Source organism: Petromyzon marinus, chromosome 19 (genome assembly GCF_048934315.1).
Source record: "Petromyzon marinus isolate PM22_M1 ecotype Great Lakes invasive population chromosome 19, UKy_Petmar_22M1.pri1.0, whole genome shotgun sequence".
Lineage (NCBI taxonomy): Eukaryota > Metazoa > Chordata > Hyperoartia > Petromyzontiformes > Petromyzontidae > Petromyzon > Petromyzon marinus.
Window position 1 is genome coordinate 15,280,509 of NC_133685.1, and position 119,793 is coordinate 15,400,301.

At 49.0% G+C, this 119,793-nt stretch overlaps 3 protein-coding genes and 1 long non-coding RNA gene across 10 annotated transcripts in view; 2 read left to right on the forward strand and 2 right to left on the reverse strand.

Moving 5' to 3' along the window:
- Positions 1-4,604: 4,604 nt before the first annotated feature.
- Positions 4,605-17,767, reverse strand: XXYLT1 (xyloside xylosyltransferase 1). Of its 3 annotated transcripts, none has more exons than XM_032957021.2 (6): positions 16,778-16,866; positions 14,790-15,307; positions 12,987-13,090; positions 12,390-12,537; positions 8,026-8,158; positions 4,605-5,992 (listed from the first exon to the last, which is right to left on the reverse strand). In XM_032957021.2, exons 2-6 carry the CDS (start codon positions 15,283-15,285, stop codon positions 5,596-5,598), a joined length of 1,278 nt encoding a protein of 425 aa, XP_032812912.2. In that variant the 5' UTR covers positions 15,286-15,307; positions 16,778-16,866; the 3' UTR covers positions 4,605-5,595. The 3 variants fall into 3 exon arrangements, with proteins under 3 accessions (XP_032812912.2, XP_075924297.1, XP_075924298.1); XM_076068182.1 differs by having other exon boundaries at positions 16,721-16,813; XM_076068183.1 differs by lacking the exon at positions 14,790-15,307 and having other exon boundaries at positions 16,778-17,767.
- A 43-nt stretch (positions 17,768-17,810) lies between these two features.
- Positions 17,811-34,613, reverse strand: LOC142925184 (uncharacterized). The gene is made up of 3 exons (XR_012942265.1): positions 34,477-34,613; positions 26,010-26,143; positions 17,811-18,377 (listed from the first exon to the last, which is right to left on the reverse strand). It is a non-coding gene; the product is annotated as an uncharacterized LOC142925184 (long non-coding RNA).
- On the forward strand, positions 34,480-76,184 carry LOC116943803 (uncharacterized). 5 transcript variants are annotated; one of them, XM_032957018.2, is made up of 7 exons: positions 34,480-34,612; positions 41,293-41,745; positions 42,756-42,830; positions 44,100-44,198; positions 54,654-54,770; positions 58,670-59,041; positions 70,590-76,184. In XM_032957018.2, exons 2-7 carry the CDS (start codon positions 41,340-41,342, stop codon positions 71,393-71,395), a joined length of 1,875 nt encoding a protein of 624 aa, XP_032812909.2. In that variant the 5' UTR covers positions 34,480-34,612; positions 41,293-41,339; the 3' UTR covers positions 71,396-76,184. The 5 variants fall into 5 exon arrangements, with proteins under 5 accessions (XP_032812909.2, XP_032812911.2, XP_032812906.2 ...); XM_032957020.2 differs by having other exon boundaries at positions 34,526-34,612; positions 41,559-41,745; XM_032957015.2 differs by lacking the exon at positions 34,480-34,612 and having other exon boundaries at positions 34,739-41,745.
- Positions 76,185-116,466: 40,282 nt separating this feature from the next.
- LOC116943801 (alsin-like) overlaps positions 116,467-119,793 on the forward strand; it is a 121,149-nt gene continuing 117,822 nt past the window's right edge. The window contains exon 1 of the mRNA XM_076068190.1: positions 116,467-116,927. The gene's annotated coding sequence lies outside the window, so the exon portion shown is untranslated. The remainder of the gene's footprint in view (positions 116,928-119,793) is intronic.

The following is a 119,793-nucleotide window of genomic DNA, read 5'->3' on the forward strand; positions in this document are numbered from 1 at the left end:
GATAATCAAACGGATACAAGACATGCCTCTGTCGGCAAGAACTGTTCATGATCGTACCATCGTGATGGCAAACAAAGTGGAGGAAACGCAAGTGAAGGACATAAATGCAGCGCCGTTCTTTTCTCTGGCTTTGGATGAGTCAACAGACGTGAGCCATTTGTCGCAGTTCAGCGTGATTGCAAGATATGCTGTTGGTGACACACTGCGCGAAGAAAGTCTTGCTGTTCTGCCATTAAAAGGGTCCACAAGAGGTGAGGATTTATTCAAGTCTTTCATGGAGTTTGCTCAAGAAAAAAGTCTACCTATGGATAAACTTCTCTCAGTGTGTACTGATGGTGCTCCGTGTATGGTGGGGAAAAACAAAGGATTTGTGGCGCTTCTCCGTGAACATGAAAATAGACCCATCCTAAGTTTCCATTGCATTATACACCAGGAGGCACTTTGTGCTCAGATGTGTGACAGGCAGTTTGGCGAAGTGATGTCGCTGGTCATTCGTGTGATCAACTTTATTGTTGCCCGAGCCTTAAATGATCGCCAGTTTAAAACACTGCTGGATGAAGTTGTAAATAACTATCCTGGTCTGCTTTTGCACAGCAATGTGCGTTGGTTGTCAAGAGGGAAGGTGCTTAGCCGTTTTGCGGCTTGCCTGAACGAAATCCGGACTTTCCTTGAAATGAAAGGCGTCGGGCATCCTGAGCTAGCCGACACCGAGTGGCTCCTCAAGTTTTACTATCTCGTAGATCTGACTGAACATCTGAACCAGCTCAACGTGAAAATGCAAGGCATTGGAAATACAGTGTTATCCCTTCAACAAGCTGCTTTTCATCACGGATCTTGAAACAGGTCGTTTACTACATTTTGAAAAACTGAGCCAATTTAAAGATGCATGCACAGCAAGTGAGCCCATTCAAAACCTTGATCTCCACCAGCTAGCTGGCTGCACATCCAGTCTCCTACAGTCCTTCAAAGCACGCTTTGGAGAATTTCGTGAGCACACTCGTCTTTTTAAGTTCATCACCCATCCAAACGAGTGTTCACTGAACACAGCCGACCTGAATTACATCCCTGGTGTCTCCGTCAGAGATTTTGAAGCAGAAGTGGCTGACCTGAAGGCCTCAGACATGTGGGTGAATAAGTTCAAGTCACTGAATGAAGATTTGGAAAGAATCACACGACAGAAAGCGGAGTTGGCGAGCAAGCACATGTGGACAGAAATGAAAAAACTCCAACCCGAAGACCAGCTGATTCTCAAAACTTGGAACGCGCTTCCTGTCACATACCACACACTGCAGCGTGTGAGTATTGCTGTATTGACCATGTTTGGATCTACGTATGCATGTGAGCAGTCATTCTCACATCTTAAAAACATCAAGTCCAACCTACGATCACGTTTAACGGATGAAAGCCTCAACGCTTGCATGAAGCTTAACCTCACCAAGTACCAACCCGACTACAAAGACATCAGCAAATCCATGCAGCACCAGAAGTCGCATTAATGGTGAGTGTTATAACAACATTATTTAAAAGAATAAATTCAGAGGCTTATTATACTGACATTTAGTTGAATTCACTTTTAAAATATATTACATGGCTCTCACTGAAATAAATTTCCAATTTTTTTGCTTTCATGGCTCTCTTAGTCAAAAAGGTTCCCGACCCCTGGCCTAGAGGATACGTCCTCATACTTAGTGTGCCCTCACACTATACTCTGCTTAACGGGTACCGCCACTGGGCCGTTCGGACCTGGCACTGACAAGGGCCGGAGGTCGGAAGTCCCAGGGCACTATCTAGATGTCTTGAGTCTTGAGGTGAGTGCGGACTGACTCATGCTGGGAGAGCTGCCCTTTATATCCTTCCTCTCCCAACCGTCCTGTCTCGAGAGGGACTGGGTCCAACCGTTGCCCCCCCCAGCCCCCTCCCTCAGTGGGCTCTGGCCCCCTCACCCCTGGTCAACGGTTATTGTAGTCGTGACTCATACAATACTGCTATGCAGGTAAGTATAATGTTGCACGTAACAATGCCGCTACATTGGTAACGAGCTGAGATTAGGAGCACACTTTTAAAGGGAGTGCTCCTAATCTCAGCTTGTTACCTGTATAAAAGACATCTGTCCACAGAAGCACTCAATCAATCAGATTCCAAACTCTCCACCATGGCCAAGACCAAAGAACTCTCCAAGGATGTCAGGGACAAGATTGTAGACCTACACAAGGCTGGAATGGGCTACAAGACCATTGCCAAGCAGCTTGGTGAGGTGACAACAGTTGGTGCGATTATTCGCAAATGGAAGAAGCACAAAAGAACTGTCAATCTCCCTTGGCCTGGGGCTCCATGCAAGATCTCACCTCGTGGAGTTGCAATGATCATGAGAACGGTGAGGAATCAGCCCAGAACTATACGGGAGGATCTTGTCAATGATCTCAAGGCAGCTGGGACCATAGTCACCAAGAAAACAATTGGTAACACACTACGCCGTGAAGGACTGAAATCCTGCAGCGCCCGCAAGGTCCCCCTGCTCAAGAAAGCACATATACATGCCCGTCTGAAGTTTGCCAATGAACATCTGAATGATTCAGAGGACAACTGGGTGAAAGTGTTGTGGTCAGAGGAGACCAAAATGGAGCTCTTTGGCATCAACTCAACTCGCCGTGTTTGGAGGAGGAATGCTGCCTATGACCCCAAGAACACCATCCCCACCGTCAAACATGGAGGTGGAAATATTATGCTTTGGGGGAGTTTTTCTGCTAAGGGGACAGGACAACTTCACCGCATCAAAGGGACGATGGACGAGGCCATGTACCGTCAAATCTTGGGTGAGAACCTCCTTCCCTCAGCCAGGGCATTGAAAATGGGTCGTGGATGGGTATTCCAGCATGACTATGACCCAAAACACACGGCCAAGGCAACAAAGGTGTGGCTCAAGAAGAAGCACATTAAGGTCCTGGAGTGGCCTAGCCAGTTTCCAGACCTTAATCCCATAGAAAATCTGTGGAGGGAGCTGAAGGTTCGAGTTGGCAAACGTCAGCCTCGAAATCTTAATGACTTGGAGAAGATCTCCAAAGAGGAGTAAAACAAAATCCCTCCTGAGATGTGTGCAAACCTGGTGGCCAACTACAAGAAACGTCTGACCTTTGTGATTGCCAACAAGGGTTTTGCCACCAAGTACTAAGTCATGTTTTGCAGAGGGGTCAGATACATATTTCTCTCATTAAAATCAATTTATAACATTTTTGACATGCGTTTTTCTGGATTTTTTTGTTATTCTGTCTCTCACTGTTCAAATAAACCTACCATTAAAATTATAGACTGATCATTTCTTTGTCAGTGGGCAAACGTCCAAAATCAGCAGAGGATCAAATACTTTTTTCCCTCACTGTACCATTTCAGACGTCAAGGATGGATGAACCAATGACAGCGACCACATAGCGGCCTTACAGGGTCTTGCCGTTGGTCTATGCAATTTATCGGATGTCAGCAGGCACCTGCGGATGTAACCACACTAAATCATTCACTATCGAGGCCGAGGCCAAATATAACTTTTGCTCAAGCTCATTAATTGGTTTGGACAGACGCCAGATATTGCAAGAGTGGTCTCTCATCCCCTGTGTGACGAGGAATGGTAGAAGGATGCCAGCCAAGATGTCTGTTTTGTGAGGGAATGCTGCTCAAATGTTTCTTTATTGGTTGTGTCGGATCCCAAGCATACATAAGTGGGAACTCTTGCGCTGCATGTGGAGCGAAGACAATATGCTGCAAGGACAGTGAGGACACACATCTCAGTTTGCTTGGCATGGCAGTTTAGTCATTCGGCCATCCCATCTCTCTGAAGGATGGTATGGGGAGATTGAATTTTATTTTGTACCTAGAATATTGCATGCATACGTCCACCGATTGGGAAGCAAAAATCCTGCCCTGGTCCATCAGAAATCGCTCAGGGAGGCCGTTTTGTCTTACAACATAGCCATTTATGAATACATCTTTAATGGACTGCGCCTTCTGGTCCAGGAAGAGGCCAAGCAACAGGCTAACGGGTGCAATATTCAATCCCGACTAGCAGATTTTAAGTTAAGACTGGTGGCACATATTTAGTTTGAGAGATTGTTGCAAGTTGACTCTTTCCCGTTCCGATGATGTACGTGTACGTCATCAGAACCGGTACGTGTACGTCATCAGAACAGGAGGAAAAACTAAAATAACTTTATCAGTACCGATGTTCCCACAAGGCCATGCAGGAGGGAATGTGGCAGTTTATTGCCAGCTATCAGAGTGTCGTGTTGCTACAGTTTTCTGAGGTGAGTAACAATGTCTTTAAAACAGCGCTACGCCTCTCTAAATAAAATTAACGCTAAACCGTTTGCGAGTTGTGAGATTCAGCAGTTAATGGGACCCACACCCTGTAACTTGCAGACATCTCGCAACGGGAAAGGGTTAAGGTAGCTGTCTGAACGAGAGTGCACTTGTTCGTATTCTTACTCTAGATCATGAACGGTAGAGTTCTTGTTGAACTCAAAGAATCCGAATCAGACGCGCGCTGTGCCGACAGACCGAGCAGAGCTCCAATCCATCTAACACGGACACATTCCAAATAGGAAATTTGTGAGATGTAAACAAAAGAGCGTTTGTTTATTATAAAAAAAAAACTAAATACTTTTTACCACCGTATTTTAATCAATAATTTTGTCAAAAACCTTGGTAAGATATGTTCATCTAGTTTAGGAGCTGTGTAAAGCCATTATAAATCCATACCCAGAGAATGCAACTACTTTCCATTGATGATAGTTAAACACGTTTGCATTTGTAAATTGTGGTCAAATCTAAAATATATATTTGGTGCATTGTGTACAGGGCTTTGCCACTTCGGGAAATTAAGGAAATTCAATACATTAAAATATTCTATTCAACTGGAAGATGACTCAGTTCTGCTTGTGCATTGTACAATTACTTGGAAGCAGGCTAATGGACTACCCTAGGTGTTACCATGATTAATAACCCATTTTCAACATTAAAACAAAAAAATACGAACACAGAAATGTGTATGAGATTCATTCAATGACATCGATGAGTATGCACAAATGTAGCACTTGAGCTACAATTTCATTGAGAATTTCCTCATGAATTTCAGAGTCCACAAATATTGCATGAAAAATATATATATACATTAAGAATACCTCAATTCTCTCTGGTAGTATATTATTCATCTGGTAAACACAGGAACACCTCAATCAATGGACTCCTTTTCAGGAGCAACCTGGCAAGTTTTCAAAGTAGAGGGTGATGACTGCTATATATTTATATTCCAAATTAGTAGTTTCCAGGTAAGTTTTCTAATTTGGAGTAAAGGCAGCAACATTTTTTCCAACTCTTGCGCACGACATCATATGACCTTTAACGTCCAATGTGAAGAAGTCGAGGATGTTTACGTTTAAAACGAATATAGTATTAATCAGGAAGGCTACTGGATTTGAACTGAACGTATGGAACAAGCGGAGAACACGCTACTGCTGAGCCAGGTCACCACCACTAAGTGCAGTTGAGTAGTGCAGCTGAGGTCGAGGAAACTTGCGTCTCTGCCTACCGTCATTTCAGAAGTGGAATCTATTCATCTGGGATTGGGGTGTTGCAGTTTCCGTGGTATATTCGTACCGGTTCGTCGCACGCAAAGTACCTATCAAACACATCGGCATATCCGTGGTCTCGCCACCATGTGCACAGCTGTCGGTTCCAGCCGCATGGCAGCACGTGGAACAGATGAGGTTCTGCGGCCCCTAATACCGTGAAGAAGTCCTGGTCACCGAGGTGGCCACGAAACGAGAAACGGGTCGCCAAGTCCTTGACGGCAGACGGCGTCAAGGCTTCCGTGTATTTGGCCGAGTTCCGCATACGAACTAAATCCAGGAGCAGGACGCCACTGTTGAAGCCCGGTAAGCCGCCCATGGGCGGCTCGCCAACGTGTGTGCCAGGGTGGTCCTTGCGGTACTGCCAAAATGCATGCCTGTAACAAAATTTGACGGTAATGTGTATAGAGTAATAATTATTTGTTTTTGAAAGAGCCTCCTCTTTTATGCCAGGGCAGCTCAGTGTTTTGCACACAGATAAATGACTTGCAATCACGTTGTCTCAACACATCTGAAAAGGCACCCAAAGTGGGGGCAGCTGCCCGTGTAGCGTGAGGTGACTTGGCACTCGGCCTGCGAGCAGGCGTCAGTCTGTGGGTAGGAGGCAATTATTGCAATGTGTATTTATATTTGAGTAATTTATACAGCACATTAAATTATGTAATACTACTCTTTGGTTTTTTCGGTAAAGTCACGTATAAATAAGTAATAATAATAAAATAAAATTACATAATAGTATATGTACGACGTTTCGATTGCAACGCAAGCAATCATCATCAGGTATAGAAGAGCTAAATTTAAGAGAGAGAGGAAACACAGAGAGATGGAGAAGCACATCAAATTGAACAAGATTTAGCAAAATTTGGAAACAATATAATGCAGCACAGAGGGTCGGTCAAAACAAGCTTGCGTTGCAATCAAAACGTCGTATGTATACTATTATGTAATTTTATTTTATTATCATTTCTTATTTATACGTGACTTTACCGAAAAAACCAAAGAGTAATTCCTGCAGGCACGAAAGCACCAAATCAAGTTGAACCGCCTCTACGGGGAGGTATGAAGTATGTGTCTTTGCGTTGTCTCTGTTTGTGTCTCAGTGTATGTGTCGTGTCTCTCTCTCAAATGTCACACTTAACTTAAGTTTGTGTCTCTATGTTGTCTCTACCTGTGTTTCTGCCTTTGTGTCTACGTGTATGTCTTGTTTCTCTCCACAGTCCCTGTGGGCATGCTAATCTGATTGCTGTGCTTTTTCCCCCCCCTCACCACGCTGCAGCGGCATGTGCGGTGGCTCCCAGTCCATGCTAATTTTGTATTCCTTTGCTCTATGTCCACCCCCCCTCCCTCCCCCTCTATTTAAGGCTTCGACACAGAAGCATTGTTTCACTTTGTCCCATGTGTGTGTCTCTCTCTGTGTGTCTATGTGCTGGCTCTCTCTGCTTGGATGTCTATAAATGTGTCTGTGATCTGTAACGTAATCAGCCAGACCATGCGTTAATTGTGTTTTGACCGACCCTCTGTGCTGCATTATATTGTTTCCAAATTTTACTAAATCTTGTTCAATTTGATGTGCTTCTCCATCTCTCTGTTTCCTCTCTCTCTTAAATTTAACTCTTCTATACCTGATGATGATTGCTTGTGTTGCAATCGAAACGTCGTATGTATACTATTATGTAATTTTATTTTATTATTATTTCTTATTTATACGTGACTTACCGAAAAAAACAAAGAGTAATTCCTGCAGTCACGAAAGCACCAAATCAAGTTATGTACTACTACATCGCACAGAAATGCTTTCCCTCTTTCTGCCTGAATTCTTAACACGCAATGTTTAATAGTTACTTCAAGGTTACTCTAAAAATTGGAGGCAAATTTCAACAGCTAACGAATACCAGGCTAGTGTGGGTTTGAATGGGGTTCTAGGTGAACACCCATCACCACTAGAAGAATGACAGTCCGATGGTCAGTGGAAAGATCAGCTGCACGGTCGGTCCTGATGTCAATGACTTGGGTTCGCATTCACTGTTCTGCTACTACATAGTCCAGCAGATGTTCTTGCTTTGAGTGCACCCAATAATGTTAGAGGTGGAACAGCATGTTGGTGATTACAAACCCATGTACAGATATCTAGCAGATCCTACGCTTAATAAGCTGATCTGGCCCATGGCCTTCCAACCACTCCCACCCACCCAACTACTAACATCATCACCCAGTCTGCAATTAAAATCACCCAATAGGATGACTATCCCAAGCGGACACGTTAGCCAATGCTAGGGACAGCAGACCACAAAAGGTATCGGGACTGCTCAGCCTTGGCCGCGTCCCTCTAAATATGTTCATATATCGGTATTCACCGATACTTGCATAATTGACAATGTGGATGAATATTGGTTTCTGCGATGCCGTGCACCTGTACACAGGCTGCATCTCGTAGGCGATGCCGATAACAGCGTCCGGTCCAAACTTATCAAACTCGGAGAAGAGGAGGCGAATGTTGGCCATGAGCTTCAAGTCCAGATCCAGCTGCACGATTCGCTCCATCTCTACCCGGTCGTTCACAAACCAGGGGGGAAAATGGTAAACTTTTAAAAATGTTTGTTTGAAAAAGACAAAACGTAACAATATCTATGGGACCATTTTTGCCAGTAATGTATCAAGATAAAAAAAGTCTTTACCCTTTTGGTCACAAAGACCAGAGGTGTTAAGATGTTCTAACACTACATAGACACCTACAACAAGGTGTTAACGTATGTATGTTGAACTTATTTTGCGCCGTACGCAGCTAATCTTGCGAATCAGAAGTGATGAGTCTGTATTAACCACACATGCTTGTGGTAAAACATGCAAACAAAATATGCTTTGATCATGTACGCATTGTCCTTGAAATTGATTGGCCTACACCAGAGACAGACTCTTGGATGGCTTTGTCTCACCAGTGCTAAACCAAAGGCTGCCAAAAGGTGAATGATACAAGGACGTTAATAGCTCGAGTTAAGCAGACATATCCATGGGACCATGTACAGTGAGGGAAAAAAGTATTTGATCCCCTGCTGATTTTGTACGTTTGCCCACTGACAAAGAAATGATCAGTCTATAATTTTAATGGTGGGTTTATTTGAACAGTGAGACAGAATAACAACAAAATCCAGAAAAACGCATGTCAAAAATGTTATAAATTGATTTGCATTTTAATGAGGGAAATAAGTATTTGACCCCTCTGCAAAACATGACTTAGTACTTGGTGGCAAAACCCTTGTTGGCAATCACAAAGGTCAGACGTTTCTTGTAGTTGGCCACCAGGTTTGCACACATCTCAGGAGGGATTTTGTCCCACTCCTCTTTGCAGATCTTCTCCAAGTCATTAAGGTTTCGAGGCTGCCGTTTGGCAACTCGAACCTTCAGCTCCCTCCACAGATTTTCTATGGGATAAGGTCTGGAGACTGGCTAGGCCACTCCAGGACCTAAATGTGCTTCTTGAGCCACTCCTTTGTTGCCTTGGCCGTGTTTTGGGTCATTGTCATGCTGGAATACCCATCCACGACCCATTTTCAATGCCCTGGCTGAGGGAAGGAGGTTCTCATCCAAGATTTGACGGTACATGGCCCCATCCATCGTCCCTTTTATGTGAAGTTGTCCTGTCCCAAGCAGAAAAACACCTCCAAAGCATGTTTCCACCTCCATGTTTGACGGTGGGGATGGTGTTCTTGGGGTCATAGGCAGCATTCCTCCTCCAAACACGGCGAGTTGAGTTGATTCCAAAGAGCTCCATTTTGGTCTCATCTGACCACAACATTTTCACCCAGTTGTCCTCTGAATCATTCAGATGTTCATTGGCAAACTTCAGACGGGCACGAATATGTGCTTTCTTGAGCAGGGAGACCTTGCGGGCGCTGCAGGATTTCAGTCCTGTACGGCGTAGTGTTACCAATTGTTTTCTTGGTGACTATGGTCCCAGCTGCCTTGAGATCATTGACAAGATCCTCCCGTGTAGTTCTGGGCTGATTCCTCACCGGTCTCATGATCACTGCAACTCCACGAGGTGAGATCTTGCATGGAGCCCCAGGCCGAGGGAGATTGACAGTTCTTTTGTGTTTCTTCCATTTGCGAATAATCGCACCAACTGTTGTCACCTTCTCACCAAGCTACTTGGCAATGGTCTTGTAGCCCATTCCAGCCTTGTGTAGGTCTACAATCTTGTCCCTGACATCCTTGGAGAGTTCTTTGGTCTTGGCCATGGTGGAGAGTTTGGAATCTGATTGATTGCTTCTGTGGACAGGTGCCTTTTATACAGGTAACAAGCTGATATTAGCACTCCCTTTATGAGTGTGCTCTTAATCTCAGCTCGTTACCTGCATAAAGGACACCTGGGAGCCAGAAATCTTTCTGATTGAGAGGGGGCCAAATACTTATTTCCCTCATTAAAATGCAAATCAATTTATAACATTTTTGACATGCGTTTTTCTGGATTTTGTTTTTGTTATTCTGTCTCTCACTGTTCAAATAAACCTACCATTAAAATTATAGACTGATCATTTCTTTGTCAGTGGGCAAACGTACAAAATCAGCAGGGGATCAAATACTTTTTTCCCTCACTGTATTAGCAATACTGTACAGTACTGGCAACAGTAGTTATATCTATGGGACCCATAGATGCGTTGGTGTTTGCATTGTCCATGTACAATTTCAGACGACACGTACATTATCAGTAGATTTTGTTTGAATGTTTAACCACAAGTATGTGTGGTTAATGCAGATTGCATGCCTTGAAATAGGTGGCTATTTGGTGTTTGAACATCCTAACACCTGTATTCATGCCAGAAAGGGTAAAGCCTATTTTATAATCTTGATAACAATAATCATCTTTGCATTTATACCGCAGCATTTAACTGCCTCAGCGACTTAAAAGCAACTTAAATTGCATCTCATCGTAAATATTCCACGGGCACCCCTATCAGCAGTTGTCCATGTGCGGCACAAGGTGACTCGGCACCAGGATACAAGCTGGCATCTGTCTGCCAGTTGAGGGGCGATATTGAAATGTGTAATCCCTTAGTAATTTGCAATTAAGTGAAATCAGAGAAAGTAAAACGGCATATGTTTGAATTTTTCTGAACAATTAAGCAACATTTTGGCAACTGCAACATATTAACATTCGAAATGTGTTATAACATCGGATCAAAATATAGGTGAAGGCGTCTATCAAGTTCACGAGAACAGTAACCATGGTAGCAGCGATAGAACAGTGATAAGGAGGTAATTGACCGCTGGTGAGCCTTTGACTGGAGCTAATCGGTGAGTGCTGAACGAACAATCACCACTCCACTCCAGATATGACAGCAGTATCAAACTTTGACTGAACGTGTGCTTTTTTTTTACCAATCCCTTGCTGTCGTTAAAAGTCGCACTTGCTGAACAATGTCTGGTGTGCCGCAATCCATTGTCATGAGCATGCATTCTTAACCGCCATAAATGCACTCAACATGAGCCAGGGTGACATCTGCACTTACTATGAACTTGCATGTGTACTGTGCTCTCTCTTTCAGAGAGCAGAGCCCCCTATTGGTTGCTGTCCCTGAGCCGCAAAAGATGATGCAACACCTATTTTTTTTACCAGGGAAGGCCCACTGAGCGAAATAGGTATTTTTCAGAAGCAACCTGGCCACAAATTATCACTCAATGAAGTGGTTCATCATTTTTAAATATATAGCAGTCAAATACTCTAAACACATGTTTCTAAATGTGGAGGGAAAAATCAGAGGACCCGGAGAAAAATCCACACTACCATAGGAAGACATGCAAACTACAACTAAAAGGCATCAGGGTCGGAGGATCGAAGCCACGACCTCCTGTATACAAGACGAGGAAGTTAGCATCTCGCCACCATGGCACCCCATTACTCGGCGATGGGACATCAGTCAGCCAGTGCAAGGCGATGCTTGCTATGCAAGTAACATATGGGTATGTTTTCAAATTTCTATCGGGATTGACTTTTTTTGCTAAGTTATGGGGGGAAACTGGGAGAACTTGGAGGAAACTGTACAGAACAGGAGGAGAACATAGAGTTCCCACAGAGAGACGCCTCAGTTGGGAATCGGAAAGAGGCCCTTCTTGCTGTGTGGTGCAAGTGCACATTTAGAAACATGCGTTTTGAATATTTGGCTGCTATATATTTCCATATGATAAGCCACTTCGTTGAGCTATCATTTGTGATGGCCAGGTCGCTTCTAAAAAAAGAGCTATAAAACTCAGTGGGCCTTGCCTAATATAGTTTAGTTTTTAGTTACCATTGTGCCACCACCCTGCTGCCCCAAATACATTTTATAGAAATCAAACAGGAGGATGGATAAGAGGAATTTCTATGTATTCTTATCACCAGTGAAGTAATATTCTTTAAGCAAACCTTTGTCTAATGGGGACTTCTGTTCAAAGTGAATTCCTTCCTATGAGCATTTAGGTGGTGCTCATCTGTTTACAGCACTAAAACCCCTGGCAGAAAGTCCACATTCCTATGGCTGGGGAAAGCCTATCCATAGGGCAACCACAGATAACGTCCCCAAATAGTGCTTATTTTGTCGACCCTAGAGGGGATGATGGGCCGAGTCAACCTCCAAGCAGGATATGAACTCACAACCTCATGATTTCGAGCCATTTGCTCTACAGTTGAGCCACCAGGCTGGTTGTTGGGGGTTTACGGAGCACGCTGTAACATTTCACACATCAGGATCGAGAGGCAACACAAGTAGCACTGAGGCCACGCTTTCCCCTTGCCCTCACCTCGTGGCATAAAGAGGTGCATGGCAACAGACATAAAAAAGATGGCATCATTGAAGTAAGATCCGGAGCCAGCACTGAAGTGGCTCTGCATTGGCTCCACAATGGGATGCAGCTGTTCAGCCAGCTGTCCCACACCATGCACAGTCACCTGTAGACACACGTCAATACGCATCACTTATAGGGAGACTTTGCTAAAGACAGTTGCAAAATGATTTTTGTTAACTAGACGGGAACTCAAAGAGGGCAGGATAGTCTAATTTTAACTGACCTGGGTCGTCAAAATGACAAAAGGAATAGCATGAATACTAAGTACACAGATGAAGCAAATAGAAATAGGAACAAAATCAACCAATTCGATTCAGAGTAGAAACCAAACAGAAATAAGAGCTAAAATAATCATGGAACAGAAAACAATCCAAAACAGTCCAAAAACATATTTTAAATAAAATACATTTCCCGTAATGGCTCAGGAAAAACATTGTTAAATAAAGCATTCACAATAAAGTTACATTACAGAAACATCTTAGTTGAGATGGCTGAAGTCACATGTACATCCCATGTAGAGCAACTATTTGATTTTTTTAAAAACAAACGTACCTTGGAATGAAAGGAAGCCTTCCCAAGGAACGCATCGAGAAGCTTCTGCCCGAGGGCTTTGCTCGGCTCGTCACAGACCAGGTGCATATGAAGTAATTCGTTCTCTGAAAGGAAAATAAATGCATTCAACATCAGAATGGTGTCCAAAAAAATTAGTTGTTATACATACATTGTTCTTACAGTCAGTGAAACAAACTAATTATCACATTCCATAATTTGTATAAGTGATTTTAATATCCTCAGTGTCACCTTTGACAACCACACCCTCAACACGACAAAGAGATGCAATCACCATCTCAGGGCCAAATGGAACACACCAACCAATGTTGACTACAGCCACAGCAAACACTATGGTGTGTAACATTATCAGCACCCGCCTTGATTACAGAAACACCTCCTCCATCAGAAAAAACACCTCAACAAACTGCAGCATTTCCCAAAAAATCTTGAACCGGCTCCACATCAACTCAAGGATGCAGTACAACATCACTATCCTTTTCAAGGTCTCCCGTCATACCTCTCCACAATTCCAACTCTACTGACTACAGCAAACAGCCACTTCCTACGGAGAACGTCAATCTGTTCATGGTGCCCACAACCAGGATATCAGTTGAGCAGCGTTTCTTCGGGGCTGCACGAGCAGCCATCTGGAATTGTTTCCCAATGCGCATACGCATTCAAGCAGCAACTCAAGGCTCGCACATGTTCAGGCTGCATATGAGGGGCTGAGCTCTGGCCCCACGCCTCCGAATTTTCGATTGAATATGTCCAATTCGTGAAATATGTACACACCCTATAAATTTTTATTCCCCTGATTCCCAAAATATCAAACGGGAAGCAACAAAGAGCACTATTACCTTTGTAATGGGTTAGAGTGGATGAGTGAGTGCGTGGGTCAATAAAGGGGTGAGTGTGCAAGTGAGGGAGTGGGCGAGTGAGGGAGTGGGCGAGTGAGGGAGTGGGTGAGTGGGTTAGTGGACGAGTGTGTTGTTGCGACCTGCAGCGTGGTGGTTGAACATGACAGGGAGGTGAAACAGTCAGTCTGGTAGACCGAGTCCTCAACAAAGGTGGAAAAACTTAAGAATTAAGTTTATGGGAACAGTAGCCATGGTCGTAGCGACAGTACCAATGTAGACTATCTTAGGGTCTCTCTGTGTCCGGTGGCATAACCGTTAGTTCTGGGGAGGCACACAACTTTCCGGCGCTGCAATTACACAGCCTTGTATGTCTCACTTCTCTCATATTTGGCTAGATCTTCTGTTATGAATACACCTATGTCTTACATTTATCTTGGAAATACACCTCTCCTATCACATTTCCCTTCTGAAATATCAGTCATCAACCTAGTGGAGCACTGTGTAAAGATGGAAAAATGTTTGTTTCCTGACCAAGGCCCATCATCTGTAACCATCCGTAAAACACAAGATGACTAATTGTGTCGTATATTTCCGAGTTTGCTCTATTCTTAATCCGCTCCTCCAACGTGAAAGGAAGTGTAATTATACTTCAGAATGTAATTTCATGTTTATTTGACTATATTCCAATTAACAAAAAATTATTCATCTATGACACTGCTATGAAAGGGAATGTATATAATAGGCAATGTTTCAGGCAATGGCTCATCTTGATTGCACATTAACGTTTCCTTTGACGGCAGTTATTGACGAACGTGTTGAGATGCTTAATGTGTGCTTGCGCACCACCGCCAACGCAGTATCGCCAAATAATTTGCATTTCAATAAGGCTTAAAGTGAACAATGACCAATCGAATTATATATAGTATGTCAATATAATGCGATTTACCTTCAAAGTGTGAGTGCATCACCAATGATTTCATAAATATCTTGAATTTTTCTTGGAGATCATGTTTCTGGTTCACCTTGGTGAACATCATCAACACGTGGTACTCTGTGGGACCCAACTGCTGTGCCTTACTTGTTTTAAAACCAGTGGGTTCCTCAACCAAAGGCACGCGAACGTTATCCTCACCACGGCTTTTGCCATTTTGAAACTGCTCATCCATTTGGGGTTTCAACACGGGCTCATCCGTCTTTGAAGCGCCAACAACAGGCAAGCCGCTTTGGCGCCCACTGTGGCTGCCGACAGGGTCGCCACCGGCCTTTCCGTGGTTGGCTTGCAGCATGAGCTTGCGGGTCGCGCTGGAAAAGCTCTCTTGCCCGCCGGCCAAGTAGTAGAATCCAAAGACGGCGAGCGACGCAATGGCTAAGCACAGCAGCTGGTACCAGCGAGATGACACCACGCGCACCATGGCCCGTCCCACGTAGTGACTAATTCCCATCTGGAGCAAGCCAGTCTGGGTGCTGGGGGGACCAAATCGAGTCATGTAGACAGACACAGAACATTAGTACATTTTTTACCTTCACGGAATGATATAGCACGTTAACCAAGGCGCTTTCCAGAGAATTAACATTGGTACATGTGAATGTAATGGTCATGAGGTGAACACAATATTTTAGAGGAAGCAATGGGGAGAATGTGGTGATGGGTGAATTCGGTGAAAGCGAACTTGATGATTGTAAATTATGGATTGAATGAATGAGGAATTAGTGATAGCCATATGTGAATGTGTTTCACATTTTTGGGTGGCAGGGTGTCGCGGTGGCAACTTTTCGTCTCGCAGTAAAAAGGGAATGGGTTTTAATTCCTGACTCCAGTGCCTTGTGTGGGGTTTGTAATGTTTCCCCCCCTGTTGTGCATGGGGCTCCAGTTTACCCCGACAGCTTCGCCAACACACCTCAATGGGATAAAAAATCAGAAAAAAATACCTCAAAGTTACTTCATTGGGATATCGCCCCCCTACTGTGAAAACTTGACAGGACTCTTGAAACTCTGCGTGGCTTTTCACAGTACTGCACTGTAAATCACCGGAATGAAGGACTTCCAATACAGTACTAGTGTAATGGGCAGGTTGCCAGACGGCAGTCGAGATGGCGAAGTGTGCCAGAGCAGCACCGCGTGTTTGACACACGGGGGTTGTGTCAGTTGCTTCTACGTTGGGTACGTTGGGTACACTGGATAACAACTTTAAATAATGCCGCTTCTGTGAGCAGGCCGAATATTGCTCAAGCTCAATCGACATATAATTCGTATATACATGCTCATGGAATACACGATGGAAGTGCGATGTGGTTTGAGTCGGGTTTATATTTATAAACAGAAATGTATCCAACGACCCAATAATGAGTGGTTGACAGTGCAATAGAACTGAACACTTAACAAAGTTGAGTACTTTATTTCAGCTATTTAATTGTTTACACGAGCAAAGATCCTCCATTTGGATTTAACACTGTTGGGGCAAGTGCTGTTAGCGAGCACCTCATGAAGGCCGGCACGGCCCACGAGGGGGTGGGTGGCCAGCACCACGCTCGGCCGCCTTTGTCTCCCTAGTGGCGATGCTACTCACCGCACTAGGTACTGTACTCATTTGAGGCCGAGTCAACCTAGGCGAGGCCCAGGACCGGTTCAGATCGTCACCGGTGTTAGGCGTGAGCGGGAATCGAACTCGGGTTGGGCGGTTGTGGGGAGCGGTTTTCGCGCTGCACTACCGCTCCCCACAAACATACAATCCCCTCTCTTCACACTCACCCTCTCTCTCACACTCACCCTCTCTCTCACACTCACCCTCTCTCTCACACTCACCCTCTCTCTCACACTCACCCTCTTTCTCTCACACTCACCCTCGCTGTCACACTCACCCTCGCTCTCACACTCACCTTCTCTCACGCCTCACCCTCTCTCTCTCCCTCCCACTCTATCTCACGCTCGCTCACCTCTCGATCTCTTGGCCTGGCGACTCGGATTGTGACCTCTAACCCTAAATCGTGACGTAGCGGACACAGCGCGGTAGCCCGGATGATGAATGGGCGGGGTAAGGGGCGGGGCGATGGGGGTGAGGGGCGGGCTATAATACAAATGTATGATGCGCATTCCATCCTACGATCCCAATGCCCAACGCATGAAAAGTTGTAAATTAAAATAGAATCAGGGCAACCGACCAAAATAAAGCGTGGTTCTACGCCCATCCCCAAACCCGTATAAACAGTTTGCCTTTAGAGGCCGACCCCTTTGCCTGATGACGACCGCTTGTGTTGCGATGGAAACGTCGTGATTTGTTTTCTTTCTAACTATGTGACTTTACCGAAAGAACCAAAGAGTATGGATTCCTGCAGGCACGAAAGCTTCAAATCAAGAGTGAAGGCCAGTTTAAAGAGATGGGTTTTCAAAGCAGACTACCGACTCTGATTGTCTGATTTCAAGTGGCAAGGCGTTCCATAGCTTTGGTGCCACGTTAACAAAAGCTATAATAGGTTATTGTTAGGGTTAGATCGCGTAAAATATATAAATGTGTCGTTAAAACCTGCCACCACCCGACACAGCCAACTAGTAAGGGTTGTCACGTAAACAGAACATGCCAATTCGTCACTAGTACAGCACACCGGTATGTTGGAGAGCCAAGCCACAACATTTACAATCTGAGTACGACGTTTCGCCAGTAATTACAATTAGTTTTAATTACTGACGATGTCGAACGTTAATTACTGACGATGTCGAAGGTGACGACCGAAGACCGAAGCGACGTAGCCCGACGGGATGATTCCAGGAGACAGCCCCATTCTGTTCCCAGAACCCCCTTTTAATCCCCTGAGCCCAGAGAGTTCTGGAGCATTCCACCACCTGCCCTTCTCGTCACCTGTCACATCCACGGGTACCAGAGAGAGACTGTGATATGCACAGTTGCACTCATCTCTCAGTAGCTGGCGCTCAGGGCGAAGTGACTCAATATACGTCACTACATCACCCCCCCCCCCCCCCCCCCGCTTTATAAAACACAGCCATCCCGGCTGATAACTATCCTCAACCCCAGAAATAAGCCTCCCAAAATTTTTAAAGTGTAACAACAACCGCTGACCGAGCAATAAATACAATATATACAATTTCCAAGAAGGGGAGAGAAAAAAAATGTTAGCAATGTTAAAAAACCGACCCAACCCCCAGACAAAAGCCCAACCCTACCCCCGTATGCGTGTCACTACCCGCAAGCACAAGAAGGGCCAGGATCAGCCAATGACCCATCCGGCTCGCGAGTTTGACCACCAACAGACGGCGTAGGGGTAATTTGCACGTTGGAAGAAAGTAATTTGAAGCGGACGGTCCTTGAACATGTCCTTGTCGCCGGACCCCCAGGCGGGGTCGGTGTGGGCTCCCTGGAGGTCCCGGGGACAACTTGAAGATGGCCTGATGGGCGTGGCCCCTCCCGAGACGAAGACGGGGAATCAACAGGAGAAGGAGTGGGTGTTTGCCGCTCCCCTCTCCTCAATCCACCTCTTGTGGGTGCAACCGGTGGCTCTAAGGGTGCTAGATGCTGGGACCCTGTGGGCGAAAAAACAGAACTCCCCTGAGGCACAACCTCCGCGGACATACGCCCCAGCAGGTCGGACACACCAGACACCCGGCCGTTGGTTAGTGGGGATGAAGAGATCTCGCCCGGCGGGAAAAACGGTTTCAGTTGCATTGGATGCACGAACCAACGCCGGCGACCGAACTGAATCCGCACACATTTCGGCCGCTTCACCTCTATCAATTCGACCGGGCCTTGCCATGGTTTATACAATTTGGGGGAGGTACCCACTGGTACCTGAGGGCAGTGTAGCCAAGCCCTATCCCCCGATTCCTATTTAGTTGTCGATTCCCGAAGCCTCCTTAGCCTTTCGTTTGCTGACTGTCGCAAGGCCGAATTTTCTCGAGAAGCCTCTTGTGCCTCCAACAAAAGCTTAAGGGTAAGGCGCATAGGGCCGGACATATCAACTTTTGTCTTTTTGGCTCAGCGTTCAATTGTACATCAATTGGGGGGTCCTGTTCTCTCCCATACATTAGAAAAAAGGGTGAGAACCCGGTAGAAGCATGAGGAGCCCTTCTATAGGTGGCGAGAACACCCGGAAGGTGCAAGTCCAAGTCTGACTGGGCTTCGTTGACTTGCTGACACAACATAGATGTCAGGATGCTGTGTAACCGTTCCACCATCCCATCAGCCTGTGGATGATAGGGTGAAGTATGAACCTTCTTGGTGCCCAACAGATCACATACTTCCTTCAACAGTTTTTATGATAAATTTTTGCCTTGGTCCATAAGGACTAACACATAGCCATGAAGGAATGCTTGAGTAATGGCCACAGCTGACTGGTTTGGCAGCGGCCAGGCCACCAGCCAGCGAGAAAGATACTCAACCCCCACCAATACATATTTATTGCCCCGTGGGGTGGTGGGGAACGGGCCGAGAACGTCGAGCACGACGAGTTTGTTTATCCGGGACACTGCAATAGATTCCAGGGGTGGATGACCCATTTTCTGTGGGGGCTTTCGGGCGAGCGCATTCCACACACCCTTTTAACACATTGTAAACATCCCCTGACATTCCAGGCCAAAAGAAATCGAGTCTGAGGGTTGACAATGTTTTCTGCACTCTAATGTGCATCAATCGTTAGTGTGCAGCCCGACCCCCCAGAACAATGGGCACCACAAGGTCATAGCATTGAATCTCTCCATCCCATCTCATCAATAACCCCCCTTTGAGAATCATAGGGGACAACCCTTGTTGGCTCTTCTCACCCTCAACACTCCCGACGCGGTGCCTCAGTTTCAATAAGGAGGCGTCCTCCACCTGGAGTCGCCCCCATTCAGTGTGCGTGAGGCTGATAGTATTGTCACATGTGTCAGCAGAATCGAGAACATCCACTGACGCCACAACAGTCTGAAGCAACCCTGTCTCCACGGGTTTACACCGCCCCGCACCCGTGAGACATGCACACTGGTTCTTTGGTGACAGCCACGACAATGCATCCACATTACCGTGGCGAACAACTTTTCTATACGAGACTTTAAACGAGTTGTCCTGGAGGATCTCTAGCCACTGAGAGAGCTGCCCAGATGGTTGTTCGACCCGCAACGCATACTGGAGCACCGCATGATCCGTGCGTACCTCAAATTCTCTGCCATAGAGGTATGGACGGTATTGCTGTATAAAATGGACGATGGCCAAAAACTCACGACACATCACGCAGTAGCGCTGCTCTGCTGGGGACAATACTCGATTCCGAAATACCAATTCCATTCACTGCCTGAGACAACCCGGCAGCAATTCCGGTGTCACTGGCGTCCGTGTTCAGGATGAAGGGCAAGGGAAATCAGACTATCGGAGGGGAGGTGCCTTGACCAACCCATCCCTCAGCGTGACAAATGCCTCCTCCTCTTTCTTCCCCCATCGAAATTTTTGGCCTTTAGCCGTGAGAATGTGGAGAGGTTTCACGATTGTTGCAAACCTGGGCATGAACCGGCGGTAATAAGGGGCGAACCTGACCAAACTTCGCACTTCACCCACCGACTTGGGGGTTGGCCATGTGCGCACGCACACCGTCTTGTCAGGGTCAGTAGCTATCCCTGATTCGCTCACAATGTGTCCAAGGTACCGAACCCATCTTTGTAACTGATGGCATTTTTGTGGTTTAAATTTGAGATTGGCTGCCCGCATCTTAATAAAAACTGCACGCAACCATTGCAGATATTTCTTGAACGTACGTCCAAACACAATGACGTCAACCAGATAAATTAGGCATTAGTCCCGTTGAAGTCCTGCCAACACCAATTCCACGAGTCTCTGGAATGTGGCTGGACTGGAATGGAGCCCCATCGGGAGGCGGTTAAATTCAAACAACCCTTACGGAGTACGAAACGCAGTCTTTGGTTTAGAACTTTCATCCAAAGGCAACTGCCAAAATCCAGATAATAAATCAAGGGTGGAGAAGAACCGCACCCCTGATAGGGCATCCAGGGAATCACCCATCCGTGGGAGCGGGTATGCATCAGCCACGGATTTCCTGAAGTCTACACAAAATCTCAAACTCCCATCCTGCTTTTTAAAGCTTTCGTGACTGCAGGGATTCATCTTCTGGGTTCACACTCTTTGGTTATATTCGGTAAAGTCACGTAGGTAAAAAATAAAACAACAAAAATCACGACGTTTCGGCCACAACACAAGCAGCCTTCATCAGGTGAAGGGACCAGGCTGTCTCGAGGACAGCGCTGGAGTGAAACACAGCCACGTTCAGACCGCGACCTTTAAGCTGTGTGCGAGGAAACAAGGCGCCTTGACAAAGGAATTAGCATAAAAATTAGCATTTGATTGGCCGACTTAGCATGATGAAAGGTGTAGAGGTGGTGTACATGCGGGTGAACATGCCGGTTGGCGTGGGGGGGAGGGGGAGTTTACCTATTGATGGTGTGAAAAGGGAATTTTTAAGAGCTGCGAAAGTTTGGGGTACCACTACTTGAAAAATATACTGTACCATTGAAAATTAGTTTAATGTTTGGTTCGATTTAGAACATCTTTCCAATGGTTGCTTAATTTGAAACCATCTTCTCGGTTGAAATTGTGTCTGTGTTGTAGATATGAATTGCCTCGTGAACAAATCTCTGATAAAAACCCGTGGGTTTGCAAAGAACCTTGGTATCGGAGAAAATGATATCGTGATCACCCACAGCGTTGTAACAGTGATCAGCTACGGCAAAATAATTCGTTCTGCCGTGTTTCAAATCTGATTTGTGCTCGCGAATTCGGTCAGACATGTCGCTTTGTCTCCCCGATATAGCAATCACCGCAGGTACAACTCAATTTGTAAACCCCGGGGTACTTTAAATCAGGAATGACATCCTTCACGGATGGGATCAGATCACGAATTTTGTGTACTGCATTGAACCGCACCTGGATCTTGTGTTTGTTTAGAATTTTGGAAATATTTTTAGTAACGCCTGCTATATATGGTAGTGTGATGGTTTTGACCGGAGTATCAAGTGGTTGTTTCTGTGTGGAGGGAGAAACAGCTTGGCGGATGCAATGAGCCCTATGGTATAAAGTTGTGATGAGAGAATTATTTTATACCAGTGAATTAAAACATGTACACCTGGCCCTTCTGGGTTCTTTCGGTAAAGTCACGTAGAATGGAAATAAAATAATAAAATAAAACATTATTTTATTTCCATTCTACGTGACTTTACCGAAAGAACCCAGAAGATGAATCCCATCCTGCTTTTTGACCAGGACAATGGGAACCCCACACCGGCTGTTTAACGGGGAATATATGTCTGCAGCTAACATGTCGTCGACTGCCTGTCGCACATGGTCCTTTTCCATCGGACTCAAACTATATGGGTTTTGGCGAATGGGGGCGGTGCTCAACATTTCAATGTGGAGGGACGTGCGACCAATGCCATATTTTCCCTTACTGTAAATATCTGAAAATTCCTTAAGAAGCGCGAGCAACTGTGCATCAGATAAATCGGGGCTCTCGGAGCAAAGTGCGTGCATTCATGATTCATCACAACACTCTCCCGACTCCACAGCTGCCACGACTCTGACAGGCTCTGCACCTGTTTCCTCGCAACACGCGGCCAATGCGTGGTGCAGAGACCCGCGTTTAAGACTTGAATGAAGGGTTCCTGATCGCTACTAACCACAGTTTGAGCTCCCACTAAAGTAAGGCCCCGGACCGCTTTGTTGGAAGGTGATAAGAGGATTCCCCCCATGGTAGCTTCCCGATCGAGCTGCTTTTGCAGGAGGAAGGGCACAAGCATTTGCACCCCGGGGGAATTTTATCAAGTCTCTACCACCAGCGCTTGGACTGTGCTGTATACTGTGCACAACCAAGTCCGGGAGGACAAAAACGCTATTTGGCGACTCGATGGCAACTGGATGCACCCCTGCTCCACAAGGATCTTGAGGGGCATTCTACCCATAAAATTGGTTCCCAATAGACAAGGTACAGCCAAAGATTTTGAAACTAGTGTGGAGGCCGATGTCCACCTCCCCGCTCCCCGCGAGTGGGCGGGGCGCGACGTCCACCCCCTCCCCTCCCCCCTCCTCCTCTTCGGCCACCTCTCGCCGGGCCCCCGCCGATCGAGTGATCGGCCCCCCCGTGCCAGTGCCCTCTCTGAGGGACATATCTGAACGGCTGGCTTACCACCGCCGGGGGTTATCTCCCACACGCTCAAATCACACCACCACCCAAACGCAGAGGCATGCACGCGTGCGCCCCTGCAGGCACGTTTTTCCCTCACAAAGCTAGCGCTGACCAAAAGGAATTGCGGTGGTATGAATATGCACGCGCCCCTCCAGGTGATTAAGCCCTAATCCGCGTGCCCGCAATGCTAATGCTAATGTAAACTAGTTCATAGTTCAATTATTTGGTATAGCCCTGTGAGCCATTCGGCTCTTGAATCGGGTGCAACCGCAACAAACAAAAAACATGAACAAGAAAACATCTTAAAGTGATTATGTGACTGTGCAAACAGAAAATACAGGAAAAAAATATCAAAATATTCCTGAAATAGCACCGTACACCAACGCTGTGTGCAAAAATCCCAGTGGGATGCAAGTCAAATAACAACAACAACAACCACAAGACAACTAAGATTAAGGCCATCAGTCTAACTCCGTACTACAATAAACAAAAACATGGCCAAAACAAAAAAAAAAACTTTTCGAAATCACCAAAATAAAAGCCATAAATCCAATGTAATAGTGATCATAGGGACTGTGACCGAATTTTTAACAATAAACTACATAAATAAATTATAACACCAAAACTGAAAAGAAACGGCGGCTGTATGAATATCTATAGGCGCGTGCTTCCCCAACGGCCAGCGCTACGGCTCCCGGAGGACCCGGCAGCGTAATGCAAACACGCGGTGCAAACTCGTTGCGTAAAAGCGCTTACCACCGCCGACGTTATCCCGCACAAGCGGCGGTATGAATATGCAGTACATGCGCCTCACGCGCACGCTCAAATCACTCCTATGCTGCAGCCCTGCGCTCACGCTGGGCACACTGTCTCTCCACGCAGACATGCCACACACAGATCACAGATGCTACGCCGAGGTTCTGCCCACACACAGAAATCACACTACACCGATATTCTGTACTAGAGTTTATTAATGGTGCCAATACCGCGATGGCGTGGAGGAGGCCGCGACGGCGGGGAGGAGGCCGTGATACACTCACTCATATTCTTGGTTCTTTCGGTATTATTTTATTGTTTCCCTTCTACGTGACTTTACCGAAAGAACCAATAATATGAATCCCTGCAATCACGAAAGCTTTCAATCAAAATTTTACACCCCCTCATCTTACGCTGACTCACTCACACATCATACACTGACTCACTCACACATACACTGACTCACTCATCATACGCTGACTCACTCACACATCATACACTCACACAACCACTGACTCATTCACTCATCATACACTGACTCACACATCATACACTGACTCACTCATCATACACTGACTCACATATACACTCACTCACACTACCACTGACTCACACATCATACAATGGGAGTGTCATGATGCCGGATATGGCTGCAGGTTTGGTCGTACATGTTGTGTGTATCGTTTATTGTTAAATTTGAATCAAAGGTCCTATGATTACTGTTGTTACATTGTATTTTATAGCTTTATTTTGGTTATTTCGAAAACATATGGTTAAGCCATGTTTCTTGCGGAAGTGCGGAGTTGGCCTGATAGTTTGAATCTAAGTTCTCTTATGGTTGTTGTTGTTGTTTGACTTGCATCACACTGGGATTTTTGCACACAGCGTTGTAATACGATGTTTTTTTCTGGAAGATTTGCTGGTTTATCCAGGATGTTTCTGTTGCGCGTCGTCACTTTAAGATGTTCTCTTGTTATATTTTGTTTGTTGCGGTTGCACCCAACTCAAGAGCCACATGGCTTACAGGGCTACACCAAATAAATGAAACTTTAAACTTGAATACGCATTACCTGGAGGAAAATTTCGCGAGGAGAGCCTAGCGTAACTCTGCCTATGAACCCAGCTACTCAAACGTCCTACCAAATACCTTGAAACTGGACTCGCGGCATCCCACGGACGGTGAGAGAGTCTGAAGGAGAAGGACGAGAGAAGACTTGCCCAATCACTGTCTCGCAGCAGCACTCGCTGGCATCACACAGAGGCAGGACGGCAGGTAGGAAGTTGGTCATGACGGGCCGGAGGTTGTAGACAACTGACCCTATCGCCCGGAGGGCGTCGCACAGCCAATCACGCGCTTACCTTTCGATTTACAACTGATGCCCTGCCATCACCTGGAGCATCCGTTACGCCCCCACCCATTGTCCCTTGCTCAGGGTTCCTTGCTAAGGGTGCCTTGCTCAAGGTGCCTTGCTCAGGGTTCCTTCCTCTCATTGTTCTCCTGTGCCCAGTAGTCCTAGCTTTTGGTCTTGCTCTTTATGCCTAATATTCCACCCTCCGTCCTCCCCCAAATGTTTTGTGTAACTCATTGTGCCCATACAATTTTAAGCCAATTTAGGGGCACCGCAATGTAACCTGTCCTGTGGGGGTTGACCAATCTCCTGGCACCGGGAAACCTTGGGACTCTCCCCCTAGGGGCCCTTCATATTAAAACCCGATGTGCCAGGCAATCCCCCGCCAGGACACTATGTGGGTGCGCTGCGTGTTAGGGCCAGGAGGGAGTCGCGGCACTTGCGGAGTTGCTCCGCGGTCGTGGCACCACACTGGCACTGGCCCCGTAATCCGAATGTTACCAATGCACACTGTCGCAGAAATTTGACCAATGATCCCCAATGACCCATCATTAGCGGCAAAACACAGGATTTCAACAGGGCTGAGGTTACACAATTTTTTTGCAAAATTTTCAAACTAATTTCATAAATAATTGTCGCGGATGCTCTGGTGTCAATGAGCACCCATACCTCGACCCCTTGCACGGTTCCCACGATCGCTGACAATCCCGCCGCCGCAACCATATGATGTCCCAATGTTGACCACTGACCCGGACGCCGCAGCCACCCCCTACCCGCCAAAATCCTACTTTCATGCTCCTCAACCCGGCAAGGAGTGACAACACGCGACTCTGACCCGGCGCACAAATGCGATGCAAGGGCCGAGTGTGTGGTGTGTCACGACTCACCTGAAGAAACAGCGGAGTGGAGGATGGCCGGGTGGAGGATGACAGCGCTGGGGAGAATGTTCCTTGGTTGGCACGGCATCCCCTTGAGATGTGTCCAGGCAGGCCACACTTAAAGCAGACGACGGGGGTGCTCCCTGGGCGAAAGAAAGTCCCCTGTTCCAGGTCTCGTCCTCCTTGTCATCCTGTATCTGTCTTTTCTTTATGAATAATCACTGCTCTGCTCCGCACCCCCTTTCCAGATGGTCTCTCTCTCTAAAGCGCGCTCCCTCATCTTATCTTGACACGCTGCTCCCCTTGCTCTCTCCCTCGCTCGCCACTGAATGGCGGCGCGCAGGGAGTAGAGAGGGCTTCGGCCCCAGAGGTTGCCATGTGGCCAGTGGCATGACAAGGTGGCGGAGATGCAGTCCGGACTCCTGGTTCCCACACTGACCCCGAGTCCTCCCCCTGCCTCTCCTTATATCACGGCGGTACTAAGCCCCACCTCTAGCCACACCCCCCTTCTGGAACCTTCCGGACGCTTCCCCCGAACGTACCCCCAGAGCTCCGCCCATTACCATTGGCCCAGATGGAACCTATAGCTCTGATTGGCTACGAATAACCCAGCAGTGCCTATACAGCTCATCGCCGTTCCTCGGTGGCACTCTCTCATTACACAAGACACCACGATGGATTGTAACGGTGGCTGGACCTGCCTCGGCAGCGGCTAGCGGCGTGCAAAGTCAGTGAAACCCCTGACCATGTGGTACATGGCATCCGTCATCCCGGGCCAAAAGAAGTCACGCTTCAATATCAGCAAAGTTTTACGCACCCCAAGGTGCATTAATTTCACGTGGACAGCCCGTGTAATTTTAGCTCGCAGAGCAATCGGCACCACAATGCAATGACCTTGCAGCTCCTCATCCCACCTCATCAAAAGCCCATCATGGAGGGCTATAAGGGACATTCCCGCTGGCACATTTTTACAACACTCGTTCCAAAGCGACACCACAACTTTAACGAGTCGTCTTCTAACTGGAGGCGTCCCCATTCAGCGTGTGTGAGACCAATTGTGTTGTCACAAGGACCAGTTGTCGTGGGTGAAGGAACATCAATGGACGTGACAACAGCACAAGCCAATCCCGCAGCCGATGGTTTACATCGGCCGGCACCCATTAGACCGGGACAGCGCATCCGCGTTGCAGTGATGTACACCCTTCGTGGAGGTGACCATGACGAAGTAGTCCTGCAAAATTTCTAACCAGCGGGAAAGTTGCCTGGAAGGCTGGTCAACCCGCAAGGCATATTGAAGAGCTGCATGGTTTGTGCACATGACAAAATTCTGTCCGTAAAGGTATGGCCTATACTGTTGCACAAAGTGTACTATGGCCAACAACTCTCGGCATTTCACAATAATGCTGCTCTGTGGGGGACAGCACACGGCTCCCATAGGCCACAACCCTTTCCACACCATTCACGACCTGGGACACTACAGCACCGATTCCTGTGTTGCTGGTGTCCATATCCAACACAAAGGCCAGAGAGAAATTAGGGTATACAAGGGGAGGCTTATTGGCGAGGCCATCGCGCAACGTGACAAACGCGGCCTCCTCCTCCCCCCACCGAAATATCTGGCCCTTGGCGGTGAGCGCGTGGAGCAGCTTAGCGATCGTCGCGAACTTGGGGATGAACCGGCGATAATATGATGCGAACCCGACAAAACTGTGGACTTCAACCACCGACTTTGGGGTTGGCCATGTGCGCACGCAGTTTTGTCGGGATCCGTAGTATCCTAGACCCGCAAACAATGTGGCCCAAATACTGCACTGACGTTTGCAAAAGATGGAACTTCTGTGGTTTGAATTTAAGATTGTCCGCCCACACCCTGATGAACAATAACCACAACCGCTGCAGAGTGAAGACCCATCGGGAGGTAGTGAAATTGAAATAACCCTTGTGGTGTCCGGAACACGGTTTTAGGCCTGAATCCTTCATCCAAGGGCAGCTGCCAAATCCCCAACAACAAGTCGAGGGTCGAGAAAAACCGCGCACCCGACAAAGCATCCAAGGAATCATCCATGCGGGCGAGCGAGTACGAATCCAGCACAGGAACTTTACGGAAGTCGATGCAAAAACGCAGACACCCATCCCGTCTTTTAACCAAAACAATGGGAACCCCCTACGGACTGGTGGAAGGGGAGATAATATCCGCGGCTAACATTTTGTTAACTGCCTGGCGAAGGTGGTCCTTCTCCTTGGGACTGAGCCTGTACGAATTCTGCCGAATTTCAGCAGCGTTATCTGTGTTGATGTGATGTTGCAACAGTGACGTGTGGCCAACATCAAATTTCCCCTGACTAAAAATATCTTCGAATTCTCGGAGGTAGGGCACGCAACTCGCCCTGCTGTTCCCCGGACAATTTAGGATTTTCCCAACACAACACATGCATCCAAGCCCCATCCAACTTGCCTCCCCGCTCCACCACGGCAACGACCTCTCCAGCCTCCTCGCAGGCCTCCTCATAGCACACGGCCGTTGCGTGGGCCAAAACTGTACCCGCTTGGACCACCGCAGCCCCCAGCCCAACGTTCAGCACTTGCAAAAAGGGCTCCTGGTCCCCTCTTACTATAGTTTGGGCCCCAACCAACGTGTGACCCCAAATCGCCTTATTCACAGAGGTTAAATGTATCCCTTCAATTGTATCCATCAAATCAAGTTGCTTTTGCAACCGCAAGGGCACCAACATCTGAACGCTTGGAGGAACTGTAACAGTTTCCTTTGCCAGGGCCTGAACCGTGGTGTTGGCCATTTCTAATCAGGTCGGAGACCTCAGAAAGGCCAACCGCCATCCCAATGGCAACTCAATAAAACTCTGATCAACCAAATTCTTAAGGAGCATCCTCCCAAAAAAATCGGTGCCCAAAAGATAGGGCACAGCCAAAGTCCTAGAAACCAACACCGGCCCTGTCAACTCAATGTCCCCAATGCGGACTTTCGCCAGTATTTGGCCTATAATGCCCAAACTCCCGCCATTCGTGGCAACACACGCACTAGCAACCAGGCTAAGACAACAGGACCTCGGCAGCAATAACTTAAAAATAAGCTCCGAGATCATAGTAGCTGATGCTCCGGTGTCGATCAGCACCCTCAGCTCTATCCCCTGAACATACCCAACTACCACTGATGACCCCACCGCCGCCGCCACGACACGGTACGTCAACGAGTTCCACTGCCCCGCGCCCTGCAGCCACCCACTCGACGCTAAAATCCGTTGCTCGCGTGGTGAAATACGATGAGGGATGACAGTGTGCCAACCCGATGCACTCCACAAGGGGGATGCATGATGTGACATTAGCGGCCGGGTGTCTGATGCATTGCGACTCGCCTGCGGCCCCGAGGAAGCAAATGTCGGCGGGGCGGAGGACGTAGAAGGCGAGAAGAGCGATCCAGTGCCGTTGCGACACCCCTTGGAAATATGGCCCGGCTGGCCGCATTTAAAGCAGGCAATTGTGGATCTCCACGCTCGAAGGGGGCCCCTCTCTCACTGTTCCCGCTCCGGTCGTCGCCCCTCGATTATCCTCCCGCGTGGACCTCGGTCGAACAATGCACAGGCCCACTCCGGCTCCCGCAACACCAGCTCCCCCGCATCCCCAGATAGTCCCGCGCACGCAGCCATCCCAGGCCACCGCTGCAAGTCCACGTGGGCCTGGATGCAGCGGGCCTAAGGCCAGCAGCGCGCTGCGGAAGGCGAGAGGCATCTCGGCCTCACCCCGCCTCCGCAGCACGAACCTTCGACGCGCGTTGGACGGAGGGTCAAATATAGCAGCCATCTGAGTGCATGCCTGAGGCAGCATTGCCCGGTCAGCCTCAGGGATGGCCTCAAACGCCGCCAGGGAGTCATTGTCCAGCGCTGTGGGCAGAGCTCATAGCGCCTCCTCATCTGACCACCCAACCAGGGTGCAGGATGCTTTGAAGTGGCGCTGGAAGGCCGTCCATTTGCCCCCTGCAGCCACAAACTCACAGATGATAGGCAGGCGCTTCCATAGAGACAGCGCCCCCGCAGAAGTTGCCGATAGTGACTTGAATTTGGCGGGAAGAATTTCCCACTCAGGCGACAAAATGGCGGTCGCTTGCTGCACCACGCTCACGGCAGACAAAATGGCGGCGGCCCGCATGGGCGGGAACTCCGCAGTTTCCCGCACTGCTGCGGCGGCAAAGGTCGAGCCATCTGCCTGTCATTGTGCTGCAGCATCTCCGGTAGGCGCCGTGGACCCGAGCTGGACGACCAGCTCCGCTGCGATGAAGAGCCTCGGGGCACATCACCGGAGTCCCGGATTCCGGATCTGTCGAGGGGATCACATCCCCGTCGTCCTCGTATCCAGAAGACACTATTGGTGGGTTATTTCTCTCGGCCGACTTTGACATGATGAATTTATTGTTTTTCTTTAGCACTTCTGACGCTAAATGTAGTGACTAACTCGGAGACGATACTCAGTCAGGACAGTTGGTAGGCTACCTGACTGGTGATGCCCCGAGATGGTGAAGATGGAGATGACGACTAGAAGGATGGTGAAGATGACGAGAAGAATGGTGAAGACAACAAGAAGAATGGTGACGAAGACTTCAGCAGCACGACAGGGATACACTCCATATGACAGCCCCGAGGTCCCCTACAGGGGCCCCTCTTATACTGTCAGCATGGCCTGGCCCCACCCCCAGCCACGCCCCCTTTCTCGAACCTACCAGCGGGTTCTTGGTGTGCCCCTTCTGTGACCTTTCCCCTCAATCCCCCTCTGGTGTATAACCTGGCCTGCTGATGTCAGGGCTGCTGTAAGCCGCAGATCCCCTTCCCCACCAGCAGCCACCGCTATGCTGCTACATTACTTATTATGTGCCACTACACATATTTGGTGACCCCACATTTAAACCATTTGATCTAGCTACGTGAAACGTGGGCAAATCTAATATCTCAATTGCACTAACATACCTGCCAATTTCCAAACGTAGGCTTATGCGATACATTTTATCCACATTTATTTAGCAAATTCCATCCCTAGCCCCGCCCGCTTACACTTGGGTTGTACCCACCACAAACGTATATAACCTCTGGTTGCAGTAGCTCTCTCGCTACATTTCCTCCTGCCTCAGCAGTCCACCTGCTGTATTGTTTCACCTGAAGACGATGGCTTGTGTTGCTATTGAAACATCATGATCTATAAGTTATTTTTCTATCTACGTGACTTTACCGAAATAACCAAAGAGTATGAATTCCTGCAGTCACGAAAGCTTTAAATCAAAATAGGATGGGGATGGTTTAGTTGTATTTGTATGTGTTTGGGTGATTTGTTTACCTTTGTTGTATTTTGCACTATCGTGTTTTTGTATTGTTTGTTGTTGTAACGTTCTTAGCCGCCCCTCATCATATTCCTTCAGTATAAATACATATTCTGACTCTGACATGTATCACCATACATGCCATGTGGTGCAAGCCCTAAATGATCCCTCCGATATCACACTTCTCCACCAAAGATTTTTTTTCCCAGGAAGCCTAGCGGGTGACCTCGGTCAAAGGTTTCCTCAGAGGGACATATTGGCCACAGGTCTGATGTGCAGAGGGGGAACCAACCTTTGTAATAGTCATCGGATGAGTCAGACTGGGACTAAAATCGGCCAAGGCATTTGTAAACGCATCAACCCAAATTCGGGCTATGGGCAATTGTTTTTAATTGGTTGTGCGATTTTGCCGTGCGATCTCAATGGCCCATTTGGGCTCGTCCAAAAAATAAATGGGCTGGTGCAAAAAACAAACGGGCTGGTGAGGAAGGATATTTGAGACTACCGAATATGGGACTGCATGCCAACTGAGCGCATACATAAGCAATGAAGCGTACAGATCAGAGGTCATATTTATTTTTTTAGTCTGATCACATTTGCCTCTTTGCCTGCACAGACCGGCTCACTGGCCCTCAGAATGGACCAGCCCACCGGCCCTCAGAATGGACCAGCCCACCGGCCCTCACAAGGGACCGGCCCACCGGGTGAGCCTAATACAGGGCTATCTCTAGGTTAACCAGGCGACCATGAAGGCTATTACACGGTGCACTGTGGGGGCAGCGCCGTTATGGGCAATGCAGGCAGAGGAGGGGGTAGCCAACAAACATAACGCATCCAAGAGGATGTCCACAGAGGAGATTGAGCAATTAAATCAACTTGAGTTCAAACTCTGGTTCGGTGTTGACTCATTCTATCATCCACCTGGGGTTGATAAAATAAGTACCACTTTGTGAGGAAATCAATAGTGATTGTCCGATGGATATACTCGTCCCCGCTATGGACGATTTTTTTACCACCCCCCCCCCCCTTCGTCACATGGCATCACAAAAAGTCAGACCCCCCCTCAAATGTGACGTCACAAAGCTCTGCCCCCCCCCAAAAAAAAACATGCTTCAAATCGCTTTAAACTATTGTTATTGTAGTGTGTATTTAATGTGGCGCTGCACTCTGATGTTGTAGGAGAAAACATTTATTAAAGTATATTTAATTAAGTAGAACGTTTCGATTTAAAGCTTTCGTGACTGCAGGGATTCATCTTCTTGGTTCTTTCGGTAAAGTCACGTAGAATGGAAACAAAGTAATAAAAATAAAACATAATAAAATAAAATTCTCACGACGTTTTGGCCGCAACACAAGTAGCCAACTAAAAACCATCACACTTCCATATATAGCAGGCGTTACTAAAAAGATTTCCAAAATTCTAAACAAACACAAGATCCAGGTCCGGTTCAATACAGTACACAAAATTTGTGATCTGATCCCATCCATGAAGGATGTCATTCCTGACTTACAGTACCCCGGGGTTTACAAATTGAGTTGTACCTGCGGTGATTGCTATATCGGGGAGACAAAGCGACATGTCTCTGACCGAATTCGCGAGCACAAATCAGATTTGAAACACGACAAAACGAATTCTTCTGCCGTGGCTGATCACTGTTACAACGCTGTGGGGGATCACGATATAATTTTCTCCGATACCAAGGTTCTTTGCAAACCCACGGGCTTTTATCAGAGATTTGTTCATGAAGCAATTCAGATCTACAAACACAGACACAATTTCAACCGAGAAGATGGTTTCAAATTAAGCAACCATTGGAAAGATGTTCTAAATCGAACTAAACATTAAACTAATTTCAATGGTACAGTATATTTTTTCAAGTAGTGGTACCCCAAAACTATCTCAGCTCTTAAAAATTCCCTTTTCACACCATCAAAAGGTAAACTCCCCCCCCCCCCGCGCCAAATGGCAAGTCCACCGGCACGTACACCACCTCTTTCCTAAAATCGGCCAATCAAATGCTAATTTTTATGCTAATTTCTTTGTCAGAACACCTTGTTTGCTCGCACACAGTTTAAAGGTCCGCTGTCTGAGCGTGGTTGTGTTTCGCTAAATTCTCCTGTTTGATTAGTACTAGGTACCTCGGTGAATGTATATGCTATGACTTTAACATAGCTATTTCTGTGACCAGTTACAATCTAATCACTCAGCTATTTCAATGCTAAATTCTATGCTAATTCCTTTGTCAAGGGGTACCTCTGCGGATGTGTATACTTTAACTTAGCTATTTCAATGAGCCATTTCAATGCTAAATTATATGCTAATTCCTTTGTCAAGGCGCTTTGTTTTTCTTCTCACACAGCTTAAAGGTCGTGATCTAAGTGTGGCTTCTCTCACTCCAGCGCTGTCCTCCAGACTGTCTCGTCCCTTCACCTGATGAAGGCCGCTTGTGTTGTGGCCGAAACGTCGTGATTTTTTGTTATTTTATTTTCACCTACGTGACTTTACCCAATAGAACCAAAGAGTATGGATCCTAGCAGTCACGAAAGCTTTAAATCTAGAATTTGGAATTTCCATCACAGGCTCAGGGCTGTAAACTAAACGGAAGATGAGAAGGAAATCGCTGTGACTTGTGTGCAGATGCCAGGTGGATGAACTAAATTATGTATTCTCTTTGTAAACCAAAGCGTCCGCCTTGTGCTCAATCGACTGCATTCGTCTCGAAGACCACGTACTTGACACGTGGGGTGGTGATGGGCGTGGCCATTGCAACCGGCGGACACGTGACCCGGTCGCGCGCCCACCTCGCCCTGAACGGAAATGACGTCATCTCGGCGCCCGAGCACCGACCGGAAATTCCGCGCACGCGCTGAAAGGAAGTGACGTCACGATCGGCCCCGCGCGCGCGCACCCTCACTTCCGCTCAGAGCCTCGCGCCTCCATCATCGCAACTCGCGGCACTCCACCTCGCCACTCACCTCACAACTCACCTCATTTTCTCCTCATCCTCATCACTCATTCTCACCACTTACCCTCACCACTCACCCATTCTCCTCTCACCCTCTACACTCACCCTCGACACTTACCCTCGACACTCACCGTCAGAACTCGCCCTCAGCATTAACCCTCGCCACTCACCCTCCTCACCCGCGACTCACCATCTCCAATTGCTTCTCTGCGCGCGGAGCCATCTTCGGCCCGGCGGACGAGCGAGCGGGCGGGTTAGTGGTGGTACGGGAGAGCGAGCCGGGGGGGAGCGACTGCCTCGTACCTTGACGGGCGACGTTCATTGAGGTGAGAGCGGGGGGTGGGGAGAGACGGCGACGGGAGGCGCGGGAGAGGAGGGAGGCGTCCGCTCCTCGCCTGACCCTCGCCGCGCAGGGCGGGAGGCGTCGCCCAGCCTGGGTCTTTGTTTTGCCTCCGCGTGAGAGAGAATAAGCGCGCGGGTGAGACGCGAGGGGGCGAGGTGGGTGACCGTGAGTGGAGAGCGCGGGGATTGCACGACGAGCCTCTTCGTCCTTTCCTCGCAGCCACCGCTGTACCTCGTGTGACTCAACCCAGTTACCACCCATCATTCCCACGCAGCACGATGCACAATCCGGATAAATACAAGCACATCACACCCAGGCACATACTGTATATCACACAGGCATACACCACACCCAGGCACACACAGTAAACATCACACCCAGGCACACACCACACAGTAAACATCACACCAAGGCACACATCACACTCAGACACAACACATCCAGGCACACACCTCACTGTACCCAAGTACACACTCAGGCACACATCGAACCCAGGCACACGTCACTCTCGGGTACACATCACACACTGGCACACATAACACGAGTGTAAACACATTCTGGAAAAAAAAACACCCAGGCAAATACTGGCGAAACCGCACCCTGCAGAAAGTATTGAGTCAAAGCAACCAACGCAGATTGAACAATACGTGTACCAAGCTTGTGATTTCAGCCTGGACCCATGTGACTAAAACATTGTGGGGACGTTTTAAATACGAACCTCACAGAAAAAAGTTGGCAGTTTTGTGTTTTTTGCGATTGACTAATTTGATAAAGTGTCCAAGTAAGATTTTGACTGCAATAAGCTCATTGGTGAATTGTATGAAAGTGTATAAACGTGGTGGTTAAAAATGTTCAAAGGTGAGGGATCACCTATTGTTTACATGCGTGCTGACGCATAATTACGATTTCCACTTATGGTTATTTTGCCATTTATGAATTCTTTCCTCTATATTTTGTTTGTAATGTCTATGTTATACATTTGAAACGTCACTTAAACCATCAATCATGTTCATTCCCACTAAGTTATTTTCATGCATTAAAATGATTGTATGCGGGTGAAGTGTGATAGACGAGATGTATTTAAAAGAAAATGGATGACGGGAGGTTTATTCAGAAGAAAAGAAGAGGTAGAAGGTAGATGTAGTGATCAGAAAACATGATGTTCGGAAGCGTGGATAATATAAAGACGAATGAGGTGTAAGAAGCAGGAGAGAGCTGGTGATATCAGCACGTGGGTGCTGTGTCAGGACACCCCGAAACCGCTACCCTCCACACTCCGTGCGGTTACAAAGGCTACATGCTGGGCGAGATAATTACCTTAACGTTTTCATAGTCACGTGAAATATTTATAACAGGTCCCTGCAGGGTGGGCTGGTAGAAGTTCGCAAATGAGATAATGTGACTTCCAAATGTTGGGTGCAATAAGACATATCAAGTCTCTGCGCTGTCTATTGCTGATTTTACACCCAACAGCATGAGATTTCACTTCGTTAAAGTATTGAAAGGGGACGGACGGACACATTAATCTATTGCAGGCTGGTACACTCAGTTTACAACTTCGTTCCTACCAGTATAATTAAACACATGAACCTTATGGCGGGACCCCGGGGTCCCATAAGGGGCCTCCCATTTAGTAAATACATACTGCACACAAAAATTTGTCAACTTGACCCCTCCACCTCTCCCTGTACGCACGCGTACTTTTTACCCCCCCTCCCACCTGCGTACGTACGCTTGACGCACCCCCCCCCCCCGAATCATATAGAACGGCCGATATTTAATCCACGCAGAAACGATCAAGGCGTAATTAATCAAACAGTCCACCGCCGGACTTTAACTCATTTGAGGGCCAATGTAGATACGTTATTATCGAGGCTTCACCCCCTCGCGTACATTGTCAGTGGACCCCCCCCAATACGCAAGCGTACGCATCTGGGTTAACCCTCCCTCCGTGCGTACGTACTAAATGGATGGCTCCTAAGCCCCCGGCTCTCGCATAAACATCATGTAAACAAAAACTTTGCTCTTTTTCACCAATGGGTTTGAAGGATGATGGCAAGTGTTGTCTTGTTAAACTATGCCTTTAAAACTGAAAGCTACTTACCTGCAGTACCTCTATTTAGATACACTATCGAAAAAACAATTGATACCCCTCTGTCAATTATCGTGTTTCTCAATGTGGATTTGTGAACACACTTTGTAAACAGTACATAAAATAGTACGCGTTTTTAATGCGCTGTTCATGTTGTAACAAGCGTTGATACAAATGTTACTCTACAGAGTAGTGGGTCGCCTCTCCTCTTATCCGCATTGATACGAGCGGTATGTGGGGACTATGTCTTAACGGCAAAAAAAAAAACTATCTGCACAGATGCATACGAACAAGAGAAGTATCAAACAGGAGGAGTTAACGGTGCAACGCATCTCATCTGTTAAATATCTGCTAGTAATAGGATTGTCGTCGATTGATCCTGGCTGCAGACATTGGTAGGTCACGAATAATAATTAAGATAAGAGAGCAGTTTCACTTATGCATACCGTTGTGACAAATAAAGGACTTCAGTCGTGTCGGCAGTTTGAGCAGCTTTGGATAAGACTTATGATGCTGCCCATACCCGAGCATGGAGTGCATTCGCTTGTTCAGCTCTTATGCGCATTCGTCCTCGCTGCGCTTGGACGACATGACTACAGAATGATCCGCGCCGGGTAGGTCGCGGCGTTTATGTGTGCGATGGGACGGAGTCGCCAAAAATAATTAATGACGATTTTGGCTTCCGTTTATTCGGGACCCCGGGGTCCCGCCATAAGGTTCACATGACGAAATAACTTTTTTTGTCATTTCCAAACCAAATGCATTCACAATTTAGCAGTCGGCATTGCCATGATACTAAGTGTCCCAATGTTGATCTTTCACAGATAAGTGTAACCTGTATTATTAGGGAACGGCCCAAGAAAGTGGATATCATAGAGCTACCTCTGAAGTTCCATTAAGTGACTTATCTGGTACACAGGTACATTTTCCTGCCTTCCTGCAACCAATAGTAATATTCTTCGCATGACGAGTCTAAACTCAGATTTATTTTTATTTTCGAGCTGAAATTTAGCCAAATTAAGTGCGAAAACACTTTGTGATTGCTTTGTTTTATTCACAGGTGACCTTGCTAAGACCTTGAACTTGCCATACTTGACAACCTGGTTTAATAGCAGGCAGCTGCTTTGAATTTAACCCAGGATACAAAACGGATCCGGGTCCAGCACTATGACCTCCGACCACCTCCCCTATTATCCGGGCTTATTGGCAATTCTAATTATCTGTGGTCCGAATCTATCCCTGATAACTCCTGTTTACAGGATAAGAGCCGTTCACTTGGAAGTAGCAATTGCGTGAATCAAGTTGATTTTGTTTTTTACGAGGTGACGAGCTCAAGAGGCCATGGCAGTCACATTTGAAAACTTGTCCTGAGTCACCAAAATTACAAAAGCATGAATAAAGAGTCGCGCAGGAAATTCCTCCTGTTATCTACAGTAATTATTGTAATGGATAAGAGGAGGTGCATGGCTAATTCCTTCTGTTACCTGTGCTTATCTGTGGAAATCCAAAGTGCCTAGACCACTGTCTCTTATCCATTGGCCATTTTTGCCGATTTGCACAACTTCCCCGAAATAACCGTGGATAAATTATGGTATTTATGATGAGGGTGGTGGTGATGATGTTTAGTACTCGACGTTTCCTGCAGGAATCAAGTTCATTTTGGAGAGTATGGGAATTGTCCAGTAGCACCCCCTATTAACTTCAATGGTGATGCCGGGAATCGGTCCAGAAGATGGATTGTTGCATTTAAAGATCGTAAATGATTGTAAGGGCTTCGGGGGAGGGGAGGCCTTAATCCAACAGAGGGTTGACCATGGCTGGTGATAAGTTGGGCAGCAAATTACTCCACATTTTTCTCTGGCTTTATCGCTTGGAAGTGGTCTCCATAAGGAGATATTTTTTTTAAATGACCAATATAGGGATGTCTTATTATATATCCCTTCACTTGAAAGTGTGAATAAGGAGTCTTGGCTGTATGATTCTGGTTTGTGGAGGGATTTATAAAGGCCATAGGTAGAATACTACTCGTGAGATGTGACAGGCATGTATGCTGTATTCTCCAGGTTATGACATTTTTATTTCTAAATAATTTTAAACCAAACGTTGAGGGTGCTTCATAGACTGATATGTGTCCTGACACCTTGTACCTGGACTATGTAGGAACTCGGCCTGCTTGCCACTCAATCTACTCGCCAATCCATTTGCCAGTTTGGATTTAGCAAGTGGCTTGATAGAAAATGTCTTACTGGTCGTGTACACAGACGCCTTGTATTTATTTTATTGACATGTGGAAAAGCAGAATTAAATCCTGATATCTCGTGAACTATCACAGCTGCTCGTCCCAACACCGTTACAGTAGCAGTGAAAGAATAAAGAAGCAGAATGGAATATATTCTTTCACTGCTACTGTAATGGTGTCGAGACGAGCAGAAGCCGTGGTTCATGAGATATCAGTATCTCTGAGTCTGGACATTTTAAAAATTCGACTTAAAACCTATTTATACGTTTCCGCTTGTTAAAACATTTATTCATTTAGAGAATTATTTATTTATTTATAATATTATTTTTATGCTGAGTATCTACTGATGCTGTGTCCTGTGCAGCACTTTGAGATCCTTGATGAAAGCGCTACATAAATGTGATTATTATTATTAGTAAGTGGATGCGTTGTGAGCATCGTATTTCTGATACGTTTACCCGCATCGAATGTACCCGCAATAATGTTACGTTAAATGACCCAAAAGTAGTGACCCGTCTTAAACTCCAGCAGAGAATATGGTAAGATATCTGCAGCCGATGGGTCGAGATATGACAGATGCTTGAGATATTGCGCAGATCATGGTATTATGTCCCATAAGCTTTGTACTAAACACATATAATAATAACATCAATCATGCTTTCCCACCTGATGACGAACGCGTGTGTTGCGCCCGAAACGTCGTGATTTATTTAATTTTATACCTACGTGACTTTACCGAAAGAACCAAAGAGTACGGATAAGAATAATTTGCTTATTTATCCAGGAAAGCCACACGCGTATAATAATTTACTTATTTATCCAGGAAAGCCACACTAATTCGTACTACTGTTTTTCAATAGGGTGCCGCATTGGGTGTTTATTTTAAGATGCTTTTGTCAATTAATGAATGTTTTAACGTGGGAGGAAATCCGAACAACACTCTTTGCCCATACAAATGGAAACAGATTGGGATTAGCCCCCTTGCTTTACTGCCTTCTTTAGGCAAGCCAGGGTATGGCACCTCGACAGCCACGAGAAGGGAGTTTCTCAACATTGGTGTATTCTACCAAGCCTAGCTGCATTCAGTGTGCTGGATAATTATCAGTGTGCATAGCCACCATCGTCTGGCTAGGTCAGGGGTCGACAACCAAAATAACAAGAAGAGAAATTTTTATAGACTTTGGTACAAAACTCAATATTCCAAGAGAAACGATACATGTGAGTACATACATTCCGTAATTAAGCAGTCCGTAAAGAGCCGCATGCGGCTCCGGAGCTGCAGGTTGCCGGCCCCTGGGCTAGGTAAAACGTTATTTGGTGATACTGCATTGCAAGTGGTGCACAAGCACAAATAAAGACTCAACATGTTAATCAACACTGCATTAAAATTATAAAAACACATCCTGCTGTGAAGGGATATTGCCCCAAATGTCAACAATAATAAACTTTTCATGATGAATGTGTGATGAGTTTGTCACACGCAGTGAAAGTAAGGGCTGAGGATACCAACCGCAAGGTAATGGACCAACTTAGACATGCGCTTCCGATTTTTTTGCTCCACTGTAGCGAGGTCGGTTCAATCCCGACCTGGATACCTACTGTATATTTGGAGTTGGCATCTTCTCCTCGTGGTCGCGTGGATTTTCTCCGGATCCTCCGGTTTTTCCCTCCACATTTAGAAAAATGCGTTTATAGTATGTGGTCGCTATAAATTTAAGTGATAAGCTACTTCGTCGAGCTATCATGTGTCTGGACAGATAACTTCTGAAAAATTGTCACAACGTTCAGTGTGCCTTGCCTGGGAAAATAAAAATAGCTTTAAGTTTTGTTTCATGTGAGATTGTAAATCATAAAAAAACACAACTTTCGTAATATGTGCAGTTTGTTTTATTCAAAGTCACAGGAAACCACAGACAAGTGGGAATGCAGCCAGAACCAGTACCAACAATTGCCGAATCTCCGTGGCTCTCGATTAGGGTGTTCATGAGTTGGAGGAAACCGAAGTACTCGGAGAAAACCCACATGTGTGAGGGGGGAGTAACACTCCATTCCCGTATAGATGGAAGAGAGATGGAATAGAGATGGAATAGAGATGAATAGAGATGGAAAGTGATGGAAAGTAACCCACTTGCTGTACTACCACACACTGGTAAGGCAGGAGACGGTGACCTCGCTGCCCAGCTGGTACGGCAATTGTCGTGCGGTCCACCAACCCTCGCCGTCTCTATGGTGCTGGATTGCCGGTTATGCGCGACCATAGCGCCGAGACATTCTCAAGAGAACCCAAGGTCTGAGGTCCGTGTCCCGCTCTCTCTCTCTGTTGCTGCTGCAGTTGTCCCGAGTCATCTCGTGAAAGCAGAGCCGGCGCCGTCGCAGACGATGGCCTGCGAGGTGCTGGTGGACCCGCGTCAGGACTTCCCCGGCTGGCTAGCGGCCAGGGGCATGAACCCTCGCTACGCCACCGCGCTCGAGACCGAGCTGGGCATCACCGACTACGACTCCCTGCTGGCGTGCGCGCGCCACCCCACAGTGCGCGGCGAACTGTTCACGCTCGCCCGCGAGCGCCTGCCGTTTGCCTTCTACGCCGTCCTCCGCCAGGTGCTGGAGGGCTTCGGCGCAGACGGGTTGGGGTGCGGTGCCGCGGCCGCCCCGTCCGCCCTGGCGGACACTCTGCAGGCCATCGTCAGCATGCTAAACGGGTTGAGCCAGGAGCTGCAGACGTCAGCTCAGCGCTTCAGCTGCATCTACACGGACGCGGTGCACGGAGAGGAGCCCCAGAACACCGGTAGGTGTGGTGTTGATGGGTCTACGAGGAGTATAAATTGTGACGATGGTCCTATGAATGTAACAGTTGTCTACTCAGGTTTCAGGGGAGATGCTCTATCGCTTAATTTCATGATTTTGGTCCCCAGGGTTGCGCAGGTTCTAGAGTAGGCTTATTAAAATGGTTTGTGCATTAATCAGTCAACCGGTTACCAACTTTCTGCACATATAGAATTGTCTACAGCTTCCAACAAGTCTGGTCAGCGTGGAAGAGTAGACCGCATCCTTTCCTGAGCACCCATTTGTGGCATTAGCATGCAATTGCAGGGCTGCATTTACCTTTTATCTGAGAACCGGAGAAATTTGCCATATGGTGATTGGGGCCGGCGTGCCGTTTGAAACGTTCGCACGTGCCAATCAGTGCACTTCATTACTAAAAGTCCGCTGGAAACAATGTCCGAATACTGATTTTTGGAACTGGTAGCCGACTGTGAAAGCTTTTACCAGTTACTTTTTAACCAGCCTTGTCGAGAGCCACGTCGAGCCACACCGAGAAGCGTTCACACAGACGCTGAGGCCTCATCCTGCATCAGTCCCCTCTCCCTGTCCCCATGCTGATTCGTGCACCGCACTCCGCTGTCCCCACACTGCCTCATGCACCGCACTCCCCTTTCCCTGTCCCCACACTGCCTCTTGCACCACATTCCCCTGTCCCCACACTGCCTCATGCACCGCACTCCCCTCTCCCTGTCCCCACACTGCCTCATGCACTGCACTCCCCTCTCCCTGGGTGTGCAATAGCAGCGATAGCCCCAGCACAGCCCCCACCTCAAGTTCGGTAGAGATTTCTACGACTTTGCCGGTCTGGCTCACCCAGGAAAGCCTGACTGAGTTCCAAAAACCAGGCCTAGGCAGCAAGTTTTTTGCAGTCGGGGGTGATGTTGTTTTTTGTAATCCGAATGAAGGTACTTAAAGGTAACTTTTGACTATTGGGATGTTGGCTCATACCAATTGATTTGTTTTTTTTTTTAGCAATGGAAGGAAACCAGACAACCAGAGGAAACCCATGCAGAACAGGGGGAGAACATACAAACTCTGCACAGAGAGGTACCCGAGTTGGAAACGAACCCAGGTCCTTCTTTACTGTGAGGCATGAGTGTCACCACTGAGCTACCCTGGAGGCAAAGGGAGATGGGGACACATATATAGATAGAGACAAAGACAAATAAAGTGAGGCAGTGATGTATACGCAGAGGGGGAAGGAGATATGGTGAAAAACAGACGAAATTAAAGAAACAGTGAGGGACTGAATGAGAATGTGAGCAGATGTACTAAACTTGGGAAATAACATCCATCAGAGTCTTGAGAGAGTCTTCCCTGAATCACAGCCAATGGAATTTGCAGCTGAAGAGAGTAATGTATATTTGGATTGTTATGAATGTAAACTAACGCAATTCAAGATTTTATATACGGTCATAAAATCTATTCGGGATCCAACGTATATATGAGGTTGTACATATCACTGACCAGATGGGTTTCTGAGATGTATTCCTTTGGGAAGGACGTCAAACAGCAAAACCAAGAGGTTGACTAAACAATAAAAAGTTGACTCTTCAATTTGTAAAGCATTTGCAAAGTAATTGACAAAATAAAACTACGAGTCTGGAAATCCATTCGATAGCATCAAGAGTTGCTTGATGTATGGCGTACATCCCTCTTGTGTAAGCGCATAATGGGCAGTGTTCGGTTTTGTGATCAACAGATCGCACATCACGTCAGGTGGCGACTCTTTAATTCTTCTGCGAATCAAATCTCCACACGCACGTACCTTGTGTTGTTCGAATGCGATCAAGCGCAGTCCTCTCACCTGCGTAGGCTAAAGCCAGTTTATTGTTACACAAGCTTACTCGGGAAAACCTCACCAAATCTTGAGACCTTTTCACGGGAGTCTTGACAAGTTTTCATAAGATAGTGCAATGTTGCTTTGTGCAGCCCCAATTGAGTAATTTGCAGGCATTTTTTTCAGCATTGGGATATTTATCCATCCCATTGATGTTTGTCTTTTTTTGCTATGGAAGGAAACAGGAGAACCTTAAGGAGACCCATATAGAACTGGAGGATAATAAACTCCACGCAGAAAGATGCCCGAGTGGGGAATTGAACCCAGGTCCTTCTTGATGTGAGGCACAGGTGTTACTGCTGTGCACCCCAATGGCACAGGTATTCGAATTAGTTGCTTGTTCGGGACGCCACAGGCCGCACAGCTTTCACGACACCGATCGCTGACGCCCTACCTTGAAAGCCAGCTGAGAATGCGCTTGTGAATAGCGTCTGTGTGCTTCTTGGCCATTGAGCTGTGCGCATTGTTCCCTGCAGAGGAGAGGGTCGGCAGTGAAGAGGAGCAGTCTCTACCCGGGGAGGCGGGTGAAGCAGGAGGCAGCCCGGCTTCCAACCCAGCTTGGCACCATGGCCATGGTAGGCAAAAGGGGTAGAGAAGTGTCTCACGTCTTTTATGCGATACCTGCTAGCCAGTGGCTTCATAACGAATTGGTGTAGTCAGGGGTTCTAAATGTAGAAGTGCCGGTGTCAAACTATCTGTCCTGCAGCCCACGTTTACTGACACAACTACTATTTGTCAACAAGTACCAGTGACGTTACAACAGTGCTTGTGCGGACTAGGTGTACTTTGAAGCCACATGACGTGTGGAATGCTTGCTGGCAAAACGTCTCAGGACAAAGCCAGGTTTTAGGGATTCACTGAGATGATTAGTAATGCATACCCCAATGTGCCAACTTGTTGCGTTTTAGCCACCCAGGGCTCCTCTGCCTTCTGTAATTGTTGGAGGGTAACTGCCGATATATGCCCAGTTGCGTATTTCACGAGCCTCCTCAACAGAGGTTGATCTTGACATCGCAGATCCAGCCAATTGCACAGCCTCATGTACAATATCGGCCCATCACTTCTATAGCCTTGCCGCTCACATTTAGCCCCTTTAACTCTGATGAAGGTGCTCTGTACCTCTGATTAGCACGGTTGCCAAACCGGTACGAAAGAAGTTCAACATACATCCATACAATATCTGGCCAAACAGAAGCTGCATGAGCATGCAGTGACTGGACATGTCGGCTAAATAACCCAGTGTTGGTGTTCATGTTTCTTGTCTTGATTAGTGCCGTTTTGGCATACTGTTCTATAATGGCACATTTTGACCATCGAGTGTAGCAATATATTAAATGTTATATGAGAGCACATGTTGTAATTTCTGAACATGCACTGCCCGGAGTAAAACCCTGAAAGTCGTTTACAATGAGGGGACAAAGCTAATGCACCAAATATTAATTTGCTTAATATCCGTACATTAATGTTTTAACCAGTGAGATTATTTTTTATTCGTAAAAATATAAAATAGTGCAACAACAAGAGTAGCCATTCACCACTAAGGGATGGTGGCATCACCACTGTGTTTGTGCCAGGTTAGTTGCACTTTGAGGCCACTTGCAGTGTGGAAAGCTTGCTGGTAGGAGGACATGGATAGCCGCTTGCTGCTCCGTTCGTTGTTAGCATTGCTCCTCCCACTCTTGTTTTTGGAGGGAAAATGTCTCCCAACTGCCTTCACGAGCCTCTTCTACAGATGTCGATCTTGACAGTGCTGGCTCCAGTCATTGGCAAGTCCGGTTGGCTCCACGTCATCCTATATTACATCAGCCCTTCTCTGGCCTGTGCTTTACCAATTTATTCCCCTCTTTCAAGCAAAACAAGCTGGTTGGGCATGTGGTGGCTAGGCATGTGAGCTACATGACCCAGCCACTGCAACCACACTTGCTGGAAGACCTCACTGATGGGTTGGGACTGTGTACAGATCTTTCAAGAATCTCTAAGCTCCTTGTACTATTCGGCCTGATTAAAGCCAGAATGGCTCATGGACTGCTTGTTTCAGGTTGAGCATAAACGTTTCGAACTTAGAGTGAGAAGCAATTACCAAGAGTGATTTATGATCTCGAGCTGCCGAGACAGTTTCCATCTCCCGGCATCCTGCAACCAGCACTTATTCTTGCAGGAAAGCCACAGCTCTCCAAACCTCTGAGCTTATGTATGTATGTTGAATTTCTTTTGTACTATATGTAGCCATACGTGCTAATTGGAGGTGATTAGCCTCTGGTAGTTCTCATTCTCGGGTGTGAGGGATGTTGTGTAGACAGTGAGGGTGGTCCTGCTGCATTCTTGTGCCACGTTGGCGAGATGTTACCGACCTCGCCTGGTATACAGGAGGGCGTGGGTTCGATCCTGACCCAGACGCCTGTATATTTGGTGATCACGTGGATTTTTCTCCTGGTCCTCCGGTTTTTGCCTCAACTTTCAGAAACATGCATTGAGAACATTTGGCTGCTATAAATTTACACACAATAAGCCACTTCATTGGGCTATAATTTATGACCGGGTCACTTCTGAAAAAGAGCTTTATAGCTCAGTGGGTGTTACCTGGTAAAATAAAAATAGATTAGTTTTTAGCTAGCTGGAACACGTCTGTAAACCAGGTTTTCTGTGGAAATCTGAACTGGGTACCCAATGAGCCTAAACCTCACCCATTCCCCTTGGCGACAGGAGCAGGAGATCATTATTGTTCCAATTAGCACCTGTCAATTATTTGAATGTTTCGTTGTTTCGGGTATATTGGAAAAATGACAGTAACCAATGAAAACCGGATCCGTTTAATATCGCCACATGCAACGGAATGATTGAATACACTAGTAAACCACACCTAGAAAAAAGTATTTTAATACAAGCAACCATTTTCTTTATTAAAAGTCAGAAAACCAGTCATTAATATGCAAAGGGTGTTTGGTACAGCTTATATATAATACTGTTACGAAGGCATTGGTATGAATAAAAAAAAACAAGTCAATCAGGCAATGCTCTATGCAAAAGCAATCAACATAAAACAACCCAATATCAAAAGTAGGAAATGAATAAGTACTTGATACCACAGACTCAAAGTAATTGTGATGCGCATTAATAAATGTGTAGTGTCTTCAAAAATTACTCACCAACACGTAACAAGTCACCTGCTTACACTTTATTCACCTATTCTTGCACCAGTTGTAGGCACTCCTATAACTATACGGTCACTTATGTTTAACTTCTCCCCACTCTTATCTACCTTTCTCCTCACTTATCCTGCACTCGGCAGTTCTGCTCTCAGCGACCCCGCAAACAGCGTATCCACACACAGCAACTCTACATCTCCACCGCTGCCCTCACCTACACTCCCTCAGATCAGCTCACCTGTCTGTCCCAGGCGGGGGGATCAGCCAACACCCGCCTGGCGACGGCGTGAGGGTTGATGTCCCGTTGACGGCTGGAGCGGCAGCGGCGAGATGTCTTCACGCTTGTCCCTGGCAACAACTCCCCCTCCGCTCACGCACACACCCTTATATCCCTCTGCTAATTATCCAAGACCTCTCGTGCGGCTCTTTAAGCTCTTGCCAGGCCGGCGCCTGTTGGCCCATCAATCAACACTTATCTCCTGTCTCCCTGGCAACACCTCCGGTCTCAAAGTGCACAACCGGTCGACCCCGTTTACACCTGCTTCGCTCCTTAACAACTGGCGGATTGTCCGTGCAACCTCATGTTGCACATGCGCACCTGTTTGACCTCAGTTGCCCTCGGTTAACTGTGCGCACCGGGTATTTCACTCCTCTACACATGAACTTTAAGCATAGTCTGGTATCTTTAGTCGCAGTTGATGAGTGGGGGTCTTATTTCTTCTGCGGGAGCCGTTGCGCGCGATGCCTCCTCCGGTCGACGTGAGCAGTGCAAGGCCGCACCAACGCGGCCACATGGCAGCAGTGGCCGCAACTGTCAGCTGGACGAATGAAAGCCTCCGTCACATTGATGACTCAGTTGTGGGCTGTTAATGAGAGCATAGCAGCAGCGATGCTATCGGTGCTGAACTCTGACGAAGCGTAGATGCGACCTCGTGGGTGTAGACAGCACAGCACTCTTTCACCGTCAGGTGAAAAATGGGCAGATATCTTCACCATGATGATAGTCCATGGACTTGTTATAAAGTCACTATTTTGCTCGTTGGCTCGATTGGCAGAGTTTAGTGTGTGGATCTCCTCCTTGAGTTACCCTTATCTCTACTTATTCTCCAACAACTCTTTACGTGTTGATTCTTCAACAACTTGTAAATCTTCAGATCTTCTTTAAACAATTCCACTGCTGTGTTTCTTCAGATTATCAAATCCTGAAGCTCCTCTATATCATATTGCTATCAACTTATTACAGCTGTGGTACACCACATCCTCCTCTGAATCTCCACTGCCTTCCACTCTATGTTCAGTGGTGGCTCTCTGTCATGACCGTGTACGGCCAGGTCTCGTGATGGTGGTGGATTTCCACACAGCGCCCGAGCCACTGCTGGGCTGCCCACAGTTCAGTGGTGGCATGTGTGGATATACAGTAGACTCTCGATTATCCTCGCTAATGGCGGGAACGACGGCTGCGGATAATTCAGAATCGCAAATAATCCAAGAATATTCATTTTCCACGGATCTCTATACCAAAAACCACAAATATAGGTATACATTACCAATCAATGCACGTGCTCGGTGATAACTTTCCTGGTCCCGCAGAGAAGATTCCGCCCACTAAGTGGACAGCAGAGCCACGGCATTCAAAATAAATCAAACTCTGCCCACGTGGATTTCAGATTAACTGGAGCCACATATATGTTCGGTTTAAGCACGTGACTTTTCATAAACATTTCCCAAAATTGACAACATATAGCTGTTTTTAGAATATTTAGTTTGGCTGAAGGGAAAATCCATGAGTTATTAATTTATCTCAATATATAAGGTACGCAGTTAATCCGCAAATCGAATAAGCCGCACATGGATAATCAAGCTTCTACTGTACTAACATCAAGAGTTGGTGTTAGTGAGTGGGTGGGTGGACAAGTGGGTGGGTGAGTGGGCGGGTGACACAGGCTTGAGAAATCAATAGCCAATGTGCCCCAATACAGAGGAGTGCTCTCCTATCTTCTGTGAGGCAATGGAGGCCTTAGAAGGTGGACCTCCACAGCTTGGCCATCAGTCTGTGCTCCTTCGGAGACGAAGGCAGTTTGTATGTCTGACCTCGTGTTCCGTGGCTGGTGCAGCACAGCTCATCAGTAGAATGAACACCCAGAGTAGTAGGGGATGTCGCCGGCACATTGTGAGTCAACCTCAAGGGCCTTTCTCTGCAGGGTTCTCTTTGCTACGAAGCTCTCAAGTCAAGTTAGACTCCGGTCTGGAGTTGCCCAGTTATTTTCCATTAAATGACTTGTGGAACAAAACGTCCAGCAACCACAGCAACCAATGCATTGTTATGCGCAACTACAGTAAAACCTTGGATTGCGAGTAACTTGGTCTGCGAGTGTTTTGCAAGATGAGCAAAAAATTTAAACAAATATTAATTTGATAAACGAGCGAGGTCTTACTCTTTGGTTTTTCGGTAAAGTCACATAGGTAAAATAAAATAAATGAAAACAACTAAATTAAATCACGACGTTTCGGAGGCAACACAAGCTTCTGTCTTCAGGTGGAACAGACACGCAGGGGTTTCGGGGGGAGGGTGATGGCGTGCTGCAAGAGAGCGAGTACAATCCTGGTAGAAAGGGAAATGGCTGTATAATTATAAGCCAGCTAAAGTTTGACTTTGTTGATGACATCTTTCCAAAAGTTACTCAATTTAAAACCATCCTCTCGGTTGAAGTTGTCTATGTTTGTATATTTGGATGGCTTCATGGACAAATCTTTGGTAATAACCGGGAGGTTTGCATAGTACTTTGGTATCGGAGAAAATAATGTCATGAGAACCCGCTGTTTGAAACAATGATCAGCCACGGCCGAATAATTTGTTCTGCCGTGTTTCAAATCTGATTTGTGCTCGCGAATTCGGTCAGAAATATGTCGTTTCGTCTCCCCGATATAGCAGTCACCACAGATACAACTCAAGTTGTAGACACCGGGGTACTGTAAGTCAGGAATGACATCTTTTACAGATGGGATCAGATCACGGATTTTGTGTACTGTATTGAACCGGACCTGGATCTTGTGTTTGTTGAGAATTTTGGAAATCTTTTTGGTAACACCTGCTATGTATGGCAGTGTGATGATTTTGATCGGAGTATCAGGTGGTTGTTTCTGTATGGTGGGAGAAACAGCTTGGCGGATAGTACGGTCAGAGTATACGTTCATCTTGAGGGCCAGATGTACATGTTTTAATTCACTGGCCAGGTGGCGTTGGTCAGAAATGCAATGAGCCCTATGGTATAATGTTTTGATGAGAGAATTCTTTTGAGCCGGGTGGTGGTGGGAATCAGGCTTCAAGTATGAATCTGTGTGGGTGGACTTCCTGTAAACAGAATGTCCCAAAGAGCCATCAGTCCTCTCAAACAGAACATCCAAGAATGGCAGCTTGCCATCTTTCTCCACTTCCATGGTGAATTTGATGGATGGGTGTCTGGAATTTGTGGTCTAGGAAATGGTTCAAAGCTGGGAGGTCATGTGGCCAAATGACGAAAGTGTCATCCACATATCTCTTCCACGGGGAAGGACGAAGGGTGGATGTCTGGATGGCGTCTGATTCAAATTTCTCCATGAAAACATTGGCTATCACTGGTGACAAGGGGGAACCCATAGGGGTACCCTCATTTTGTTTGTAGAAGGTACCATTCCAGGTAAAGTGTTGGTGAGGCAGTGCCTAACCAGCGCAGGTACATCAGGGTTCAGTCCATGTTGGACCAAATCTTCAATTATTTAGATTTAAAGCACTGTCGTCCCGACAGTTCTGTTCTTTCACCTGATGAAGGCTACTTGTGTTGTGGCCAAAACGTCGTGAGAAATTTATTGTCTTATTTTATTATTTTATTCTCATTCTGCTTGTCTTTACCGAAAGAACCAAAGAAGATCTTCAATTATTCTTATGGTGTCAGGCACTGGGATCTTGGTGAACAGAGAGACCACATCAAAGCTGACGAGGATATCGTCAGGAGATAGTACAGTTTCCTTGACCATAGAAACCAATTGGGTTGAGTTAAGTACTGCTGAGATGGTCTTGCCAGTGAAGGGAAGCAGAGTATCCGATAAAAAGCGGGCTAGCTTGTAGGTAGGGGAGTTGATCGTGAACACGATGGTTCGTAGTGGGGTACCTTCTTTATGGATCTTGGAAAGACCATAGAATCTGGGAGGTCTTGCAGCCGTGGGTTTTAGGGAGGTACGTTTGGTTGATTTGATTAGGGAAGTCAAACTAGTGATGATCTTGTTGGTTTTTATCGTTAGGCTGTTAGTAGGATCACTTTTAATTTTTGAGTAACTCACATCATTGAGTAGGTGCTGGATTTTGTTGTATGAGTTTTTATCCATAATGACAGTGGCATTGCCCTTGTCGGCTGAGAGGATGACTATATCATCCCTCTTTTTTAAATTCGCGAGTTCAGAGCGTTCGTTTTTGCTGATGTTGCTAATGGGTTTCTTAGCATTCTGAAGAATAGTGGCTATTTCAGCTCTCGCAACGTCTTCTTGGATGTGTCCTATGCCTTTGAGAGCTACAATCGACCTGAGAGATGATATCCTCTACTGGTATATGTTTAGGGGTGACACCGAAATTTAGCCCTTTAGCCAGTACCGTTTTGAGATTGTCCGAGATCGGGATGTTACTCTGATTAATAACGATTTTGTTAACGTCCAGTTTTTTGATGTGTGGTTCTGGCTTCTTCTTTGATAGGAGGTTGAATTTAGCAATCAGGTTAGCTTTGCATTTGACTGACAGTGAATCAGCAGAGGCAGCAGTCATGTTGTCAACGTGGTTCCAATCAGAAGGGGACATTTTTTGTGTTAACATTAAATGTGATTGTAGGAGAGCCCTGTCTAAACTATCGAGTTCAAATCGGAGTACTCTTATCCTCTCTGAGATTAGTGATAGGCTAGCATTAAACAAAATCCATTTAGAGTTCGGTGAAGATACAGCGGCAGATGTGAGTGTGAAAGCGATGGGTATTACCTTGTTATCGCGGCATCTTTTGAGGAAGGTTAGCGTCTCGATGAACTGTGACTTCTTGTCTCGTCTGTTAAAAGCTCTAACAGATAGGTGAAATTCCTCCCCGTAGAGGGCATTAATTCTAGATTTGAAGCTTTCGTGACTGCAAGGATTCATACTCTTTGTTTTTTTCGGTGAAGTCACGTAGGTAAAATAAAATAAATGAAAACAACGCAATTAAATCACGACGTTTCGGAGGCAACACAAGCTTCCGTCTTCAGGTGGAACAGACACAGCACTGGTTAGGCACTGCCTCACCAACACTTACTTTACATGTAATGGTACCTTCTACAAACAAAATGAGGGTACCCCTTTGGGTTCCCCCTTGTCACCAGTGATAGCCAATGTTTTCATGGAGAAATTTGAATCAGACGCCATCCAGACATCCACCCTTCGTCCTTCCCTGTGGAAGAGATATGTGGATGACACTTTCGTCATTTGGTCACATGGCCTCCCAGCTTTGAACCATTTTCTAGACCACCTAAATTCCAGACACCCATCCATCAAATTCACCATGAAAGTGGAGAAAGATGGCAAGCTGCTTTTCTTGGATGCTCTGTTTGAGAGGAGGACTGATGGCTCTTTGGGACATTCTGTTTACAGGAAGTCCACCCACACAGATTCATACTTGAAGCCTGATTACCACCACCACCTGGCTCAAAAGAATTATCTCATCAAAACATTATACCATAGGGCTCATTGCATTTCTGACCAACACCACCTTGCCAGTTAATTAAAACATGTACATCTGGCCCTCAAGATGAACGATACTCTGACCGTACTATCCGCCAAAACAAACTTCAACCGAGAGGATGGTTTTAAATTGAGCAACTTTTGGAAAGATGTCATCAACCAAGTCAAACTTTTGCTGGCTTATAATTATACAGCCATTTACGTTTCTACCAGGATTGTGCTCGCTCTCTTGCAGCACGCCATCACCCTCCCCCCAAACCCCCTGCAGCATAACAAAAGGTGGTTTTACGTGCAAGTACACCACTGCCTCCCCCAGAACCCCCTGCAGAATAACAAAAGGCGGCTTAACTTAGCCCCCCCCTCCCCACCCCGTCCCTTCCTGGCTCCTCCCCCCCCCTTAACTTGTATATAATCTCGTGTGTCCCAGAGCTGTTCACTTGATACAGCTAATTTTTCTGTGTCTGTTCCACCTGAAGATGGAAGCTTGTGTTGCCTCCGAAACGTCGTGATTTAATCTAGTTGTTTTCATTTATTTTATTTTACCTACATGATTCATAATAAAGGTTTTTGGGTTAGATCGCGTTTATTTATAAATGTGTCGTAACCCTCCACCACCCGACACGGCCAATCAGCAAAAAAAGTGTCACGTTGACAAAAGACAAATAATTCACTACTTCAGCCCACCGGTGTGTTGAAGAGTTAATCCACATTTACAGTTTGAGTACGACGTTTCGCTGGTAAATACTTCCAGCATCATCGGGCAATTCGCCAGAATGGTAAAGCCCTCGCTTGCTCCCGGTTTTATATAGAGCAGCAGGGTGACGTCATCACTTAACTCATCAAGTGCAGTGATTAGAGGCGGAGGGGGGGGTAATGTAATTATATAATCGATTAGTAATCAGTCATTGGTTATGATTAGTAATGAGTTGTAGATTAGTAATTCTTTAAATCAAAATGTAATGTGTATTATTTAATAATACGCTTCCAGGCCGCACTAAGCCGGTAGCTGTCAGAGCGATTAAAGTTATTCTTGTTCCTCTCAATTTCAATGGATTCTCTAATTAGTCTTTGCCAGTAATAATTAGTTTTACACACCACTGCAACATTGTCAAAATCAATTGAGTGTCCTTGTTGACATGCATGTTCTGCCACTGCCGACAATGGCAGAATCCATTGAAATTGAGAGGAACAAGAATAACTTTAATCGCTCTGACAGCTACCGGCTTAGTGCAGCCTGGAAGCGTATTATTAAATAATACACATTACATTTTGATTTAAAGAATTACTAATCTACAACTCATTACTAATCATAACCAATGACTGATTACTAATCGATTATATAATTACATTACCCCCCCCTCCACCTCTAATCACTGCACCTGATGAGTTAAGTGATGACGTCACCCTGCTGCTCTATATAAAACCGGGAGCAAGCGAGGGCTTTACCATTCTGGCGAATTGCCCGATGATGCTGGAAGTATTTACCAGCGAAACGTCGTACTCAAACTGTAAATGTGGATTAACTCTTCAACACACCGGTGGGCTGAAGTAGTGAATTATTTGTCTTTTGTCAACGTGACACTTTTTTTGCTGATTGGCCGTGTCGGGTGGTGGAGGGTTACGACACATTTATAAATAAACGCGATCTAACCCAAAAACCTTTATTATGAATAATATTGGTCGCGAAAGCCTACGTGTTAAACTTACCTACATGACTTTACCGAAAAAACCAAAGAGTTTGAATCCTTGCAGTCATGAAAGCTTCAAATCTAGAGCGAGGTCTTGCAATACGAGTAGTACGTATACGCTTTGTCTGCCGAGCGTCACGTGATCACAACTGATAAACGAGTGCTTTGATATACGAATGCTTTGGATTACAAACACGTTTCCAGAACGAATTATGCTCTCAATCCAAGGTTTTACTGTAATTCATTCAATGTCATACCTACGACAATGCCAACCCCAGCTGCACCTGACTTCTCACTTTAAACATTCATCAGCCAAATGAGATCGGGCTTTTTATTGGAATGGGGTCCTAGGTGGATGACCACCTTGCATTGTTTATTAGTTTTGTGGTTTGAAGTTTGTGTTGTGTTCATGATAAATTTAGCACGTTTGGTGTAATTTTAAGGTGTATGTTTGTGGAATTGTGGCAGGGAAGGCACGAGGAAGCCAGCGCCGAGCAGTAGCAAGGGCTGAAGACGTGACCTCTCAGAAGCCGCACGTGTCAGGCTGGACTGGGATCAAGATCGAGCAGGATGGTCGCTGGAGAGGTACAGGTTTAGCTTCTGTTGCCACACATTACATACATATTACCTGGAGGTTACTCATTACCTATATGTTCTTAGTCACAGGTTAGCTATAAATAAATAGTTGTTTAAAACTGTAACACTAAACTATTTTCATTTTACCAGGTAGGGCCCACTGAGCTATATAGCTCTTTTTCAGACGCGACCTGGCCACAAAGGAGAGGTCAACGAAGTGGCTTATCGTGGAAATGTATCGTCGCCAAATAAGTTAAATGCATGTTTATTTATATGGAGGGAAAAACCAGAGTACCCAGAGAAAAATCCACGTGACCACAGAGAGAACATGCAAACTCCAAATACAGTAAAACCTTGGATTGCGAGCATAATTCGTTCCGGAAACGTGTTTGTAATCCAAAGCAATTGTATATCAAAGCGAATTTCCCCATAAGAAATAATGGAAACTTAGATGATTCGTTCCACAACCCAAAAATATTCATATAAAAATGATTAATACAAAATCACTTTTTATATTTTTATTATTTAAATTTAATATAAAGTAATCAAATTTATTAATTAAATTTAATCATGGCTGGTGTGAGGGAGACGAGGGAGAGGAGGAGGGTTATTGTGTAGGATGACTTTCACTGTCACTAACGGAATCACTGCTATCTGTTGGCTCACCGGAATATTTTTCTTTTTGTGCGACTTTAACAAGGAACCTATCCAATGACACTTGCTTTTGCCTCCTTTTGAGGATTTCATGGGGGCCATTGTTGCAGTACAGTTACTAAAGAACAGTCATTACACTTGGACACAAAATGAAAAAATGCTTTACGCACACACACGTGGTCACAACACTATAGTAAACAGTATACGCTCGCACGGATGTTGACTATACGAGTGAGGCACGCTGACTGAGACCGAGCATGGGAGACGATTACCCACAATCCCGCAGCGAGAGAGAGAGAGAAGAACCATCAGCTCAATTGTGATCACGTGACGATCGGCAGACAAAGCGTATACGTACTACTCTTATTGCAAGACCTCGCTCGTTTATCAAGTTAAAATTTATTTAAAAAATTTGCTCGTCTTGCAAAACACTCGCAGACCAAGTTACTCGCAATCCAAGGTTTTACTGTATACAGGTGTCAGGGTCAAGATCGAACTCACGACCTCCTGCATACCAGGCGAGACAGTTAACATCTTGCCACCGTGGCGCCCTTTACTTTTTTCTATCAACTGTATCACCATTTGTGCTGTGGGCTCTAATGTTGAAGTTTTCTTTCCAAACTCTCTGAGCAGTGCATCGCAGTACATCACGATGTACAGGGGCCTCTCGTGCCGCAACAGATTATTGTTACATTACAAAGTGCATGTGCCAATGTATATAATCCTGGGATACCAGCACTACTAAGCACAGGAAGACCAAGGTCCATTACTCAGTTTAAGGAGGATGAGGCATGAACTATGGTGGAGAAACACGTGACTAAAACTGGCCTCAGCCGAGGCAGCCCTATCCAGGCGATGATGCTTGACGAAGGTCCCTGGAGCAGACTGACAGTGTAGATGCTCTGTAGATTGCTGCATTCATACAGCCACAGCCCAGGTGGTAGAATGAGCCAGAAAGTATCTGGATATTTGTTACAGTGCTTGTGACAGAAGTAAAGTAAAAATAATTATGTTCTGTTATAGTGCTCTTTATGCCACGGCATCTGAGAGCGCTTCACACGTGATAAGCAACTTAATATCTCATCACTGTGCAATACGAACTGCCTCAGTATCTGGCCTGCAAGTGGGCATTAGTCTGCCAGTAGGGGGCGATGGTTGCTATGTGAATCTCAGTTGAGTTATTTGCGAGTGATTTTTAGAATTTGGTCAATTCGGACCGTGATACTGGCATGCAATGGCCTATTATTTTCTAATGACGTCACAGGTTCTTCAACTTGAAGCAAATGACGTCCATGTTTACGGTTAACCCATGCACATTAATAACTTGGGTGGCCCGTTGGATTGTACTGCGATCTATCTAAGTAGTATCTCATCCTAGGGTAGCACAGTATCCTCCACCCAAAAAACGTACTTTGTAATATTTTAACAATGGATATTAATACATAAAGATACTAACATTATAAACACATTAAAAGAAACATGGTTAATCAATGCATTAATTCCTATTTACTGTACATACAACAGCCCGTCGTTAGCAGGGAAATGGTAGGTAACACATTGGGCTCTATGGAGGCTCGTCGTTAAGCGATTAGTCGTTAACAGGGGTGGTCGTTAAGAGGGGTTCTACTCTAATTTACATTGCTTGCAACTAAGCAGCCAGGTGGCTCAGTGGGAGAGCGAGCGGTTCACAATTGGAAGGTTGCGAATTCAAATCCTGGTTACATGTCGAATCAGCCCATCATTCTTCCGAGGTCGATGAAATAACTATCATGTTGCGGAGAAGTTAACAATTGAACCTTATGGCGGTATCCCGAGGTACCATAGTACCCCGGCTCTCGCATAATGTCCATGATGCAGTCATTTTTAGTCTGTTGATGGTCGGTGATGCAGCAATCGACTCATCTCGACGAGCTGTACACGGTGCATACGAGCGTTCGGGATTCCAGCGCAATCGTCCTCGCTGCGTTTCGACATCGCGGAGTAGCATTGATTTTGGATTGATTGCTACCCCAGTCGCGGAGTTAAGTACACCCCTGGAAAAAAGTCTCCCAGAAATAAAATATTTAATTGCCTCAGCCATTTTGTATTATTTGGTACCCCAGGGTACTGCCATAAGGATCAATTGTTTTTTTATGGATTGACTACCCCCTGCCATAGGAATGTAAAATTGAAAGTATTTTTACAATCTGCTGTATTGTAGTATTTCTATTGCCTGCAAGGGTTAAGTGATCTAATTACAATATGTACACAAAAAAACTATTTTGTTATTGCAAACTCTGAATATAGATTTAAAAGCTTTGGGATATACTTTAATGTATTTTTCCCTGCACACACCTCTGGTAATTAAATGTACTTAAAGCAATTTTTTTACGTGGGTAGAATAAACATGTGGGGTGTGACTGCTTAAACTAAACTCTTTGGTTCTTTTGGTAAAGTCACGTAGAAAGAAATAAAATAATAAAATAATACGCAGTTTCGATTGCAACACACGCAACCATCATCAGGTACAAATGAATGAGAAAACAAACATACTAAACTTGGAAATATACAACAATACAACACAAAGTCGGCTAACAAAACAGTCAACACCCCACCTGGTTGATTACGTTCTTCCAACGATGGCTAAATTTGAGAGACAAAACATAGACACGGAGACATACAGACAGACCAGAAGTGACCTGGCCACAATTGATAGCTCAACGAAGTGGCTTATCATGTGGAAATTTGTAGCAACCAAATACTTTTAACGTGTTTTTTTATTCTAAATGTGGATGAAAAAAAACGGAGAAAAATCCACATGACTAAGGAGAGAGAGAAACGCAAACTCCAAATATACAGGCATCATTGTCGGGATCGAACCCATGACCTGTATACCAGGCAAGGGAGTTAACATCTCCGAGCTACTGCTTGGTTTGGCACGAACAAGGATATATTCTTTAAAAAGTTTTAACTTTATTATAATCTCCCTAATGTCCATAAACCTGCATTCTAGTGGCCCCACACCATTTTTGTTCCCTGTGCTTGATTTAGTGGACAGTGGGTAAGTTGTTCTTTTACATAGTCCCTGAGCACAGGCTCGGAGGCCCGATACATCAAGCAGCCAGCAGCAAATGGCGCTATACAACTTGTAATTGATAAATGCTAACAAATTTATTTCAAATTGAGCGAGGTTTTAATGAGAGCTTTGAAAATACAAACTAGAAAGAATTCCAAAGTATAGCAGTGCGATTAAATTTGAATGCTCTGATGTGCAGGTGAGAATGAAGGTGTGAGCGGGGAAGATGGACGCTACTTCTTGCCGGAGGTCCACCAGGAAGACCGGAAAGTGGCTGTCATGGAGCAGCCCAGTCATGTGGAGTCCTCCCATGGGTATCTGGGGAACTTAGATGATGGGAATTGTGGCTACTCTGGAGAGGTCAGCGGAAATGACTTTGCCGGAGGTGGCGGAAATGGGCGTTTTCCGCAGCAGCAACAGCAGCAACCGCAGCAGCAGCAACAGCAGCAGCACCAGCAGCATCCTGGGCAAAAGAAAGCTCGCAAGGTTCGGCGTAATTGGTCGACCAACTTGGGGGCTCCTCTCCAGCAACAGCAGCAGGCTGATGAAGCCACCGCCACTGCATACCCAGGTGATAAACCCTTCCAGTGCCAGTCGTGCGGGCAGACGTTCACGCAGCGTCGGTACTTGCAGATCCACGGGCGCACACACACGGGCGACCGCCCGTACGCGTGCGCCACCTGCGGGAAGCGCTTCCTGCAGTCATCAGACCTGGTGCGGCATACGCGCACCCACACGGGGGAGCGCCCGTACGCGTGCCAGCACTGCGGCCGAGGCTTCCGCCTCAAGCACCACCTGAGGGACCACCTGCGTACGCACGCCGGTGCCAGGCACGTGTGCAGCATGCCCCCCGCCACGTAGCCAGCACTCACCATAGCCCACAACACCTTCCCACATCTGCACCCTCGTTTTACAATAATAATAATAACACTTTAGAACGTTTTGTATTCGCAGGGTGGCGCATTGATAATACTTGTGCTTCACAGCAAGAAAGGCCTTGGTTTGACTTCCTACTCGAGCACCTTTCTGTGCAGAGTTTGTTTTTCCCCTGTTCTGTGTGGGTTTCTATGGGTTCTCTGGTTTCCTCTCATAGCTAAATACTCACACACGCAATGTTACTGTAAATGGCCAAACTTCTCTGCTGAAAACTAACCTGAAAATTACCCAATTGGGTGACACGCAGCAAAATCACCCTTTTCTACACTTGGACGCATTCCTAGGTAAGCAAGCATAGTAGTAGTAGTCCTGTACACGGCTATCACGAAGGGGGAGCGTACTGTGTTCCAGAGGCAGTCTGCAGTAGTTCCACAATCCGCGGGAAATGTTGCGTGTAATCCCAATTGAGTTTGTTTTCTTTTGTTATGTGCATAGCTTCGATTTATTTGCAAATAAGATTGGCACCGTCAGGTCTGGCATCTATCTGACCCCCCTCTAAGGGATGCGGTGGAGATGGGTGGGAGGTTGCTTGTGTAACGACTCCAGGAGACACAATCACTTGACAGCGAAAACCCCGACTCCAGCAACAGCCCCGAGCCTCTCCTCTCGACGCCTTTTATCCCCAGCAGGTCCATCCCTTGACCCTTGGCCACGCCCCTAGTCTCGAAATCTCTTGCTGGCTCTTGATCCTTGTTTCACACCTGTCCCCTTCTATCACTTGGCAACAGCCCCTATTCTTGGTCCTTCTCGTAGACCTCAGCTCATTCCCCTGTCTGTCTGTCCCTTAACCTGTCATTACCCCTTGTAGCCCCTAGTCTCTTCCCATGCCAATTCCCCTGTCATTACCCCCTGTGGGCTTTCGCCCCCTGTACTGTCTTTACACTTGTAACAAGTCTGTCCGGTTTGACTTTGGCCAACCAGATGATGGATGTTGTGAGGATCATTCAGATATTGCGGCCAGCCAACTGTAGTCTGGATAATGGTCCAGCACACCTCCTTGTGGGGTACATCGATAACATCAGACTGGTCCGGGCAATCATTGAAATGTCCCTCCCTTGAGCCAGATATTCTTTATAGCTACAGACTGGTCTCTCACCTGCCCTTTCTAGGTTCGGTTATTGAGAAGCTGGTTGCACAGAAGTTAGATAATTATTTGTCTATCCAAGTGTCGAATCTAATTCTAATCTAATTTAATGCTTATGGGGGCGCCTTTGTTCAAGACGCTTAATGTAGTTTTAGAAAAAACACTGACAGAATGGAATTATTTAGAGGGCAGGGGCTTGCAAGGGTTGAGCAATGTGTGACCACGATACAAGATACTTAGGGATCATGAAAGGGTAGGGGAAGGACGGGAAGGAGTGGAGGGGCGAGGGTAGGGAAGAGAAACAGAATGGGCACTAAAGAAGCACTAAGCTTCTAGATTTGAAGCTTTCGTGACTGCAATGATCCATACTCTTTGGTTCTATTCGATAAAGTGAATTAAAACATGTACATCTGGCCCTCAAAAGGAATGGATATTCTGACCGTACCATCCGCCAAGCTGTTTCTCCCTCCATACAGAAACAACCACTTCATACTCCGATCAAAACCATCACACTACCATATATAGCAGGCGTTACTAAAAAGATCTCCAAAATTCTAAACAAACACAAGATCCTGGTCCGATTCAATACAGTACACAAAATCTGTGACCTCATCCCTTCCGTGAAGGATGTCATTCCTGACTTACAGTACCCCGGGGTTTACAAATTGATCTGCACCTGTGGTGACTGCTATATCGGGGAGACTAAACGACATATCTCTGACCGAATTCGCGAGCACAAATCAGATTTGAAACACGGCAGAAGGAATTCTTCTGCCGTAGCCGATCACTGTTACAATGCTGTGGGTGGTCCCGATATAGTTTTCTCCTATACCAAGGTCCTCTGCAAACCCACGGGTTTTTATCAGAGATTTGTCCACGAGGCAATTCAGATTTACAAACACAGACACAATTTCAACCGAGAAGATGGTTTCAAATTAAGCAACCGTTGGAAAGCTGTTCTAAATCGAACCAAACATTAAACTAATTTTCAGTGGTACAGTGCATTTATTCAAGTAGTGGCATTCCAAACTCTCACAGTGGTGTAATGTCATTTTATGGTAATACCAAGCTTTCACAGTAGTACATTTTATGCTAATTCCTTTGTCAAGGCGTTTTTTGTTTATCCCCTCACAGCTTAAAGGAGGCGACCTGCGCTTGGCTTTCTTCACTCCAACACTGTCCTCTGGACAGTTTGGTCCGTTCACCTGATGAAGGCCACTTGTGTTGTGGCCGAAACGTCGTGATTTTTTTTTATTTTTTACCTACGTGACTTTACCGAATAGAACCAAAGAGTAAGCACTAAGCTTCATGATTTTCTCCAGTCAGGATTTCAGAAGAAGATTTTTACCAAGATGGCTTTTTGATACTTTATTCTCCAAATAGCGAGAGATCGGAATACACGTTTTATCTTGGTTCTCGTGATCTCTCCATGCCACTCGACACTGGACCATGTCGTACTGTTGGAGTACCTGAACTTCAATTGTGGATCGTCCGGCACTGTCCTGAGGTGGTTTCGGCCTTACCTCGAGAGTAGGATAAAGCGAGTAGTCTGGGTTTTATTCCTCCTGTATGGGGTGCCACAGGGCTCCATTTGAGCAACCCATGTTTGCGCTGTGTATGTTGCCATTGAGATACATTATTAGGCGGTACGCTTTGTTTTCACTGCTATGCAGCTGCACATGTCCTTTGGGCCGGGCAATATCTTCTTATGGTGTTGAGTTCTAGTTGGTTGTGGTTGAACCCTCCGAGAGAAGGCTCTGGTAAACCTAATTGTCCGACGTGGGATGCTGTGGATGGTGGGAGTGGGCTTGTCGCTTTTTCTCAGCAAGCCAGAACACCTCCTCTGTCAGCCAATGCAGCTGCATGAACCACTGTCCCGAACCTCGCCCATTTCCCCCCGGCATCAGGAGTGGTTTGGGGGGGACAATGCCAACCCCTGCTGCAAGCGATGATGAAATTCTCGCATGCAACTTTGATCAACTAGCTGAGACACCCACCACTGTAGTGGAAGAATGCAGGGCACATCTTGCAGATGACACGCCGATGGTCGTCTGTTATGGACAGATCAGCTCCACGGTACGTCCTAGTGTGAAGGACATGGGTCCACATCGGCTGTTCCAGTGTCATGGTGCCGTCACCTTCAAGGTCGGTCTAATGACCAATAAAGCTCCACAACCAGGCACCCCCGCAACCTGAATGGTCTCCGTTCTGCTTACCGCCCCTTCCGACTGCTTGAATCCACTGACAAGGGACTGCTCAACTTCCCGAGGGTGTGACTACAAACATCTGTGCGGCCCAGTATTTTGCTTACGTGGAGTTCTCTACCTCATCAGATAAGGCTCTGCCTGACTTTCACATAAAAACTTAAACGTGCTGGACCTGTTCAGCCTGGCATTCACGGATGAAGATTTAAAGTGTCACAAAATGTATGGTTTTAGATTAACCTGATTGTTCTAATTGCACGTTTCGAAAGTCGTATCGCAGAATAACAATGTATTTAGCAGGTGCCTCACTTTAAGGAAGGCACCTTTTTAAAAATAACTAAACTTTTTGTGCGACTTGTATCTCAACGCCATACGGTTTGTAAGCGCAGTTTTCGCATCGAGTTGTACGGGATATAACCAGAGTAGTTCTTCGGAAGACAACTGCAACTGGCAGCAACAATTTTTTTCCGAAGATGTTTGGGCCTAAATTGGGATGTTTGGCCAACTCCACTCATGAACGCTGACACGTGGGAGTAAATCGGGGCACCCAGAGGAAATGCATTTGTGCAAGGGTGGATAACACCAATCGTTGCAGAGACAGACATTAATCCAATTGCTCTTCTGCCATAACCCCTGACAAACCAGGAGATGGCGAGGTTCCCAAGCAGGGATTGGGTTTCACAATGCATGCGCGTGTGAACCACCATCCCTTGCTACCTCCACAGTGTTGTATTGTAGGGCTAGGTGCAGTATAGCCACCAGCGCCCTGGCAGATTGACCCATGTTCGTGCATATAGCAGTGTCTAGTGGATTTTAATGCAACAAACATTCCGACTTGTGTAGTGTTATGATGGAGTTCTTGTGGTTGATGCCAAAGTGTTTGTTAGAACTTGATTTGAAACTTTCGTGACTGCAGGAATTATTTTTTGGTCCTTTCGGTAAAGTCACGTAGAAAGAAAATAAATTAAATAATAGAATACGACATTACGATTGCAACACAAGCAGTCGTCATCAGTTAGACCTAAATTTGAGAGAGAGACAAAACACAGACACACAGACAAGCAGAGAGAGTGAACACAGAGAAAGAGACACAACATAGACGCACAGAGAGATGTTTGTTAGATTACAGACTTATTATTGTGGTTGAGAGGTGTTGGAAGTTGCTTGATGTGCCTTATTGTGAACTGTCATAAGATGTGACACCTTTTAACATTGGGTATACACATTGTTAATGAAAGTATGAATGGAAAGGAATTACTTTGGTACTGGCATTGGATGACAACACAAGCAATAGCAGAGTAAGGGTTAAATTTACTCAACTCGGCACGATCCCCGTAAGAAGCATTAATAACTAGATCATCGATTAAATTGTATTTCTCATCGCGGACTTAATTGTTATGACAGATTTTCTGTAAATTACTTGCCTATAAATGTAATTGTTTGTCTGTCTGTTCGTGTGTGTGTGTGGGGCCGAAACTTGCGAAGGATTTGGCTCGCAAACCGCAGGGTTTGTTTAAAAAAGTAGCCAGGTAGCTCGCCATAAGCCCTGTGCTGAGCCAGCGCTATTCCGATTTCGCGTTCCGTCACCTTGAAAGTAGTTTAATTAGCGATTTAGTGCTGTTTAGCACGCGCTCGACCATACCAACTCACACGCGTTCGGTGAGGGGGAGGGCCCCTACCAAGTCACACGCGTTCGGTGGGGGTGAGAGGGAATTTCTCTTTCGTGTGGACACTGCGCAAGGTAACAAATAGATTAAACAGCTCCCTTCAAACATTTATTACCAGGACTGTTTCCTCATTACAAATTGCCTTTTTATTGGTTAAGATTTAATGACAGGGATGAACCAATGTTTATGAAGAATAGCCTTTTTCTGGTCTCTTGAGGCATAAGCAGCCACGAATATCACTGCACAAATGGCAAACCAATAAATATACTGAATTACATCTTCATTCTATAACATTTACACTTGCCCCTCAGTAGGGGGGTTGAGTAGTGACGTTATGTCAATTACGCTTGATTGGTGGTCATCTGCTCATAGTTCTAGGTAGGATAGGTTTATTTTGTATTCGTTGACTTTCATTAATTTGCCGCTCTTGCTCGCAGCAAATTCTTGCACCAAAATGGCGGAACACCCTCGCAGTCGCTCCTAATGACTTATTATACACGCGTGCATTTCCCCTCTCCCTTGCTTCTTTCGCTAAAGTCACGTACATAGCAACCTATTATTTACAAACTTATATAGTCTATATAAAAGTTAGTGTGCGTGTGTACATCCATGTGTGCTTGTGAAGTCCATATATATGTGTGCGTTGTGTCTGTGCGAGTCAGTGTGTGTGTGCGTCAATGTGTTTGTGTGACAGTCGCTGTGTTTGTGTACGTCCATGTGTGTGTGTGTAAGTCCATATTTGTGTGCATAGTTCCATGTTCGTGTGAGTCTATGTATGTGTGTGTTTAAGTCGATGTGTTTGTGTGTGTTGGTCGATGTGTGTGTGTACGTCGTAATGTGTGTCTGCGTGAGTCAATGTGCATTTGTAAGTCGATGTGTGTGTGCCATTCGATGTGTGTGTGCAAGTCGATGTGTGTGTGTGAGTCGCTGTGTGTCTGTACATCGATATGTGCGTGTGTGTAAGTCCATATGTTTGTGTGTAGTTCCATGTGTGTGCGAGTCTGTGTGCATCGATGTGAATGTGTAAGTTAATGTGTGTTTGTGAGTCGATAAGTCAATATCTCTGTGTGCGTCTATGTGTGTGCGTAAGTCGATATATGTGTGTGTGCGAGTCGATGTGTGTGTGCGAGTCGATATGTCTGTGTGTAGGTCGATGTGTGTGTGAGTATGTCTGTGTGTATGTGAGTCGATGTGTGTGCGTGGGTACATGTGTGTGTGTAAGTCCATGTGTTTGTGTGTGTGTCGATGTGTGTGTGTGCAAGTCGCTGTGTGTGCGTGATTCGATGTGTGTGTGTTAGTCAATGTGTGTGTGTAGACAACTAATATTTAACAATTAAGTTCGTCATTTTTACAATAATGTGTCTAAGTCCATGTGTGTGTTAGTCGATGTGTGTGCGTGGATCCATGTGTGTGTGTAAGTGCATGTGTCTATGTGTGTGGATCTGTGTGTGTGGGTCGATGGCTGTGTGTGTGCAAGTCAATGTGTGTGTGTCTTTTTCGCCCGGGCAACGCCGGGTACTTCCCGCTAGTATTCAATAAATATCTTTCCTCCATTGAGTACACAGTGCAATATACATTGTTGTTGTTTTTTAAAACTGCCCGAAGATAGTTTTTTACATAAATTGTAATTTTTTTAAAGTTAACTTGCGTAGATTTGATTTTGAGAAGGTATTAAATCTTGTACGAGTAGTGAGCTTACACTATAATTGTATTGTCAGCTCTTTTAGTCATCTTGGCCTCTTAAAATTGGTTTGGACTTTTTCTTGTAACTGGAGAAGCTTGGGGGAAATGTCGTAAGGTCTGCAATGGTCACTGAGATAATACCAACGTTCCATCGTCACATGGAAGAGGACATACACTTCCATTCGGAAGGTTTTGTGTGATTGCGAAAAAATCTCAATGCACGATTATTTGTAGTACAGTATTCATAATGTGAAATGTATGTGTCACTTTATGACCAGACATGTTAAGGGCATGCCTGTCATATGGTGTTTAGATTTCAAGCGTGCCAATGTCTAGCTCGGCAGTAGTGGCAGCGGCGATGCACGTGGCCTGTAAATCCAGCACTGCGAAGGCAGCAGCGAGGATTGGTCGATCACCACAATAATGTGAAACTCTCTTCCCGCGAGCGTCGATGTGCTGCTTATACCCTGTTTCACCAGGAGAATGCAGTACAGCAAAAATGTGGACTCCACCTATTCTATCTGCACGGGATAGCATTTCTCCCTCACGTGTGTGGGTTTTCTCCTGGTGCTTCAGGTTCCTCATGTATGGTAAACACTTGATAATTGGCAGATAACACCTTAATATACAAAGAGGCGCAGAGCTTGGGCTAATTGTTGGTGCCAGCTTGCCATATGGCTGCCTCCCCTGTTTTTCTGTGGTTCTTCAGACCCCATTGAGTTGTCTCTCTATTCAAGCATCGGTGAATGCTGCATGGTCCAAGTTGAAATGATGAATATCGATGGTATTGTGGCATGAATTGGGATCCCCAGAACGTTTATTTTGCGGTGTGTTTTTCACGGCCCACTTGTTTGGTAGGGCTTTATTGGGTCACGGTGTCTTACCATGCCAGTCAAATTCGGTTATCTGTCGGATGTGTGGAGAATGAGCGTGTCAGGCATAGAGATAGTAGGCGGTCCACGACTCGTGGTTGGTTATTTCAATTGCAGTTTTAGGGTTTTTCCTCGTCCTTTTGGGCAGACTCTTCCAGTTCTGATCTACGTTTTGCACGGGCTTAATGTCATGACAGAGCTAAGTCCAGTGAGCTGATTCCTTAATTTGGTCTTTCGCGAAGTATTTGTGCCATATCGGTGCATGTATCCAGGTTATTCGCCAACATTTTCCAAGAGAGTTTTCGTTCATAAGCGTAGTTTTTAGCAGCTGGCAGAGCTTTTATAGAGTTTAGGCTCGAGTCCTGGGGTTATTGATATTTGTTTTGCGAATGGGTCTGTCGCTTGAATGCGGTTCTATTCTCAGCGTCCTATTGCCTCTGTGGATATTGGGCGCAGCGGTGAGCGCGAAGAGCTAAAGTGAGAGCGAAATTGTGTTTGTCAGCATTCCTCCGACTGTCCACCACGCTGGGGTGCTGTGTTATAGATCTAGCAGCTTGACATTTGGGCAACTGTCTCCGGCTGGTGGAGTCGATGAGACCGATTGCTGAGGGTTCGAGCACCGGGCCTCGTAGATGGATGCCGTAAAAACGACCTGTCAATGTCGCTCAGGCAGGGGAGTCTTGAATTAAATAGCGATGGTCGTCACCAGCATCTGCCACTTTGCTTGTGGTTTGTCACTTGTTCTCAGTCTCAGCTGCTGTGCTTCGATAATTTAATAACATCAAGATCAAAGTACCCTCATTTCAGTGCGAAGTTATCCTCTGCAATTGACTTTGTGTTGATTTTCCACCAGCTGAAATGAGATGTTCAACTTCAGCTTCTAGCATTGAAACATCATACCTTAGATATACTTAAATTGACATCTCGGTGTCACGTGACATTGTGTCTTCTGTAGATATCACGTCATTTTGTCACACTGCATTTCACGTTAGAGAGTGGATTGTTTTTTATTTGGAAATTGTATTTAATTTATTTAATTGTTTTATTTTATTTTCTATCTACGTGACTTTACCAAAAGAACCAAGAATATGAATTCCTGCAGTCACGAAAGTTTTAAGTTAAAATTTTGTATTCTATCACCAACTCGAACTTGGTGATAGAAGAATACAATTTTAAACGGGTGCATATTATGTTAGTATGAATATCAAACGAATAACAACGTGCTTAATTAAGTACTAAGTTTACTTTGAAATTATAGTATCTGCAAAACTACTTATTTTAATCTCAAATTTCTCAGGCTGTGTAAAGAAACGTCCAGGATGGTGAACATGGTACCTTGATTCTGGCAAGGTCAATTAATTTCCTACGATTATGCCAATTGCAAATGTAGCTCTTGCCAAGATTATGCATTTCATTGCTATAATTATTTTTTTCATCAGTGCTGATTGTAAAATGTGCATGAAGAATAAGTTGACATTTTGTAAATTCCACGTCTTTGCAGTATGTTTCGTTTCTGGGATGTAAATTCAATGCGGTGGCAGTGAGTTTAATTGAACGCTGATTGTCTTAGTGATATTTTGAGGCCACATCAGGGCTCTGAGACACGTGGAAGTGTTCCTTGCGATGTATGTTAGAATTAGATTTATGTGATTGATTTAAATTCGCAAAGAAAATGCAGAATTGTTTGACCTGTAAATAATCCACATGGCAACAATTAGCTGGTGGAAAATTGGAGTTCAACTGTACAGTGGCACAATGTTTTGGAATAAAGCTATCACTCATCAAAAGTATTATGTGCTTTTATGAAAAATGGTCGATGCTGTATTTGGTCAGTGTATGGGCATGCAGACCTGTGTGCATGTTAAAGCTTGGGTATCGCGATATACATCCCTTGGTTTATGACTGCACAGATAAACACATAAGAGTGTCACTGTGTTGACCTTGGTGGCTGCCTTTCCCAGAGCGAATCACAGATCTTCCTCAGAGAGGGCACGGGCCACTGGAATGTTTTGCTGCAGTCACTGCCCATATTTTTCTACCCGGTTATTTTTTATTAAAATATTTTACCTGGGAAATCCCTTGCAATGGAAGATCTCGTTTACAAGGGCGTCCAGGGTGTTGAGCGTACATTGTAGCTGACAGGCAGCAAATCACTTGTGGTTTGAGATACATTGACAATACAATGACTTAGGTGTGCATTTTTTTTATGAAAGATAAACATTTGGTGAAACCTTTTGAGCCACCCCTTCTATCTCTAAAAACGCAACACATGTCACACTGTGTGGCCTTACATGGAAAAATCTCTTAATAGGGGATGATTTGGGCAATGGCCCTTCAGAGCTCAAGAAAAAAATATTTATCTGAAGTAGTTTAATCGTTTATAAATCATATTAGAGATGATGGAACTTTATAAATATTTGAAAATATTTGTTGATATTGAACTGCAGTTGGATTAGGCAAATCTAAGTGATTGCGTGTCCCTCCTGCCAGCGTGACGGTGGGGGAGCGGTCGTGTAGTAGCGGTGAGGACACTGCACTACGAACTGGGTGACCCGAGTTCGATTCCCACTTATAGCCAACACCAGTGACGGATCATCTGAACTGCTCCTGGGCCTCCACGAGGTTCACTCAGCTTCAAATGAGTACCTGGTGCAGTGTGTAAACATCGACACTCGAGAAACAAACGTGCCCGGGCGTGGTGTTGGCCACCCACCCCCATGCCATCTTTCATAGGTGCTTGCTAACAGCACTTGCCCCAACATTCTGTTAAAGCTACATGGGGGGTCTTTGTGGCGATGGATGTGGTGGCAGATGCCGTCGGTGTTAATCCATGGCTGCCCCTGCGTGAGCTTAAAACCACTGAACCTTGCTGCATATGGATCACACTTTGGCGCTTCTGTTCATTTATGTTCATGAAACGTATATGTTCATATGCCGATCATATATCAATATGCTAGCTTATTAATTGCTGGAAAGACCACGAACAGGACTGACTTAAAAGTAAAACTTTACAAACAAACAAGGAATGATTACCATGCAATTTTTCTGCTGTTTTAACATCAAAACTTTTTAAAATGATGTTACTTTTGGAGTCCCACAATACTCTGTCACATTAATCGGCTGAACTAAAGCGCTGGCTTGTTATGGAGTTCTGCACTGAAACACTTAACGGGTTTGGCACAAAGCTTCGGTTTGGATTTGTTTTCTCTTGTGATCCTCACTGGTGGAAACCCATCATAGAAAGCTCCACGGTCACTTTTTAAGGTAGAATGTCAGCCAGGCATTTGTCATCGTGACGGCGCTTAATAAAGAAGCCCTTGTGAGTCTTAATGAGGCAGAATGTCTTCACCTCTCCCTCCTGCAAGCCACTGAACTCAGCTACCCTTGCCCCTTTACACCTTTGCTTGTGTGTTTATATCGATACGTATGAACTAGAATCACCCCCTCACGAAAGACATTCCTAAAATAAAACATAAAAATGCTGTGCACTAATTCGGTGCTGGTAGAGGGTGAGCACATTTGGTCAGCCTGCTTACACTGTGTACAGTGTGTGTGATGTGTGAATTGTTGTGCTGGCTATGATTAAAAGCGCAGCTACACCATGGCATGTGTGGAAATTTGCCCGAAGCAACGTGTGCAGTCCTGTATAACAGCAACCTTGGTGGCCTTTCAGATCATGACGACCTGCCAGGCGGGGTGGCTGGGGGCACAGCGGAGGAGCTCTGCTTTGGCCGGGCGGACCAAGAGCCGTTACCGTTCCTGCGCAAGGATGATCGCCCTGGGCCGCCGGCAAAACCTGTGCGGCGGAAGAACGCCCGCAAAGGGCTGTCCCGCAAGCTGTCGGCCGTGGATGGGAAGGAAGCGTTCCGCTGCCAGGACTGCGGGAAGGAGTTCTCTCAGCGCTCGCACCTGATGGTCCACGTTCGCAAGCACACGGGCGAACGGCCGTTCGCGTGTGAGGAGTGCGGCAAGCGTTTCTCGCAATCCTTCTGCCTGGCGCGCCACCGTCGCATGCACACCGGCGAGAAGCCCTTCGCCTGCACCGAGTGCGGGATGACCTTCAAGCTGAAGCACCACCTCCGACGGCACCAGAAGACGCATAGCGGCGAGAAGCTGTTCATTTGTGAGGAGTGCGGCATAGGTTTCTCGCATATCGGCACGCTTGCCCAGCATTACCGGAGCCACGGGCGCGGAGCCACGGCAGAGGATGGGGAGAGGGCGGAGCGGGCGTCGCCGCCCACGCTGCAGAAGAGCACCGGCAGCGCTGTGGAGATGCCCGCAGCGACAGCGGCCATGCAAGAGTCGGAGCCGATGAGCGCCGTGTTCGACAGGCGGGACATGGGTCTGGAGTACGGTCGACACGAGCACGCGATGCACGGCTCAATGATGCCCGAGGCATTCGGCATGGCCCAGGGGTTTGGCAGCCACATGAATGAGATACCCAGCTCCTCACTGCAGGGATCCTGCAACCAGAACTAAAAGTAATGTAATGTATTTTCTGGGAGACTACCTTGCCTAGAAAGGTGCTTTTGGGCATTCTCCTATAATGGATGTATTGTCTGCTACTAAATGTTATGTCAGAACTCTACATTTGGTTGGGCATATGATGCAGGACGTGCAAAGTGTGCCATTGTTCAGACAATCATTCCAACAGCTTGCTGGCTAATATCAGAAGTCCATTGCAACAGTGTTTTTTGGCTGGTCGAGTGAAATGTATGTGAATGTGTTTTGCCCAAATTGTTTTCATTCTTAGATTTTAAATGCTTTCCTTGTTAAAATGTGTTCTTAAGTCATATAGTATATCAGCCAATCACACCTGCAAAAATGTGTGTGTATGATTTGTGACTTCCCCCAAATTGTCCTCAAATAATTAATTAATTAGAAAATACCAAAATAAGAGAACCTCACCCGGACAAGGGATACTGAGACACACCCATGGAGCCAGGCCTGGGGGTGGTGTTTGCCGGCAAGCGCCTGGTGGCCGGGTGACCCACGTAACCTGGTCGGGCCCAGCCCGAATTGGCTACGTGTTACCGTCCTGTGAGCCCACCATCCGCAGGACGAAGGGTGATGGGTGGGTGCAATGCCAGTATGGCAGGGAGAGAGATGGTCTCAGACGGACTGGACCTTGGCTTTGGATAATGACCGAAAGAATGAGATTGTGGGTACAAGGGGCCAAAATGAGGTTTCCCCGCAGGATTGCCGGGCTCACTCTCCGTGATCAGGTGAGGCGCTTGGTAATCCGGGAGAGCCTCAGTTGAGCTGCTGCTCTTCCAGATAGAGAGGAGCCAGTTGATGTGGTTCGGACACCTGGTAAGGATGCCCCCCCAGTAGACTCCCCCTAGAACTCTACCGGGCACGTCCCACTGGGCAAAGACCCCGGGGCCGGTCCAGGACACGCTGGCGGGACTAGGTTGCTCAGTCGACCTGGCAACATCTGTAAATTCCCCAGAAAGTGCTAGAGTTTGTCGCCAGGGAAAGGGAGGTCTGGACTGCCCTCAATTTGCTGCTGCTGGGACCAAGACATGCGGACTGAGGAACGAGCGAACAATTTAATTGGGTTTTTTTCTGGACATGTTTTAATCTTGTGGCAAAGTTGTATTTATTCCAGGTGCCCTGCAGATCTTTTGCAGGCTTGATAAATATCACATTAAAGATTAAAGCCGATCGTTATCTCCTGAGCAAATGTGCACAGGCTGAGGGAGCCTGCTATTGGCACACTGGCAAGTCGAGGCTTGTTGTAACGGACTTCTGAAGAAAACTCGCTACAGGTATATCCTGCGATTTGTTATTTTTTTGTACATTTTAAAGTTACATTTTTAGATCTTTTCATTTTAGATTACATTTTTCGACGTCACTTACGTGAAGCAACGTGGAACTTCCACGTGGTGATTGCCACTGTGTACAGCGACTTGGCAATGTGAAAATGTAAGACGTTAAGATTTGAAATTGCCTAATGCGTGGGAGAGATTTTTTAAATAAGCTTTTTCCAGTGTACAAAAGGCCTCGCATGATGGCATTATGCCGCATCCTCTCCGAACAACTCATCAGCATTTCATGGACACAACCACAGGCTGCCGAGAAAGCCCAAACAACGTGGCAGGGTGGCGCAGTGGTGATACCCATGCCTCAAACCAAGAAGAGCCTCGGTTCCATTCCCGACTTGGGCACCACTTTATATGGAGTTTATTTATTCTCCACCTATACTGCGTGGATTTTTCTCTTGAGTTTCCTGCTTTCCTCTGATAGCAAAAAAAAATAATCATGCAATGTAAGCAGTATTGTCCAAACATCCCAGTGCTGAAAGATTACCTGGAAGTTACTCAACTGGGATCACACACAGCAACATTGCCCTCTTCTGCGAAAACATGGCAGGACCTTCCTTAAAAGTATTGAGACTGGCTTTTCCTAGGTAAACAAGAGTAGTAGTAATATGGTTATAATTGCAAGGGAACTGCAGTTTAGCACTTGAAAGTAGTTGCATACATAAATTGGAGCAGAAAATACATTCAGTTGTAACAAAGTCAAATGTGGTGTAATCAGTCATTGGTGGAGCCTATCTGTTTTGGGGGAGGTCTCTCTGATGCTGAGAATAATGAACTAAGGAACTTGCTCCATTCACATATAATTAACACCAAGGAATTTAAACAGAATAATTGAATATTTACAATTGCATAAATAAAATCACTCCAGTTTATTAAGAGAAGCTTTTCACCATGATGAGGTGGAAGGCTGAGGGTAGTCCCCCGACTGGCTTTAAACACCGATTTGGAAAGTGAAAGTTGAAATCTGCGAGAGCCGTCGGGGGCGGTGCGTGGGAGACCGCGGGGACTGGGCCCACCGACTGTCTTGCTCCACTGCGGGCTCCACTACGGGCTCCACAGTGCTTTCCATTTTTAGCATTCATTTTATGAATGAAATGTTAATTTTTTTTTTTAAAATACGAACTAAATTTACTTAGTTTAGGTTTTTATTTTGGCACAGGTAAAAGTCAATGGGCAATAAACACTCATGTTCGATGGGGACCTGGTTACACCGTAGATGCCTGGTTACAGCATGCTGTCCAACGCTGAGTGTGTCCTGCAATGAACGGCACCGTGTGGACTGCTGATTCCTTTCACCAACTGCAAATTGCCAAATCTTGCCATGCAGCAGCAGCAACAACTGGAATAGTGTACGAACAAAGTTTCGGTCGGAGTTTGTCTCTTGTTATTGCAGTTCTCTTTGTTTTCAGGTAGCAATTTCAGTTTTCTACATTGTGGCTTACTGGAGTCCAACTTGGAGAGATTTTACAATGTAATGACTGGGCTCATTTGGCAGTCTGCAGCTTGATATAACATGCAAGCGAGCTCTCGTAAGCCCATGTCTCCAATATTGTGGGGCTGCCCAATGTCTGTCTGTGAGGCCTTTAAGCCGAGGTGTTAAACTATATTGGTCAACAATGCTCATGTAAATTACGAGAAAATATCGCAATGCAAATATTAATGCCGGCTGGAAACATTTAACACAGAGTTGTACAGCCTTGCATGTACACAAGCTCTCAGCCTTTATGCAGACCACCAGCTCAAAATATCTGAGTGTTGCACCTCTTTCGTACCATACGTAGCCAACCGCGCTATTCAGAGGTTCTGGGGAGAGACAACAGACGATACATAAAAAGCAGTCTTAAGCACACGAGTTTTCAATTATAAATGTAAAAGTGCACAGTCCCAATGGACTTGTAATGTCAAATGGACAGTTGCAGAGGCATAGTTTACAGCGTGCGATGCCATGACCATTTTCATTCAGTGAGTTGCCCAAAGTCACTGCGTGAGGATGACCGCAGAGTTCTCGGGATGGTCTGTGATCCCCTTACCAGCTCGGCAAGGTGTTGTGGTTTGTCTCAAGCACTTTGTGTGTCATAAGCACTCCTGCGGGCCTGCGTTGCCGCATCGCTATCAGAAGTGGTGTGGCAGTGGAGGTACTCTTCTGTGACCGTGTGGACGTAGGGGTGGGAGAACCGTCCAGGTCTGCAGCACAGTCGTGTGTGAGGTGTCGTGGCGAGCGACCCAATGCAGTCGGATGGAGGACAATTTCCATCAGTAAATCATAGCGCAGTTGGTGCAACACTAAACTGAACTAATAAATATTTCATCTTCTTTGGTTCTTTCGGTAAAGTCACGTAGAATGAGAATAAAATAATAATCTTTTTCAGAAGGGACCTGGCTATCACAAATGATAGCTCAAGAAATTTGCTTATGTGGAATCGTATAGCAGCCAAATACTCTAAATGCGTGATGTTGATTATAAATGTAGAGGGAATAACTGGAGGACCCAGAGAAAAATCCACGACCACTGGGAGAGGGGCATGCAAACTCCAAATATGCAGGCATCATCGGGGTTGGGATCTAACTCTTGACCGCTTGTTTAACATGGCGAGGTAGTTAACATCGGCCCAGAGAAACGGGCTGTGTGGGGTGGCAATGCGAGAAGGCCCCACCAGATAGTAAGTTTAATATTTACAAAAATGTTAAAACATTTACATGAAAAAAATCACAGCATATTAGTTACGATTGTTTTTAACGTTAATGAACGTAAAGTATGGCTATGAATGTAAATAATTGAATTTCAAAAAATAAAATAGCTGGCAGGAGTGGCAACATTCTGTGTCCCCTACTGGTGCACCACTGCCAATATTCACAAGTGAGGCTGAGCTTGAGTTTGCAATTAGCATTGTCAACTGGTTTGCTCTGTGCCCATTGTTGGTCTAAGTGACAATATGGCCACGGTCAGTTCTCTTGAGTTGGTGGTCTGGAAAAGGCTGAGAGCTTTTGCAATGCTGCACACCTGTGTTTTGTTAAATCCGCACTCTGTATGTTATTACACAGGAAGTTTTGTATTGTGCCCCTTGGATGTTATGGTGACCCATGTTAACCCATCTGATAGTTTGAGCAGACGATGGGTTTCAAAGACGGTAAACTTTTACTAATAATGCTCATTAGGATTACTTCTAACTTGACCCGTGGATTGAATTATATATTTAAACTCTCGGAAAAGTTCATGATCTGTGTTGTGTCATGTGCTTGGGCAGGTTTCAGTCACATTGTTTTATTCCAACAGTACCGTATTTAAAACCAATTTAATACGAAGACTGTTCGAAGGATATTTTGTAATAATCGGTTCTAAATCTGAAGTTCAGACTACTACTCGTCATGATGTTATAATAATTTTTTTAAATATTCCAATACTGTAATTGACATTGGTTATAAAATAAACGTTTTAAAACTAATTCATCTTTGTTAGACATATTTTGGATTTGTGTGAATGTGCTAAGCTCCCTCATTAATAACACAGGCAATCGTCAATTATGTCAGTGGGCCAGTCTGCCATATCGGCATTTCTTGCAACACCAAACACTCTTCACACCGGCTGTTATTCCTTCTGCGGTGTTTATGCAGATTGGAAATTGCAGAGAACGTGGGCTGCTGCAGGACGAATAAGTTCCATACCGCCACTTATACATTTTACATTTCGTCCACTGATGAGCAGAAAAGTGTCATAGGCTTGGCTCTTCATGTCATTGCCCTTGAGGTCGGGCAGAACGACTGACTCCAGTTCGAGATGATACTATACCCCAAGAAAACTGGAAGATTTTAAGAATGTTGACAACTTATTTGAATTGACATTTTATGCTTTTGCATGAGTAGAAATGAGTAATAAATGAACCCTTAAGTCAATATATAGTGTGTGGAGCAACTCCGCAAGCGCCGCGACTCCCCCCTGCCCCCCACCCTGAGCACACGCACGCAACACACACACACACGTAGTGTCCCGGCAGTGGATCATCTGGCACAACGGGGTTTCATCCGAAGGGCCCCTAGGTGGGAAGTCCCGCGGTTTCCCGGTGCCAGGAGATTGGCCGACCCTCCCAGGACAAATCACATTGCGGCGCCCCTAAATTGGCTTAAAATTGTATGGGTGCACAAAGGTTCACCGGGCCAGCCGCATGGAGTCACGCACGACATCGGGGAGAGGGCTGGGGTGAAATATTAAACGAGCAGAGCAGACTATGAGGTAAGGAGATCCCAGCGCCACAAACCAAGCACACATGAGCCAGGTGTGTATTGGCCAGCCGGACGCCCTTCCAGATTAAACAGGCCAAGTTAGGAATTATTGGTTCAGAGACAATGGGTCGAAAAATAATGTAACGTTAACGCTCCATGTAAGGGCAGAGAAACGGTTGAGGGCAGAGCCGCAGCACGAGCGCTCATTGATATAATCACTCGCAGGTTTGGGCATGGTTGGACTGCTGCGCACCGCGTTAGCGTGAGTGGTGGTGTGCACAGAAGAGTAATCACGGAGCCGCAGTGTGTACGCATGTTAGAATATAATCGCCAGCAGGAGCGTGCACGTTCGCACAGCCGCTTAGTGTGAGTTTTAGTGCGGGCGCGGGGTAGGATATAACCACCCGCCCGCACGCGTGTGTTTGCACCGCCCCTGTTTGCACCGCCCCTGTCGTGTTAACTGTGGGGCGTGCATATATTAGGCGCCCCTAAAAACCATTTACGGCCTTCGGCCAGGAAAGTCACAATTTTCATACGAACGACGCATTCACGAAAGCACCCGATCTCTGAATTTTATTATGTTTTGAATTGAATAATTTTATTTCTTCATTAAAGCTTATATCATTTTACATCTTCTTTGGTTCTTTCGGTAAAGTCACGTAGAATGAGAATAAAATAATAAATTAATAAAATAAAATAACACAATAAAATTCTCACGACGTTTCAGGCCACAACACAAGCGGCCTTCAGGTGAAAGGAACAGACCCGTCGGGATGACAGAGCTTCAATGAACGTTGTTAAGATTCGTAGCGTCTTTTTAAGCTGGTTTAGAGAAATGAGGCAACTTGACAAAGGGGTTTACATATAAAACAGGAGAATTTAGCATTGAAATACCTGAGTGATTAGCTTGTGACTGATCACAGAAATAGCCATGTTAAAGCCAAAGCTTACACATCCACAGAGGCACCTAGTACAAATCAAACAGGATAATTTAGCATTGAAATAGCTGAGTGATTAGCTTGTGACTGGTCACAGAAATGGCTATGTTAAAGTCAAAGCCTACACATCCACAGAGGCACCTAGTACAAGAAGGCCGCTTGTGTTGTGGCCGAAACGTCGTGAGAATTTCATTGTGTTATTTTATTTTATTAATTTATTATTTTATTCTCATTCTACGTGACTTTACCAAAAGAACCAAAGAAGATGAATCCTTGCAGTCACGAAAGCTTTAAATCGAAATCATTTTACAAGTGGAAGACTTCATTGAAAACGACATTTCGTGTGAATTTTCTCTCGTCGTTAAGTAGATGTCCTTGCTGGGGGTTCGGTTCGATGCGGACTTTCACCTGTTTGGGATTGCGGCATCGTGATAAGGCGACATAGAGCAGTAGACCGCCGGTGGGGGCCGAGTCGATTCTTGGAATCAACACCGAATCGCCTCGGTTACACTCGGAGATGATCCGCGCCTTGATGAAATTTCTCAACAATCCGTCGCGTGCCATTGCAAAGTCCTCTATTTGGGTCGAGATTCCGCAGAAGAATGATGACGCCCTTCTTCAGCAGCAGGACGTGTGGTGGCATTCCCGATGGCGTCTGGTCGTTGAGAAACTCAACTGGAAAATGTATTGTGTCACTGGGATATTCGCTCACGACTGAATTGGCGCTCTAGTAGATGGCGGGCTCGCCAGGCATCTGTCCGATGATCTTGCGGTTTATTTCGAGTGTCTGTGCATTGGTCGGTGCGACGATGACTCGCTTCGAAAGGTCGTCTATAGACATATCTCCAATGCTGCCGAAGATGGATTCGATGAAATCCCCCGTTGTCACCATCTGCTCCGGGATTTGAATTGTGCCCTCTTCGAAGGTTCCCAGCACTGGGGGCAAGCTGCCTGTTCCAACTTGAAGCAACCATTCGTTGTGCTCATTTTGTCCCTCGCTGCGTATGTTTGTTGTAAGCATGAGCTGCGTGAAGTTCTTCCACAACCGGTTTGCCTTGATACAGCACTCAACAATGTCTGTTCGCGTTCCTCGCGGCACAATGGCAAGAGTCTGTCGGAAGTCGCCGCCTACAACGAAGACTTTGCTGCCGAATGGTTTCTCGTTGCCCATCACCTCGCACAAGAGCTTGTTGATGCAGCGAAGTCCGTTCTTCGGCAGCATAGTAATTTCGTCGATGATGATGAGCGAAGCTTTGCGCGGAACTTTGGCTTGTGGCGATGCAGGCCGCATGGAAGAGACTGAAGTCTCGAGCAAGGGAACTGGAACGTTTAATCTGCTGTGAACAGTACGTCCTCCTTTGAGCATTGTTCCAGCGATGCCTGTCGTTGCAAATGTCAGTACAATTTGTCCTCGAGCCCAGATGTATGCCATGAGAATTGTGTAGAGGAAGGTCTTGCCCAAACCTCCGGGACCGTCGAGATAGAAGCATCGGTTCGTCACATTCTCTCTGCTTCTCGTTGAGCATCGCGAGATGTCGTGCGCCCTCGTTTGCGTCCTCAACTTGGCCATACACATCTTCTTCCAGTGGGTTTCCCTTTGGTGTTGGTAAGCCAATTGATTTGCAAGAGAATCTGTGCTGCTGCAGAACGCTGATGATGTCGTGCAGTGCTTTGTTGATCACGGTGTCGTCGGCATCTCTTCACATGTAGTCGAGAGTTAAGTCCAATTTGTGATCCTCCCACAGCTTGAGAGGTGATGCGGGCTGAGAGAAGCAGCAGATAAAAGCAAACTTCTCGCGCAACTACTTCGGCATCATGTAGGTGCCGGCATCCGTCAAGCAGCTATCCCACTCATCGTCCGAATCCAGAAGACCTCGCGCTGAAGCTGCTGTCTTGAAGCTCTCGCACATCACTCCGTCGACGGTTCGCAGCGATTCAAAGCTGGTCCCATCTCGAACATGCAACAGCAGCATTCGAAGATAGAAACGTTCTTCGTCCTTGACGCTGACCGTGTACATGCGGGACACGATCTTGTCAGCTCCTCTCTGCCACTTCTGCCAGTTGCCTCGAACGTAGACGAAGTGCTGCTGGATGTCCGTGTTGAACCACTGACGTGCGTCTTGATCGCTTCTGTTCAGCAAGAACCACGATTCCAGCTTTGTGCGACCGGTCTGTGCTGCTAGCAGAGCTTCCTCATGTCCAGCTTCAAAAATTATCGTCTGTTGGTTGGGCAGATGGACTGGCAGTCTCATCACGGTGTGCGAGCGATCCTGCATCTTCGACTCGAGGAGCCGCCACCGCCTCTGGAGTGCTCTTGTACAGTGAGGGAAAAAAGTATTTGATCCCCTACTAATTTTGTACGTTTGCCCACTGACAAAGAAATGATCAGTCTATAATTTTAATGGTAGGGTTTTTGAACAGTGAGAGACAGAATAACAACAAAAAAATCCAGAAAAACGCATGTCAAAAATGTTATAATTGATTTGCATTTTAATGAGGGAAATAAGTATTTGACCCCCTCTCAATCAGAAAGATTTCTGGCTCCCAGGTGTCTTTTATACAGGTAACGAGCTGAGATTAGGAGCACACTCTTAAAGGGAGTGCTCCGAATCTCAGCTTGGTACCTGTATAAAAGACACCTGTCCACAGAAGCAATCAATCAATCAGATTCCAAACTCTCCACCATGGCCAAGACCAAAGAGCTCTCCAAGGATGTCAGGGACAAGATTGTAGACCTACACAAGGCTGGAATGGGCTACAAGACCATTGCCAAGCAGCTTGGTGAGAAGGTGACAACAGTTGGTGCGATTATTCGCAAATGGAAGAAACACAAAAGAACTGTCAATCTCCCTCGGCCTGGGGCTCCATGCAACATCTCACCTCGTGGAGTTGCAATGATCATGAGAACGGTGAGGAATCAGCCCAGAACTACACGGGAGGATCTTGTCAATGATCTCAAGGCAGCTGGGACCATAGTCACCAAGAAAACAATTGGTAACACACTACGCCGTGAAGGACTGAAATCCTGCAGCGCCCGCAAGGTCCCCCTGCTCGAGAAAGCACACATACATGCCCGTCTGAAGTTTGCCAATGAACATCTGAATGATTCAGAGGACAACTGGGTGAAAGTGTTGTGATCATATGAGACCAAAATGGAGCTCTTTGGCATCAACTCAACTCGCCGTTTTTGGAGGAGGAATGCTGCCTATGACCTCAAGATAACCATCCCCACCGTCAAACATGGAGGTGGAAACAATGCTTTGGGGGTGTTTTTCCGATAAGGGGACAGGACAACTTCACTGCATCAAAGGGACGATGGACGGGGCCATGTACCGTCAAATCTTGGGTGAGAACCTCCTTCCCAGCCAGGGCATTGAAAATTGGTCGTGGATGGGTGTTCCAGCATGACAATGACCCAAAACACACGGCCAAGGCAATAAAGGAGTGGCTCAAGAAGAAGCACATTAAAGTCCTGGAGTGGCCTAGCCAGTCTCCAGACGTTAATCCCATAGAAAATCTGTGCAGGGAGCTGAGGGTTCGAGTTGCCAAACATCAGCCTCGAAACCTTAATGACTTGGAGAAGATCTGCAAAGAGGAGTGGGACAAAATCCCTCCTGAGATGTGTGCAAACCTGGTGGCCAAATTCAAGAAACGTCTGACCTCTGTGATTGCCAGCAAGGGTTTTGCCACCAAGTACTAAGTGATGTTTTGCAGAGGGGTCAAATACTTATTTCCCTCATTAAAATGCCAATCAATTTATAACATTTTTGACATGCGTTTTTCCGTATTTTTTTGTTGTTATTCTGTCTCTCACTGTTCAAATAAACCTACCATTAAAATTATAGACTGATCATTTCTTTGTCAGTGGGCAAACGTACAAAATCAGCAGGGGATCAAATACTTTTTTCCCTCACTGTACCGGCAATCGATGAAATGGGTGATTTCATCGTAGCGCGGTTCCAAGATAGAACACTTTGCCTTCCCAGTAGCCGTCTTAAGTTGGACATCAATGGCGGGGTTCGGTTCCCGCCCATACATCAGAAATAAAGGCGAGTAGCGAGTGGAAACGTGCGGGGCCATTCTGTAGGCCGCAAGCATACCAGGGATGCGCAAATTCCAGTCTTTCGGCAACTCATCGACCTGTTGACTCAACATTGAGGTCAGCGTCCTATTGAGCAATTCCACCATCCCATCCGTTTGATGATAATAGGGCGATGTGCGAACCTTTTCTGTCCCAAAAGGTCGCACACCTCCTTCAGCGGTTTAGCCGAAAAATTATTTCCTTGATCGGTGAGGAGGCGTTCCGGGGCCCCCTTATCTAGCACGTATCCATGCAGGAATGCCTCAGTAATATTGGCAGCCGATTGATTCGGGAGCGGCCAAGCCACAGGTCAGTGGGAAAAATATCAACGCCCACAAGCAAGTATTTATTACCTCGGGCCGTAGTGGGGAAGGGTCCCAAGATATCCAGAGCCACCAGCTTGTTGATGTGGGACACTTTGATCGACTGCAAGGGTGGGCAGCACTTGACAGGTGGCGGCTTGCGGCAGGCGCATGGCACACAGCCCCTCAAAACGTTTTTTACGTCCGCCGCCATGCCGGGCCAAAAATAATCGAGCCTCAGGGTGGCCAGGGTCTTATGAACCTCTAAATGCATCAGCCACTCATGGATCGCCACAATCCGCGTGCCTCTGATGCTCACAATACGATAACGTTGCAACCCGCCATCCCAACACATTAGCAGACCCCCCTTTAAAATAGCGGGAGCAACTTTGCGTTGGCCAGAGCCGTCAACTGACTCCCAGACCCAGGACAGCGTCCTGTGCCATGGAAACACTGGGCTCCTGGGGGGGATGTGTCGATGCCAACGCGACGATGGGGCGAGTAGCAACCACGTCCGACGATTTAAAGCGGGACGAGCCCGTGAGACACGCGCATTCGCCGTCCGGGGGAAGCCGCGACAGCGCGTCAGCATTAGCATGTCGCATACCCTTACGATGAGACACCCGGAACGAGTAATCCTGCAGGATTTCTAACCAGCGTGAAAGCTGGCCTGATGGTTGCTCAACTCGCAAGGCGCACTGTAGGGCGGCGTGATCGGAACACATCTCGAACCGCCGGCCATATAAATAGGGCCGGTACTGTTGCACGAAGAAAACAGTACAGCACCGATTGCCGTATTGCTAGTGTAGTGAGCCCAAATACGAGGGAGAGCCGGTACTTGAGGCAACACTTTTACTTTACAAATAACTCAATACAAGGTCCCTAACACAAATGGGTAACGGCTCCTTACACCCGCTACCTGAGGAGGTATGGCCTCCGGGCTATCATGCCTCCTAACACTGGGGACCACTCTACACTCAGCCCTCCGGCTAGGGGCCCTAGGGGAGGCTATCCTGACCCGACCCAGCCAAGGTCCTCGGGTCCCGGCCACTGGCCCACTCAGTCCCGGCCCTTACAAGGACGTCGGATCTGGGGGTACCGAGGGTCCGACCACTGTCCCACCTCAGTCCCGGCCATTAGAAGGACAGCGGGTCTGGGGTCCCAGGGTCCTACTCTAAGCCCGGTCTTCTGTCTTTGGCTTGGGGACGACTGCCGAACTCGTTCAAAGGTCTGGCTTTTATACATCCTCCAGGGTCTCTCTGCCCCTGGCCACGCCTTCCTCGGGGATCCTGGAATATTCCCCCAGCCCCCCTCCTGGGGTCTGGGGAATCCTAGCGGCCCACATACCACCCCCTCCTGACGTATATCTGCTACTGCAGGTAAGTTCCCACTGTTCATGGTGCTACATCCCCCCCCACCCCCTTGTAGCATCCAGCCATCCCGGCTGTCAAAACAACAATACAATCCGTGAATAAACCAAAAACGAGTATGTGTGCCTCAATAAAACGAGAACAATAACAAGTGGCCCCACATAAATACCCCAACCCACCTGTACAAATATACACTAAATACATAATTACAAGTGGCCACACGTCCAACTGCACCCACGCAACCAATCAATCGACGAAACGGCCAGCCGATGGCAAGACATAGGTAAGAACGACAGCAAGAGAAAACAGCCAGTCAGACATGAGGGTAAGTGCGCGGTGCGGAGTCCGTGAAAGTGGGGGTATGTCTTATGAGAACTTCAGAGTTTTTGAGCGAGTCCACATTGCTGGTTCATCAGGGGGAGCAGGAGTTTGGGGTGGCGGGTTCCCAGGGACAGGGCCCAGGAGACCCGGCGGCTGTGCGAGCGGGTGCCCTGCAGGAGGAGCAGCCGGCGTGGATGGCTGCGACGGTGTCACTCCTGCGACAGAGGGTGCAACGACACGGCAGGATTGAGGTTTAGGCACTCCCAGCGCACAGCCCGGCCCGCTGGACACCTCACGCTCTCGGCCCCCGTGTAGTGTGGGTGGAGTGTGAGGCGTGACAAAAGGTTTAAGGCGCGACTGGTGGACGTACCAGCGGTGCCTACCAGATTGGATCTGAACACATTGCGGCCTGACAACCCGGATAATCTCGACGGGGCCCCTCCAAGGTTTCTGCAATGTCGGCAAAGTCGCCAGAGGCACCTGGGTGCAGTGCAGCCAAGCTTTGTCCCCTTCAACCTAGTCATGACTGGACGTACGAAGGCCCCGTAGGCATTTGTTGGCCAGCTGACGCGACTTAGAGTTGTGTTTAGCGGCCTCCCGTGCATCAACCAACCTCTGTGCATTAACCCAAACGTCATCGGCGATCTTAGATTTAGGTCCGGGTGGCCTGATGCGCAATTGGACGTCTACCGGGGAGTTGACTTCCCTGCCATACATTAGGTAGAACGGCGAAAACCCAGTTGCCGCGTGAGCGACAATTCAATACGCGGCCAGGACTCCGGGAATATGCAGGTCCCAATCGACTTTCGGTTTGCACACCTGATGACTAAGCATGGACGTGAGTGTTCTGTGGAGGCACTCGACCATACCGTCCGTTTGCGGATGATATGGCTAAGTACGAACTTTATGCATGCCCAGCAGGTTGCACATGTCCCGCAACAAGGTTGGTCAGCAGCCGTTCGGGAGCACCCTTGTCCAGGACATAACCCTGGGGAAAGGCCTCCATGATGGTTGCTGCCAATTGGTTGGGGAGTGGCCAGGTTATAGGCCATCAAAATAAATATTCGACCCCAACCAACAGGTACTTATTACCCCTGGGAGTGGTGGGAAATGGCCCTAGAATGTCCAGCGCTACAAGTTCATTCACGTGGGACACGTGAATGGACTGTAATGGCGGGCAGGACGGTCTGGCGAGAGGTTTCCGGCGTGCGCACTGGACGCAGCCCTGGAGTAAATCAGCGACATCCCTTGCCATGCCCGGCCAGAACAAAGCACCTCCAATTTGTACGTCCTGCGAGACTCACTGGCGCAACGGCACAATTTAAGGAGGGACCCTCCTCCAACTGAAGACGCCCCCACTCAGCCAAAGTCAGGTCCAATAAAGCATCCTGTGTGACCGACACCTCGAGCACACTAGGGAAATTGACTGCAGCATCGGCCGCAACAGCAAGGGTCGGAGGCAAGCCGTCAGTTGGCAGTTTACAACCCCCTGACCCCATGAAGCACTCACATATCCCGGCAGGCGGCAACCGCGATAGGGTGTCAGTGTTGTCGTGTCGGATGCCCTTACGATAGGTGACCATGAACATGTAGTCCTGGAGGACTTCAAGCCAGCGGGATAGTTGGCCAGATGGCTGGTCGACACGTAACGCATACTGAAGCGCCGCGTGGTCCGAACGCACGGTAAAATGCCTCCTGTAGAGGTATGGCCTGTACTATTGGATGAAGAAAACAATGGCCAACAGCTCTGCGGGTGACAAACCCCTTCTGCCGTAGGCAACGACACGCTCGACACCGTCGACGACCTGGGACAACACCCCCCCGATACCGGTGTTACTGGCACGGAAGAATCTGGGTATCGCAAAGGAGGGGCATTGACCAGGGCGTCACGGAGGGAGTCAAATGCAGCCTGTTCCGCTTCTTTCCACTGAAATTTCGCGCCTTTAGCCATCAGTGCAGGGAGGGGCTTTGCAATGGACGTAAATCCTGTCACAAAGCACCGATAATAAGAGGCAAAGCCAATGAAGCTCCGCACATCCCCAACAAGTGGGGGTTGGCCATGAACGGACGCAACTCGTTTTTTTCCGGGTCCGTGGCAATGCCAGACTGACTAACAATGTGGCCAAGGTAACAGACAGAGTCCCGCAGGAGATGGTATTTCTGGGGTTTGAATTTCAAATTCGTAGCCTGCATTTTAATGAAAACGGCTTTTAGCCGGTCAAGATGTTCGTCGAACGTCCGGCTAAAGACAATAACATCGTCCAAGTAGATAAGGCACGCGTCCCACTGGAGCCCAGCGAGGACGAGCTCAATCAGGCGCTGGAATGTCGCTGGGGCCAAGTGGATGCCCATGGGCAGCTGATTAAACTCAAAGAGGCCTTGTGGTGTGAGGAAGGCCGTCTTAGGCTTTTACGCCTCATCAAGGGGCAAATTACCAGAACCCTGGCAAGAGGTCCAGCGTCAAGAAATAGCGCGCACCAGCCAAGGCATCAAGCGACCCATACGCGGGAGTGGGTACGCGTCAGCGACCGAAATTTTATTGAGTTTGCGGAAGTCCACGCAAAACCTGAGGCTGCCATCATGCTTTTTGATGAGAACGATGGGCGCTCTCCATGGGCTGGTGGACGGGGAGATAATGTCAGCCGCCAACATGTCGTTAACGGCCAATCGACATGCTCCTTCTCGACGGGACTCAACTGGAATTGGTTTTGTCGGATGGGAGCTAAGCAGTTTAGTGCATCCAATGTCGAATTTACCATGACTAAAGACATCTGAAAAATCAGGCAACAGCGTTTGCAATTTACCCCGTTGGGAGTCGGTTAGGTTGTTACCAGCAGAGCAAAGCGCATCAATCCACTTTTCGTCGAGGTTCGAATGCACCCGCGAACGGGGCACGTCACTCACGTGACCCACCACCAATTCCCCCAGGGGCACTGGTGCCGCGTGAGTGAGCACCGTCCCTTGTGCTTGTGGGATGATGGTCGTTCGCAACCCCACATGCAGGACCTGGATGAAAGGTTCAGCGTCACCCAAACAAAGCGTCTGCGCACCGACCAGGTTCAAACCCCTTACTGCGGTGTTCGATGGTCCTAACAGAACACCCCCCGCCATAGCGTCCGAGGTAAGAGGTTTCTGAAACCGAAGGGGCCCCAACATTTGGGACCCAGGCAGAATGCGTACCGTCCGAGATGCCAGTGCCGGAACGGTCGCGCAGGCCGTGCGCAATCGGGTGGGTGAAGGCGTGGACCGCTGCGCTGGTGGGATGGCGTAAAATTCCACCAAGGCGTCGTTGTCAAGAGAGGTGGGGAGTGCTTTCAATGCTTCTTCCTCTGTCCACCCCGACAACGTGCAGCTTGTGGTGAAGTGGCGTTTGAACGCCTCCCAATCCCCGCCAGCAGTTGTGAATTCACAAACAAATGGGAGCCAGCGATGCAGCGCTGGAACGTTCCGCGGCATGCCTGGCGGGTGGGAGGAAATGGTGGCCTCCCCGCCGCGCTTTCTCGCCAAAATGGATGCCGCTCGGTCGGGCAGCATGGCGGGAGAGTCGCGCGCTTGGACAGTGGCAGCAACGATGTCGATGCCACGTGGCTCCGGGGCGATCTTCTCTGTCGACAGCTCTCCGGCGTCGAGTTTGGCGACCAACTCGGCCGCGGCGCCCAGCAACTCAGCAAGGCGGGCGCTGGCCGTCCGACGAGTGTCGGACAGCGATGTATCTGCCGCCTGAGACTCACAGCGCTGTTCTACTGGCGGTGAAGCATCGGTGGAACCCTCCGGGGTTGCCATCCCCGTGCCGCCAACTCTAAGTGAGGGGTGAACATTACCTCACCCGGTGGCCGGTGGGAGGGGTCGGTGGCGGGCATCGCTACCGGTACCAGCATCTCCGCGAGGCGCCCGATGGTGACAGCCGACGCCAGGACAGTGGCCACGGGTTTGAAGTAAGGTCGATCCGGCCCCTGTCCCAGGAACGGAATCCGCTCCCCGCTACCTTCCACGGTGGAGCATCGCTGGCGGAGCTGTACATTGAGCCCCAACTTTTCGCAGGTGGTCGGTACCTGCAATACACTCGTGACACAACACACTCGACACGTAGAATTCTTGGTCACACACCTGGTGTCCGAGACGGACCTCCAGGGTGACCCTCCCCAGCAAGCCCATCTCAAATTCACTCGCAGTGTGCAGCATGCGGTCCGGGGCCTCTAGGTGGCCCACATTAACCCCGGCCCCTGTGATTCCCGCCACTAGCTCCCACAGCCAGTCGCCTGCAGGCGCCGCATCCTTGGGTGTTGTTTTCGGCATCTGCGTGGAGGTCACTCGCTCACCATTATTATTGTCGTCTATTTGTGTTGGGACCATGTCGATTGCACCCCTAGTTGGTCCACTCTCAAGGGGGCATTGGCATTTAACCCTGACGCGTGTCTAGCGCGGGCGATCTGGAGACAGTCGCTCACGAGATGCCCCCGACAGTCGCATAGATAACACGCCTGGAGAAGGGTGGTGGCTCTGTAGGAGGCCCCTTGCCCACTCCCTCTCTCCCCCCCCAATACGCATCTGCCCGAGCTCTGCCTCTAACTGAGACACCCACCCGGTCAGCCCCCCTACCGTGGAGCATAGCCCTCCCATCTCGGACTGGATTGTCTCTACTGTAGACTGCAGCTTGGTCATATTCCCGTGTACTCGGGTCACCTCCCTGCATACTTGGGCCACCTCCCCGCGTGCTTGGGTCACCTGCTCGCTTACTTGGGTCACCTCCCCGCGCAAATGGGTCACATGGTCGGCTATATCCCCTATGCCGGTCTGTATCCCGGCTACCCATCCCGGGGTGGTTTCACGGGGTCCCAGAGGCTCCCTTGCCCGCCCCCTTACCGTCCTGGCGAGCTGCTCCTCTTCCTCCTCTGGAAGAAGGCTCACAATGGCGCGCTCCTGTCCCAGCCCTCGGAACTGCACACGCTCATTAACGAGTCTCTCGCATGCACGTGTGCACTCAACAAGGGCGTTAAATGGGAGGCGCGCGCAGCTCACATCTGGCTGCCACCACGAGGTGCCAGCCTGATATTGCTGGATCTTCTCGGCGGCGAGGTCCTCAATGATTTCCGCAGCATACCCCGGGCGTGCACTCTGTGTTAGCGAGCACAGATCCTCAGCGGCGTGCATCTAATGCCGCCTTCGCTTCCTCCTCATTGCGCGCGCCAAAGCGTTGGTTGAGTCGGCGCATTAGTTCCTCCCACTGTGTTTGCGCGCTTGCGGGTAGCGCTTTTACAAAATCGGCTGCCCGCCCATCCATATGCACGTCCAGCTGTTGTAACGCTTGCGTGTCCGTCCAGCCATTAATATTTTTTGCGTACGTGAGGTTGCGGGCAAACGACTTCCATGAAGAAATCCCTTGCCCGGTGAATACATTCCTACCTTTGCTTGGGGTGGGGCGCCTCTCTCCCTTGGAGGTGTGGGGGGGTCGTCCCACTTCTGACACCAATATCTGGGGGCCAACGTCCGCCTCCCTGCTCCCGTGAGCGGCAGGGGCACAAAGTCCATCCCCTCCACTCCCCCCTACTCCTCTTCGGCCGTCTCTTGCCGCGCCCCCGCCGATCGAGTGATCGCCCCCCCCATGCTAGCGCCCTCTCTGAGGGACATCACTACTCGGCTGGCTCACCACCGCCCGGGGTTCTCTCCCCCATGCACACGTATCCCACCACTAATTCGGAGGTGGCTGCGTGCACGCGTGCGCCCCTGTAGGCGCTCGTTGTACACAAAGGCTAGCGCTAAAAATAGCAGTATGAATATGCATGCATATGCATGCATATTCATACTCCTCCTGGTGAATAAGCCTTAATCCACTGTGCAAACAGGTGCTAATGCTAGCGGGAAAGGAACGGCTGGGACAGGACTATGGGGCAGGCCTCACCGTTAACGCAATTTCTACTGTGTAAACGTGCTGCGTAAAGCACGCTGTGTAAACAAGCATGTGAGTGCAAGAACGTGCAAACGATGGCGACTCTGTGTGCTGCCGTACACGCGCCTCACGCGCACGGTCAAATCACTCACACGGCGCTGCAGATGCGCGTCTTATACACACGCGAAACTCCGCATAAACTGTAGCGGTCGTAGAGATGTTAATCTACGCGCAAACGGCGGAGAGTGGATTTACCGCACCCTGACCCCCACCTTAATCACTCACACAGCGCAGCAGGTGCATGTTTTCTACACACCGCACAAAAACCAGCATAACCAGTGGCGGTCGTATAGATGGTAATAAGATGCGCACCTCACACACCAACCCCGCGCCGACACCCTGCAGCCCCGTGCTCTCTCTCTCATGCACCCTGCCCCCGCACGCAGTCGCTCCACTCAAAAATCACAGACACCACGCCAAAGTTCACCCACACACACAGAAATCACACTACACCAATTTTCTGAACTGAAGTTTATTAATGGTGCGTCTAAAGAAAACCCTGTGCGGGCAGGAGTAAATATTCTACGAGCAGTGCCTAGCCTATCTCTATTCAATCCCTGGGTGTACCCCCACTCACTTCTCACCTCGCAGACGCACTCACGGTGTCGCACAGACGCTGTGGGAGTCGGAGGTACGATGATCCGAGAGGTCTCTGCTTGGGGTCGAGTCGTAGCGGCACTCGCTAGCGTCTCTCGGACGCTGCGAGTGGCTGGGAGTCGGACCGGGCGGCTGAACGGCTGGAGGAGAACTCCTAACGTTTTGTCGCTCCCTCCTTTCATTCCCTCAGAATCCGACGATCCAGGGTCACGTAGTGTTTCCCTGCGCGGCCAATCGGGCACCTACCTTTCGATTTTAAACAGATGCCCCGCCCCTACCTAGAGTGTTGCTTTCCGTTAAGCCTTGACCCATTGTCTACGCACCCGCCCTCCCCACCCCGGCCACAACCGGTTTGGTCGGGGTGGCCGTCCCGCGGAAAACACATACACGGCATGGCTAGGAACTTCCCTCCCACCTCCTCGTCTGCGCTGCCCGCGGAGTGTTTACCCTCAAGGCCCTATCTCCCATGTTGTGTGTGCTTCATCGCGGCCAGCCTGTCAAGCTCTATGCACCCCTACGACTTTTTAAAGTTGATTTTAGGGGGGCCGCCATGTAATCCGGCCTGGGGGGGGAGGGGAGACAGCCAATCTCCTGGCAACAGGAAACCGGGGGACATCCCTGCTAGGGGCTCTTCGGATGAAAACCCGTGGGCCAGGCACCCCCCTTTGAGACCCTACGTGGGTGCGTGTGTGTTTAGTGAGGGTGTGCGTGTGTTTGTGTGGAGGGGTGCGAGGGGATGGCGGCACCGGCAGACTTGCTTCATTGCTGTGGCACCATACGATCTTATAACGTATTCGTTTGGCAACCGGAAACCAATGCAGCTCGACAAACAGGACCATCATGAAACGCGCCAAAGAGTTTTGTACACGCCGCATCTTGGTAATGATTTTGCCAGGCGTCCCGTAGAGTAGTGAGTTGCAATTATCGAGCCATGTCGATACGACGCTACACACCGTGTGTTCTATATCATGACTCAATAGTGGTCGAACGTTTTGTAGAGTCCCGATATTAAAATTTCAGGATTCAACTATATTTTTGCACGTGGTGATCAAAGGACATTCTGGTAGAGTATTGTGCCGAGGCTCTTTAGGTCAGTAGAAAACTGAATCCTGAAGTCTGCGACCGCTACATCTGATCCTCCCACAAATGTTTTTGTGCGAGTGCCAACCAGCAGCCGTCCGATTTTTCTGGATAAAGCAGCATTTAGTTTAATGAAAACCACACATGCACTGCTCGCGTGCAATCTTCGAGGTTAACGAGGCTCTCCATATTTAGCTTTGACTTCACTGCAGTGTACAATTGTGTATCAGCATATTGATGGAACTTGATGTTACGCAATGAAATGACATCAGAGATCGGAGAGACGTATGTTGCAAATAGGAAGGGGCCGGGGACGGATCCCTGTGGCATGTCAACTTGCCACGGCATAGGCGATGACTGTTCATTACCCAGATTGATGAACTGTGATCGACCGTGTAGATATGACTCAATCTATCCCAGTGCTGTGCCCGATATACCGAACCTTGACCTCAGCTGCCCGATGAGTATCTCATGGTCGATGGTATCAAAAGTAGTTCGAGGTCAATGAACCCTGTGGCACACCGATCATCCATGATCTTGTAGAGGTGATCAGTGATCTTTAGGAGAACCGTCTCAGTGCTGTGAAACTTTCAGTACCCCGAGTGCAATGGGTTGAATCTGTCTGTCACAGTGATGTGAGGAAGTAAACACTTCAGATACAGGCAGGCGCTTTGTGACGGTTTGAAATCGTACTCAGGTTTGAGATCAGGCAATAGTTTGCTGAGTCACTATAGCGCAAGCCAACATTTTTTAGAAGCATTGTTACATGGACTCTTTTTTAACTAGTCTGGAAAATAGCCCTCGCTGAATAAAATATATGCCACGTCCAAGCATGATTTGAGTATCGACGTTTGGATGTAGTCAAGCGGCTATCTCTTATTTGGCAGCCATGCAATGAACATCGACACCTCTAGAGCTGTGTTCTGTTTGGGGCATCGTATCTAAAGATGTCTATCGCTGCTTCCAAATAAATAAAAGCCCCTTACAATCGTTTTCAAGTTAATATTCTTGGTGGTTATATCGTTTCATTGGACCCTTCCTCAGATCATTGTTGTTCCAGCCGTATCAGATCATCATTTTTCCAGGTCCTCACCATGGCACCCAAGCAACTCCACAGTGTCGAGTGCAGCTTACCTCCTCTACGTCGAGCTAAAGCTGTCCATGTGGTGGAGAAACCTCCGATGGTACGCCACTTTGTGTGTACACTACGCTACTAGCATATCTCTGTGTGTTCCTCGTTTTAAAGTTCCGCATTTTTTTACGTGACATTACAAAAAGAGAAAATACGTTCCAAAATTAATCGGTGATATTGTGGGGACTGACGCCCACCTCCTCCTCTCCCCCTCCTCCTCGGCCACTTCTCGCCGGGCCCCCGCTGATCGTGTGATCGCCCCCCCCCCCCGCACCAACGCCCTCTCTGAGGGACATGGCTAAGTGGCTGGCTCACCACCGCCCGGAGTTATCCCATACACTCCCCACGTACACCAACACAAATGCGGAGGTGGCTGCGTGCACGCGCGTGCCCGTGCAGGCGCACATCGCCCACCACGGCTAACGCTAAAAATAGCCATGTGAATATGCACGAGCCCCTCCCCCCTCGTGTGGGTCGGCCTTAATCCGCTGTGCAAACAGATGCTAATGCTAGCAGGAAGGGGGCGACTGGGACAGGGCTGTATGAATATGCACCCCTACCCTACCACCACTGATGTAAACGAAAAGGAGGGGACCTGCGGCGTAAATTGCGCTGTGCAAACACGCACGCGAGCGCGAGCCCGCGTAAACAATGACGACAAACGGGTTTCAACTCACCCATCCCTCGCCCTATTAATAGCGCGGCGCCGCTGCACGGACGCGGGAGCCGTTAATGAATTACTACCTGCGCTCCTCACACACACACACACACGCTCGAATTGCACACCACGCCAACACTCTCTCCACACACAGATAAATCACACTACACCGATCTTCTGAACTGAAGTTTATTAATGGCGCATCTATAGCCAACCCTATGCAGCCCAAAGTAAATATTCAACGAGCAGCGCCGAGCCTATCCCTATTCAATCCCTGGGTGTACCCTGACTCTACTTCTCACCTCCCAGATGCACTCACGGTGTCGCACGGACGCAGTGGGATTCGGAGGGACGAGGGTACGAGAAGTCTCTGCCTGGGGTCGAGTCGTAGCAGCACTCGCCAGCGTCGCTCGGACGCTGCGAGTGGCTGGGAGTCGGACCGGGCAGCTTAACGGCTGGAGGAGAACTATTCAACGTTTTTCCGCTTCCTCCTTTTATGCCCTCGGAATCCAAAGATGCAGGGTTACATGGTGTTATCCTGCGTGGCCAATTGGGCGCCTACCTTTAGATTATAAACCGATGACCCGCCCCTACCTGGAGCATTGCTTCCCATTACGCCTTAATCCATTGTCTACGCCCCCATCCTCCCCACTCTGGACTTAACCGGTTTGATCGGGGTGGCCGTCCCGTGGAATACACAGCTGCAGTCGGTCCAGGAATTTCCCTCCCACTTCCTCGTCTGCGCTGCCCGCGTAATATTTCCCCCACCCCTGGCCCCTTCCCCGTGCTGTGTCTTATTGCGGTTAGCCCGGTGAGCTTCGTCGTGCCCATACAATTTTAAGCCAATTCATGGGGGCCGCAATGCAATTTGGCCTGGGGGGGGTCGGCCAATCTCCTGGCACTGGGAAACTGTGGGACATCCCCACTAGGGGCCCCTCTGGTAAAAACCCATAGTACCAGGTGACCCCCCCACGAGACCCTACGTGGGTGCATGTGTGTGTTTAGTGGGGGGGTGTGTGCATTCATGTGGAGGGGTTGCAAAGGAATGGCAGCGCCAGCGGAGTTGCTCCGTTGCTGTGGCACCGCAATATACTGTATATGCGAAACGATGCGTAATGTGACAAGTTATAGCAGCGGGATTCGTGTATGACTGAGAAACTATCAATGTCACCTTATCTATAATAGAGGTTTTTTTTTGTTAGATCGCACAAATATACATGTCGTTAAACCTGCCACCACCTGACAGCCAACAAGTAAGGTTTGTCACGTGAACAAAACATACCAATTCGATACTAGTTCAGCACACCGGTGTGTTGGAGAGTAAACCCACTGAAGCTTGCTATTAAGAAGAGGGACCTTATCAAAAGCTCCACTAAAACTAAGCACCAACCTGGGTATTTTGTGTCATCAAACACACCACCCCTCAGCCCCCCATTGGTGATGGGGCAGTTGTAGAAGAGAGTGGAGAGGTTTCCATACCTGGACAGTGTGCTTATGGCAGCAGAGGTCTCACTCCAAATCAATCGAGTACAATTATTTTCATCGGCTGCGTAACACAGTGTGGAAGACACCTGGTCTGCCACTCCACACAAAGCTTTGGGTCTTCTCGGTTACAGTCATGCCCTCCCTTCTCTACGCTTGTGAAATGTGGAACCCACGAATAGAACATCTTTGCTGGTTACAAATATTGCGGTTGGTCTGCCTATGATCCATCCTGCGTTTAAACAGGGTGGGTTGTTTGAGGAACTCACATATCTTCGAAGGATCTGGACACAGTCCCATTGGTGAACTCCTCTGGCAAGCAAGGCTGCGTTGGCTGGGTCATGTAACCCACATGCCCAGCTGCTGTATGCCCAAGCAGCTTTTGTTTGGCTGGATAGAGGGGGCTAAACATCCGCGGCAAACAGCACTTGCCCCAAAAGCATGCTAAGGCTATAGGGTGGATCTTTGTCTTTGCATGCGAAACAAAATGGCTTTCTACTCAATTGAGCATTGAGGCAGTGCTCAAATACTATTCAGTCACGTGTGATGCCACCACTGCACAACAACCTGTGAACTGTAAACCGTTACTATTTATCTATGTTACCAGTTCAGGCCCACTGAGCTATATAGTTATTTTTCAGAATCAACCTGGCCACAAAGGATAGCTGAACGAAGTGCCTTAACATGTGGAAATTTATAGCAGCCAAATACTCTAAACGCATGTTTCTAAGTGGAGGGAAAAAAACAGAGAACCCGGAAAAAATCCATGTGACCACGGGGACAGAGACATGCAACTCTAAATATACAGGCATCGTCAGGGTCGGGAGCAGAACACACGACTTCCTGTATACCACCGTGGCCCCTCACCTCTTACGGCCTGAGGTCACTACACTTGTGGGGGCCGACGTCCACCCCACTGCCGTAGCCGGGCAGGTGGAGCGCGACGTCTGCCCCTTCCACTTCCTCCTCCACTCCCTCCTACATCGCGTCGATCAGCCCCCGCCGGGCCCCCGCCGACCAGGTGATCGCCCCCCCCACGTTAACGCCCCCTCTGAGGGACATAGCTGAATGGCTGGCTCACCGTCGCATGGGGTTATTCCACACACGCCCACGCACACCACCTTTAATGCTCACGCAGTGGCAAGCATGCGCGGCGCTGCACACGCCCCACAGTTAACACTACAGCGGCAGCATGAATACGCGCGTGCAGGCGGGTGGTTATGCGCTACCCTGCACCCGCACTAAGACTTGTTCTAAAACGGCTGCGCGAACATGCGTGCGCCGACGGGTGGTTATCTACTACCCCACACCTGCACTAAGATTCGCTCTAAAATGGCTGCGCGAACACGCGCGCGCCGGCGGACAGTCGCTCCATGCACACTTGAATCACAACACTACGCCGATGCTCTGTGCTAACGTTTTTATTCGCGGCGCAAAACTCTGCACTGCCCGGAGGGAATACTCTGTGAGCAGAGCCTATCCTACCACGACGCAATTCTCCGGATACTCACACACCCTATTACGTACCTCACGGCCGCACTCACGGTGACGCACGGACGCTGTGAGAGTCGGAGGGACGGAATTGAGAGGACTTTACCTATTGCTCTCTCATAGCTGCACTCGCTAGCATCGCACGGATGCTACGAGCGGCTCGAGGAGGCAGGCAGGGAGTCGGCCTGGGCAGCCAGGCAGTCGGAGATGAGAACTGACCAGAACCGTTTCTGCTCCCCTTTTTATGCCCCTTGATTAAAAAAAAAACACATCAGGGGTTACGTCATCCTGCGCAGCCAATCGTGTACCTACCTGTGATTTTCAAACGTTTTTCTGTCCTTACATTGGAGCGTTACGTTATGTAATTTTTTCGGCCCATTGTCTCTGCGCCCATACTCATTAATCCCTGACTCAGCCGGTTTAATCTGGGAGGGCGTCTGGCTGGCGAATACACATCCGATCTGTGTACTTGGTCGGTGGTGCTAGGATCCCCCCCGCCCTCATTGTCTGCTCTGCTCGCTTAATATTTCACCCCAGCACTTTCCCCGATGTCATGCGTGACTCATTGCGGCTGGCCCGGTGAAACTTGGTGCCCCCATACAATTGTAATGGTTTCACTTCAGGCGCACACTGGACTTGGGAGGCAACACTATTTATTCAACACAATGGCAACTCTTAACATAGGGTGGTGACCACCGACCTATCCTCGCTAACGCACACCATCACTCGCTAACACTGACTCTCTGATATAACGAGCATGGCCAAGCCAGGAGGGCTACTGGTTGGCCATGCTGACTTGAGGCTTGACTCTTCTTAACGAGGCATCTTCATCCCGGACACGAGCAGCCTCGAACACGGTGCGGAGGCCGCTTATATGCGCCTCGGCATGTCCGGGCCACACCCTGGCCACGCCCACTTTCAAGGCTCTATTCCTGTCCACGTGGTCCCCAAGGTGCCCCCGGCCCCCACCTTGATCTGGTCATGTGTTCAGCCAGGTTCACCCAGAGTGCCACGGCCTTACACAACCCCTGTGGTACTGACCCACGGCCTCCAGATCCCCCGAACCGGCCGTGACGTCATTCCCGCATCCAGACGTGATGACATCATGTGTGTGTGTGTGGACCTGCATGGTAGTGACGCTCCCCCGCGTAGTGACGTCACGCGTGTGTGTAGGTCCACACGGTAGTGACACTACAAGTCACTACACAACTTTAAGCCAATTTAGGGGCACCGCAATGTGATTTGTCCTGGGAGGATTGACCAATCTCCTGGCACTGGGAAACCACGGGACTTCCCACCTAAGGGCCCTTTGGATGAAAACCCGTTGTGCCAGGCGATCCCCTGCCGGAACACTACATGTGTGTGTGTGCGGCTGCGTGCGTGCGTTCGGGGGGAAGGGGGGGGTAGGGGGGAATCGCAGCGCTGGGGATGATTGGCAGTCTGATCTGAAGTGTTATTTATAAATGTGTCGTAACCCTCCACCACCCGACACGGCCAATCAGCAAAAAAGTGTCACGTTGACAAAAGACAAATAGTTCACTACTTTAGCCCACCGGTGTGTTGAAGAGTGAATCCACAACATTTACAGTTTGAGTACACAACATTTACAGTTTGTACTCAAACTGTAAATGTTGTCGATTCACTCTTCAACACACCGGTGGGCTAAAGTAGTGAACTATTTGTCTTTTGTCAACGTGACACTTTTTTGCTGTTTGGCCGTGTCGGGTGGTGGAGGGTTACGACACATTTATTAATAACGTGATCTAACCCAAAAACCTTTATTATGAATATTATTGGTCGCGAAAGCCTACGTGTTAAACTGGTCTGAAGTGGCCAGGAAGCCGTGTAATGGCAGTGGAGAGACAGCGCCGGGATAATAATTTGCAAAGGGTAGTGTCAGGAACTGGTAGCCTAGCACTAATCGGTGTGTTGGAGAGTAATCCCACAATATTTTACAATTCGAGTACGACGTTTTGACGGTAATTACAACAAGCCTAATTAGGCTGGTTGTAAACAGTATCACAATAAACTTTAGCAAGTTGTGCGATCTCCCAGGGTGGGTTTAGCTTACGGCAGTGGTTTTTAACCTCCAGGCGTGCACGCACCCCTAGGGGTGCAAAACATGATTAATTTTTTTAAAGAAGGTAAAATCATCGAAAACACAAATTAAGCATGGGCATGTAAGTGCAACTACTTTGTTTCATCAAACCTATGTATTTATTAACATTATACATCTGTTTTAATATTGAGAACCAAAAGGGTGCAAGTTTGCAGTAAAGGTTAAGAACCACTAGCTTAGGGGGAACATAGGCGCGGTTGGAACAAGGCACCTTGTCAGATTAAACATCCCTCCCTGGTGTCCTCTGGTGCCACCATGACACCACCACCGGGGGGTGACAACACCGACGTGGCACGCCTCGCCGCCCCCCCCCCCCCCCCGCACGAACGCACACACACCCCACGTAGAGCTGGGAAGGGAGGTCACCTGGCCGACAGGTTTTTATCCAGAAGCCCCTAATGGGATCAAGCTTCATGGTTTCCTGCGGCCGGGAAATTGGGCGATCTCCCCCCGTAGCTGACGCGCACCGCAGCGCCATGACCTGATATTAAAATTACGTGGTCACGGTGGAGGCCGCAGAGCCACCGCGGATGAAATCACGCACACACGGCACGGGGCATGGGAACGGCAGTACGCCTTTGTCATAAGGGGAATTAGGGACTCCAATAACAGTGAGACAGGAGCATTCCGAAATCTGAATGGACAAGGCAGCACGGGGTGCGGAAGCATCCGAATGCCTTTTGTTTTAGGTAAGGTCACGGATCCGAATATGAAAGAGACGAGAATAACTCAGCCTCTGAATGGACAGGGCAGGCGCGGGTGCGGAAGCATCTGAATGCCTTTTGTTTTAGATAAGGTCACGGATCCAAATGTGAAAGAGACGAGAATAACTCGGCCTCTGAATGGACAGGGCAGGCGCGGGTGCGGAAGCATCTGAATGCCTTTTGGGTGGATAAAATACGGAGGCTTAGCGTAGCAAGAGAGACTTCTTCTGAAAATCATCGCGGTCCACGGAGCAGCAGAGTCAGCCGTTCGAGACGTCCGTGTGACGAGCTCCAGCGCAGCCAGGCTCAACCCTCTACGGAGATCACTCACAGCCTCATCCTTCTACAGCGTTCAGCGCAGCAGAGTGGAAGTAAGCACAAGTGAGAGAGAAGTGAGTTTGAGAGATTTAATCGAGAGTGGGGAGCGGAGCGGTAGGCAGGGTGAATTGAGCCTAGGATTCCCGAAGGATAGGCTAGGGGGGCCTGCTGACTCGCACAATAACGCGTAGTTAACGGGTTACTTGCGGTAAATAAAATAACTGGTAGGGGGACAAACTGGGTCGTGTGGTCTTTTGGAGGGTGAAGAGGAGGGTGGAGAGTGTTTTGTATTCGCGCGCATATGCGGATGTTTACGGGGGTGTTTAGCGCTCACGTACCCGTACGATCGTTTACGGCAGTGCTTAGCGTGCGCGTGCCTACGCGGCTGTTTACGGTGGTGTTTAGCGCTCGCGCACCCGTGCGGCTGTTTGCGGCGAGTAAGGGAGTCTAGCGCTTAGCGCTCGCGTGCCTATGCGACTGTGTTGCGGTCGCGTGTCTGCGCGATTGCCTATAGCAAGGTAGCGAGCTAAGCGCCTGATGTGTGCATATTCGCGCGGCTATTTAAACGGCCCTTTAAATCGGAGCGGAGCGACTCCCTCCAATCCGCAGCGCACGCACGGCAAACGCCCTGCCCTCCCACCCCTCGACCCCAACCCCCTCGCGTGCGATTGGTGTACGGGGCTGGGCAGGAGGTGACGGCGTGTTGGTTATTGCCGGAGCGCGTAGAGCGTGGGTGTGAGGGAAACGCGCGGCGGCGCGCCGCACCTGTTTGTTTACGTGCGGGACGGGGTTTTTACTTGCGAGCGCGCTCCCCGCGGCACGCCGCCACTGAACAGCGTAGCGCGCCGCAAGCATAAAGCATACTGCCCCGCTAATTGAGCAATGCCTACGAAATCAGCAACACAGTCAAGGGCACAGCGGGGCAAGAAAGTGGGGGCCGGTAGCCCGGACCCGACAGAGCAGCCGGGGGGTAGTGGGACAAATGTAGCGGGGGAGTCGGGAGCCAACGGCCCCGACAATTCGGTGATGGTGGGGGACGGTAGCCCCCTCAGTTTGATATCAGACGTGGTACAAATCCCCACGGCCCCACGGGAGAGAAACGCAGTACCCCACACGAAAATAAGACGTGTTTACAAGCACAGGGACCCCTTCGTGGAAAGCGTTTGCTCGCAACATCATAGGGGCTAAAGAGCTTAATGGTTGGACGGACGTGCAGGCGTTACGAAAAAATCACTATTACTCTTTGGTTCTATTCGGTAAAGTCACGTAGGTAAAAAATAAAACAAAAATCACGACGTTTCGGCCACAACACGAGCGGCCTTCATCAGGTGAAGGAACCAGCCTGTCTCGAAGACTGCGCTGGAGTGAAACAGAGCCAAGCTCAGACTGCGACCTTTAAGCTGTGTGAGAGGGATTAAGGTGCCTCGTCAAAGGAATTAGCATACAAAAATTAGCATTTGATTGGCGGACTAAGTCCGCTTGTGTTGTGGCCGAAACGTCGTGATTTTTGTTTTATTTTTTACCTACGTGACTTTACCGAATAGAACCAAAGAGTATAGGTCCTTAAAGTCACAAAAGCTTCAAATCTATAACTCACTATTAATTTAGACGGGCGGGCAGCTGATTTTGTAGAGGCACTACCCTCAAGCGCCCAAACCCAGTTGGAAGAATTGATGCACCAACTCGACCTGCGTTTTGGCATGCGTAACGTGAGACAGGCCAAGACGGCCTTAGAGGTGCGCCGCCACCAACCCGGCGAGGCTTTTCGCGATTACGCTGAAGACATGTGATCGCTAACACGGATCGCCCGCCCAGAGTTCACAACGGAGGTGATTGACGAGCTGGCCGCCGACAAAATCCTTTGATATTTAGCTCGCACCGCGTGGTGGCAGCCTAAAGTAGGTGGTACGAGCCTCCCCTTTAATACCCTCGTCGAGCGCGCACTCGAGTGCGAGGAGCTGGCCAGTGAGCGCACGCAGCTTCGAGGGCTAGGACGAGAGCGCGCCATTCCGAGCCTGGGCCCAGAGGAGGAGAAAGAGGAGGAGGAGGGGGGACTCGCCCGCACGGTAAGGGGCCGAGCAAGAGAGTCTCCGGGACCCCGCGAGACAACCTCGAGCTGGGTAGTGGGGATACAGACGGGTATTAAAGATATACGGGACGAAGCAAACAAAAATGTAAAGACCATTCAATCCGAAATGGGTGAGCTATGCTCCACAGTAGGGGGGTTGGCCGGACAGGTGACCCAGTTAGAGGCCGACCTTGGGCAGCTGCGTACGGGAAGGGAGAGAAGGGGTGGACAGGGGACCTCCCACAGAACCGTCCCCCAGGCATGCTACCTGTGCAACCGCCGAGGACATCTAGTTAGAGACTGTCCTCAGATCGCCCACGCTAGAAACGTGCCAAGGTTAAACACCAACGCCCCCTAGAGGGTGGACCATCTAGGGGTGCAGTCAACGAGGTCCCGAAACAAAACGACGATAGTAATAATGGTGAGCGAGTGACCCCCACACAGATTCTGACCACAACACCCAAGGACGCTGTGAGTACGGGCGACTAGCTGCGCGAGCTGGTGGCGGGAATCATGGGGGCCACGTCGCTGGTAGGACAGGTGAACGGGCAGCGCACCCGGATCCTACTGGATACGGGGGCAGTGGCCTCACTCGTGAGCGCCACACACTGCAGCCTGCTCGGGGTCGAAATGAGCCGCCTGCAGGCCCCGGATCGCGCGCTGCACACGGCAAGTGGAGCCGGGATGGGGTTGCTGGGAAGGATCTCCCTCGAGGTTCGTATCGGACACCAGGTGTGCACACATGAATTATACGTCTCGAGTGTGTTGTGCCATGAGTGTATTGCAGGTACGGACCTCCTGGAGAAACTGGGGCTCAACGTGGAGCCCCACCAGCGATGCGCCACGGTGGAGGGCAGCAGGGAGCAGATTCCGTTCCTGGGGCAGGAGCGGATTCGCCCTCACTTCACACCCGTGGCCGCCACTCTGGTGTCGGCCGTCACCATCGGCCCGCTCACCGAGATGTTGGTGCCCGTGGCAACACCCTCCACCGACCCCACACGCCGACCATCGGGCGAGGTAATGCTAACCCCTCACCCGGAGTTGGCGGCGCGGTATGGGGTTGTGGGATCAGCCACGCTAGTCAACGCAGACGGGGGCCGACTGTTTATGCGAGTGTTTAACCCACACAGTACCCCAGCAATGCTACAACGGCGCACCCCGGTAGCCACCATACACCCCCTGCACGCGCGCCATTCTAACGACTCGGTATTTGCACTCTGGGCCGAAGACCCCAGCAACCCCGAGGACAACCAGGACCTGGCCTGGGGAGTCGGCCCAACTCCCCGAGCCGAGGCCGTCCCACTGCTTGATGCGTTACACGTACCCTGGGCAGATTTACCTAAGCGAGAGGCCGATCAGCTGCGCGGGTTACTGCGGGAGTACGCCGACGTGTTCAGTGCACACGACTCGGACGTGGGTCGGACAGACCTTGTTAAGCACCAAATTGACACCGGTGCAGCCTGACCCATCAAACTCTCCGCATACCGAGTAGGCGCGCCTGAACGGGCCTAGATCAAAGAAGCAGTCACGGATATGCTCCGTGATAACATAATCCAGCCCTCAGCAAGCCCCTGGTCTGCCCCAGTCGTACTAATGATGAAAAAGGATGGATCGACCCGGTTTTGCGTCGATTATCGAAAGTTAAACGCGGTTACCCTCGGCGACGCCTTCCCCATACCCCGCATCGATGACACCTTTGACAGCCTCACAGGAGCGCGGTATTTTTCCACCCTTGATCTGGCATCCGGGTACTGGCAGGTGGAGATGGCGGAGGAGGATCGGCCAAAAACCGCATTTACCACCCCGATGGGACTGTTCGAGTTTCGAGTGCTTCCGTTCGGGCTCACTAACGCGCCCGGGACGTTCCAGCGGTTGATGGAGTTGGTGATGTGGGGCTTGCAGTGGGAACAATTCCTGATTTACCTGGACGACGTGATAGTGTTCAGTAGGTCTCTGTCTGAACACTGGTCCATGCTGCGAGAGGTGTTCCAACGACTGCGAGCAGCCCATCTCAAACTCAAGCCGCTTAGGTGTTACCTTGCGCAGCGTGAGGTGGGGTACCTCGGACACCGAGTAAGCGCGGCAGGGGTGTGCACCGATCCGGAAAAGGTACGCGCCGTAGTGGAATGGCCACGGCCAAGGAACCTGACGGAGATCAGATCATTCTTGGGGCTCGCCACCTATTATCGTCGATTTGTAAAGGGATTCAGCGAGATTGTACGCCCCCTCACCCAACTCACCTCCCCTAAGAACTCCTATCAGTGGACGGAGGCCTGCCAGAAGGCCTTCACCACCTTCAAAGACCACCTCACCCACACCCCCACCCTGGCTTTCCCCGATTTCACCACCGATTTTATTTTAGACACCGAGGCCTGCAGCAGTGGGCTGGGTGCGGTGCTGTCACAGGTGCAGGGTGGGACAGAACGGGTCATCGCATACGCCAGTCGGACCCTGAGTGGGGCCGAGCTGAATTATTGCGTTACCCGTCAAGAACTGTATGCCGTGATCTTCGCGTGTAAACAGTTTCGACCGTATTTGTACGGCTGGAAATGTCGGTTGCGCACCGACCATTATGCCCTGCAGTTCCTCCTTATGTTCAAGGAACCACGGGGGCAGATGGCCCGATGGTTGGCGCAGTTGCAGGAGTATAACTTGCAAATCGAGTACCGAGCTGGGCGTACGCACGCAAATGCGGACGCCTTGTCAAGGCGGCCCGCGGTGTACGCTGAGACAAGGAGGGAGGAGGCCTGCCCGTGCTTCACGGGGGGACGCTGCCGGCAAGCAGCGGGACCCCGGGGGCATGCTGAGACTAAAACCCCCCTCGCGGGAGAGAGTGCAGTATGTGCCACAGAGACCCCGGCAGGAGGAACCAGGAACCCGGAGGACCACCCGGCGGGCACGGAGCCCACACCCCGGGGCCCGACGAGTCGCTCAACCCCACCCGATCGGATCCAGGAGGACGTCGGCTGCGCCTTCCCGAGCCTGGACGACGAGCAGCTGAGACGGACCCAGCTGCGGGATCCAGATCTGGCGGCGGTGGAAGCGGCTCTACGGGAGAAGGACACCCTACCAGGACCCTGGAGTGGTTTGTATGCCCGGTTGTGCGTGCAGAATGAGGTAGTGTGGGAGCTCACCGAAGCCGGCCAGCCTGGGTGCATCTGTGTTCCGCCCAGGTGTGACCCCAGCTGCTAAGGCTGGTGCACAACCACCCGCTCAGGGGCCATGACGGGGAACGGCGCACTCGGGAGACCCTGCGTCACCAGTATCTCTGGCCCAAGTTAGCACAAGACGTGGCCGCCTGGGTACAGGGCTGCCGCGCGTGTCAGCAATGCGGGCCGAAACCAGCGCAATACCAGGTACCCCTGAGACCGTTCCGCGTCAGTCGAACAAATCAGCTGGTTGGGATCGACCTGCAAGGGTCATTCCCGCGATCCCACCGGGGCAACCGATATATTCTCGTAGCGGTAGAATACTTCACACGCTATCCCGTAGCGGTGGCCATCCCCGATAAGACAGCCATCGTGGTGGCCCGAGCATTCATGGAGCACTATGTACTTAAGCACGGGATCCCCGAACGAGTCATTACTGACCAGGGTAGTGAGTTCGAGGCAGAGCTATTCCAGGCGCTGTGCTGGGAGTTCGGGATCCAGAAAGACCAAACTACGGCGTATCACCCCCAAGCAAATGGGATGGTAGAGAGGATGAACCAGACTCTAGCCGGGAGGCTTAAGCGCATGACGGCCGCAAATCAACGGGACTGGAATGAAGACCTCCCCTATGCTCTGTTCGTCTACGCCACCACGGTACACACATCTACGGGACAGACCCCGTTCCTGATGATGTTTGGTTGCGAGTCTCGCCTGCCCACAGATCTGCTGTTCGGTGTCCCTCCGCCGCAACGGGAGGAAGGGAGCCGCCCCATGGAGCACCTGATGGAGACCCTACGAGGAGCTAGGGTCCGGGCCTACCTGCAAGGCGAGGCCGCCCAAAGCGGGAGGAGCAGGGCGCCTGACCCTGCTTGGAGCCCCCCTTTTTCTCGGCGGGCTCTAAGATGTGGCTGCACACCCCTCTCGTTGGGGCCGGACAGGTAGGGAAGCTAACCACCTACTGGCGGGGACCCTGGACCGTGGGGCCACAGATCTCCCCCTGGACGGTACTGATTCAAGGGGGGGAGAGGGGCCGGGAGATGGTAGTCAATGTCCGGCGACTAAAACCATGGAGGGCGGCCCCAGCGAGGGAGGACCCTGCCGTTCGAGAGCCCCGAAACCCCAGGGTCCCCACACCCCCCATACTCGGGGGCCTTGCACAGTATATGGGCCCCACGGAGCCCCGGGCCCCAGGGGGTCCCGACCTGAGCCAGGAGAGATGGGGACGACGGCCCCTGAACCCTACCGCCCCCGAGTTTGTCTCCCAGCCCGCAGGGACCCAGGACTAGAGAGAACCACTGGAGTGGAGGAAGAAACCGCCACTGAAACCCCGAGAGACGGAGCCACCACCGCCGAGGCCAGCCACGAGAGCCGGACGAGTCCCGCGGACCCCGCAGCGCTACCTCGTAGGGACAACCCAGACGAGGTGCTCCAGTCAACCCGGGACGGGGACTGGCACCTCGGAGGGCTGTGTGGTGCCACCGCGGCAGAGCAGCTCCGTTGGGGACCGTACCCACCGCCATGACACCACCACCGGGGGGTGACAACACTGATGGGGCACGCCTCGCCCCCCCCCCCCCCCGCACGAACGCACACACCCCACGTAGAGCCGGAAAGGGAGGTCACCTGGCCGACAGGTTTTTATCCAGAAGTCCCTAATGGGATCAAGCTTCATGGTTTCCTGCGGCCGGGAAATTGGGCGACCTCCCCCCGTAGCTGACGCGCACCGCAGCGCCGTGACCTGATATTAAAATTACGTGGTCACGGCGGAGGCCGCAAAGCCACCGCGGATGAAATCACGCACACACGGCACGGGGTGTGGGAACGGCGGTACGCCTTGTCATAGGTGGAATTAGGGACTCCAATAACAGTGAGACAGGAGCATTCCGAAATCTGAATGGACAAGGCAGCACGGGGTGCAGAAGCATCCGAATGCCTTTTGTTTTAGGTAAGGTCATGGATCCGAAGGTGAAAGAGACGAGAATAACTCTGCTTCTGAATGGACAGGGCAGGCGCGGGTGAGGAAGCATCTGAATGCCTTTTGTTTTAGATAAGGTCACGGATCCGAATGTGAAAGAGATGAGAATAACTCAGCCTCTGAATGGACAGGGCAGGCGTGGGTCCAGAAGCATCTGAATGCCTTTTGGGTGGATAAAATACGGAGGCTTAGCGCAGCAAGAGAGACTTCTTCTGAAAATCATCACGGTCCACGGAGCAGCAGAGTCAGCCGTTCAAGATGTCCATGTGACGAGCTCCAGCGCAGCCAGGCTCAACCCTCTACGGAGACGACTCACAGCCTCATCCTTCTACAGCGTTCAGCGCAGCAGAGTGGAAGTAAGCACAAGTGAGAGAGAAGTGAGTTTGAGAGATTTAATCGAGAGTGGGGAGCGGAGCAGTAGGCAGGGTGAATTGAGCCTAGGATTCCCGAAGGATAGGCTAGGGGGGCCTGCTGAATCGCACAATCACGCGTAGTTAGTTAACGGGTTACTCGCGGTAAATAAAATAACTGGTAGGGGGACAAACTGGGTCGTGTGGTCTTTTGGAGGGTGAAGAGGAGGGTGGAGAGTGTTTTGTGTTCGCGCGCATACGCGGCTGTTTACGGGGGTGTTTAGCGCTCGCGTACCCGTACGACCGTTTACGGCAGTGCTTAGCGTGCGCGTGCCTACGCGGCTGTTTACGGTGGTGTTTAGCGCTCGCGCACCCGTGTGGCTGTTCGCGGCGAATAAGGGAGTCTAGCGCTTAGCGCTCGCGTGCCTGTGCGACTGTGTTGCGGTCGCGTGTCTGCGCGATTGCCTATAGCGAGGTAGCGAGCTAAGCGCCTGACGTGCGCGTATTCGCTCGGCTATTTAAACGGCCCTTTAAATCGGAGCGACTCCCCCCAATCCGCAGCGCATGCATAGCAAACGCCCTGCCCTCCCACCCCTCGACCCCAACCCCCTCGCGTGCGATTGGTGTACGGGGCTGGGCAGGAGGTGGCGGCGTGTTGGTTATTGCCAGAGCGCGTAGAGCGTGGGTGTGAGGGAAACGCTCGTCGGCGCGCCGCACTTGTTTGTTTACGTGCGGGACGGGGTTTTTACTTGCGAGCGCGCTCACCGCGGCACGCCGCCACTGAACAGCGTAGCGCGCCGCAAACATAAAGCGTACCGCCCCGCTAATTGAGCCATGCCTACGAAATCAGCAACACAGTCAAGGGCACAGGGGGGCAAGAAAGTGGGGGCCGGTAGCCCGGGCCCGACAGAGCAGCCGGGGGTAGTGGTACAAATGTAGTGGGGGAGTCGGGAGCCAACGGCCCCGACAATTCGGTGATGGCGGGGACGGTAGCCCCCTCAGTCCTAGGGCTCAGTGGGTGTCGCATGAGCGGTCACATTGGGGGAAGCGAACGCGGTGCCTCGCCCGCCAACCTTGTGGAGCGCGCCCGTTTGTGGCCTCCCGCTGTGTAGACCGCAGCGGCTTCTCAACCTTTTGTTGGCTACTGTACCCTACCCCCTTGTTGAATTTTGTTTCAAACGATTACCCCCATAGCCTGACCCAACATGGTTTTCTGATAAATAAATGTATGAGTAATGAACATCGATATTGTAACCAATTGTCCATTTTGTGAGGTATCCTGACTAGCAGGTAACTGCAAGCGAATACAAACAAAATCAATGGATGCTCCGCATGCATGGCGTGATTTGTTCGTGCTCGGTGGTTATTCTTGAAAACCCGCAATGTTTATGATGAATGAGTTTAGAAAGGTATTTTATATCGTTCCAGGTTACCATATGGATTACATTTTATCGTAGTTATTTTATATTGGCAGATTCATATTTAAGGGATGTCAGGGGAAGGATTCCTGCCATGGAGTGGGAACAGTGGAAGGGGGAGGAGCAGGCAAGGAGACATAAGAGAGAGAACTTGGGAGAAAGAGGGGAAAACTGGCGGGAAACGGACAGAGAAGGCTGGGGACGAGTGTGAACTGGGGGAAGCAATAAAGGACGATCCCCCTGCAACCTTGTGTCAGCTCTCCTTTACATTGTGCCCCAGGTATCGAACCGATTTTTGCAAGAAGCAACATTTCTGTGGCTTGAATTTCAAACTAGCCACCCGCATTTTAACAAATACCTCACGCAACCGCTGCAGATGTTCCTGGAACGTGCGGTCAAAGACAATTACGTCATACAAATAGATCAGACATGACTCCCATTGTAGCCCCGACCGTACCAACTCCATAAGTCGCTGGAATATGACCGGAGCCGAGTGAAGCCCCATCGGAAGCACGTTAAATTGAAACAGCCCTTGTGGTGTCCGGAACGTAATTTTGGGTTTTGGACTTTCATCCAGGGGCAACTGCCAAAACCCTGACAATAGATCCAGGGTGGAGAAAAACCGCACCCTCGACAGGGCATCCAACGAATCGTCCATCCGTAGGAGCGAATACGCGTCCACCACGGAGACCTTATTCAATTTCTGAAAGTCCACACAGAACCGCAAACTCCCATCCTTCTTTTTAACCAGGACAATGGGAGCACCCCACAGACTGGCGGCCAACATCTCGTCGACCGCCTGACGAACGTAGTCCTTTTCCTTCAGATTAAACCGAAATGAGTTCTGACAAATGGGAACGGCGCCACCCATAACAATATGGTGACGCATCAGGGACATGCGGCCCACATCGAATTTACCCTTACTAAATACATTGGAGAATTCCCGAAGCAATTTGCCCTTCTGCTCCCACGACAAATCCGGATCACCCATGCACAACGGATCCATCCACGAGTCATCCAACACCGCTTCTCATTCAACTGCGGCCACAACCCGAGTGGTCACATCATCCGTATCCTCACAACACACAGCCGTCGAGTGGGCCAACACCATACCAGCCTGTATGACCGCGGTATCCAGCCCAGCATTTAATCCTTGCAGGAAGGGCTCCTGATCCCCCCTCACAATCATCTGAGCCCCTAGCAAAGTGGGTCCACGAACTGCTCTATTCGAAGGGGTTAAAAGAACCCCACCCCCAGTGATTTTCTGGTCGAGCCGCTTCCACAGTCTCAAGGGTACGAGCATCTGTGCCCCTGGGGGAACTCAGTTTCACGCACCAGGGCCCGAACCACAGCATTAGCCATACACGACCCAGTAGGGGACTCCAAAAACCTTCAGCAATACCCCGATGGCATTCCACACAACCCTGGTCAACTAAAATCTGGAGGGGCATCCTCTTTAAAAAATCCGTCCCCAATAAATAAGTAAACACCAATGAACGTGAGACCAACACTGGGCCCGTCCTTTCAATATCAACAATCCATAACAATGCCTTAATTTGGCCCACAATGCCTAAACTCCCGCCATTAGCGGCAAACATACAGATTATTCACCGGACTAAGTCAACCCACCGTCGATGGCAGAGTCCTAAAAATAAACTCGGAAACCATGGTAGCAGATGCCCCCGAATCTATGAGCATCTGCACCTCAACACCCTGCACAAATCCCCTTACCGTGGGTGATCCCGCTCCCACTGCCATGACACGGTGTGCCAGTGCGGTCCATTGCCCAGACCCCCGCGGCCAACCATCACGCACCGAAGCACCATCTTCGTACCCCGTATCCCGATGAGGGGTGATGGCATGTGCACCCAACACTGACTGCAATGGGGATGCATGAGGTGGCTGTGTCGGCCGGGTGTGTGACGCATCGCGACCTGTCTTTGGACTCAGAGGAACGGAGGCTGGTAGGGCGGAGGATGGCGAAGCCGGGAAAAACTGCCCCAAATCAGCACGGCAGCCCTTGGAGATGTAGCCCGGCAGGACACACCTGAAGCAGGTAACAGGGCCCCGCCATGGCGGAGGCAAGGTCCCCCCCCCGCTGGTCCCGTCGTCGTCCCGCTCCAACTCTCCCCCGCAGGCTCCAACCACCTGACGCGCAGACCCAGGGAGACTCTTGGTGCTCCTGGTTACCCTCTTCTCCCAGAAATCCAGCCCCGGCTGCCACCCCAGAACGTCGTCGCAGGTTACAGTGGGCCTGGATGCATCGAGCTACCTGAATCGTGGACAGGTCATACTCCTCTGTGGCCGGCAAAAAAAGTTCATTTCCTGAGCCAGCGTCAACAGTTTCTCTAGCACCAGAGAATCCAGCCTTGCCCGCTCAATCCTTGGGTACACATCCTGGGCCAGTGACAGTAGTGTGCTGCAGAAGGCGAGGGGCGTCTCGGTCTCCCCCCGACTCCGCATCACGAATTTCCGCCGCGCGTTGGATGGCGGGTCAAAAATTGCCGCCAACTGGCTGTACGCTTAACGCAGCGGAGACGCCCGTTTGCTGCCCCTTTGCCCAGCTGCCCCACCAGCGCCGTCACTGCGGAGAGCAACTCCACGATGCACGTGCTGAGTGGCCGCAGCCCTTCTCCAGCTGGCTGCGACGCAGGATCATTGTCCTTCACCTACTGTCCCGCCGGGACCACCACTCCGGGGCCTCGACTGCTGGGGCTGCCCGAGAACCCTCCTGCCCCGACTGTGAGTCGGAGCTCACCTTATATCCTGAACAGCGTGGCCAGGCTCTGCCCTCGGCCCCGCACCCCTCTGGATCCCCCAGATTGCTCCGTGCCTTGCCCACAGATGCAACTGGTAGAACAGGCTGTTACCCCTAATTCTATTGTTCTCCAGCGGCACGCGCTCCAGTGACTCATTACACGTCACGACACGTGTAGTGGATTCATCTGAGTCGCAGACGTACTTCTTAGAGGCAACACATATTACAAAGGGGTTACTGCCCCTTTACCAGATAACCTATAGTGGTGGACCACCTGGCTAACTACGCTAGTTACTTGGAGTAGCTACAATGGACAGGAACCTAGCTGGGGTCCTCGTCCACATGTTGGTGACTTCTTCTTGAACGTAGATCTTCAGATGACGACAGCAGTGCTGGAATCCCGGTCCCTGTGCGGACCCGGTTTATATGCTGCTGGGTCATGGCTGGCCCTGCCCTTGGCCGCGAGCACCTTCGAGAAACCTCTTGTCGATTCTCGACCCTTCCCATAGGATCTTACCTGACACGTGACCACCCCCAAGCCCCCACCTGGGGCCCTTGTGTAGATCTTACTGGTCATGTGCCTTCCAGGGTTAACCAGAGTGCCATGGCCCAGGGTAACCTGATCCCATGGCTGAAACTCTCACACTCCCTCCTGTAGGAGTCAGCACTACACGCCACGTGTGGTGCCACTGCGCTCTCCCAGTGCTCACCGAGCCCCCTCTAGGGTTGGTACTACACCCACCTACGGGGTGTCCGCGATGACAATGCATCGCACGTCGTGCTTCGCTAGAGCCAGCACCACACAGTGACATCCGCGATGTCACTACACATGTATAAATAACATTACGTACCCCCAGGGGTCCGTGTACCACCCCCCCCCCCCACCCCGGTTGATACCCACTGATGGTGTAGAGACTGCATGAGCCGTTGTTATCGCTGGTTGTTTGCTTTGGGCGACAGCGCCGCTTCATGGGCCTCACCATCGTCGTGGTCGTCATCACGACCCGTAGTAAATGTCCACTGTACATTTCGTAATTTTGTTTCCACTTTCCTCTGTCTTGCAGTGGCAATGTGCTCAAGTAGTGCCACATCTTTGTGGCACCATTCTCTTATGGCATCAATTTCTGGCACCAATTCTCTTATGAACCACTTCACACTGTGCCAAATTCTTCTTTGGTTCTTTTGGTAAAGTCACGTAGAATGAGAATAAAATAATAAATTGATAAAATAACACAATAATATTCTCACGACGTTTCGGCCACAACACAAGCGGCCTTCATCAGGTGAAGGGACGAGACTGTCTGGTAGGACAGCGCTGGAGTGAAAGAGCCACGTTCAGATCATGGCCTTTAAGCTGTGTGAGAGGAACAAAGCGCCTTAGAGTCGCAGCATCTCTTCAGAAAGGTGAGAGACTCGATTAGTTGAGCCTTCTTATCCCGAAGTCTGTTGAATGATCTTAAGGATGTGTGGAATCCCTCCCCGTAGAGGCGGTTAAATTTCGATTTAAAGCTTTCGTGACTGCAATGATTCATCTTCTTTGGTTCTTTCGGTAAAGTCACGTAGAATGAGAATAAAATAATAAATTGATAAAATAAAATAACACAATATTCTCACGACGTTTCGGCCACAACACAAGCGGCCTTCATCAGGTGAAGGGACGAGACTGTCTGGTAGGACAGCGCTGGAGTGAAAGAGCCACGTTCAGATCACGGCCTTTAAGCTGTGTGAGAGGAACAAAGCGCCTTAGAGTCGCGGCATCTCTTCAGAAAGGTGAGAGACTCGATTAGTTGAGCCTTCTTATCCCGAAGTCTGTTGAATGATCTTAAGGATGTGTGGAATCCCTCCCCGTAGAGGCGGTTAAATTTCGATTTAAAGCTTTCGTGACTGCAATGATTCATTTTCTTTGGTTCTTTCGGTAAAGTCACGTAGAATGAGAATAAAATAATAAATTGATAAAATAAAATAACACAATAATATTCTCACGACGTTTCGGTCACAACACAAGCGGCCTTCATCTCATTCTACGTGACTTTACCGAAAGAACCAAAGAAGATGAATCATTGCAGTCACGAAAGCTTTAAATCGAAATTTAACCGCCTCTACGGGGAGGGATTCCACACATCCTTAAGATCATTCAACAGACTTCGGGATAAGAAGGCTCAACTAATCGAGTCTCTCACCTTTCTGAAGAGATGCCGCGACTCTAAGGCGCTTTGTTCCTCTCACACAGCTTAAAGGCCGTGATCTGAACGTGGCTCTTTCACTCCAGCGCTGTCCTACCAGACAGTCTCGTCCCTTCACCTGATGAAGGCCGCTTGTGTTGTGGCCGAAACGTCGTGAGAATATTATTGTGTTTTTTTATTTTATCAATTTATTATTTTATTCTCATTCTACGTGACTTTACCGAAAGAACCAAAGAAGATGAATCATTGCAGTCACGAAAGCTTTAAATCGAAATTTAACCGCCTCTACGGGGAGGGATTCCACACATCCTTAAGATCATTCAACAGACTCCGGGATAAGAAGGCTCAACTAATCGAGTCTCTCACCTTTCTGAAGAGATGCCGCGACTCTAAGGCGCTTTGTTCCTCTCACACAGCTTAAAGGCCGTGATCTGAACGTGGCTCTTTCACTCCAGCGCTGTCCTTCCAGACAGTCTCGTCCCTTCACCTGATGAAGGCCGCTTGTGTTGTGGCCGAAACGTCGTGAGAATATTATTGCGTTATTTTATTTTATCAATTTATTATTTTATTCTCATTCTACGTGACTTTACCGAAAGAACCAAAGAAGATGAATCATTGCAGTCACGAAAGCTTTAAATCGAAATTTAACCGCTTCTACGGGGAGGGATTCCACACATCCTTAAGATCATTCAACAGACTTTGGGATAAGAAGACTCAACTAATCGAGTCTCTCACCTTTCTGAAGAGATGCCGCGACTCTAAGGCGCTTTGTTCCTCTCACACAGCTTAAAGGCCGTGATCTGAACGTGGCTCTTTCACTCCAGCGCTGTCCTACCAGACAGTCTCGTCCCTTCACCTGATGAAGGCCGCTTGTGTTGTGGCCGAAACGTCGTGAGAATATTATTGTGTTATTTTATTTTATCAATTAATTATTTTATTCTCATTCTACGTGACTTTACCGAAAGAACCAAAGAAGATGAATCATTGCAGTCACGAAAGCTTTAAATCGAAACTGTGCCAAATTCTTGAGTTTTCTTTAGTTCCTTGGGATTCTCTCTACATGTCTTTTTTATCTTTAGCGTCTTGGGTTGAACTCCAAACCTCCTGGTTTTTATCTTCAGTTTCTCTGGATTCTCTCATACAGGACGAAATCATAGCCACAAAGGCAAGTGGATTGAGTTGGCTTTGGTGCCACCCGTCAATCGGAGTTGCATTACTCCACACCTGCTGATACAGCGGTGGAAATTCCACGTTACTTTGGCGGGGAACGAGCTTATTCACTGGATAACCTGTACAGATGTAATTGTATGCACCTCGTCACCCAATCGCTTCATCGTGTTCCACGTCGAGGGACGTTTGCAGGTTTGTATGTTCTTCTTTCACACCACCGTACGTAGCTAACCATGCTCATTGGAGGTGCAGGGGGAAGGACAAACAAACTAAACACACCAACAAGAAGCAGTTTAATCGTGAGAACGAATTCAATTAAAAAAAAACTCCACGCAGCCCTCACTGCCCTGGTCTGACGGTTGATGTCAAAATCTCACTCCCAGTCACGAATAAAACTCTATCAACTACAAACGGCAGAGATAGTTATTTATACTGCAGGAGGAATCCGATGTAGGCCTCGGCAAGGTAAGGTAATTTACCCTTTTTACCAGGTAAAAAGGTAGCAAAGGTGTCGACATACCAAGGGGTAAGGTAATGAGTAGGGTAAAGGTAGCTCAGAAGAATTACCCGGTAGGGTAAAGGTAGCGCGAATTATTATCTGGGAAATATGGTACCTTGTTTACCGCTAACAGCTCCGTGGCGCAGTCCGTGGCCTTCATTTAATAAGTAATTTTAAAACAAACTTAAAAAAACACACGCTTTTATCAAATGTACGAGTAATGGCAGAACTCCACGACTCTAGGAAGTGGCCCCGAAGCTTGCCATAACGTAAGGGACCGTGGCCAATTACAGCCAACGTCAGTTGACAGTGGACAATTAGACCCAAGCCGAAACATAACATATAAAAATGTTTAAAAATATATATTTTTTATAATAGAATATAGTATTGTCATCAGTATGACATAAGCATACCAAGTTTCAGTCGATACCACATTGGGAAGTGGGTTAAAATTGAGTTACAAGATTTGAGGATACGACAACAGAATGAGTTAAAAGAAAGCGTGTAAAATTGGAATCATCGAGAGTATTCTACATGAATATGCTCTACCTAGCATTTACCTGTTAAAAACCTTTTTCATGTGTAGTACCCCAGTAATTACCCTGTAATCGGGTCATTTGTATGGGGTAAGGGTAAAAGGTAGGGTAAAGGTAGGCTCGTTTTTACCTTTTACCTTACCTTGCCGAGGCCTAATCAGATGAGCCATAAAGCTATTTTGCACACTATGCAGTAGGGGCACGGAGTCAGAAGGTATATAAAAGGTAAGCAAATCACTAAACACATACAAATAAAACTAAACTTTTATTTTAACAGGTAAGGCCCTACTGAGCTATGGGTTTCTTTTTCAGAAGCCACCTGGCCACAAATGATAGCTCAACGAAGTGGCTTATTATGTGGAAGTGTATAGCAGCCAAATACTCTAAACATACGTTTATAAATGTGGAGGGAAAAACCGGAGGACCTGGAAACAAATCCACACGACCACGGGGAGAACATGCAAACACCAAATATACAGGTGTCAGGATTGAACCCACGACCTCATGTATACCAATCGAGATAGTTAACATCTCGTCATCTATATTGACGAAACAAGAACGCTGCTGCCGCCACAACCCAACGACGAGAACGTTCCGGTGTAGCAGACCGCGGACACAGTCGTGGAGCGGTCGAGCGCAATTTTTTCTTTCACGGAAATACATTTTGTGATACACAAGCATGACACTTGCGAATGATAAACGCAACGGTATCTATATTTTAGAAACAAACGTCAGCCACCAAATATTCAAGGTTACTGTCTTGTTTCCAACATTGTCACCGTTTTTCAGAATCAATATTTATTGGCAACTGAGGGAGAAATCCGATGAGCTATAAAGCTCTTGTGCAGTAGCGACCATCTTTGAATTGGGCGGCCATCTTTTGTATTTTGGTGGCTCGCGGTTTTTAATTTTCTATTGTGCGACGTTAGGGGGCACTATGTGCCAAATGTTGTGCTTGCACTCCAGTTTGAAGGATTATTACGACTCTGCAGTAGTTGCGCCGTAAACATAAATACGGTGACGTCGCGTGCCGTGAGCGCGTCACGGGGTCGCGACACCGGCCTGTGGACGCCGAGCTCGCAGCCTCGCACACACGGAGAGAGACCGCGCGATCGCACAGCCCTCTCACTCATACCTCAACACACAGCTTCCTCGTCACACTCAGCCTCACCATCACACACAGCCCTCCCACTCAGCCTCATCACACACAGCCCGCTCACGTCCGCCTCCTCCTCACTCTCGGAGACCACCGATCTCACGGTGGTGCCGCTGCCGCCGCCGCCGCTGCTGCTTCCCGAGTCCCGGGCCTTGCCGCGACCGCCGTGAGTCGCGACTGCTCACCCACTCGCCGAGCCTCTCATCTACTCACTGAGCCTCTCACTCACACACTCACCTACCCTCTCACCGAGCCTCTCACTCGCCGAGCCTCTCACTCACACACTCACCTACCCTCTCACTCACCCAGCCCTCATCATCCACTGACTCAACGAGGCTCTGATCCACTCACCCACCCCATCGCCCACTCACCCACCCCATCGCCCACTCACCCACCCCATCGCCCACTCACCCACCCCATCACCCACCCCACTCACCCACCCCACTCACCCACTCACCCACCCACCCCACCCACCCCACTCACCCACCCCACTCACCCACCCACCCCACTCACCCACCCACCCCACTCACCCACCCCACTCACCCACCCCACTCACCCACCCCACTCACCCACCCACCCCACTCACCCACCCCACTCACCCACCCCACTCACCCACCCACCCCACTCACCCACCCCACTCACCCACCCACCCCACTCACCCACCCCACTCACCCACCCACCCCACTCACCCACCCCACTCACCCACCCACCCCACTCACCCACCCCACTCACCCACCCACCCCACTCACCCACCCCACTCACCCACCCACCCCACTCACCCACCCACCCCACTCACCCACCCCACTCACCCACCCACCCCACTCACCCACCCCACTCACCCACCCACCCCACTCACCCACCCCACTCACCCACCCCACTCACTCACCCACCCCACTCACCCACCCCACTCACCCACCCACCCCACTCACCCACCCCACTCACCCACCCACCCCACTCACCCACCCCACTCACCCACCCACCCCACTCACCCACCCACCCCACTCACCCACCCCACTCACCCACCCCACTCACCCACCCACCCCACTCACCCACCCACTCACCCACCCACCCCACTCACCCACCCCACTCACCCACCCACCCCACTCACCCACCCCACTCACCCACCCACCCCACTCACCCACCCCACTCACCCACCCCACTCACCCACCCCACTCACCCACCCCACTCACCCCACTCACCCACCCCACTCACCCACCCACCCACCCCACTCACCCACCCCACTCACCCACCCACCCACCCCACTCACCCACCCACCCACCCCACTCACCCACCCCACTCACCCCACTCACCCACCCCACTCACCCACCCACCCACCCCACTCACCCACCCCACTCACCCACCCACCCACCCCACTCACCCACCCCACTCACCCACCCCACTCACCCACCCCACTCACCCACCCACCCCACTCACCCACCCCACTCACCCACCCACCCCACTCACCCACCCCACTCACCCACCCACCCCACTCACCCACCCCACTCACCCACCCACCCCACTCACCCACCCCACTCACCCACCCACCCACTCACCCCACTCACCCACCCCACTCACCCACCCACCCCACTCACCCACCCCACTCACCCACCCACCCCACTCACCCACCCCACTCACCCACCCACCCCACTCACCCACCCCACTCACCCACCCACCTCACTCACCCACCCCACTCACCCACCCACCCCACTCAACCCACCCCACTCACCCACCCACCCCACTCACCCACCCCACTCACCCACCCACCCCACTCACCCACCCCACTCACCCACCCCACTCACCCACCCCACTCACCCACCCACCCCACTCACCCACCCACCCCCACTCACCCACCCCACTCACCCCACTCACCCACCCCACCCCCACCCACCCACCCCACTCACCCACCCCACTCACCCACCCCCACCCACCCCACCCACTCACCCACCACCCCACTCACCCACCCCACTCACCCACCCCACCCCACCCACCCACCCCACTCACCCACCCCACTCACCCACCCCACTCACCCACCCACCCCACTCACCCACCCCACTCACCCACCCACCCCACTCACCCACCCCACTCACCCACCCACCCCACTCACCCACCCACTCACCCACCCACCCACTCCCCACCCCACTCACCCACCCACCCCACTCACCCACCCCACTCACCCACCCACCCCACTCACCCACCCCACTCACCCACCCACCCCACTCACCCACCCACTCACCCACCCACCCCACTCACCCACCCCACTCACCCACCCACCCCACTCACCCACCCCACTCACCCACCCACCCCACTCACCCACCCCACTCACCCACCCACCCACTCACCCACCCCACTCACCCACCCACCCCACTCACCCACCCCACTCACCCACCCACCCCACTCACCCACCCCACTCACCCCACCCACCCCACTCACCCCACCCCACTCACCCACCCCACTCACCCACCCACCCCACTCACCCACCCACCCACTCACCCACCCCACTCACCCACCCACCCCACTCACCCACCCACCCCACTCACCCACCCCACTCACCCACCCACCCCACTCACCCACCCCACTCACCCACCCACCCCACTCACCCACCCCACTCACCCACCCACCCCACTCACCCACCCCACTCACCCACCCACCCCACTCACCCACCCCACTCACCCACCCACCCCACTCACCCACCCCACTCACCCACCCACCCCACTCACCCACCCCACTCACCCACCCACCCCACTCACCCACCCCACTCACCCACCCACCCCACTCACCCAACCCACTCACCCACCCACCCCACTCACCCACCCACTCACCCCACTCACCCACCCCACTCACCCACCCACCCACCCCACTCACCCACCCACCCACCCCACTCACCCACCCCACTCACCCACCCACCCCACTCACCCACCCCACTCACCCACCCACCCCACTCACCCACCCCACTCACCCACCCCACTCACCCACCCACCCCACTCACCCACCCCACTCACCCACCCACCCCACTCACCCACCCCACTCACCCA

Bases quoted from the DNA above. Each gene is read 5' to 3' on its own strand.
- XXYLT1 (XM_032957021.2), bottom strand. From the start codon at position 15,285: ATGGGAATTAGTCACTACGTGGGACGGGCCATGGTGCGCGTGGTGTCA. The intron at 12,538-12,986 runs GTACGTTTGTTT...GTGTGTCTACAG, and splicing joins AGGCTTCCTTTCATTCCAAG to GTGACTGTGCATGGTGTGGG. The intron at 8,159-12,389 runs GTGAGGGCAAGG...ACGACCGGGTAG, and splicing joins GCACCTCTTTATGCCACGAG to AGATGGAGCGAATCGTGCAG.
- LOC116943803 (XM_032957015.2), top strand. From the start codon at position 41,073: ATGGAAAGTAACCCACTTGCTGTACTACCACACACTGGTAAGGCAGGA. The intron at 44,199-54,653 runs GTAGGCAAAAGG...GAATTGTGGCAG, and splicing joins AGCTTGGCACCATGGCCATG to GGAAGGCACGAGGAAGCCAG. The intron at 54,771-58,669 runs GTACAGGTTTAG...TCTGATGTGCAG, and splicing joins GCAGGATGGTCGCTGGAGAG to GTGAGAATGAAGGTGTGAGC.